At 24.8% G+C, this 121896-nt stretch overlaps 11 protein-coding genes across 13 annotated transcripts in view; 2 read left to right on the top strand and 9 right to left on the bottom strand.

Moving 5' to 3' along the window:
- Positions 1 to 502: 502 nt before the first annotated feature.
- Positions 503 to 3368, bottom strand: LOC127280534 (uncharacterized). Its single transcript, XM_051303581.1, has 7 exons — positions 3164 to 3368; positions 2959 to 3024; positions 2746 to 2847; positions 2575 to 2682; positions 2325 to 2483; positions 2066 to 2234; positions 503 to 1826 (listed from the first exon to the last, which is right to left on the bottom strand). Exons 1-7 carry the CDS (start codon positions 3227 to 3229, stop codon positions 1726 to 1728), a joined length of 771 nt encoding a protein of 256 aa, XP_051159538.1. The 5' UTR covers positions 3230 to 3368; the 3' UTR covers positions 503 to 1725.
- An 814-nt stretch (positions 3369 to 4182) lies between these two features.
- On the bottom strand, positions 4183 to 8716 carry LOC127280517 (nucleoporin SEH1-A). 3 transcript variants are annotated; one of them, XM_051303555.1, is made up of 6 exons: positions 8422 to 8716; positions 7142 to 7298; positions 6490 to 6751; positions 6102 to 6335; positions 5635 to 5931; positions 4183 to 4380 (listed from the first exon to the last, which is right to left on the bottom strand). In XM_051303555.1, exons 1-6 carry the CDS (start codon positions 8530 to 8532, stop codon positions 4203 to 4205), a joined length of 1239 nt encoding a protein of 412 aa, XP_051159512.1. In that variant the 5' UTR covers positions 8533 to 8716; the 3' UTR covers positions 4183 to 4202. The 3 variants fall into 3 exon arrangements, with proteins under 3 accessions (XP_051159512.1, XP_051159511.1, XP_051159513.1); XM_051303554.1 differs by having other exon boundaries at positions 4184 to 4386; XM_051303556.1 differs by lacking the exon at positions 4183 to 4380 and having other exon boundaries at positions 4969 to 5931.
- Positions 8717 to 8916: 200 nt separating this feature from the next.
- Positions 8917 to 16501, top strand: LOC127280493 (anillin-like). Its single transcript, XM_051303515.1, has 7 exons — positions 8917 to 8980; positions 9293 to 9403; positions 9574 to 9703; positions 10022 to 12084; positions 14282 to 15049; positions 15223 to 15590; positions 16151 to 16501. The coding sequence occupies exons 2-7, from the start codon at positions 9374 to 9376 to the stop codon at positions 16251 to 16253; spliced, it is 3462 nt and encodes a 1153-aa protein (XP_051159472.1). The 5' UTR covers positions 8917 to 8980; positions 9293 to 9373; the 3' UTR covers positions 16254 to 16501.
- Positions 16502 to 16504: 3 nt separating this feature from the next.
- Positions 16505 to 19667, bottom strand: LOC127280524 (testis-specific serine/threonine-protein kinase 1). Its single transcript, XM_051303569.1, has 7 exons — positions 19462 to 19667; positions 19211 to 19309; positions 18879 to 19096; positions 18280 to 18453; positions 17902 to 18152; positions 17169 to 17583; positions 16505 to 16939 (listed from the first exon to the last, which is right to left on the bottom strand). The coding sequence occupies exons 3-7, from the start codon at positions 18960 to 18962 to the stop codon at positions 16862 to 16864; spliced, it is 1002 nt and encodes a 333-aa protein (XP_051159526.1). The 5' UTR covers positions 18963 to 19096; positions 19211 to 19309; positions 19462 to 19667; the 3' UTR covers positions 16505 to 16861.
- A 466-nt stretch (positions 19668 to 20133) lies between these two features.
- LOC127280523 (zinc transporter 7-B) lies at positions 20134 to 24291 on the top strand. Its single transcript, XM_051303568.1, has 3 exons — positions 20134 to 20393; positions 20500 to 20651; positions 22930 to 24291. Exon 3 carries the CDS (start codon positions 22966 to 22968, stop codon positions 24034 to 24036), a length of 1071 nt encoding a protein of 356 aa, XP_051159525.1. The 5' UTR covers positions 20134 to 20393; positions 20500 to 20651; positions 22930 to 22965; the 3' UTR covers positions 24037 to 24291.
- A 3732-nt stretch (positions 24292 to 28023) lies between these two features.
- On the bottom strand, positions 28024 to 34616 carry LOC127280486 (uncharacterized). The gene is made up of 2 exons (XM_051303500.1): positions 34388 to 34616; positions 28024 to 32927 (listed from the first exon to the last, which is right to left on the bottom strand). Exon 2 carries the CDS (start codon positions 32915 to 32917, stop codon positions 28124 to 28126), a length of 4794 nt encoding a protein of 1597 aa, XP_051159457.1. The 5' UTR covers positions 32918 to 32927; positions 34388 to 34616; the 3' UTR covers positions 28024 to 28123.
- Positions 34617 to 35563: 947 nt separating this feature from the next.
- LOC127280488 (uncharacterized) lies at positions 35564 to 47045 on the bottom strand. The gene is made up of 2 exons (XM_051303503.1): positions 46512 to 47045; positions 35564 to 40060 (listed from the first exon to the last, which is right to left on the bottom strand). Exons 1-2 carry the CDS (start codon positions 46993 to 46995, stop codon positions 35889 to 35891), a joined length of 4656 nt encoding a protein of 1551 aa, XP_051159460.1. The 5' UTR covers positions 46996 to 47045; the 3' UTR covers positions 35564 to 35888.
- A 2091-nt stretch (positions 47046 to 49136) lies between these two features.
- On the bottom strand, positions 49137 to 56582 carry LOC127280487 (uncharacterized). The gene is made up of 2 exons (XM_051303502.1): positions 56555 to 56582; positions 49137 to 54246 (listed from the first exon to the last, which is right to left on the bottom strand). The coding sequence occupies exon 2, from the start codon at positions 54234 to 54236 to the stop codon at positions 49446 to 49448; it is 4791 nt and encodes a 1596-aa protein (XP_051159459.1). The 5' UTR covers positions 54237 to 54246; positions 56555 to 56582; the 3' UTR covers positions 49137 to 49445.
- Positions 56583 to 56713: 131 nt separating this feature from the next.
- On the bottom strand, positions 56714 to 63734 carry LOC127280485 (uncharacterized). The gene is made up of 2 exons (XM_051303499.1): positions 63641 to 63734; positions 56714 to 62338 (listed from the first exon to the last, which is right to left on the bottom strand). Exon 2 carries the CDS (start codon positions 62323 to 62325, stop codon positions 57280 to 57282), a length of 5046 nt encoding a protein of 1681 aa, XP_051159456.1. The 5' UTR covers positions 62326 to 62338; positions 63641 to 63734; the 3' UTR covers positions 56714 to 57279.
- Positions 63735 to 67519: 3785 nt separating this feature from the next.
- On the bottom strand, positions 67520 to 92367 carry LOC127280499 (neprilysin-1-like). Its single transcript, XM_051303523.1, has 17 exons — positions 92154 to 92367; positions 87302 to 87521; positions 85024 to 85131; positions 75079 to 75293; positions 72982 to 73077; positions 72596 to 72727; positions 72176 to 72274; positions 71458 to 71636; positions 70997 to 71183; positions 70100 to 70276; positions 69903 to 70003; positions 69745 to 69800; positions 69501 to 69665; positions 68954 to 69087; positions 68634 to 68792; positions 68428 to 68504; positions 67520 to 67796 (listed from the first exon to the last, which is right to left on the bottom strand). Exons 1-17 carry the CDS (start codon positions 92358 to 92360, stop codon positions 67697 to 67699), a joined length of 2412 nt encoding a protein of 803 aa, XP_051159480.1. The 5' UTR covers positions 92361 to 92367; the 3' UTR covers positions 67520 to 67696.
- A 10184-nt stretch (positions 92368 to 102551) lies between these two features.
- The window catches only part of LOC127280500 (neuroendocrine convertase 2), a 20608-nt gene continuing 1263 nt past the window's right edge, over positions 102552 to 121896 (bottom strand). Inside the window, exons 2-12 of the mRNA XM_051303524.1 lie at positions 112392 to 112496; positions 111725 to 111992; positions 109666 to 109703; positions 109348 to 109424; positions 106618 to 106882; positions 106076 to 106288; positions 105165 to 105265; positions 104816 to 105049; positions 104548 to 104712; positions 104292 to 104409; positions 102552 to 102749 (exon numbers count right to left, since the gene is read on the bottom strand). Coding sequence (XP_051159481.1) covers positions 102585 to 102749; positions 104292 to 104409; positions 104548 to 104712; positions 104816 to 105049; positions 105165 to 105265; positions 106076 to 106288; positions 106618 to 106882; positions 109348 to 109424; positions 109666 to 109703; positions 111725 to 111992; positions 112392 to 112496 — 1749 coding nt within the window. The 3' untranslated portion in view covers positions 102552 to 102584. The remainder of the gene's footprint in view (positions 102750 to 104291; positions 104410 to 104547; positions 104713 to 104815; positions 105050 to 105164; positions 105266 to 106075; positions 106289 to 106617; positions 106883 to 109347; positions 109425 to 109665; positions 109704 to 111724; positions 111993 to 112391; positions 112497 to 121896) is intronic.

Genomic DNA, 121896 nt, shown 5'->3' with positions numbered 1-121896 from the left:
ATTTAATATTTTTTTATAACTTTTTTTTTTGTTTTTTAAAATATTTTTCTCTATATAATTTGAAAACAAATATCAATTAAAAGAAATAGAAAAAAAAATGTTTTGAAAATAAAAATTTTTTGGCATGAAAAAAAATGAATTTAATATGAAAGTCACGATGTTGATGAATAATTATATTGTGAATCAATCATAATCATCGTGAAGTCAATTTGCATTGTTCTCGTGTACGAATTTAAAAAAAAAATTGATCTGTTTGAAAAACAATTTTTTAACAGAGCATACTAAATAAATAGAATTATTGGAATTTTTTTTTTCAAATACTCTTTACTTTTTCTAAAATGATTTTTTTTGTTCAATATAAATTTTTTTTATCTCACTGAATGAGAATTTCACGTTTTTAATTAATGAAAAAGAAATTAATTTATTATTTCAAATTAATTGCCTAATATTAAATAATAAATTAATTAATAAATATTATTAACTAAATAATTAATAATTTATTTCTTTGAAAAATGTAAAATTTTATTTTAACAATTAAATTTATACTTATATTTTAATAATTAAAATAATGTATAAATTTTTGAAAAAATTGAAAAAAAGAGTATTTAAAAAAAAAAATGAAAAATAATTTGATAAATGCAAGCTTAATTGTAAATAAAATATAAATAACATTGCACATCTAATGTAATAACATGTAATAAGACAGATCGCTATTTTCATGGGTACTATTTGCAATTCTCTTGGGAATAAATGTTGAATTAAATATGAAAATATATTTAAATGGCACACACACAACTATAATCATGTTTTTTCAAAATACATTTTTTAAATATATTCCCTGAAATTTTGATGAAAAATAAAATGAAACGCAATTTTATTTCCATTAAAGAAAATTGTAAAAAAAATTTCAAAAAATTTTCATCATTTTTTAAAGAATTTTTATCATCAGATAAAAAATGTTGTTACTACAGTAAAAAAAATACAAATTTTTTAATTAAGAAATTTATTAAATATTTAGTTATTTAATTTTTTTCAACATTTGTTTATTGATAAATATGTTACAACTTTTTTTTTTCTCTTTTGATAAAAGTTTTCGAAATTAATTACTCAGCGAATATAATGAAAATTAAAGTATGGAATAAATTGCTTCCATGAAGCACATATATAGAAATAATAAATTACGTTCGTTCCAGCTAATAAAGACACTTCCAAAAAAAAATAAATAAAAAATTTAATTAAAATCAATTAATTTTTTATAAATAAGAAATTTTTTCAAAACTTCTAAATAAAAAATTGTCTGTGAATGTCCCAAAAAAAAATAAGAAAAAAAAATGTAAATCATATTTTTAAGACCAAAAAAAAAGAAAAAAAACTTTTCTGTTAAAAAAATGTGAAATAAATATTGGAGTAAAATTTGTGTATTTAGTTTAGAGTGTTTGAAGTCAAACTTTCATGTACCCAGAATACAGAACTGTTTTTTTTTTTATATATTGTAAATATTCTGCAATAAATAATCGTTTTTATTCAAATGACAACTTTTATTTCCATGTCATTTTATTTTATTCATTATTATTTTAATATAAAATATTTTTAATAAATATATTTTTATTTTAATAATTTTAAAAATATATTTATTTAACTAAAAAATAAAATAAAAAAACAATATCTTCTTTTCAATATTTTTCTCGTGAAATTCTTTTTACATTGTCAACATGTCAAGGGATATTAAGGTGTTGACTTTTCTTTATTTTCCCTTTCTTTGGCTGACGTGGTTGCGGAAAATGAAAACGTTGGCATGAAGTTACAAGGAGTCGGCCAAACTCTGTCTACAAAAAGGAAATAAATTTTTTTTTTATATATATAGTATACAAAAATAGATATATAAAATAAGATTTCGTAAAAATTTTATTCCATAAAATTTCAGTAATTTTTTAGTTTAAAAAACTTCTTTTTAGAAATTTCGAAAATTATTTTTTAATTTAATTTACAAGAAAATTGAAAAATTATTTGAAAAATAAAAATTAGAGATTTCTTTATTTTAAAGTTTTCTCATAAATAATTTTACCTGAATGAAAATTAACGTAGGGAATTTCGACGACAATTTTTAAACGTACACGTAAATCATAAAAAACGGGACAATTTGAATTTAATAAATATTCCAAGATGGCAATTTCGGGAAGAAATTCGGGTACTTTTTCTTCGATATTATGCAAAATTTCAGGAATTGATTGGTCCTTAAATTTTTGGAAAAAAATTATATTAAAAAAAAAAATTAATAAATATAGAACCAGATTTATGATAATTTAAAATTTTTTTTTTTTTACAGATTTCAATTTAGTGTCCATTAAAAATTCACAAAGTTTATAAATTTTAATCATCATGTTTTCAACGTGTTTCTCAATTTCCGAAAGTTCAGTGTTCTCCAATTTTTCTAAAAGTATTGGAGGCCTCGTAATTATTGAATACCATTTTGTTAAATATGGCTAAAAATTAATTTCTTGAAAAATAAAAATTTTATTTATTTATTTTTTTTTTTTTGAAAAATATTTATAAAACTTTTAGTTATATATTTACTCGATAAACGTGATGCTGAACTGGTAAATGAAGAACTTTGCCTAATTTTATTTCCTCCGTGTCAAAAAATATTGCCTTTAAATGCCTGAAAATCATTTCCTCTGGAGCCTATTTGAAAAAATTAATTATTTTTAAAAAAAAATTATCGATCCTAAATTATAAAACACTTACTGTCACAAGATGGATAAAATATTTTTGATAAATTAGCATTAATCCAAAAATGGGAATATCGTTGAATTTCGAATTCAATTCGTCCATTATTTTCACAATTTGCTGTTTAATTGTAAATTATAATTATAACATAATTGTAAATTTCAAAAATTAAAAATTGTAAACATTTCTTTTTTTTTACATAAAATTTTTACACATTAAATAATAATTTGCCTTTTGAAAATTTTCCGCTGTATCATGATATTCGCCAAAATATATGAATCTTGTACAAAAAATAAGCTGAAAAAAAAAAATTTAATAAAAATGTTCAGTCAAAAAAAAAAATAAAATAAAATAATTATAGCTATTTTTTAAATTAATAATAAATAAAAATTAGATTGAAGGAGGATAATAGGAAAAGAAAAATTATTTTTCTTACCCGATCCGCTGCTCGTAAATTACGTTTCACAATATCAAAATAAGATTTTCTCAAAGGTTCATTCATTTTTATAATTACTTTTTGGTAATAATTTTTTTCGAATTCAAAAATTATCGCACAAAAAGATAATTAGGAAATTATTTTACCGATTAAATTATAAAAATTTATTTAACTTTTTTTGTTTTTCATTTTATAATAACCTAAATTAAATTCGTAAATTGACATTTCACAATTATTAATTTGGTGGGGGAAAAAAAATTAAACAAACAAAAATCGACAAGTAAAAAATAAAACGTTAAAATCAAATTCAATTTTTTACGTTTTTGTAGAGATTTTTTTTAAATTTTTATAAATCTTGAAAATAATAAAAATAAAATAATAATAAAATAAAAATTTTGTTGCAAAAAAAAAATTTTTATACTTTTTTCTTCTTAAACTACTGAAATACAAAATGCCAGATTTTTCTCTTTTTTTTTTTATTTTCATTATTTTATTAAATAAACTCAATTCTTAAAAATTAAGTCGAGTATTTTTTGGAGAAAATAATACTATTAGGAAAAATATTTTAAATGCATGTCTCACTAAATGTTACAACGAATTTTTTTTTGTTTTTTAAAAAAAAATAATTCAAACAATTTTCAATTTGATAAAATTATCATGACAAAAAGTCAACAATTCTTTGAACACAATGGAATAACTTATCAATATTCGAAATATGATAAGAGAAACGAAATACTTCAAAAAAAAAAGAATAAATAAATAAATTAAATAGTAACAAAAATTAAATTACAAAAAAAAGAAAATTTAATTTAAAAAAAGTAATTTAAAAATGAAAAGTAAATTAAACAAAAATAAAATTGAATTAAAAAGAAATGAGAGAAAATTATTTCGAATTAACAGAAAGAGAAAAATTTCAATTTTTTCAATTTATAAGAAAAATCGAAATGAGATCATTTTTTAAAAATAAAAAAGCAAAAAAAATAAAAATAAATAAAAATAAATAAATGAACAATATTTAATATTCGTGATATTTACAGAATTATTTCTTGGGTCTTGAATGATCTAAAATAGGAGGAGGTGGCGGAGTTGTTTCACTTGGATTTCCCATCCATACGGATTTACTGAATCGTCCTTTAATAACCGGAGTTTGCCATTTACTCGTCGTAGAAACGTTGATCGACGGTCTCTCTGCCGTGACAGTCGCGACACTCACACTTCTGAAACTAACAAATTGCCCTTCAAATTTACTCAAAACCCGGAAAAAAAAAATTTGAAAAAAGAATATTTTTTAAAACATTTAGTCTTCAAACTCTACAAAATATTTAAAAATTAAAGAAAAAAACTAAAATTCTGTGACAAAAGAAATTAAAAAATTAAATAAATTACATAAAATAAAATTTATTATTATTATTACTATTATTATTATTATTATTATTTTTATTAGTATATTTATTATTATTATTTTTATTATTATTAGTATATATTTATTATTATATATAAAATAATGATTTATTTACAATTTTTTTGTTTAATAATTAAATGAGATAAAAAATATAGAAAATAATATAAAAAAAAAAAATTCAAAGGGAGAAAAAATTAAATTTCGAAAATGAAATTTTACAAATTTTAACAAAAATTCTAATAATAATAAAATGTGCATTTTTAAGTAAAAGGAAAAAATTCTCAACAAATACAAACAAACAAAATATATATATATATATTATCAACAAAAAAAGTGAACTATAAAATAAAATAAAAAATAATAAAATCTCTCTTTTAAAAGGTGATGAAAAAAGAAATCCAACTTCTATACTAAATTTACAATTTATTCAAAAACAAAAAAAAAAGTACAATTATTCAATTCAAATACAATCGTCTAAACAAAAATCAAATTTAAAAAAAAAAAACGGAAACACATTTTTAATTAAATACAAAACGAAAATAAATCGAAATTACAAAAAAAAATTTTTTTTTTTTCACAAAAAAGAAATCGGAAATAAATAACTACAAAACAAAAGAAGAAGAAAATTTATCATTTGAAAACTAAAACCATATGAAACGCAAAAAAAAAGAAATTGGAAAAAAATACAGAACTACAGACAAAAATGAGACATAGAAAAAAAAAATGTCTCCCGAAAATTGTAGAAACAAAAAATGATCGCCGAGGATAGAATCGAAAATTCGGAAAATACAGAAACAATAACTAATTAAAATAAAAATAACCAAAAGTGCGAATGTACAAATTACTCAGAGTATTTAAAAAAAAAAAAAAGAATCTCCGCGACGAGAGTGAAGAAAACCATAATTTTTTGAGAAAAATGCTAATTTTTTGCGTTTAGAAGAAAAAAATAATTAAATACTCCGAGAAAAAATGGCAAAAAAATGAATTTTTCTTTTTTTCCCCCTTTTCTTTGCCATATCAGTGCCAGGGTACTTGATTTGGATGACTGATGGAACCCAATTTATAGTACCTTGTTGTTGAAAGTGGCGTTTGATTACCGCTTGTATTATGACTGGAATTTTGTGCATTAGCCGATGTTGGCGTCTCAGCGCTTTGTGCCGCTGAACCATCGCCTTTTAATACAGCCACACATTTCCAATTATTAATATAATTATCCTTCCATAGACGTACACAGCCATCGTCACCGGAACTCGCGAGTATTGTTCCCATTATATTCCAACATACACGCCAAACAGTACAATAATGATCGTCAAATTGTGCTGTCGTCGTTATTTCGAATCGTGACAATCCACTTTGCGCCGAGTCTCTGAATTCGAAAAACAAGAATTTAAAAAAGGAAACATTTACATTCTATTACAATTATTTATATGAAATATAATTGAAAAAAAAATATATTCTAATTTAATTTCAATGAAAATAAAATTACTAAATTTGTGGGGAGAAAAAAAAAATGGAAAATAGCAATGAAATACTAACGGCATTGGTTTTAAAGTAATGATCCGAACGTCCTTAGTGGCAATTGCAAGGGTATGAAAACTTCGACCTAAATTCGGTGCAAATGCAATATCATGAACAGGATCAACAATATTTGACAATGTCTCAGTTTTCGTCCATCGTCTTCCATTTTCCGAGTACTCGTAAATAAATACTTTTCCTCCACTCGATGTATTTGTATCATCGCTGCCAACTGCGATCATCGGTGGATGTAATCTAAAAAAAAAAAAAAAAATTAAACTTTTTTCCCCGATTAAAACAAAAAATTGTAACAATTAAATTTAATGCAATTTAAACAAATTTTTTCAAAAATAAAAATGAAATTGTAAAAATTTCCCCTTTTCGTTAAATTTAATAAATAAAATTCTACCTAGATAAAGAGGGATTCCATGAAATACAACTGCAGGGTAATTTACAGCTAATATCGTGTTGAAGTGTCCATTGACTTAAATTCATTACATCGGGCGCTTCATATATTCGAATAACACCATCGGCACTGCATGTTGCTAATAACAATCCCAATGTTTTTGGTGCAAATTTAACATCAGTTACAGATGTTCTAGAATCAACGAGATTTGTTCTTCTCACCCAATGACGCATTCCACGTTCACCTGGTCCCGAACCTTCGCCGACTGAGTCAAAAATAAAAAAATATGAAAAATCCCCTTTGGAATAAGAAAATTAATTAATTATCGGGAATAACGATAAATTCCTAATTAATTATTCTAATATATTAAATTTTATAGTTAAAAAAAAATTCTAATTTTTAAATTAAACTTCTGTTTTTAAAGTTGAAAATTTGGAAATTTTTATATTTACTTTCTAAATAATAATTAATATTAATTTTTTATTATATTTATTATAATATTAATTTATTTATAATATTAATATTTTCCATTTTGAATTTTTTTTAAACCTGTATAATAAAATAGAAAATAATTTTCTGTTGATGAAAATTAATTTCGAAAAAAAATTTCTGTTAATGAAAATTAATTACGAAAAAAAATTTATTTTTTTTATACCAATTTCTTCCCAAACAGCGGCGGTTCTATCGAAAGAACAAGTTGCAAGAACTTGACCAAATTCAGGATGTGCCCATGTTACTTTCCATACCGAACCACTGTGTGCCTTCCATGAAGCCGTTAAATGCCACATATCATGCTCATCCTCGTCCCAAACCTAAAAAATGTTAATAATAATATTTTTTCTAAAGCTAAAATTAAATTTTTCATCTTCTTCTTTGTTTGCAAAAATACATTAATTTTTTATTGTCTATTGATTAGAAAAATAAAAAAAAAATTTTTTTTAACTTTTTTTTTAAATAAATTGTTAAAACAAATAATTTAAATAAATAAATAAATAAAGATTCTGTATATTATTATTTCCGATATAGAAATAATAATAATAAGAGAAAAATGTATATTAAAATTATTCTATTTTCAATAAAAAAAAAAAAAAAGAATATTCTATTACTAAGAATTTTTTTTTTTCATTCAATGGCAAAATAAAAAAATAATAATTTTATTAAAATAAAAGTGTATTTAATAATGTAATAATTTTATTATTAAAATAAAATTGTATTCAATAATTTAATAAAAATAAAATTGTATTTAATAATTTAATTAAAATAAAAGTGTATTTATCGAAAAAGAAAATTATTTATAGAAAACAAAATTTTAATAAAAAAAAAAAAGAATATTCTATTACTAAGAATTTTTTTTTTCATTCAATGGCAAAATAAAAAAATAATTTATTAAAATAAAATTGTATTCAATAATTTAATTAAAATAAAATTGTATTTAATAATGTAATTAAAATAAAATTGTATTTAATAATTTAATTAAAATAAAAGTGTATTTACCGAAAAAGAAAATTATTTTATAGAAAACAAAATTATTTTAATAAAAAAGAAAAAAATTTCTGAATGAAAATTTTGTATAGAATGAAAACCCAATTTCAAAGAAAAATTTTACGAAAACCAAAATTTTAATATTTCTTTTCAATATTGCGAGTATATTCTTTTTTATTATTTTTCTGTCGTTTTTTTTACATAAATTTTGTAACTAGTTTTATTTTAAAATTTCGCAAAATATTAAAAATATCTATACGAGAATAGCAAAGACACTAACATAACCTCAAAATCAAAACAAATCATTATTTTCAAACTGGCAATAAACAAAAAAAAATCACAGCCTCAGATAGAAGAGTAATTTACTTTTTTTATCCAATAAATATCTTTTGAAAATTAAAAAAATATAGTAAATATAGTAAATATAGTAAAAAATAAGAAATCTTTTCGTACCTTGACAAATTGATCACTGGAACATGTTGCCATGCGTTGTCCATAAAAATCATAAGCAATATCGTGAATCAAATCTTTATGCTCAGCAGTTATGCTACGAGCTTCAAACATTTTTTCTTTACGTGGAAATTTAACTATTTATTATACAAAAACTAATAATATATATGTATGTATAATTCAAACGCGCAATGTTTGTTTTTGACACATCCGGTATAACGTTATTTTTTAGGTTAGAATAGAGTAAGCGCGCGCACCTGTTGTAACACGCAGGGTTGAAAAGCTAATCCACGAATTTTTCCACAAGCAATTGTGTAAAATATTTATAAATTACAGTTTTGCAAATTTTATTGAATATAAATTGAAATTATGAATATTTATTTTTATTAGGTTTAACAGTATTTATACAAAATTATAAAATAATTCAATTAAATCAGTTTTTCTGTTTTTTTTGAACGAGAATTGAATAGTTCCCAACTCTGATAATAAAAGTGTAACCAACTACTCAACCCTGTTGCATAAATAACCTTTGAAAAAAAACGCGATTTCCATGTGACACAAGGTATGTAAACAATTTGTTTTAATATTTTATAACAATTAATAAACAAAAATCTAGAAAAAAACAATAATTTATATTAAATTTTCTAATAATAAAACCATTTTACTTTCAACATTCTAAATAAATTTAAATAATTTTTAATTAAATTAAATACCAATTATAAAATTACAATTTTTATTTTTAAAATATATAAATCACGTATAATTATAATAATTACGTATATAATATAGTCAAATTTCTCTAGGAATTAAAATTTTTGCTTTGCCTACTTTGTTCTCAATTAATTTGTGTTTATGTTTATATTTATATATTCAGTATCGAAACAGTTTTTCCTTCGAATGGTTTGGAATTTTCGTTATTAAAATTAAGAAAAAGGAAAATTAAATTTTAAACTTCATGGACGAGGAACAAGAACAATTTACTCGTGTAAGTGAAAAAAAAAAAATTTTGTTTTTCTTTTTAAATAAAAGATTTTTTTTTTAATGATTTTTAAATTTATAATTAAAGAAAAATAAAATTAGGCAAAAAATAAAATAAATTGATAAAATCAAATCTCCTTCAACAAAAGGTCATTTATTTGTTTGTTTTTATTTTAGCGAATGCTACGTCGAGCAGGTTTAAAAAAAGGAAATAATGAAGAAGTATCTAATTTTAGTTCTTTGAGGAGAAAATTAAATATTTTACGAGCAATTGAAAATAATAATTCTCAAGATGAACAATCAATTGGTAAGATATTTTTTTTTTTTATATTTAAATTTAATTTTTATATATTTTTTTTGATTTTTAAATCGAAAATTATTTTTATTTTAATTTAATTATAACAAATTAATCTAATTTTATATTTCAAAACAATAATAATAATAATAATAAATTATTATTATAAACTTTTTTAAAATTAATTCATATATTTTATAAATTAACAATTTTTGGAATTTTTTTTTCGTTTTTTTAATTTTATTTATTTATTTTTTACTCTTTTAAAAACTAATATTTTTACAACAAAAAAAAAAAAGAGTAAATTTTTCGTATTTTTATCTCCAACAGATAACGAAGAAGTTGAGAAACGAAAATTTAAAATAACAAAAAAAGAAAGTAAAATTCGTTTAAAAAAAAATGCCAACAATATTATAAATAATGAAACAAGTAATAAAAAAAATAATTGTATTACATCAACATCATGGTCAAAAATACCAGCAAATTATTTTGAATCATTAAATTCATCAACAATAAATATCACTAATGATTCACCGAAAAATCTTACAATTGATGAATTTTTTCAAAAAAATCAATTTTCCGAATTAAAAAATGATGACAATATGGAGAAATCACAAAAATTTGAAAAAGAAAATTTATCACAATTATCCGATACAAGTAGTAAAAATAATTCAAAAATTTGTCAAAAAAATGATGATAATGAATCATCATCACATGTTGAATGGGAGGATACAGTGAAAAAATGTATTAATAATTATTTTGAAAGTATGAATAAAAAAGGAATAAAAAATTTAGATACACAAATTAATGATGATAATAATTTATCAAAAACAATATCATCATTAAATAGTAATAATATTCTATCGCCAAAAAGTAATTTTCTTCAAAAAATGATAACAACATCGAGTGAAGAATTTATATCAACAAAAAATTGTGTAATGAAACAAAATTTACCAATTTCACCAAAAGAAGATTTATCATTAAAATTTTTTTCACCACGTTCAGAATTTCTTTTTTCAAAATCAGAATTCACATCACCTGATGAATTTCTCTCACCAAAACAACAGGAGAATACGGAATATTTTTCAACACAAAATATTGATTTTTCCAAAAATGATATAAAAATTAATGATAAAAATAATTCGTCAATAATTGAAAGTCCAAAAGAAGAATCACAAAAATTAATGGAAAATTCAATTAATGATTTGTCACTTTCAACATTTGTTAAGGGTCTTGACAATGAAAATATTCAATATTTAGAAATTAAAAATAACAATTGGAATGATGCAATTGATTTTTTTGATAATAACAAATCACCGGAATTATTAAAAGTCACTTGTAAAATGATTGATGAAAATAATACAGATATTATTATTCCAAATGATGATATTAAAATTACAAAACTTCCGAACGCTGAATCAATATCAAAAAATCTCGAGAATTTAAATGATGAAACACAATCAATTGAAAATGAATCATTAGATTTATCATCAATCATTGACAATTTAGACGAGGAGATAAAAAATCTTGAAATTCAACCTGATGTTTTAAAAAAATCTCTCACACCAAAACAATTTTTTCAATTTCCAATTTCACCGAAATCATTGGTCACATCATCATCATCATTATTTTATACACCACGGAAATTATTCAATCAAAGTATTCAAGAATCCGAAGAAATTGAAAATAAATTAACAAAATCAATATCTCAAGAAACAAAAAACGAATCAATCAACAAAAATGAAGAATTAATTGAAAAAAATCAAGAATCAATTGAAAATAATATAGAGAAAGAAAATAAATTCAAAGAAGAAATAATTGAAACGCCAATAAATGAAATGGATAAAAAAAAATTTAAACAAAAATCAAAGAAAAACACAAAAACTGAAATTGAATCAACAAATTTTGTACGAAGAAATTCAAGTTTCTTTCGATTTAAAACACCAATGCCATGGAGAACAAAACCAAATTTAGAATCAACGAGAAAATCATCAAATTATGATTTAACGAAAAAAACAACAACAACAACCAATTCACCATCACATATTGAAAGTATAATATCATCAATAAATCCAAATTCACCGGCAACACCCGATGATAATGAAAAGAAAAGTCAACGAATTTCCGATTGTTCAATATCATTTGAGGTGGAGAAATTTTTAGAGGAAGCATTAGGCGAAGAATTATATTGTACATCAATGACATATGGTTTGGATAAGACAAATTCAAATTTAGATGCAACTGAATTATTGTCAGGCGATAGAACATCACTTAATAATAGTTTGCTTTTAAATTCATCGCGTAGTGAAAATAGACAACAACATTTTTCACGACATTCAACATTGAATCGAACAATCAGCGCTTATAGATCATTATCGAAACGTATTAAAAAGGTGAGTTTAAATTAAAAAATTTTTTTATTTTATTTTTTTATCAAATATTTAAAATTTTTTATCACATTTTTTTCTAGTAGAGAAATTTTTATCTAAGCAGAATTTTCTCAACAAAAAGATTATTAAAAAAAATTTTTTCATTTAACGGAATTGCCATACAATTAACGGAATTTTCATTTCAGGAGAATTTAGATTAATTTTCATTTTAATGAATTTTGATTAAATGGAATTAAATTTTTTTTAGTTTTTTTTTTATTTATGTAAATATTTTATTAATTTTTTTTAATTATTTTTCTTAATTTTTAATATTTTAATGAAATATTCAAAAATTTGCGCCAATATTCTAATTATTTTTCTTAATTTTTAATATTTTAATGAAATATTCAAAAATTCGCGCCAATATTAAAAAAAGAAAAAATTAACGACTGCAGCTCCATCTTCTTTGGTTCATATTAATGTGATTGAGTTTGCTCCTCTATGATTTATATAATTTTAGGCAATGACTATGGCCCTATTTGCCAATTTTGCATTTGCATTCATTTTTGTAAAACCTATTCACTTTAGGAGTGTAAATTTTTATACACAACACCTAAAATTGCAGTAATATTCACAACATTGTATCAATATTCTAATATTTTTAGGTTAGGTAACATTTTTAGTATTTGCTTCTGTAGAAAAAAAAACATATCAGGCTGTCCAGCGGTCAGGGAAATTTTTTAAAAATTTGCCAAAAATGAACATTTTTATGAATTTGAAAAAATTTTCGATGCAAAAAAAAGTTTATAATGCTAATAAATAAAATGTTTTTTTTATTATCATAAAAATACTTTAATATTTGATACTTTTCATTTTTTTAATATTAAAATATTTATTAAAGAAAAGTTGGAAAAAGGTTAGGAAAAAGTCAGGCAAACAATAATATTAATAAATAATTATTTTTTTTTATAAAAGTAAATAATTGGGGTTAAAATTGATATTAACTATAAGCTGAATTAAGGTTAGGGTGCCGCTATGACCGTTAAGCCAGGGCAGAGTTGCCTTTCCAATAACCCTACCTAAACACTACTGCGCTTGCGCTACGACAACTCTCTCATAGGTCGAAAAAAGCGCGCTTATATAAAACGCTTAATAATAAGAAAACTTTAATAAAGCAATATAAAAATATTTTCACCATTGAATTTATTTTCTTTTGTTAATTATATTGCTTCCTAATAAAAAAAATACTAATTTCCTTAATATATTTAAGTATATAATAATAATAATAATAATAATAATAATAATAATAATAATAATTTTATTATATTTATATCATTATTGTCATAAATTTTAAATAAAATATTTATAAACTATTATTATTATTATTATGAATATAATATTTAAAAATTAATTATTATATTATTTATTATTATTATCATTATTTTCAATAAATTTATACTTTTTTCCCAATTCAAATTTTTCTCATAAAAAAAGTACAACAAAATTTCGCTAAATTTTTCTAAAAATATATGTATATATCATAGATAATTAATTAATAATAATTTAATAATAATAATAACAAAAATAAATAATATATTACATAATTAATTAATAAATATTAAATTGATGATAATAATAATAGATTATACCTACATTTTATAAAAAAAATAACAACAATAATGATATAAATATAATAAAATTATTAATATAATAATAATAATTACTATTATTATTATTATTATTATTATTACATAATTAAGTAGAATTAAGTAAATTAATATTTTTTTATTATGAAGCTATATAATTAACTAACAAAATAAATTCAATAGTGAAAATATTGTTCTATTAACGTTTTCATATTATTAAGCATTTTATATAAGCGCGCTTTTTTCGACCTATAAGAGAGTTGTCGTAGCGCAAGCGCAGTAGCGTTTAGGTAGGGTCATTGGCAATTGCCAGGGCCGTAGTTTGAATTTTTCCCTAGGGTACTTTTCTACCAAAGTTTTACTATCTGGGGTTAAGGCAGTCTCACACCTTTTTGGCTGCCTGCCTACTGCCTGTAGGTTACCATGGCAACGCACGAGTGTGAGTGAGACAGAAAATTTGAATATTCAAATTTTTAAATTTTCTGTCGCACTCACTCTCATGCGTTGCCATGGTAACTTGCAGGCAGCCAAAAAGGTGTGAGAGTGCCTTTAAAATTAAGGCTCTAATTTTTCAGAAATTTCGTCCAAGTCTCAAAGAAACAATGAAACAAGTATGGAATCCAATTTTACCAATAAGCAATGAACTTAATGAAAAATTACAACCACTTATACAGGAAGTGAATATACAACAAACACGTATTTATCAAGCAAGTAAAGCACTTGACTATTGTCGATCAATGAAAATGTTTCAAGCGTCACCAGAACAAGTTGAATCAGATCGTCTTCTACTTATAGCGACACTTAAAAAACAAGCTCTCTTTCATGAAATAAAAGCCATTGCCTCGAGTACAAAAGTGGAAACATCATTTATTCAACAAGCCGAGATAGTTGTCGATAATTTTTCTCTAACATTAAAGGACATAATTTCAGAGAGAGAAAGAGAAAAAAATATTGTCGAATGGTTTGTCATTGTTGTTTCACAAGGTTTAACTGTATGGTCAACACAGGCGGTTACATGTCCCATTGATGAGCAAAATAAAAAAATTCCATTCACCGGCTCAATTAAAATTCCAAATTTAAATCCCGATTTTAAAATTCTTGTACGAGTTTTTAGTACTAAATTTCATATTTCAAATGCCGAAAAAATTCATGTAAAAAATTTAGATCGTGACACAACATGTCCATCGCCAACGAAATTATTAAAGAGATCAGAACGTTCAGTTTCAATGAGAAGTCATGAGATTAAATTCTCCGGTATTAGGGAAACTAGTTTTATTCTTCAGGGATATGTTGAGCTACAAGTTCATGATCTCTCTCTGTATCCACCGTGGCCATTATTATCTGTAAGTTGATACAATTTTTATCTTCAAATAGTTCAATTTTTTTCCTTATTTATCGATGGTTGGTAAAGTAAATTTCTACTTTACCGACTGTTGATACATTAGATCTCTTCCTTTTCAACAGTCGATAAGGTAGTTCTAATTTTTTTTTTTTTGGTGGCGTTTATATTTTGCAGATGCCAAGAAATTCTGTATTACATAATTCAATAGATTTAACCATAAAGAGTCACTTCGACGTGGGTGGTTATCATTCTGGTTTTTTAAATTATGGTGATGAAATGGGTGGCTATGCGGTTTGGAATCGTAGATGGTGTGTATTAGAAAAACATATGCTTATGTTTTGGAATTATCCACGTGAACAGGAAGTAAAACCACCACTATTGACAATTAATTTGATGGAATCATTAAACGATCATGTGACGACAATTAGCCGAACACTTTGTGCAAGGCCAAGAACATTTGTCATTGAGGTATCGCGACAAAGAACTAAAGATGACAGAAATAGTGGTGTCATGGAATTGCGTCCAAGCTGTACTATTATCAAGTAATTATATTTTTTTTGGCATGTTACATTTTTTAAGGCAATTATTAGTTTGAAATTTTAATTACCGACTGTTGGTAAAGTGATTTTCTTCTTTACCGACTGACGTCACAGTAGATTTCTACTTTTTCAGCAGTCGGTAAGGCAGATTTTTTTTGTTTTTATTGCTAAGACAAGAATTAGTCTACTTAAAGTATCGATAAAACAGTATTCTTACCGACTGTTGGTAAAGCGATTTTCTTCTTTACCGACTGCTGATTTAGTAGATTTCTACTTTTTCAGCAGTCGGTAAGGCAGATTTTTTCGATTGTTAAGAAAAAAATTATTCTACTTAAAATATCGATAAAACAGAATTCTTACCGACTGTTGGTAAAAAACAATTATCTTCTTTACCGACTGCTGTCACTGTAGATTTCTACCTTTTTAGCAGTCGGTAACTCAGATTTTCATTTTCTCGTTTCATAAGACAAGAATTTTATTTTAAGAAAATGTCACTAATATAGAATTTGTAAGTTTCAAATTAATCGAAAAAAAGAAAAAAAAATATTAATCTTTGTTTTCAGGCATCTTTTACAGTGCGATTCTCTTCATGATTTAATGGAATGGAAGACAAAATTGAATCATATACTTGCAGTTTTTCGCGAATGGAACGTTAAGGGACATTAAAGTCTGCTTTATTTAAGTAGAGATTATGAATATTTTAATTACTTTATTTATTTTTTATCATAAAAATAACAATTTTTTTTTAAAAAATAGTTCTTAATTTTTTTAAGAAGCAATTAATGATTATAAAGAAATATTTTTGAGAATATAGTAATAATTGACATTTGCTTGCCAAAATAGTGACACGATTGTGTGGTTTCATTTTTTTAATTTGATGTCAGATTCAAATAAAGTGCAAATTGAAGACAAAAGGATGAGTTTTTTTTTTATTTATTTGCAAAATTGTATTTGTATATAATTTTAGGAAATTTTTTAATCACTTTTGCTATAATGTTACTTTTTGTGTGGTTTTCTTCTTTACCGACGGTCGATATAGTAGAAATCTACTTTTTCAGCTGTCGGTAGAGTAGAACAATTTCTAGTATATATTTTTAAAAATCATATTTCTTAAAGAGAAATAAAAATGAAATACCATTATCAAAAAAGGTGTAAAGTTATAAAAAAAAATTTTTGTTACAGTAAATTACGATATAAAATTTCTTTTGTTCTTGTGAATTTTGTTTTTGAGAGTTATTTGAAGGAATTATTTTTTAATTTATTTTTCACGTCCATTATTTTTTCAATGATTTCCCAATTACACTACTTCTTTCGGATTCAATTTTAGAATCAGTTTCCGAATGATTTGGATTCTAGAAAGGAAAAAAAAAACTTTGTTTTAGAGATTTCTTTTATCAACAGTTAGCAGAGACTCGTACCAAAAAAAAAAATGTTTGGTAGAACAAACAATACAGATTGGTTTGAGTCTTGGCTAAAAAATGTCGGTAATGTAGAAAATCTACTTTATCAATGAATTTTAATGAATGAAAATGGAAAAATATGTAATTGTATATTTTTGCCATTCTTCTTTTTTTTTTATACTTGTGGTCGAATTGGAGGCGCCGAATGTACAAGTCTTCCAGCTATTAAATTACTTTTATCTTTTCTCACACGAACCCAATCGTGCGCCAATACACGATCCAATGTTAATCGAAGTGTAATATCGGGCTCAAGAATATGTCTAACGATACTTTTTGCCTGTGACGTAATTGCGTCACGTACACGTGAACGAAATATCCAATTTCTTGACATTTGATCCTTTAAAAGTTTTCGTAAATTTGAATCGTCAAATGGCATTGAGGCATTTAACATTATATAAAGTATTATGCCCAATGACCAAACGTCGGCCAATTTTGGATTGTATGGTGTACCGGATACAACTTCCGGCGCTGCGTACGCTGCTGATCCACAATAAGTTTGACTCAAAACACGACGTCCATCGTCATCAATGCAAAATCTAGAAGAAGAAAAAACAAGTGTTCTTACCGACTGTTGGTAAAACAATTTCCTTCTTTACCGACTGTTGGTAAATCAATTTCCTTCTTTACCGACTGTTGGTAAAAACAATTTCCTTCTTTACCGACTGTTGGCAAAACAATTTCCTTCTTTACCGACTGACGTCACAGTAGATTTCTACATTTTCAACAGTCGGTAAGGGAAATTTTTATTTTCTCGTTTGATAAAACAAGAATCGTGTTTTAGTTAATTTTAAAAAAATAATAATGGCAATAAATTCTGTATATATTATGCAAAAAAATAAAAAAATTATGAATACCTTGCAAATCCAAAATCAGCTAATTTCACATTAAATTTTCGTGATAGTAAAATATTTTCACATTTTAAATCTCGATGTGCAATATTTTTGCCATGAAGATAATGTAAACCGGAAGCCATTTGTCGAAACCATAATTTTGCTTGTTGCTCTGGTATTACCCCCTTTTTTTTAACAAAATCCAAAAGATCACCATTATCAGCGTAACGCATAAAAATAAAAACTCTTGGACCACGTTGCAAAATACTGTGTACCTATGTAAAAGAAAATATTTTTATTAATTTTTTTTTAATATTAAATTAATTGAATTATTTAATTACTAAATAAATTAATTAATTAATTTAATGTTAATTAAAATTAAATAATATTTTTAAAAAAAACCTGAATAATGTGAGGATTTTCAATTTTCGTTAAAATTTCAAGTTCGCGGGGAAAAAATTTATCTAAAAAATCCGGAGGCGCTTTATCCTTATCAAAAATTTTGCAAGCAAGTTTCATTTTCTTTGGATTAACGCCATCTGAGAATTCAGCCAAATGAACAGTGGCATATGAACCCTGTTAATCAATTAAATAATTTTTTTTTTAAATTTTATATTATCAATAATTATTTGAAAAATAATAATTTTTTTTTTTAAAAAAACGATAGTAAATAAATATTTACAAAAAATAGTTAAATAAATCGTAGAAAAAAATCATAGAAATAAATAAATAAATAAATTATATTATAATAAATATTTAGTAATAATTTTGTAAATTAATTTTATAATTCATTTATTTATTAATTTATATTTAAATCAAAATTTATTAATATATTAATTATTCTACTAATAATTAATATAATTTTTTTAATTTATTATTAATTATAATTTATAATAAATATTAAAAAATAAATAATAAATAAATAAAAAATATTAAACAATATATTTTTTTTTTATTAATCTTTTATATAAATATGAAAAAAAAATTTTTTTTTTCTCCACCTGTCCAATTTTTTTGCCAAGAAAATAGCCACGTTGCTCAAGAGCGTTTACTTCCGAGTTTCGAGGGCTTAAACGTGAGGCCATACCAAAATTTCAGCATTGGAAAATTATTGTCTCCTGATCAAAATTTTTATTTTCTGCATTTAATGTTAAAAAAATTTTCTTCTTTTTTTTTAACACGTTTCCAAATTTTCTCTCTTTTTACTTAAATTTAATTGCTATTAAAAAATTAATAACTTTTATTTTCTATTACAGTAAAAATAAATAAATAATAATAATAATAATAATAAGATAGAAAAATATATTTATTTTTAATAAAATTAAAATTTTACCACTTGTTTATGTAGAAAAATTTGTTCAAAAAAATCCATAAAAAATCACATAGTTTTCCATATGGAGGTGAAAAAAATTATTTAACGTTCCATTAAAATCTAAATTTATTATTTTTTTTTGGTTATTAATAAAAGTACGTTTCTTTAAAATAAATAAATTATTTATTAAAAAAAAAAAATTATTATAAAAAAGGGAGAAAACCTTTTTCATTTAAATTATAAATTTTTAAAGGTAAAAAAAAATTGAGTACCTTTTTAACCTGTTTTAATAGTCATTGAAGAAAAATAGTGATGAATAGCAATTTTTTTTCCTTTTTTTTTTTTATTATGCAAATTAACTGATCAGGAGAGTAAATGTTACAATATTCGTATTTTACAATTTGACATTATTAATAAACAGTCGTTAAAACACTAGAATTTTGGTTGTTTTAAATAGATATTTTTTTTTTTTTAGTACAAGACGGATGAGAAAAAAAAAAAGATAAGCTTGTCATTTAAAAACTGCCATTGTGTGTGAAAAAAAAAAGGAAAACAAATGAATTATTTTTTTTTTTCGATTTGAAGTAAGTTTCATTAATATAAAAAATATTTAAATAATTTTTATTGAAAATTAAATGAAATATTTTTTTTTATAAAGAAATTAGTATTTTTGAATTTTTAAATTTTCCCGCTGAAAATACTTGCTGTTGTGTAATGAGTGTTGCCTTCCTCTAGGCGTTCATTACAAATACTATTTTCCATGAAGAATTTTGTAAATTATTTTCTTAGTAAAAATTTTCTTTTAATAAATAAATTAATTAATAATTTAATTTAATAAAATTAAGTTTTTAATTATTATTGGAATTTATAATTTTTGAATTGCGCGGCTTTAATACATATTTTACATATAGTTACGAATAGTAATGGAATAAGTGTATAAGCGACCCAACCGTGTTGTGGACGTCATCAACATTGAAATCATTATATTTTGTAACAAATTTGTTAAAACAATGATTAGAATAATTTTTAAATATTTAAAAAGAATTTTGTAAGTGGTGGGAATTTTTTTTTTTTTTTTTTTTTTTGGGGTGAAATATGCAACAATTTTTAGTGGACAACACGTAAATAAGTTTGTGCATTTTTTGTATATATATATGTATAATTTTTGACAGGCGCGACAAGTGCAAGAATTTTCGATATAGAGGTTAGATAATTCAATATGCAACATAACCTTTGTATTTTATCGTGATTTTTTTTATTGTGTATATCTAAAATAACGAGACAAATAATCAAGGAAATTTTTTTTTCAGATTATAATTTTCCCTATACGAATTTTGCAATATCAATGAAATTCTTCAAAGTTATTTAAAAAAAAAAAGAGGTTAAGTCAATAATCAGCCGCTATCTTTATTGAATGACGTTAAAATTTTCCTGTGACGTTTACACATGTGCTTCCCATACGGTAAGTCAATTTTTTTAAAAATTAATTTTATTTTCTAATGGTGATATGTATAAAATATTTTCTTTAGTTTATTTTATTTATTTTTTTTTTTCCATAAATGCATTAATTAGAATTATATTTACGAAAATCTTGATTTTTTTGTTCTATTGTTTCTTTTTTTCGGGAAATTTTGATTTTTTATTTTAAATTTAAATAAATCTATGTCGAAAAAAAAATTATTTTATCAAAATTCTAGTTTTATATTATTATTTTAATTAGTTTTATATTTATTTATAAAAATACAACAGTAAAAATTCTGAGTTTTGACGAATACCAAAAATTTTACTAAACAAATTTATTTATTTTGTTTAGAATATAAAATGAGAGTATAATTTAAAAAATATTTTTTTTAAACAAAAAAAACTAAAAAGTAAAAAAAATTGATTCTTTTTAAAGTATTTTTGGTTTTTTAACTTCTGTTGAATTAATTTTTTAAAATAAAGGAATTTTCCATTTCTTTAATTGAATTATAGGATTTAATTTTTTTTTTACCTATTTTTAGTAATTTAATTTTTAATTAACAATTTATTATGAATTATTATAAATAATTAACAATTTTTATTTTATTGTTTCTTTTTGGTGATATTTTAAAAAATTATTATTAATTTTAATATTAATTTTTTATTATTAATAAAATAATGAAAAAAAATAAAAATAGAATCTAATTTTTTATATATTAATATTAATCTTTATTAATTAATTGTAAAAGAAGCTGTAATTTAAATAATATTCTTTTTTTTCAAATTCAAAAAAATAATAATTTTATTCACATTATTAATTCATTAAAAATAAAATATCAAAATAAAGTAATAATAAAATTTAATTAATGTATTAAATAAATATTTATTGAATTAATTATTTATTTATTTATTTTTAAACTGTTTTTTCTAAATTGAAATTCCTTTATTTTTATTGCTTGATTTAAAAAAGAAAAATCCTTAAGCATATATTAATTTTTATCTATTTTATATTATCTACATTTTTCTTAATTATTTTTCAATTTTTATCTTCGCTTATTCAAAACAATGTTAATGATCCTATTTTCTTCCGACTATTTCTTGTAAAATAATTTTACCAAAAATTCTCGTAAAAAAAAAAATAATTTTCTGCAACTTCTTCTTTTCTTATTAGAAATTTCGTAATTTTTCTTTAAAAAATTTTTTTCTAATTTTTCTTCGACATTGTATTTTCTTAAATTCTTTATTTTCTCTTAATTTAATTAAAAAAAAATTATTATGAAGACAGCAAGAAAAAACAGCATAATTTTTTTTTGTTAAATCTTTTTTATTGCAAAAAAAAAATTTCAAAAAGAGATTAATATTTTCAACATTGTATTTCCTTAAATTTTTTATTTTCTTATTCTAAAATTTACTACATTTACAAATTTTGAAAGATTTACAATTTTCAAAACAAAAAAAAAAAAATAAACCAAATTTTTCTTTGAATCAAAATTTATTGCCAAATAATAATTATTTTTTTCTTTTTTCTTAAAAATTATTTAAAAATCTAAATTTTATTCAATTTTTAAGCTTCTTTTTTTTCTCTTTAAAAGATTCTCAACAATTTTGATTTGATGTTTCTTTTAAGTAATTAAAATATTTAAAAAATTAAAAATTAAATTTGTTTATTAACTTTTAAAACGAAATTTTCAACTATTAATTCTATTCAGCGATTGTTTGTAAATAGAAAAATTGGATAAAAATTACAATTGTTCATCAACTTAAAAGAAAAAAAAAAAAAAAGTAAAGTAAAAGGTACAAAAAATAAAATATACAAAAAGTAAAATAATTAAAAAAAAAAAAAATGAAATAAAATATAATATATTTTTAATTTTATAATTTAAATCAAAATACAAAAAAAAAGTAAAATAATTATTATTTAATAGAAAATATTTGCTCAAAATGTATTTTGCAAATTGTACAATTTTTTCAAAAAATTTGTTAAAAAAAAATTATTTTATATTAATATTATAAACAATTATTAACAATTATTATTAATTATATTAAGGTACTTAATACTTAATTATTATTACAATTATTATTAACAATTATTATTATTATTATTATATATTATAAATTATAATAAATTATTATTATTATTATAAATTTTATTTTAAACGTTAAGAAACGAATAATTTTGAGAAATTATAAATAATTAATTAATTAATATTTAAAATTAATAATTCTTTTTTTTTTTGTTTACAAAATACAAATATTAAAAACTAAAAAAATGTTTACAGAAAATTTCCTGAAAAGTTGGACACAATTAAAATAAAATGCTTCCTCTACATCATCGTGACAATCCAAATATTTTAACAAGGATCAAAGAAAAAATACAAAGTTGGCTGCGTCTTGTTTTCTCTGATAAAAATACAAGAAATTTATTTTCATTTTTAATTATTAATTTTGCATTTGCATTTGTTGAATTATCATATGGATTTTGGAGTAATAGTTTAGGTTTAATATCCGATGGATTTCATATGTTATTTGATTGTGCGGGTTTAATAACTGGTCTTGTTGCATCGGTTATAACAAAAAAACGTGCCAATGAACGTTTTACATATGGCTATGTACGCGCTGAGGTAATAGCCGGTTTTATCAATGGTTTATCATTACTTGTTGTTGCAATGCACATTATGTCAGAGGCAATTGAACGCGCTATTGAACCACCGGAAATAAAACACGAGAGACTATTTATTATTTCAGTTGCTGGATTAATGGTGAATTTAATTGGAATTTTTGTCTTTCAACATGGAGGTGGACATCATGGTCACAGTCATGGAGGAGGAGGTGGTCACAACCACAGTCATTCGAATTACAATAATCATGATCATTCACATAATCATGTGGACGATCATCATCATAATCATAATCATTCGCATGATATGGAAACGCCACAAAATTCACAAATAATGAAAGGCGTCTTTTTACATATATTAGCTGATACACTTGGTTCAGTTGGTGTTATTATATCGACATTGTTGATACAATGGTTTGGTTGGTTGATTGCCGATACAATTTGTTCAATGTTTATTGCTGTGTTAATTGCATTTAGTGTTGTGCCGTTAATAAAAGAGACTGGCGTTATTTTAATGCAAAGACAACCAACGGGATTGGATAAAATATTACCACAATGTTATAATAAAGTGAAACAATTGTCGGGTGTTATTGGAGTTCAAGAGCCACATTTTTGGAGTTTAAGTTCAGAAATTTATGTTGGTTGCTTAAAATTAGAAGTTGATGCACGAACTGTTGAACCAAAATATGTACTTGCACATACGCAAATGATATTTCAAGCAGCTGGCGTACGACAATTGACTATTCAACTTGACTATGTTCCAGCATGATGCGGAAATAATAATAATAATAATAATAATAATAATGAATCATTATTATTAATGTACAATAAAAAGAACAGTATCGATGAGAGCTTCCATATTTTGTCTGTTTGCAAAGAATTTTGGGCGTGAAATTTTTGTGTTTAGATTTTTTTCCTTTTTTTTTTTTACAGATAAAAAAGGTCAATTTTATCTATTTTGTTTTCTTTTCTTTATTATAGAAATCAACTCAATCATTCCTTTTCATGATAAAACAAAAAGAAATTTACCAAAAAGTATAATGGATTTTACATATTTCATACGTAGCTCATTTTTTTTTACGATTAGTTAAAAATGTATACAGCTTTTCATTTTCGAAAAGTGAAATATTTTTTCTTTTTTTTTGTGTTTGCTTCACTGGAAAATAATCAATATATTTTTTATTTTTTTTTTTCTTGAGAATTTTCAACTATTTGAAAAACTAATGAAAATGAATTTTGAAAGAAAATTTCTATTACATTTAAAAAATTAATTGATTTCGAATTTTATTCTAAAAATATATTTGATTCTCATTGGAAGATTTTTTTTTTTTTTTTTCTAGTAAATGAAGTTCTTGAATGTATTTGAATGTTTTATATAAACGAAATTTTCAATTTGCAAAAATGAAATATTAAAATAAAGTCAAAAAAATAAAAAAGAAATGAGGAAATGCAAATGAAAAAAAAAATTTTTTTTTTGAAAAATTGAAAATTTCGTTTTATTATTGAACTATCAAGACTTTGAATTTTGTCAAATACTTAAAAGAAATATATAGTTTTAATATACTTTGAAGAAATTTATTAAAAAGAAAAACTGAAGAAGAAAAAAGAAATTAATTAATGATCTTTCAATTTTTAATAATTAATAAATTGTTGAAAGCAAGTTAATTTTTTCTTCTGCGATTGTGATTTTTTTTTTTTCATGAAATATATATATATACAGAAATGTGATTATTTAAATTTCTGTTTTTATCGTATTATTTTTAAAACTGCCATTAAGCAGTATAGAATTTTTTTTATTTATTATTAAGTCAATGTTTTAATAGTAATAATAATAAAATAATAATAAAAAAAGAAACAAATTTCGATTATTTTTAATTTATAAATTATATCTATAATTTTGAAATAAATGAAATTTAAATGATTCTAGTTTAAAAAAAAAAATGATATTTTAGTCTAAACATAATATGAATTAAATTAATTGAAAATTTCCCATCAAAATTATCAGAATTAACATTTTCTAGTCGATAGTATGTTTTTAATATAAATGTTTCTGTTTTTAACATTCGGCTATTGTGCAAAAAAAAAAGAGAATAGAATCACTAGAAATTTCCTTAATTGTTTTTTTTTTTTTTTTTATTAAACTAAATCTAATTAAATTTATGAATTAATAATTAATTAAATTTATAATTATTTACGTATAGTTAAATTTACCGTATCTAAATTAAAATAAAATTTACCAACTGAAGTATAGTAAATTTTACAAAATTTACCAATTCAAGTATATAGCAAAATTGATTAAATTTTACATATTTAATTAATAATATTAAATTCGTAAATAAAAATTTACGTTTTATTTATAAAATTTCTTTTTATATATATATTTGTAAAAATATAACATATTATTTGTGGGAAATAATTTATTTTCTCAATTAAAAAAAATAAATGTGCATGGCAAAACATAAAAATTTAAATTTTCTATCTATCGTTATTTAAATAAAAACGTTTTTTGCGTTAAAACCGTCCGTAAGTTGCATCAAAATAATGAATTTTTATTGTTTTTTTTTCTTTTATCTATTTATATATATAAAAAAAAAAGTAATAAACGTTAGAATTGAATACTTTTATATTTAAAATTAAAGTGTTTCTGCACGTTTTTGGAAACTTTAATAAAATTTTCAAAAACATTTTTTTTTTGATACAAACAGAATATTGCTTTTGTATAACTTTTTTTAAAACACACGGATTTCTAAGAATTTTTCTAAGAAATAATTTTTTTTTTTGTTGTAAACTATATTATCAATTACTATAATATATAAATAGTTATTAATGTAAGTGTAATAAAAACTATTGATATGTAAATAATGTTAATTTTTAAAATATACTGATTAAAATATAAATATATATATATATATATACACCCCATTTCTTATAAATCCTTTCTTCAAATTTTAAATCTCTTATTTCATTTTCTTAAAGGACATTTTTTTAATTTAATAAATATATTTTGAATCGACGGAGATAATTTATTTATTATTTTATAATTTTAATCAAATTATTATTATGAATTAATTATTGATAGGAACATTTTTTTTATTTATTTTAAACAAATAGAAAAAAATTCTTAATGCAGAAATAGTTATTAAAATAAAAAATATTTTTAATGTGCATTTCATATTTTTTTACATGTTTCAGAGATTATTTTTTTATTAGTATTATTTATTTGAATATTATATGCTATTAAGGGTAACATTAAAGTAATCAAAATATAATTTTTTCATAACGAATATAATATTTATTTATTTAGATGGATACATTATTGTTATTGCTTGTCGAAAAAAACATGTTACGTAAATCTTTTATTTTTTATTTTTTACATATAATAATCGTGAATATCTTTCGTTCATTCTGTCCACACCTGAAGTTAGTATTTGTTATAGGTCTTTTGTTTTTTTTAAATGTGTTGTTTGACATTATTTTATGTTGGTTAAAATTTTTCAATGTTTTGACATTGTCATTTGTGCGGTCGTATTTTAATTATTAAAAATTATAAAATTGTTAGAATCGTGCAAAAAAATTGTGAGGATTGTGAGAAAAATTGATTCGATTGCTGTTAGAGTAAGCTGCATAAGTTGATAATTTTATCAAATTTCAAAAATTTATTTAATTACATCACAATAATTTAATTAATTTTAAAAATAATAAAAAAAATTTTATATTATTTATTTATATTATATTTATTATTTATATTATATATTACAAATAAAATTTTTTTTTTTCACAAAATATTTACATAGTTATTTTTGTTATTATAATTAAAAAAATTTATATTATATATACATATAAATTTTTAATTTTGACTAAATATTAATTTTTTTTAATAATTTTTTTTTTTAAATATTAACTTAATATAAAATTTTTTTATATAATTTTTATTTAAAATAAAATTTAAATTATTATATTTTATATATATTTATATATGTTACATTAATTAATTAATTAGGAATATTGAATAATATATATTAAATATTAAATTTAAATAATTTATAAATTATTTATTTATTAATTTAAATTTATTAATAATAATTATTATTATTTATTATTATATAATAATAAAAAATAAAAAATTTCATTTAATAACAAATATTTTTATTATTTTTTGATTATAATTTTTTTTTGCAAAATATTTTTTTTTATTATAGACAATTGAAAATTTATATATTTCATATAATAGATTAATAATAATTATTATTATTTATTATTATATAATAAAAAATAAAAAATTTTATTTAATGATAAATATTTTGATGATAAGAAATTTTTACAAGACCTTTACCGATATATGTTATATTAAAAATTATCAATTTACATTTTAAATCGAAAATTTTCTTGAAGAATTTCTGAAAAATTATCGACAGATAATAAAAAAAAAATCAAGAAATATTTTTTTCTATTTGATAAAAATTAAGGAATTATTATTAACAATGTAATAATATTATAATAAATTAAAAATATTATTGATAATATTAATTTTAATTTCTTTATAATAAACAATGACATCCCTAATTTCGCGCGTTTAATTTTGCTAGTAAATGTATTAAGCGACCAAAAAAGTGAAGATCACTACAAAAATGATTAACCTTACAACTCAGTTTATGTACCATCGAATTAGTTAAATCGAAATTATCAGAGATGATAATTTTACAATCTAGATAAGAAGTAGATATTTTTTTCCACCACCAATACGTTGATTAATGTCATATATATATATATATATATATATATATATATATATATATATATATATGTGACACGCACACTGTATATATTATTTTAAAAACAAGAAATTTTACAGAAATCTAATTACCAAATTCCGAGTAAAACTTGGTATCTGTGGAATATAATTGCTCAAGATTCTTTGCGATATTAACCATTCTTTTTTCCGTTGAACTTCCACCATCCACCATTTTCATAATCACCACTTCCGTATCTCCAATTTTGTCAAGATATACTATATTCTCCAATATAAGATCAGACCTCGATGACATGATATAAAATGGATTTCCCTCGGAAATGACATTACCAATGTCAGCAAGACCGGCCGTATTTTTTAATCTAATATCCATTAACAACGGAATTTCTGATGAACTACGCTTCATATTTAGACAATTTGCTAATTCACTTTCACGATCTGGATACACTATCATATGCTCATTAAGTGTAATAGAATGTTTTTCCTCCATTTCTAAAAGGCGCGAAGCATAATCTTTATCAATCATTTCAGCACGATGGAACATTAAATTTACTCTATTTGTGTCACTTTGTCTAAGCGCAAGTCGATTAACTGCAGCATCCAGTCGTCTTTGTACACCAATATTTAATAAACTCTTTCTCTGCGTGTAGGAATACAAAATATAATAATCCTCAAATCGAAGATGTTGTCTAATATCTTTGATTTTATTATATTTAGAAAAAGCTTCATCTATATTTTGTAAATAAAAGAAACCATATATTTCTTTAATTCTTTTTTCTGCTTCTTTCACTGTAGAAATACTATCTAAATATCTTTTATGTAACACGTCCAAAATATAGGGATGAGCATTTATTTTCCAATCCTGATAAGAATGCGTAAATTTACCATTTATCATTTCATTAGCAAATTCATGATAACTTGGAACATCTAAACTTGGTTTTGTGCTTAAAATATACTCTTGAAGATTGTTTCTTACTGCCTTTAAGCTAGTTAAAGGATGATTCTTGGATAATAAAATGGCAACATTTTTAATCTCTTTCATTCTTGATAATTGTGCATTTTCTTCCAACTGATACAATTGTCTCAAATCCGAATCTAAACAATGATACCAAGAATTAAATGATATTTTCTTTTGCTCTAATTCAATATTTAAAATTTTGTTACTTTCATCATCAGAAATATCCTTTAATGTAAATAAAACATCGCTAAATGTTATGTAATCATTTTCAAAGTCTTTATGAAACTTAGTTAAGTCTACAAATCCATATGCAGAAGTAGTTGTTATGCTGTAACGTACTTCTGTTCCTGAAATTAATGATGGTTCTAAAATCATTGATTCTTTATTTGTCAAAATAGTAATGTCATTAAAGAAAAACTCTTTTGTTTTCAATTTATTTAACAAATTTGAAAGTTCATTGTCGCTAAGTTCTTGAGTGAAATAGAGTTTACGTGGTATTTTTAATGGAAATTTTTTATCTATTTGAAAACGAGCCAGATTATTTAAAGCATAACGTAAATTTAACATTTTACTTTCTTTTTCAATCATAACGCTTAAACGTTGGTATTTACATAATTTTAATAAATCTACATAATCTGTGTAAGTTGGGGTTTTTAACATCGCTTCGTAGAAGTTTGGATCAAGTAGAAATTCTTTTATTTTAAACCCGGAGTTAGGTAACAGTCTTTGTACTGGTAGATGTGCAGAGTTCTCTAAACCTTCGGATAATGTATTTACATTTTTTTTGTTTAAATTTGAATTTTTATGTTTATTTTGTTTTGACGTTCCGAGGATATCATCCAAATCCAATGTTTTTGGTTTTTTATGTTGATGTGTTGCAATACTTTCTATATTTCCTGAAATTGTATCTAATTTTCTTTTATCTGGATTTAGATATGGATTTTTTTTCACTTGTTCTAGTATTTCTTTCACATATGGCGAAGAATGAACGTAATTTTCTGATAATATTTCGACTTTTTCAATTTTTAAGTTTGGTTTAATTTGGAAAGTTTGTCTCGACGTTCCTGGGATACTATCCGCAAATTCTTGTAATCTTTGCAGTTGTGGTGTTGAATATTCGAAACTGTTTGGTATATCACCTGCTTTAATGATTGTGTTTGGTTTTTCATGTACAGAATGTATTGAAGTCTTAGGGATATTAATCAATGATTCTTCTGCTTTTTGTAGATGTTGATTAATATTTTCCATATCTTCCCGCATTATATTTGGATTTTTTCTCTTTTCATGAGAAAATTTTTTATGATGATATTGTTCAAAAATTTCTGGTACTTTTTGTAACTCTAAGTTTCCCTTCTGTGACTGAACATTGTGATTTATTTCTTCTAACAGATTGGATTCATCCGATAGTGGTTGAGATGCTTTTTGTAACACTAATTTTTCGTCGTATTCATTCGCAGGTTTTATTTTCCATTCTATTGTAATAGGATAGACTTGATAATCACGAGTTATTTTCATTTCCGGTCCACTAGCCACCATATCCGCTACCATATATTTAACTCGACGAAGAAGATCATTGTTATCCATTTTCATTTCGGGTCCAATTATACTGTTAATTTCTGGAACAAATTCTTTGTAAGAAATTTCACCGGATGATTTTACTGGAACAACTGGAACCTTATATGAAGCTCCTTGCACGGTTCTTAATTCGGCAATTGTGTCAATTGATCTTATGTACTCAGGTCCAAATAAACGTGAACTACCAGGATAATGGTATCTAACAATGTCATAATTATTTTTCTTCAATAAAACCTTTGGTACTAATCCCCTTATGTCAGTTAACAGATGTATATTTCGTTTCATGTTCATTAATAAGGTTTTCAGTGATAATATAAAATTTTTAGCTTGTGATATAGTTTTAAACATTAATTCAAAATTTTTAACCAGTTTTCCTAACATTTTAAAACTAAAGCGGCCCATTGAGTGAAGTAATTCAAATCCAGGATCTAGTGTTCGAAGGGAGGCTATTGTTAAACCTTTAAAGAATTCTTTAGTTAAAATTTGTTTTGCGATTGTAATAACAGAATCTTTTGCAATTGCCTTTAACGCTGCAGTTAATGACATTTTGGTCACAATTCCGGCTGACTTTGCAACAGCGTTTGTAATAAAAATATTCTTAATAATTGAACCTCCGACACCGTTGACTATCTTAAATGAATTTGATACAAAGAAACCTACAACTGGAAGAAAACTTAAAATATCCAGGCTACAACTTAACGTGGCTCCACTTATGTCACCTGCTATTGAACTTTCAATACAATTGTATAATGGGATAAAAATTTTCACGATATTTGAAATTTTTTCATCAAGAACTTCCTCATTATATACTTCTGTCATGTTTGTTATAAACGCCTTTGTCTTCATATTGGCAATTCTTTCAACAAAAAATTTATAATTTTCATTTTTATATTTATACGGTGACAGTTCAAAAAAATACTCTTTATCTGATTTGAGCAGTTTTAAATATTTAGGATCGATAATAGCGCTAAGAAATTCTTTTTCATTTCCATTTCTTGTAATTAATGTCAATTCATCTTTCACTTGTCTAATAGCGTAGTATTCTTTTTTTTTGTTTTCAATTATTGCAAATATTACATGTATGTCTTCGTTTATTTTTATGTCGATACCACACTCTGATTTGGTACAAGGCATGGGAAGTATTGGTTTTGCAGAATTCACTGTAACATTTGGATTCATTTTTTCTAATAAACCACCGTCGATTAAGACTTTCGAAATTAAATTTCTTATCATTTCTTTGTACAGTTTTTCTAGTTTTGGAAATTGCTTAAAAAATACATTATTTAAATCTGGAAAATGACTTGTTTTGCAATCCCGCTGGAGCATAGATTTTAGTGTCCAAAGGTACACGGTTTTATACAAGTACACATATCCTTCTATATAGACACGATACCATGACGAATCACCATGGACAGAAGGATAACAATAAAGAAGAAGTATTTCGCGGGCAATCATCGTCCGAGTTTTGGTATTATTGATTTGCCTTTCCAGTTTGTAAGGCAAACTATTCTCAATTTCTTTACTTACAATTTCATTCATTTTGATATCAATTTCGGTAAATAAAATTTTATAAGCTTCTCTCCAAAATTCATCATTTAAATTAATTTTATTTATTCCTTTGCCTTTAGAGGCATAAAAAAATAAAGCTGCAGTTGAGTAATACGATAATACAATTTTATAGGTTTCATTATCGATATGCTGCAAATCAAGTTCTCGCGAGATTAAAATATATTCCGAGAACGAAAGATTTGGTTCATCCAATGACGTGGACCTGAGGATATTTAAACCTACCATTGAATAAATGTATTTAACGTCCATTATGCTCATGTCTTCTTCGGGTTGGGGAAAAATTGACCAAATGTATTCGTCGAAAATTTTTTTAATTGTCAATTGAGGTAATGTTGATGTGTAATTTTTTTGCGAACAGTATTCCCAATTGAAGTGATGTTGCAAGAGATGATTATACACGGCTTTCTTAAAAATTGAGTAATTTAAATTATCTGAATTCTGAATCATTTCAGCCAAATACAAATTAATGTTGCTATAGTTGGGAAACAGTACGCCATTAATGATGTACTTAAATGTTTCGTTTACATATTTCATGTCAAGTTTTTCATCTTCTTCACCACCATAGAGATCAGTTCCTTTTAGTAATGCTCTTAGAATGTAACTTTTCAGGCGGGTTTCATTTTTCGATTTCGTTAGACGCTCAATTAAAGTGCGGACAACAATGTCAGATTGACTTTGCTGCTCAAATGTAATATAATTTTTATTATGAAAAAAAATACCCAGAAGATTAATGTAGTGACAAACGGAAAGAAATTGAAAGTTCTGTGACTGCTCAACAATGATTGTTGTGTTGTTCATTGTGTTGATCCTGAAACAAATTAACGTGTTAGGTAAATGTTATGTGGATTTGCTAATTTAAATTGTTTGTAAAATGTAATCTTTGATCCATGTAATTTTTTTTCGTTCCGAAAAATCTGTGTTTTGAATCAGTTTTTACTATTTTACATTCGCTTAGTAGCAAAAAGAACACATTTTGATCAAAATTGTTACTTTGTGAAACTTTGCATTAAAAAAATAATCATAAATAAATAATAATGTAATAATAATAATTTATAATTAAAGTTTTTTTATATCTGATTTATGGTTAGACATAAAATTAAATGCAATTTAATAAATTAATACTATACCCCAATTTAACTACAACAATTTTTTAAATCCTAAAAAAACTAACATTTTAAAAAGAATTTAATAAATGTTAAAAATTTTAAAGCAATAAAGAGGTACGTGTAAAAAATTTATTCCTTGAAATAAATTCGTTTGTCCAACAATAATAAAAAATTATCATTTAACAACTTTGAATATAAAAAAATTAATAAAGTTTAGTTTGTTAAACGGGACGCATGAAAAAGTTCTAAATCAAATTTTTTACAATTATTATTATTTGAAAGAATCTTATTCTGTAGAATATTAATTTGGCAGAATATTAAATTGTTTAAATATTAATTTTGCAGAATTTTCATTAAACCGATTATCAGTGTTGCAGAAATTTTATTTAGACCAAAATTAATTTGCCATAAATTAAATTTGATCAAATCTTAATTTAAGGGAAACATTGTCTTGTAGAATAGTAATTGAAAAGAATTTTAATTGTCCAGAAAGAATATTAATTTAATTTTTGGCAAATTAATTTTGTTCGAATTAAAATTTCTACCAACATTGAAAATCTGTTTAATACAAATTCTGCAAAAATAATAATTAAACATTTTAATATTCTACAAAAGTAATATTGCATAAAATAAGATTCTATCAAATGATAAATCTAAAAAATTTGTTTTACAACTTTTGCATTCGTCCCGTTTATCAAACTAAATTTTATTAATTTTTTTATACTCAGAGTTGTTGAATGATAATTTTTTATTATTGTTCGGCAAACTGATAATTTTTCAAGGATTCAACTTTTTACACGTGCCTCTTTATTGCTTTAAAATTTTTAACATTAAATTTTATTAAAAATATTATTTTTTTTTGGATTAAAAAATTTGTTATATAGTAATATGCATAGAATTTTTTCAAAATAACTACTTATACTTTTACAAAAATTTTAAGCCTAATCCGATCGGGGGCAAACTTGGTAATAAGAGTATCAAATTTTTATTTTCAAGCTATTTTGAAGCATATAACTTGGTGAGCGAATTTACCTGCAATAAGCGAAATAACCCCGTCTTACGAGAATAATAACAGGATATAATAATATATATAATAATGATAATAATTTTATAATTATGATATCCTGGATTTCAATGATAAAAATAATGAATATTATCTTACCTAATGTGATCTCAATAATATTGAAACCCCAATATCACCAACACTTGTAGAAAACAAAAGTCAAAATATATTTTCGAATAGTGTAGACTATTACAAATTATATTGTAAAAGAATTTTCAAAAAAAATTTCAAATTAAAATAGTTATTAACAATTGAAATTTTTTGTACAATACTTTTTAAACATTCGTAGTCTCTAGAGGTTATATCAGAAATGAATGACAATACCTATATTTTACCTACAAATATGTCGAATTTTAAGTATCATAGATTAAGAAAAAAATAAATTTTTATGAGAAAAGCTATATTATCTATTATTACTTTTTTTATAACTACACGGAAAAATAAATTACACGGTGCAACAAAATTTTTATTTCCGGGACCGCATAGACGAATTCGTTATCAGAATTATTAAAACACCTAAGGTTTTGGAAAACACCTTAAAAATTGAAAAAATGCCGTTTTTAGAGTACTTTTTTATATTAATATTCTATTATAATCTTCTTTCTGGAAAATTAAAATTCTTTTAAATTACTATTCTTCAAAATTAATATTTTACAAACACAGTGTTTCTCACAAATTAAAATTTGATCAAATTTAATTTCTGTCAAATTAATTTTCATCTAAATAAAATTTCTGTAACATTAATAATCAGTTTAATGAAAATTCTGCAAAATTAATATTTAAACAATTTAATATTCTAAAAAAGTAATATTCTACAGAATAAGATTCTATTAAATGATAATAATTCTAAAAAATTTGTTTTAAAACTTTTTCATGCCTTCCCGTTTATCAAACTAAATTTTATTAATTTTTTTATATTCACAGTTGTTGAATGATAATTTTTTATTATTGTTTGACAAACTGATATTTTTTCAGGGATTCAATTTTTTGCACGAACCTTTTTATTGCTTTAAAATTTGAAATTTTTTTTTTTAAATGTTAGTTTTTTTCATTACCATTAAGGAACGAATGATTTGAGAAAGTGTGACGAGAATTGATTAATTATTGTATATTTAAAATTAATTACACTTCACATTTAATCTTTTTTTTCAAAAGAAAAAATTAAGAACAAAAATGTTTACAGAAAATTTTCTATAAAGCGGTACACAATTGAAATAAGATTCTTCCATATGTATATTCGACGTATAGAAGGGTAACATTAAAGTAATCAAAATATAATTTTTTCATAACGAATGTAATATTTATTTATTTGGATACATTATTGTTATTGCTTATCGAAAAAAATGTATTACGTAAATCTTTTATAAATGTATTAAGGGACCAAAAAAGTGAAGATCACTATAAAAATGATTAACCTCACAACTCAGTTTATGTACCATCGAATTAGTTAAATTGAAATCATCAGAGATGATAATTTTACATACTAGATAAGAAGTAGATATTTTTTCCCAACACCAATACGTTGATTAATGTCATATATATATATGTGACATGCACGTACTGTATCTATTATTTTAAAAACAAGGAATTTTACAGAAATCTAATTACCAAATTCCGAGTAAAACTTGGTATCTGTGGAATATAATTGCTCAAGATTCTTTGCGATATTAACCATTCTTTTTTCCGTTGAACTTCCACCATCCACCATTTTCATAATCAACACTTCCGTATCTCCAATTTTGTCAAGATATACTATATTCTCCAATATAAGATCAGACCTCGATGACATGACATAAAATGGATTTCCCTCGGAAATAACATTACCAATGTCAGCAAGACCGGCCGTATTTTTTAATCTAATATCCATTAATAACGGAATTTCTGATGAACTACGCTTCATATTTAGACAATTTGCTAATTCACTTTCACGATCTGGATACACTATCATATGCTCATTAAGTGTAATAAATTTTTTTTTCTTGAAATTTAAAAGACGCGAAGCATAATCTTTACTAATCATTTCAGCACGATGAAACATTAAATCTACTCTATTTGTGTCACTTTGTCTAAGTGCAAGTCGATTAATTGCAGCATCCATTCGTCTTTGTCCACTAATATTTAATAAACTCTTTCTCTGCGTGTAGGAATACAAAATATAATAATCCTCAAATCGAAGATGTTGTCTAATATCTTTGATTTTATTATATTTAGAAAAAGCTTCATCTATATTTTGTAAATAAAAGAAACCATATATTTCTTTAATTCTTTTTTCTGCTTCTTTCACTGTAGAAATACTATCTAAATATCTTTTATGTAACACGTCCAAAATATAGGGATGAGCATTTATTTTCCATTCCTGATAAGAATGCGTAAATTTACCATTTATCATTTCATTAGCAAATTCATGATAACTTGGAACATCTAAACTTGGTTTTGTGCTTAAAATATACTCTTGAAGATTGTTTCTTACTGCCTTTAAGCTAGTTAAAGGATGATTGTTAGATAATAAAATGGCAACATTTTTAATCTCTTTCATTCTTGATAATTGTGCATTTTCTTCCAACTGATACAATTGTCTCAAATCCGAATCTAAACAACGATACCAAGAATTAAATGATATTTTCTTTTGCTCTAATTCAATATTTAAAATTTTGTTACTTTCATCATCAGAAATATCCTTTAATGTAAATAAAACATCGCTAAATGTTATGTAATCATTTTCAAAGTCTTTATGAAACTTAGTTAAGTCTACAAATCCATATGCAGAAGTAGTTGTTATGCTGTAACGTACTTCTGTTCCTGAAATTAATGATGGTTCTAAAATCATTGATTCTTTATTTGTCAAAATAGTAATGTCATTAAAGAAAAAGTCTTTTGTTTTCAATTTATTTAACAAATTTGAAAGTTCATTGTCGCTAAGTTCTTGAGTGAAATAGAGTTTACGTGGTATTTTTAATGGAAATCTTTTATCTATTTGAAAACGAGCCAGATTATTTAAAGCATAACGTAAATTTAACATTTTACTTTCTTTTTTCATCATAACGCTTAAACGTTGGTATTTCCATAATTTTAATACATCTACATAATCTGTGTAAGTTGGGGTTTTTAACATCGCTTCGTAGAAGTTTGGATTAAGTTGAAATTCATTTATTTTAAACCCGGAGTTAGGTAACAGTCTTTGTACTGGTAGATGTGCAGAGTTCTCTAGACCTTCGGATAATGTATTTACATTTTTTTTGTTTAAATTTGAATTTTTATGTACATTTTGTTTTGACGTTCCGGGGATATCATCCAAATCCAATGTTTTTGGTTTGTTATGTTGATGTGTTGCAATACTTTCTATATTTCCTGAAATTGTATCTAATTTTATTTTATCTGGATTTAGATATTGATTTTTTTTCACTTGTTCTAGTATTTCTTTCACATATGGCGAAGAATGAACATAATTTTCTGATAATGTTTCGACTTTTTCAATATTTATGTTTGGGTTAATTTGGAAATTTTGTCTCGACGTTCCTGGGATACTATTCGCAAATTCTTGTAATCTTTGCAGTTGTGGTGTTGAATATTCGAAACTATTTGATATATCACCTGCTTTAATGATTGTGTTTGGTTTTTCATGTACAGATTGTATTGAAGTCTTAGGGATATTAATCAATGATTCTTCTGCTTTTTGTAGATGTTGATTAATATTTTCCATATCTTCCCGCATTATATTTGGATTTTTTCTCTTTTCATGAGAAAATTTTTTATGATGATATTGTTCAAAAATTTCTGGTACTTTTTGTAACTCTAAGTTTCCCTTCTGTGACTGAACATTGTGATTTATTTCTTCTAACAGATTGGATTCATCCGAAAGTGGTTGAGATGCTTTTTGTAACACTAATTTTCCGTCGTATTCATTCGCAGGTTTTATTTTCCATTCTATTGTAATAGGATAGACTTGATAATCACGAGTTATTTTCATTTCTGGTCCATTAGCAACCATATCCGCTACCATATATTTAACTCGACGAAGAAGATCATTGTTATCCATTTTCATTTCGGGTCCAATTATACTGTTCATTTCTGGAACGAATTCTTTGTAAGAAATTTCACCGGATGATTTTACTGGAACAACTGGAACCTTATATGAAGCTCCTTGCACGGTTCTTAATTCGGCAATTGTGTCAATTGATCTTATGTACTCAGGTCCAAATAAACGTGAACTACCAGGATAATGGTATCTAACAATGTCATAATTATTTTTCTTCAATAAAACCTTTGGTACTAATCCCCTTATGTCAGTTAACAGATGTATATTTCGTTTCATGTTCATTAATAAGGTTTTCAGTGATAATATAAAATTTTTAGCTTGTGATATAGTTTTAAACATTAATTCAAAATTTTTAACCAGTTTTCCTAACATTTTAAAACTAAAGCGGCCCATTGAGTGAAGTAATTCAAATCCAGGATCTAGTGTTCGAAGGGAGGCTATTGTTAAACCTTTAAAGAATTCTTTAGTTAAAATTTGTTTTGCGATTGTTATAACAGAATCTTTTGCAATTGTCTTTAACGCTGTAGTTAATGACATTTTGGTCACAATTTCGGATGTCTTTGCAACAGCGTTTGCAATAAAAACATTCTTAATAATTGCACTTTCGACACTGTTGACTACCTTAAATGAAGATGAGGCCCAAAAACCTACAACTGGAATAAAACTTAAAATATCCAGGCTACAACTTATCGTGGCTCCAATTTTGTCACCTGCTATTGAACTTTCAATACAATTGTATAATGGGATAAAACTTTTCACGACATTTAAAATTTTTTCCCCAAGAGTTTTCTCTTTATATACTTCTATCATGTTTGTTATAAACGCCTTTGTCTTCATATCGGCAATTCTTTCAACAAAAAATGTATAATTTTCATTCGGATATTTATACGTTGAGTATCGATATAAGTTCATTTTATATGATTTGGCATTATCAGTAACAATGGAACGAATAAATTTTGTTAGATTTCCATTGACATTAACTAATGTCAATTCTCCATTCATCTGCCTAATAGCGTAAAATTCTTTTACTCTTTTATGAGCTATTGCAAATAGTGTATATATGTTCTCGTTTAGTTTTACTATTTCAGCTGGGCACATATCACATTCACGGTATTCTACTTTTGCGGAAAATATAAATTCATTTAAATTAATTTTTTTAAATAATTCACTATCTATTAAGACTTTCGTAATTGCATTTCTTTCAATTTGTTTGTACAGTTTCACTATTTTTGGAAATTGCTTAAGAAATACATTATCTAAATCTGGAAAATGACTTGTAAAGCAACTCTGCTGGAGTACTAATTTTAGTGTCCAAAGGTACACGGTTTTATACAAGTACACAAATTTTTCAATATTGTCACCCAAATTAAAACAATAAAGACTAAGTATTTCTCGGGCAATCATCGTCCGAGTTTTGGTATTATTGATTTGCCTTTCCAGTTTGTAAGGCAAACTATTCTCAATTTCTTTACTTACAATTTCATTCATTTTGATATCAATTTCGGTAAATAAAATTTTATAAGCTTCTCTCCAAAATTCATCATTTAAATTAATTTTATTTATTCCTTTGCCTTTAGAGGCATAAAAAAATAAAGCTGCAGTTGAGAAATACGGTAATACAATTTTATAGGTTTCATTATCGATATGCTGCAAATCAAGTTGTCGCGTGATTAAAATATATTCCGAGAACGAAAGATTTGGTTCATCCGATGACGTGGACCTGAGGATATTTAAACCTACCATTGAATAAATGTATTTAACGTCCATTATGCTCATGTCTTCTTCGGGTTGGGGAAAAATTGACCAAATGTAATCGTCGAAAATTTTTTTAATTATCAATTGAGGTAGTGTTGATGTGTAATTTTTTTGCGAACAGTATTCCCAATTGAAGTGATGTTGCAAGAGATGATTATACACGGTTTTCTTAAAAATTGAGTAATTTAAATTATCTGAATTCTGAATCATTTCAGCCAAATACAAATTAATGTTGCTATAGTTGGGAAACAGTACGCCATTAATGATGTACTTAAATGTTTCGTTTACATATTTCATGTCAAGTTTTTCATGTTTTTCACCACCATAGAGATCAGTTTCTTTTAGTAATTCTCTTAGAATGTAACTTTTCATGCGGGTTTCATTTTTCGATTTCGTTAGATACTCAATTAAAGTGTTGACAACAATGTCAGATTGACTTTGCTGCTCAAATGTAATATAATTTTTATTATGAAAAAAAATACCCAGAAGATTAATGTAGTGACAAACGGAAAGAAATTGAAAGTTCTGTGACTGCTCAACAATGATTGTTGTGTTGTTCATTGTGTTGATCCTGAAACAAATTAACGTGTTAGGTTTTATTATTATTTTTTTTAAAGAAGATCATGTTTCCTTGAGAATTTGAAGCCAAATTTCAGATAATTCGGAATAATTCATATAATTCAAGTTAATTCAAGATAATTCATAGGAATTCGCAATACTTTAAATTAATTAAAGGTAACTTATGATAATTCACAATACTTAAGGTAATTCATGTAATTCAGAATTGAGCTGAAGAACGTAACGTTAATTGTTTAACGGTTACAAAAACCAATTTATTAAAGTTTGTTCAAATTTTAATCATTACCAATCGAAAGAGCATAAAAAAATGTGTCAGAATCCATGAGTTTTATTCCAAATTTGATGTCGGAAAGATATGAAAAATCAAAATTAATTTAACCTTTCTCAAATGTTAAAGATTGCGTTATCGGGTGCTTATTAAATTTTGATTTTTCATATCTTTCCGACATCAAATTTGGAATAAAACTCATGGATTTTGACACATTTTTTTATGCTCTTTCGATTGGTAATGATTAAAATTTGAACAAACTTTAATAATAATTTGGTTTTTGTAACCGTTAAACAATTAACGTTACGTTCTTCAGCTCAATTAATTCAGATTCATTCAACTTAAGTGTACACTTTAATTCACAAGTTATTTCCCCATCGGTGTAAAAAAAGGTTTTTTTTAATGCACTCTAAACAATATTTACCTCTGGGTTGTATTTTGTCCACTCTTTAAACTAATAAAATTTAAGTTGTAAATGAGACTTATATATTGAATATCCACAAGGTTATCCAAATAATATAGATAAAAAAAAATACACGTGGAACACCTGTTAGTCTATTTTTATTTAAAGAATTTTTGTGCAACCCTGTGGAAAAAATTCAAACTTGTATATTTTTTTCTATAGAAAATACATTGCGCCAAGAATATATGCCTCTTTTATTTAAAACTTGTTAAGGTTATTGAACAATACTTTCTTTACATAAATGATTGTAAACATTTCCCTAGAAAAAAAAATTACAGTGAAACCCACTTATATCGGACCCGCAATATTCGTATTCCAGCTTAAATCGGATTTTTTTTCTGTCCCTTGAAATCCGATATACGTGGATTTCACTGTATCTAACAATCGTAATTATCTTATTTATGCTTAAATCTAAAAATAAATATAACTTAATAAATTTATACTAAACCCTAATTTTACTATAACAATTTTTTTTAACCAATTTTATTTTTAAAAAAATTTAATAAATATTAGAAATTTTTAGATATAAAAAAACTTTATTTATAAATTAATATATATTATTATTACATTTTTATTTGTTTATAATTATTTTTTTAAATGCATAATTGAACAGAAGTAACAATTTTAAACAAAATTATTTTAAAAAAACAAGAAATTTTAATAAAATCTAATTACCAAATTCCGAGTAAAACTTGGTTTTTGTTGAAAATAATTCCTCAAGATTCTTTGCGATATTAACCATTCTTTTTTCCATTGAACTTCCATTATCCTCCATTTTCATAATCACCACTTTCTGATCATCAATTGTGTCAATATATACTTTATTCTCCAATATAAATTCAGATCTCGATGTAATAACATAAAATAGATGAGTTTCATCGGAAATAACACTAGTAACGTCAGCAAAACCAACTGCATTTTTTAATCTAATATCCATTATTAACGGCATTTCATGTGAGGTACGCGCCATCTTCAGACAATTATCTAATTCCATATTACGATCTGGATACAACATCATATTCTCTTCAAATGTAATAAATTTTTTCCTCTCGAGTGATAAAAGATGCAAAGCATAATCTTCACTAATCATTTCAGCACGATGAAACATTAAATCAACTCTATTTGTATCACTTTGTCTAAGCGCAAGTCGATTAATAGCAGCATCCATTCGTCTTAGTCCATCAATATTTAATAAACTCTTTCTCTGCGTATAGGAATATAAAATATAATAATCCTCAAATCGAAGATGCTGCCTAATATCTTTGATTTTATTATATTTAGAAAAAGCTTCACGTATATCTTGAAAATAAGTTAAACCATATATCATCTCAATTCTTTTTATTGCTTGACTTTCTGTAAAAATATTATCTAAATGACTTTTAAGTAACACATCTTGAATATAAGGATGTGCAGCTATTTTCCAATCTTGATAATAATGATTAAGTTGATTATTTAATATATCATTGGCAAATTCATCATAACTTGGAACATTTAAACTTGGTTTTGTGCTTAAAATATATTCTTCAAGCAATTTTCTTGCAGATTTTAAAGTAGTTAAAGGACGATTATTGGATAAGAAACTGGCGGCATTTTCAATGTCTTTCATTCTTGATAATTGTAAATTTTCTTCTACCTCTAACAATTCTTTAAAATCCTTCTCTACAGATTGATACCAATGACTAAATGACATTTTTTTTGCTCTAATTCAATATTTAAAATTTTATTACTTGCAGTAAAAGAAGTATCCTTTACTGTAAATATTACGTCTCCAAATGTTATATAATCATTTTTAAAGTTTTCATGAAAATGAGTTAAGTCTACAAATCCATATGGAGAATTAATTATTAAGGTGTATCGTATTTCTATTTCTGAATCTAATAATTGTGATAGCAGCTTTGATTCTTTATTTTTTAAAATAGTAATGTCATTGAAGAAAAAATCTTTACTTTTTAAATTACTTAATAAATTCAAATTTTCTAGTCCATTTATTGTTTGAGAGTAATAGAGTTTATGTGGTATTCTTAACGGAAATCTTCCATTCAATTGAAGATGAGCCAAAGTATTTACAGCATAACGTAAATTATGTATTTCATTTTTTTTTGTCATCATAACATTTAAACCTTGGTATTTCCATGATTTTAATAAATCTACATATTCTGTGTAGGTTGAGGTTTTTAACATCGTTTTATAATTGTTTGGATTAATTTGAAACTGTTTTATTAAAGTCCCGGAATTAGCCAACATTTTTTCTACTTGTAGATATGCAAAGTTTTCTAAGCCTTTGGATTGTCTTTCATGTTGATGTGGTGCAATATTTTCAATATCTTCTAATATTGTATCTGATTTTTTTTTGTTTAAATTTATAATTTTTTTTTTATTTAATATTTCTAATACTTTTTTCACATATAGTGAAGAATGATCGTAATCATCTGCTATTTTTTCGACTTTTTGTATATCTATTTTTGGTTTAATTTGTACATTTTGTCTCGATGTTTCGGGGATATTAAATAAATCTTGTGTTTCTTGTTGATGTGATGCAATACTTTCTATATCTTCTAATATTGTATCTAACTTTTTTCGATTTAAATTTATATTTTTTTCTTCATTCAATATTCTTGTACTTTTTTCATATATGGTGAAGAATTTTCGTAACCCTCTGCTATTATTTCGACATTTCCATTATTTACATTTGGTGTAATTTTTAAAGTTTGTCTCGACGTTCCTGGTATACTATCGACAAATTCTTGCAATCTTTGCAAATGTGGTGTTGAGTATTCAAAACTATTTAATATATCGCCTTTTTCAATGACTGTGTATGGTTTTTCATGTACAATTTGTATTGAATTCTTAGGAATATTAATCAATCATTCTTCTGCTTTTTGTTGATGTGATAAAATATTTTCTATATCTTCCATTTTATCTACTTTTTTTCTATCACGAACACCAAATTTTTTATGTTGATACTGTTCAGAAATTGATGATACTTCTTCTATCTCTAATTTTCCATTCTTTGACTGAATATTATGATCTATTTGTCTTAGTACATTGGATGAATCTGTAAGTGGATGAGATACTTTTGTTATCTCTAATTTTCCGTTGTTTGACTGAATATTATAATCTATTTTTCTTAATACATTGGATGAATCTGAAAGTGGATGAGGATGAAGATTAATAAATTGTGGAGAATTATTTTCCACTGTTCTCAGTTGTTGATTTAAATCTACGGGCAAGTTTTCCCTCGGTGGTGTAAATCTAAACTCCATTCTATTATGATAGACATAATAATTACGAGTTATTTTCATATCTCGTCCATTAGCCACCATATCCGCTACCATAAATTTAACTCGACGAAGAAGATCATTGTTATCCATTTTTATGTTGGGTCCAATTATATCACCAGTTTCTGGAATATATTGTTTATAAGAAATTTCATTTGGTGATTTTACTGGAACAACTGGAACCTTATATGAAGCTCCTTGTATGGTTCTTAATTCGGCAATTTTTCCAAATGATTTTATGCACTCAGGTCCAAATAAATGTGAACCACTGGGATAAAAGTATCTAACAATTTCATAATTATTTTGCTTGACTAAAACCTTTGGTACTAATCCCATTTGATCGGTTAATAAATGCATATTTCGTTGCATATTCTTTAATAATAATTCCATTGATATTAAAATATTTTTAGCTATTGATATAGTTTTAAAACTTAATTTAAGATTTTCAAATAATTTTCCCAACATTTTAAAACTAATACGACCCATTGAGTAAAGTAATTCAAATCCAGGATCAAGTGTTCGAAGGGAGGCTATTGCTAAATCTTTAAAGAATTTTTTAGCTAGAATTTGTCCTGCAATTGTTTTAACAGAATCTGTTGCAATATTTCTTAACGCTGTTGTTAATGACATTTTGGTGACAATTCCGGATGTCTTTGCAAGAGCATTTATAATGAAATAATTCTTATCAATTGATGTTACAAAACTGTTGACTAATCTACTTGAATATGATGAAACAAAACCTGCAATTGGAATAAAACTAAAAATATCCATGGTACAACTAAAAGTGGCTCCAGCTTTGTCACCAGCTTTTGCACTCTCAATACAATTGTATAATGGAATTAAACTTCTTATGACATTTAAAATTTTTTCCCCAACAGTTACCTCCCTATAACGAGCTTTTAGCATTGTTATAAACTCCTTTGTCTTCTTATTGGCAATTCTTTCAACAAAAAATTTATAATTTTCATATTTACGTTTATACATTATGGAAAGTGATGAAGTTTCCATTTTTAAATGTGTATTATTAGAAATGGCTCTAACAAATTCTTTTTCCATTCCATTGCTTGTAATTAATGTCAATTCATCATTCATCTGTCTAATAGCGTAATATTCTATTTTTTCGTTTTCAATTATTGCAAATATTACATATATGTCCTGGTTTATTTCTCGCTCCACAGGTGGACACATGTTACAACCTATGGGAAATATACTTGGTAGTTTTGAAGATCTCACTATAACATTTGGATTTATTTTTTCTAATAATCCACCGTCGGTTAAGACTTTTGTTATTGCATTTCTTTCAATTTCTTTGTACATTTTCTCTATTTTTTGAAATCGCTTATCATATACTTCACCTAAATCTGGTAAAAAACTTGTATCACACTGATAAAGGTTGAATATAAGTTTTGTTATCCAAAGGTACAGTGTTTTATAATAGGACACAAATTTGTCAGGTACGTCTTTCTCTTTACCATTAAAACAATAAAGACTAAGTATTTCTCGGGCAATCATCGTTCGAGTTTTGGTATTATTGATTTCCCTTTCCAGTTTGTAAGGCAAACTATTCTCAATTTCTTTACTTACAATTTCATTTATTTTGATATCAATTTCGGTAAATAAAATTTTATAAGCTTCTCTCCAAAATTCATCATTTAAATTTATTTTATTTATTCCTTTGCTTTTAGAGGCATAAAAAAATAAAGCTGCAGTTGAGAAATACGGTAATACAATTTTATAGGTTTCATTATCGATATGCTGCAAATCAAGTTGTCGCGTGATTAAAATATATTCCGAGAACGAAAGATTTGGTTCATCCAATGACGTGGACCTGAGAATATTTAAACCTACCATTGAATAAATGTATTTAACGTCCATTATGCTCATGTCTTCTTCGGGTTGGGGAAAAATTGACCAAATGTAGTCGTCGAAAATTTTTTTAATTGTCAATTGAGGTAGTGTTGATGTGTAATTTTTTTGCGAACAGTACTCCCAATTGAAGTGATGTTGCAAGAGATGATTATACACGGTTTTCTTAAAAATTGAATAATTTAAATTATCTGAATTCTGAATCATTTCAGCCAAATACAAATTAATGTTGCTATAGTTGGGAAACAGTACGCCATTAATGATGTACTTAAATGTTTCGTTTACATATTTCATGTCAAGTTTTTCATGTTTTTCACCACCATAGAGATCAGTTTCTTTTGGTAATTCTCTTAGAATGTAACTTTTCATGCGGGTTTCATTTTTCGATTTCGTTAGACGCTCAATTAAAGTGTTGACAACAATGTCAGATTGACTTTGCTGCTCAAATGTAATTAAACGCATGAAAAAGTTCTAAATCAAATTTTTTACAATTATTATTATTTGAAAGAATCTTATTCTGTAGAATATTAATTTGGCAGAATATTAAATTGTTTAAATATTAATTTTGCAGAATTTTCATTAAACCGATTATCAGTGTTGCAGAAATTTTATTTAGACCAAAATTAATTTGCCATAAATTAAATTTGATCAAATCTTAATTTAAGGGAAACATTGTCTTGTAGAATAGTAATTGAAAAGAATTTTAATTTTCCAGAAAGAATATTAATTTAATTTTTGGCAAATTAATTTTGTTCGAATTAAAATTTCTACCAACATTGAAAATCTGTTTAATACAAATTCTGCAAAAATAATAATTAAACATTTTAATATTCTACAAAAGTAATATTGCATAAAATAAGATTCTATCAAATGATAAATCTAAAAAATTTGTTTTACAACTTTTGCATTCGTCCCGTTTATTATACTAAATTTTATTAATTTTTTTATACTCAGAGTTGTTGAATGATAATTTTTTATTATTGTTCGGCAAAGTGATAATTTTTCAAGGATTCAACTTTTTACACGTGCCTCTTTATTGCTTTAAAATTTTTAACATTAAATTTTATTAAAAATATTATTTTTTTTTGGATTAAAAAATTTGTTATATAGTAATATGCATAGAATTTTTTCAAAATAACTACTTATACTTTTACAAAAATTTTAAGCCTAATCCGATCGGGGGCAAACTTGGTAATAAGAGTATCAAATTTTTATTTTCAAGCTATTTTGAAGCATATAACTTGGTGAGCGAATTTACCTGCAATAAGCGAAATAACCCCGTCTTACGAGAATAATAACAGGATATAATAATATATATAATAATGATAATAATTTTATAATTATGATATCCTGGATTTCAATGATAAAAATAATGAATATTATCTTACCTAATGTGATCTCAATAATATTGAAACCCCAATATCACCAACACTTGTAGAAAACAAAAGTCAAAATATATTTTCGAATAGTGTAGACTGTTACAAATTATATCGTAAAAGAATTTTCAAAAAAATTTCAAATTAAAATAGTTATTAACAATTGAAATTTTTTGTACAATACTTTTTAAACATTCGTAGTCTCTAGAGGTTATATCAGAAATGAATGACAATACCTATATTTTACCTACAAATATGTCGAATTTTAAGTATCATAGATTAAGAAAAAAATAAATTTTTATGAGAAAAGCTATATAATCTATTATTACTTTTTTTATAACTACACGGAAAGATAAATTACACGGTGCAACAAAATTTTTATTTCCGGGACCGCATAGACGAATTCGTTATCAGAATTATTAAAACACCTAAGGTTTTGGAAAACACCTTAAAAATTGAAAAAATGCCGTTTTTAGAGTACTTTTTTATATTAATATTCTATTATAATCTTCTTTCTGGAAAATTAAAATTCTTTTAAATTACTATTCTTCAAAATTAATATTTTACAAACACAGTGTTTCTCACAAATTAAAATTTGATCAAATTTAATTTCTGTCAAATTAATTTTCATCTAAATAAAATTTCTGTAACATTAATAATCAGTTTAATGAAAATTCTGCAAAATTAATATTTAAACAATTTAATATTCTAAAAAAGTAATATTCTACAGAATAAGATTCTATTAAATGATAATAATTCTAAAAAATTTGTTTTAAAACTTTTTCATGCCTTCCCGTTTATCAAACTAAATTTTATTAATTTTTTTATATTCACAGTTGTTGAATGATAATTTTTTATTATTGTTTGACAAACTGATATTTTTTCAGGGATTCAATTTTTTGCACGAACCTTTTTAATGCTTTAAAATTTGAAATTTTTTTTTTAAATGTTAGTTTTTTTCATTACCCTTAAGAAACGAATGATTTGAGAAAGTGTGACGAGGATTGATTAATTATTGTATATTTAAAATTAATTACTCTTCACATTTCATCTTTTTTTTCAAAAGAAAAAATTAAGAACAAAAATGTTTACAGAAAATTTTCTGAAAAGCGGTACACAATTGAAATAAGATTCTTCCATATGTATATTCGACGTATAGAAGGTTAACATTAAAGTAATCAAAATATAATTTTTTTCATAATGAATATAATATTTATTTATTTAGATGGATACATTATTGTTATTGCTTGTCGAAAAAAACATATATTACGTAAATCTTTTATAAATGTATTAAGCGACCAAAAAAGTGAAGATCACTATAAAAATGATTAACCTTACAACTCAGTTTATGTACCATCGAATTAGTTAAATTGAAATCATCAGAGATGATAATTTTACAATCTAGATAAGAAGTAGATATTTTTTCCCAACACCAATACGTTGATTAATGTCCTATATATATATATATATATATATATATATATGTGACACGCACACTGTATATATTATTTTAAAAACAAGAAATTTTACAGAAATCTAATTACCAAATTCCGAGTAAAACTTGGTATCTGTGGAATATAATTGCTCAAGATTCTTTGCGATATTAACCATTCTTTTTTCCGTTGAACTTCCACCATCCACCATTTTCATAATCATCACTTCCGTATCTCCAATTTTGTCAAGATATACTATATTCTCCAATATAATATCAGACCTCGATGAAATGACATAAAATGGATTTCCCTCGGAAATAACACTAGTAACGTCAGCAAGACCGGCCGTATTTTTTAATCTAATATCCATTAACAACGGAATTTCTGATGAACTACGCTTCATACTCAGACAATTTGCTAATTGACTTTCACGATCTGGAAACACTATCATATGCTTATTAAGTCTAATAGAATGTTTTTCCTCCATTTCTAAAAGGCGCGAAGCATAATCTTTATCAATCATTTCAGCACGATGAAACATTAAATTTACTCTATTTGTGTCACTTTGTCTAAGCGCAAGTCGATTAACTGCAGCATCCAGTCGTCTTTGTACACCAATATTTAATAAACTCCCTCTCTGCGTGTAGGAATACAAAATATAATAATCCTCAAATCGAAGATGTTGTCTAATATCTTTGATTTTATTATATTTAGAAAAAGCTTCATCTATATTTTGTAAATAAGTGAAACCATATATTTCTTTAATTCTTTTTTCTGCTTCTTTCACTGTAGAAATACTATCTAAATATCTTTTATGTAACACGTCCAAAATATGGGGATGAGCATTTATTTTCCAATCCTGATAAGAATGCGTAAATTTACCATTTATCATTTCATTAGCAAATTCATGATAACTTGGAACATCTAAACTTGGTTTTGTGCTTAAAATATACTCTTGAAGATTGTTTCTTACTGCCTTTAAGCTAGTTAAAGGATTATTCTTGAATAATAAAATGGCAACATTATTAATCTCTTTCATTCTTGATAATTGTGCATTTTCTTCCAACTGATACAATTGTCTCAAATCCAAATCTAAACAATGATACCAAGAATTAAATGATATTTTCTTTTGCTCTAATTCAATATTTAAAATTTTGTTACTTTCACTATCAGAAATATCCTTAAATGTAAATAAAACATCGCTAAATGTTATGTAATCATTTTCAAAGTCTTTATGAAACTTAGTTAAGTCTACAAATCCATATGCCGAAGTAGTTGTTATGCTGTAACGTACTTCTGTTCCTGAAATTACTGATGGTTCGAAAATCATTGATTCTTTATTTGTCAAAATAGTAATGTCATTAAAGAAAAATTCTTTTGTTTTCAATTTATTTAACAAATTTGAAAGTTCATTGTCGCTAAGTTCTTGAGTGAAATAGAGTTTACGTGGTATTTTTAATGGAAATCTTTTATCTATTTGAAAACGAGCCAGATTATTTAAAGCATAACGTAAATTTAACATTTTACTTTCTTTTTTCATCATAACGCTTAAACGTTGGTATTTACATAATTTTAATAAATCTACATAATCTGTGTAAGTTGGGGTTTTTAACATCGCTTCGTAGAAGTTTGGATCAAGTAGAAATTCTTTTATTTTAAACCCGGAGTTAGGTAACAGTCTTTGTACTGGTAGATGTGCAGAGTTCTCTAAACCTTCGGATAATGTATTTACATTTTTTTTGTTTAAATTTGAATTTTGATGTACATTTTGTTTTGACGTTCCGGGGATATCATCCAAATCCAATGTTTTTGGTTTTTTATGTTGATGTGTTGCAATACTTTCTATATTTCCTGAAATTGTATCTAATTTTCTTTTATCTGGATTTAGATATGGATTTTTTTTCACTTGTTCTAGTATTTCTTTCACATATGGCGAAGAATGAACGTAATTTTCTGATAATATTTCGACTTTTTCAATATTTAAGTTTGGTTTAATTTGGAAAGTTTGTCTCGACGTTCCTGGGATACTATCCGCAAATTCTTGTAATCTTTGCAGTTGTGGTGTTGAATATTCGAAACTGTTTGATATATCACCTGCTTTAATGATTGTGTTTGGTTTTTCATGTACAGAATGTATTGAAGTCTTAGGGATATTAATCAATGATTCTTCTGCTTTTTGTAGATGTTGATTAATATTTTCCATATCTTCCCGCATTATATTTGGATTTTTTCTCTTTTCATGAGAAAATTTTTTATGATGATATTGTTCAAAAATTTCTGGTACTTTTTGTACCTCTAAGTTTCCCTTCTGTGACTGAACATTGTGATTTATTTCTTCTAACAGATTGGATTCATCCGATAGTGGTTGAGATGCTTTTTGTAACACTAATTTTTCGTCGTATTCATTCGCAGGTTTTATTTTCCATTCTATTGTAATAGGATAGACTTGATAATCACGAGTTATTTTCATTTCCGGTCCATTAGCCACCATATCCGCTACCATATATTTAACTCGACGAAGAAGATCATTGTTATCCATTTTCATTTCGGGTCCAATTATACTGTTAATTTCTGGAACAAATTCTTTGTAAGAAATTTCACCGGATGATTTTACTGGAACAACTGGAACCTTATATGAAGCTCCTTGCACGGTTCTTAATTCGGCAATTGTGTCAATTGATCTTATGTACTCAGGTCCAAATAAACGTGAACCACCAGGATAATGGTATCTAACAATGTCATAATTATTTTTCTTCAATAAAACCTTTGGTACTAATCCCCTTATGTCAGTTAACAGATGTATACTTCGTTGCATGTTCATTAATAAGGTTTTTAGTGATAATATAAAATTTTTAGCTTGTGATATAGTTTTAAAAACTAATTCAAAATTTTTAACCAGTTTTCCTAACATTTTAAAACTAAAGCGGCCCATTGAGTGAAGTAATTCAAATCCAGGATCTAGTGTTCGAAGGGAGGCTATTGTTAAACCTTTAAAGAATTCTTTAGTTAAAATTTGTTTTGCGATTGTAATAACAGAATCTTTTGCAATTGCCTTTAACGCTGCACTTAATGACATTTTGGTCACAATTCCGGCTGTCTTTGCAACAGCGTTTGTCATAAAAATATTCTTAATAATTGAACCTCCGACACCGTTGACTATCTTAAATGAATTTGATACAAAGAAACCTATAACTGGAAGAAAACTTAAAATATCCAGGCTACAACTTAACGTGGCTCCACTTATGTCACCTGCTATTGAACTTTCAATACAATTGTATAATGGGATAAAAATTTTCACGATATTTGAAATTTTTTCATCAAGAACTTCCTCATTATATACTTCTGTCATGTTTGTTATAAACGCCTTTGTCTTCATATTGGCAATTCTTTCAACAAAAAATTTATAATTTTCATTTTTATATTTATACGGTGACAGTTCAAAAAAATACTCTTTATCTGATTTGAGCAGTTTTAAATATTTAGGATCGATAATAGCGCTAAGAAATTCTTTTTCATTTCCATTTCTTGTAATTAATGTCAATTCATCTTTCACTTGTCTAATAGCGTAGTATTCTTTTTTTTTGTTTTCAATTATTGCAAATATTACATGTATGTCTTCGTTTATTTTCATGTCGATACTACAAGGAGTGTAACATTTTGTGTGAAGTATTGGTTTTACAGAATTCACTGTAACATTTGGATTCATTTTTTCTAATAAACCACCGTCGATTAAGACTTTCGAAATTGAATTTCTTATCATTTCTTTGTACAGTTTTTCTAGTTTTGGAAATTGCTTAAGAAATACATTTTTTAAATCTGGAAAATGACTTGTTTTGCATCTCTGCTGGAGAAAAGTTTTTAGTAGAAAAAGGTACGTGCTTTTATACAAGTACACATATCCTTCTATATAGGCACGATACAATGACGAATCACCATGGACAGAAGGATAACAATAAAGAAGAAGTATTTCGCGGGCAATCATCGTCCGAGTTTTGGTATTATTGATTTGCCTTTCCAGTTTGTAAGGCAAACTATTCTCAATTTCTTTACTTACAATTTCATTCATTTTGATATCAATTTCGGTAAATAAAATTTTATAAGCTTCTCTCCAAAATTCATCATTTAAATTAATTTTATTTATTCCTTTGCCTTTAGAGGCATAAAAAAATAAAGCTGCAGTTGAGTAATACGATAATACAATTTTATAGGTTTCATTATCGATATGCTGCAAATCAAGTTCTCGCGAGATTAAAATATATTCCGAGAACGAAAGATTTGGTTCATCCGATGACGTGGACCTGAGAATATTTAAACCTACCATTGAATAAATGTATTTAACGTCCATTATGCTCATGTCTTCTTCGGGTTGGGGAAAAATTGACCAAATGTAGTCGTCGAAAATTTTTTTAATTGTCAATTGAGGTAGTGTTGATGTGTAATTTTTTTGCGAACAGTACTCCCAATTGAAGTGATGTTGCAAGAGATGATTATACACGGTTTTCTTAAAAATTGAATAATTTAAATTATCTGAATTCTGAATCATTTCAGCCAAATACAAATTAATGTTGCTATAGTTGGGAAATAGTACCCCATTAATGATGTACTTAAATGTTTCGTTTACATATTTCATGTCAAGCATTTCATGTTTTTCACCACCATAGAGATCAGTTTCTTTTAGTAATTCTCTTAGAATGTAACTTTTCATGCGGGTTTCATTTTTCGATTTCGTTAGACGCTCAATTAAAGTGTTGACAACAATGTCAGGTTGACTTTGCTGCTCAAATGTAATATAATTTTTATTATGAAAAATAATACCAAGAAGATTAATGTAGTGACAAACGGAAAGAAATTGAAAGTTCTGTGACTGCTCAACAATGATTGTTGTGTTGTTCATTGTGTTGATCCTGAAACAAATTAACGTGTTAGGTTTTATTATTATTTTTTTTAAAGAAGATCATGTTTCCTTGAGGATTTGAAGCCAAATTTCAGATAATTCGGAATAATTCATATAATTCAAGTTAATTCAAGATAATTCATAGGAATTCGCAATAATACAAATTAATTAAAGGTGAGGCATTTCATATGAGAAGACGGGATCATGTCTCGGATTTTTCTCAAAATTCGGTAAATTGTAGTGATAGTGGTGCTAAATAAGTGTACAAATTTTGAATTTGAAATTTTTAATATTTTTCGAGATATTTACAATAACAAATTTGATCAATATTTTTTTGCTTTACTTATAACTTTTTTCCTATTAAAAATAGAGAAAAATGTTGTAAATGTTTTTTATGCGGAAGATCTTAAACTTTTAGAAAAAAATTATTTAAAAAAAAAAAAATATTAATTTTTAAACAATTTGTTTATAATTTTTAACCATGTTCTCCCTCATTTAGAAACGCGAAAAAAATCATGAATATTGTTTAAGTCATAATAAATCGATGGTTAAATTTTTGAGATGGCATTATTTTTTGTTTTCGAGATATTAATTAATTAACTAACAAAAGTTAATAAAAAATGAAATATTTTACGAACAAATAAAATTAGAGTAATTTTAAATACACCATTAGAATGTTTATCAAAATCCGCATCAAACGAGCCCTATATGAACTATTTTGGATAAACGGGTGTTAAATTAATAATTAATAATAAAAATTATTTAAATAATTAATACACGGAAAAAAATTTTCTGTAGAATTTACAGAAACTCCTGCGCCATCTACTGATGTTTCTCCAAATAGAGAAATATGTTGAATCATTGGCATTAAAATCTGTTAATTCTACAAGTTTGAGCTACAGTTCTTAAAAACTGTTGAGTGACCAAATTATGTATACTATATGCGGGGATAATATATATTTGGTAGAGTATTTCTTATAGGTTATATTCTCCTCCGAATACATTAAATTCGCGGAACATTATTGTATAAATTAGTATAACTTCTATGTAAATAAATTCATCCTTCAATAATTTTTTAACAAAAAAAATGAGGAGCAAGTTTTCAAAACTTATGATAAATCCACTTTTTCTTATGTCGAGAAATTGAAACAAACGACTTTTCTCACTTAATCACTACAGTTAATTTTAAAATAAAAAATTTGTAATAATTTATTTCTATAATAATGTTTATATACTTAAGACGTTTCCTTTTTAATTAAACTTTCTTGCCGACACTATGATAATAATAAAAACACTAAATTCGCCTTAACCTCTCGCACTCAATCGTACTCAGCCTTAGTTGAATCACTGCATTGTTTTCGCGCATGCGTTAAATCCTTGCAGAAAATATCTGTAGAATTAACAGATTTAGGAACATGTAAAATCTCTAAATCGACGTTAAAGAATTACCAGAAAATTTTTTTCCGTGTAACATTTGAAGAAATGAAGATAAACCATCAATTCTTTTTTTATTTGGAAGATCATCTAATTCTGTATTAAATAAAATGTAAATAACATTTTTAACAAATCTAAATTATTAACAGATGATTATTGAAAATTGAGGTTTCAGCACCCTACGACACAAGTTGGAGGGGGCTGCCTACCTACTCGGCATGGTATTTTTCAATCTTTTTCTAAATAACATTTTATAATTAATTTTTGATTCTTGGTAATACTTAATATTTTTTTTTTGACACAGAATTAGATGGTCTTCCAAATAAAAAAAGAATTGACGGTTTATCTTCATTTCCTTAAATGTTATTAATTATTTAAATAATTTTTATTATTAATTATTAATTTAACACCCGTTTATCCAAAATAGTTCATTTAGGGCTCGTTGGATGCGGATTTTGATAAGCATTCTAATGGTGTTTTTCAAATTACTCTAATTTTATTTGTTCGTAAAATATTTCATTTTTTATTAACTTTTGTTAGTTAATTAATTAATATCTCGAAAACAAAAAATAATGACATCTCAAAAATTTAACCATCGATTTATTATGAATTAAACAATATTCATGATTTTTTTCGCGTTTCTAAATGAGTGAAAACATGGTTAAAAGTTATAAACAAATTTTATTTTTTAAACAAATTGTTTAAAAATTAATATTTTTTTAAAAAAATAATTTTTTTCTAAAAGTTTAAGATCTTCCGCGTAAAAAACATTTACAACATTTTTCTCTATTTTTAATAGGAAAAAAGTTATAAGTAAAGCAAAAAAATATTTCCCCATCGGTGTAAAAAAAGGTTTTTTTTAATACACTCTAAACAATATTTACCTCTTGGTTGTATTTTGTCCACTTTTTAAACTAATAAAATTTATGTTGCAAATGAGACTTATATATAGAATATCCACAAGGTTATTCAAATAATATAGATAAAAAAAATACACGTGGAACACCTGTTAGTCTATTTTTATTTAAAGAATTTTTGTACAACCCTGTGGAAAAAAATTCAAACTAGTATATTTTTTTCTATAGAAAATACACTGCGCCAAGAATATATGCCTCTGTTATTTGAAACTTATGTTAAGGTTATTGAACAATACTTTCTTTACATAAATGATTTTAAACATTTCCCTAGAAAAAAAAATTACAGTGAAAACCCACGTATAACGGACGCGCAATATTCGCATTCCAGCTTACATCGGATTTTTTTCGGTCCCTTGAAATCCGATATACGTGGGTTTCACTGTATCTAACAATCGTAATTATCTTATTTATACTTAAATCTAAAAATCAATATAAAATTTAATAAATTTATACTAAACCCTAATTTTACTATAACAATTTTTTTTAACCAAAAAAAAACAATTTTATTTAAAAAAAAATTTAATAAATATTAGAAATTTTTAGATATAAAAAAACTTTATTTATAAATTAATAGGTATATATTATTATTACATTTTTATTTGTTTATAATTATTTTTTTAATGCATAATTGAACAGAAGTAACAATTTTAAACAAAATTATTTAAAAAAAAAACAAGAAATTTTACTAAAATCTAATTACCAAATTCCGAGTAAAACTTGGTTTTTGTTGAAAATAATTCCTCAAGATTCTTTGCGATATTAACCATTCTTTTTTCCATTGAACTTCCATTATCCTCCATTTTCATAATCACCACTTTCTGACCATTAATTGTGTCAATATATACTTTATTCTCCAATATAAATTCAGACCTCGATGTAATAACATAAAATGGATGAGTTTCATCGGAAATAACACTAGTAACATCAGCAAAACCAGCTGCATTTTTTAATCTAATATCCATTATTAACGGTATTTCATGTGAGGTACGCGCCATCTTTAGACAATTATCTAATTCCATTTTACGATCTGGATACAACATTATATTCTCTTCAAATGTAATAAATTTTTTCCTCTCGAGTGATAAAAGATGCAAAGCATAATCTTCACTAATCATTTCAGCACGATGAAACATTAAATCAACTCTATTTGTGTCACTTTGTCTAAGCGCAAGTCGATTAATAGCAGCATCCATTCGTCTTTGTCCATCAATATTTAATAAACTCTTTCTCTGCGTGTAGGAATATAAAATATAATAATCCTCAAATCGAAGATGCTGTCTAATATCTTTGATTTTATTATATTTAGAAAAAGCTTCACATATATCTTGAAAATAAGTTAAACCATATATCATCTCAATTCTTTTTATTGCTTCACTTTCTGTAAAAATATTATCTAAATGACTTTTAAGTAACACATCTTGAATATAAGGATGTGCAGGTATTTTCCAATCTTGATAATAATGATGAAGTTGATTATTTAATATATCATTGGCAAATTCATCATAACTTGGAACATTTAAACTTGGTTTTGTGCTTAAAATATATTCTTCAAGCAATTTTCTTGCAGATTTTAAAGTAGTTAAAGGACGATTATTGGATAAGAAACTGGCGGCATTTTCAATGTCTTTCATTCTTGATAATTGTAAATTTTCTTCTACCTCTAACAATTCTTTAAAATCCTTCTCTACAGATTGATACCAATGACTAAATGACATTTTTTTTTGCTCTAATTCAATATTTAAAATTTTATTACTTGCAGTAAAAGAAGTATCCTTTACTGTAAATATTACGTCTCCAAATGTTATATAATCATTTTTAAAGTTTTCATGAAAATGAGTTAAGTCTACAAATCCATATGGAGAATTAATTATTAAGGTGTATCGTATTTCTATTTCTGAATCTAATAATTGTGATAGCAGCTTTGATTCTTTATTTTTTAAAATAGTAATGTCATTGAAGAAAAAATCTTTACTTTTTAAATTACTTAATAAATTCAAATTTTCTAGTCCACTTATTGTTTGAGAGTAATAGAGTTTATGTGGTATTCTTAACGGAAATCTTCCATTCAATTGAAGATGAGCCAAAGTATTTACAGCATAACGTAAATTATGTATTTCATTTTTTTTTGTCATCATAACATTTAAACCTTGGTATTTCCATAATTTTAATACATCTACATAATCTGTGTAAGTTGGGGTTTTTAACATCGCTTCGTAAAAGTTTGGATTAATTTGAAACTGTTTTATTAAAGTCCCGGAATTAGCCAACATTTTTTCTACTTGTAGATATGCAAAGTTTTCTAAGCCTTTGGATAATGAATCTTGTCTTTCATGTTGATGTGGTGCAATATTTTCAATATCTTCTAATATTGTATCTGATTTTTTTTTGTTTAAATTTATAATTTTTTTTTTATTTAATATTTCTAATACTTTTTTCACATATAGTGAAGAATGATCGTAATCATCTGCTATTTTTTCGACTTTTTGTATATCTATTTTTGGTTTAATTTGTACATTTTGTCTCGATGTTTCGGGGATATTAAATAAATCTTGTGTTTCTTGTTGATGTGATGCAATACTTTCTATATCTTCTAATATTGTATCTAACTTTTTTCGATTTAAATTTATATTTTTTTCTTCATTCAATATTTCTTGTACTTTTTTCATATATGGTGAAGAATTTTCGTAACCCTCTGCTATTATTTCGACATTTCCATTATTTACATTTGGTGTAATTTTTAAAGTTTGTCTCGACGTTCCTGGTATACTATCGACAAATTCTTGCAATCTTTGCAAATGTGGTGTTGAGTATTCAAAACTATTTAATATATCGCCTTTTTCAATGACTGTGTATGGTTTTTCATGTACAATTTGTATTGAATTCTTAGGAATATTAATCAATGATTCTTCTGCTTTTTGTTGATGTGATAAAATATTTTCTATATCTTCCATTTTATCTACTTTTTTTCTATCACGAACACCAAATTTTTTATGTTGATACTGTTCAGAAATTGATGATACTTCTTCTATCTCTAATTTTCCATTCTTTGACTGAATATTATGATCTATTTGTCTTAGTACATTGGATGAATCTGTAAGTGGATGAGATACTTTTGTTATCTCTAATTTTCCGTTGTTTGACTGAATATTATAATCTATTTTTCTTAATACATTGGATGAATCTGAAAGTGGATGAGGATGAAGATTAATAAATTGTGGAGAATTATTTTCCACTGTTCTCAGTTGTTGATTTAAATCTACGGGCAAGTTTTCCCTCGGTGGTGTAAATCTAAACTCCATTCTATTATGATAGACATAATAATTACGAGTTATTTTCATATCTCGTCCATTAGCCACCATATCCGCTACCATAAATTTAACTCGACGAAGAAGATCATTGTTATCCATTTTTATGTTGGGTCCAATTATATCACCAGTTTCTGGAATATATTGTTTATAAGAAATTTCATTTGGTGATTTTACTGGAACAACTGGAACCTTATATGAAGCTCCTTGTATGGTTCTTAATTCGGCAATTTTTCCAAATGATTTTATGCACTCAGGTCCAAATAAATGTGAACCACTGGGATAAAAGTATCTAACAATTTCATAATTATTTTGCTTGACTAAAACCTTTGGTACTAATCCCATTTGATCGGTTAATAAATGCATATTTCGTTGCATATTCTTTAATAATAATTCCATTGATATTAAAATATTTTTAGCTATTGATATAGTTTTAAAACTTAATTTAAGATTTTCAAATAATTTTCCCAACATTTTAAAACTAATACGACCCATTGAGTAAAGTAATTCAAATCCAGGATCAAGTGTTCGAAGGGAGGCTATTGCTAAATCTTTAAAGAATTTTTTAGCTAGAATTTGTCCTGCAATTGTTTTAACAGAATCTGTTGCAATATTTCTTAACGCTGTTGTTAATGACATTTTGGTGACAATTCCGGATGTCTTTGCAAGAGCATTTATAATGAAATAATTCTTATTAATTGATGTTACAAAACTGTTGACTAATCTACTTGAATATGATACAGCAAAACCTGCAATTGAAATAAAACTAAAAATATCCATGGTACAACTAAAAGTGGCTCCAGCTTTGTCACCAGCTTTTGCACTCTCAATACAATTGTATAATGGAATTAAACTTTTTATGAAATTTAAAATTTTTTCCCCAACAGTTACCTCCCTATAATGAGCTTTTAGCATTGTTATAAATGCCTTTGTCTTCTTATTGGCAATTCTTTCAACAAAAAATTGATAATTTTCATTTTGATGTTTATACATTGTGGAAAGTGATGAAGTTTCCATTTTTAAATGTGTAGTATTAGAAATGGCTCTAACAAATTCTTTTTCATTTCCATTGCTTGTAATTAATGTCAATTCATCTTTTATCTGTCTAATAGCGTAATATTCTATTTTTTCGTTTTCAATTATTGCAAATATTACATATATGTCTTGGTTTATTTCTCGCTCCACAGGTGAACACGTGTTACAACCAATGGGAAATGTACTTGGTAGTTTTGCAGATCTCACTATAACATTTGGATTTATTTTTTCTAATAATCCACCGTCGGTTAAGACTTTTGTAATTGCATTTCTTTCAATTTCTTTGTACATTTTCTCTATTTTTTGAAATCGCTTATCATATACTTCATCTAAATCTGGTAAAAAACTTGTATCACACTGATAAAGGTTGAATATAAGTTTTGTTATCCAAAGGTACAGTGTTTTATAATAGGACACAAATTTGTCAGGTACGTCTTTCTCTTTACCATTAAAACAATAAAGACTAAGTATTTCTCGGGCAATCATCGTTCGAGTTTTGGTATTATTGATTTCCCTTTCCAGTTTGTAAGGCAAACTATTCTCAATTTCTTTACTTACAATTTCATTTATTTTGATATCAATTTCGGTAAATAAAATTTTATAAGCTTCTCTCCAAAATTCATCATTTAAATTTATTTTATTTATTCCTTTGCTTTTAGAGGCATAAAAAAATAAAGCTGCAGTTGAGAAATACGGTAATACAATTTTATAGGTTTCATTATCGATATGCTGCAAATCAAGTTGTCGCGTGATTAAAATATATTCCGAGAACGAAAGATTTGGTTCATCCGATGACGTGGACCTGAGGATATTTAAACCTACCATTGAATAAATGTATTTAACGTCCATTATGCTCATGTCTTCTTCGGGTTGGGGAAAAATTGACCAAATGTAGTCGTCGAAAATTTTTTTAATTGTCAATTGAGGTAGTGTTGATGTGTAATTTTTTTGCGAACAATATTCCCAATTGAAGTGATGTTGCAAGAGATGATTATACACGGTTTTCTTAAAAATTGAATAATTTAAATTATCTGAATTCTGAATCATTTCAGCCAAATACAAATTAATGTTGCTATAGTTGGGAAACAGTACGCCATTAATGAAGTACTTAAATGTTTCGTTTACATATTTCATGTCAAGTTTTTCATCTTCTTCACCACCATAGAGATCAGTTCCTTTTAGTAATGCTCTTAGAATGTAACTTTTCAGGCGGGTTTCATTTTTCGATTTCGTTAGATGCTTAATTAAAGTGTTGACAACAATGTCAGATTGACTTTGCTGCTCAAATGTAATATAATTTTTATTATGAAAAATAATACCAAGAAGATTAATGTAGTGACAAACGGAAAGAAATTGAAAGTTCTGTGACTGCTCAACAATGATTGTTGCGTTGTTCATTGTTGTGTTGATACTGAAACAAATTAGGTTTAATAATTATTTTTTAAATATTAGAAATTTAATTTAAAATAATTTTTTCTAATATATATGAGAAAAATATGCTATTGAATCAATAGCATTTTTTGCCAAAGGTATAAAAATTATTGGTACAAAAGCATATGCTATAAAATTTTAGAAAATACTAGCGATGTATTCCTCGCTCGCTAACGCTTGCTCGGTTACATAATTTGCAACAATATTTAAAAGAATTTTTAATTTTTTGGCACAATTACAATATGACAGATGATTGTAGTCAATGTAAAAGCAATAATTGTGCTATGTGATACAGAATGCAGGTGTCCATATATGTTTTGAGAATAATTTCAATTCTATATGAAAAAAAAAACAGAAAAGCAGATAATAGATTTGTTGTGCCGTATAATCCTTATTTGCTATTACTTATAGAGGCATATGGCAAAGTATTTTGATTTATTTGAAAATAAGTGAAAATAGATTTTCCAAGGACGGTGTCGAGGTCACGGGGTCGGTGTCGTTTTTGGAAATTTGTTAACTTAATAGATGTTTCGTTTTAAAATAAGAAATGTTAAAATTATTAAATTAAAAAACAATTGATTTCAATGACACTTAAAATTAGGCACAATATTATAGGTTCCTAACTAAAAATTTAAAAAACAACAATAAATAATTAAAAAAAAACCATAAAAAATTGAAAAAAATTGTTTATATGTAACTTTTTAAAAATAGAGTAATTTTAAAGGTATATATCCAAAAATTCGTAAAAAAAATTGCATAAAATTGCAAAATAACCCTTTATTTGGGATGAAAATGCAAAATAACCCTTTTTTGGGTTAAAATTAAAAAAAAAAGTTACAAAAAAAAGTATGTAAGATTTTCTAAAAGCATATGGCAAAGTATTTTGATTTATTTGAAAATAAGTGAAAATAGATTTTCCAAGGACGGATCGATGTCGTTTTTGGAAATTTGTTAACTTAATATAATACTCTCTAAATCTGAATTAGTAAAAATGTTTACTAATTTGAATTAGTGACTCACATTTTACTAATTCAGAAGCAAAAAGTGAGTCACTAATTCAAATTAGTAAACATTTTTACTAATTCAGATTTAGAGAGTAGAAGATTTTATAGATTCTATAGGATATGCTTTTGAATCAATAATTTTTATTTGTTAGAAATGCTATTGATTCAATAGCATATTTTTCTCATTGTATGAATTTTTATTATTACAGATTTTCACGAATTTATATTTATGTGTCATGTCAATAAATGATATGAATGTAAAAAACTTTTTTTAATACCTTAATTATTAATTGCCACTGAATTGTATTCGGTCTATTCTTCAAACTAATAAAATTTAAGGTTCTAGGAAATTTATATTTAATATATACTTATTAATATTGACTTATATATATATATATTTAAAATCCCCAAGGTTACTCAAATATTATAGATAAAAAAAATTGCGTGTTACACTGCTGAACAAAGTAAAAAGAGACATATAAGCAACGCTTTTTTTTTTTTTACTTTTGACGGCATTACACGTGCAATACCCATTAGTCTATTATTTTTATTAAAATATTTTTTGTGCAACCGTGTGGAAAAAAATACATGTATTTTTTTTCAATAGGAAATACACTGTGCCAAAAAAAATTTATATTCATAATTAAATTTATTATTTAAATTTTAAATAATAATAAAAATAATAATAATAATAATAATAATAATAATAATAATAATTTTACATTGAGCAATTGAAGAGTTGAAAAGCAATTGGCCCTTCAATTTATAACTGTTTAAAATTCAAAATGTATATAAAATTTTAAGAAAAAAATTTGTTTGTAGAAATACAATTATTAACATATATATATATATATATACACACACTTGAATTAATATTAATAAACGATTAAATTTATAACTTATCTGTAAATTTCAGTAATATTTACATTGTTATAATTACAAGAATTGTTGATTTTGTATTTAATAAGTTTCACAAATTATTTTTTGGAATTAATAATTTATAATAATTATTTATAATAATTTAATAATTTAATAATTTAATAATTTAATAATTAATTAATAATTTTGGAATATTTATTGGAAATTAAAAAATATCAAAAAAATTGAAAATTAAGTAGAATTTTATAGAAATTCATAAAATAAATATTTCTTTTTTAAAACAATTTGTGATATTTTAAATGATTTTTTAATTTTTTTTTTTTTATAAATTATATTTATTTGCAAGAAGAGTTTTTAACAATGTACATGTAATAGATTTATTGACAACATTGAAATAAAGTGTATTTTTATAATTTCAATTAAGCTGAATTTGTTGCCGCGTTTTGCAGAAGAATTTATATTTTTTAACAGAGTAATGTTTTTTTTTTTTTTTTTTTTCATTTAACGAAATATTTTTAAATATACATATATGAAACGTATAAATAATATTAGCAATAAGAAAATGTCAGTTAACAAAATTTATTATTAATACTCAATCGATTATATTTTGACATTAATAATAATGATAATAACAATAACAATAATAATAAAAATAATAATAATAATAATTATATAATTTTGAAAAAAATGGCAATATCATTGAGTCGATAATTTTTCGTTGTTTTAATATACACTTATCATAATGAATTCTTCTTCCTGTTAATTTATATATTATTAATAAAACCGACTATTTTATTTTTTTTCATTTTTTATTTCCCGTATCATTGAATCGTCACATTTTATCATTAATAATATCACAGTTTGTCTCTCGTTTGCCGGTGGAACGTGATTTTTGAAAGTTACACATTATTTTGTTTTTTTTACCAAAAAAAAAAAAAAAATTTTTTAAATTTTTTTCTTGTCATAATAAAATATTTTTTGTTAACATAATTTATAATCTATTGAGGTTGTAATTTTCTTTTTTTTTTTTTTTACATAATTTTTTCTTCCTATATTAAAATATAAAATAAATATAGTATATAATAAAATTTAGTAAGTCAAAACGAAAAACAACATCTTTTCATTTGAAAATAAAATTAATAATAAAAATGTTTATAATAATAATAATAATGATAGTAGTTATAATTTCGATGAATCTTAAATATATATTGTCTTGATGAAGCTGATTTTTGAAATATATATTTTAGAAATAAAAAAAAAAATTTGAATTTTTTTTTATTCCTTAAAAAAAATATTACAAACGTCAGCTTCATTATTGTCTGATGAAATCCTTTGCATATACAGTAATTTAATATATGCGATAAATTACTATACATGTTTGTGAAATTATTTTGTTAATTATAAAGAGTTAAAATACGAAGTATTATTATTATTTTTTTTTTTTTTGAATTGACAAAGTGTAATATTGTATTGACAAAGTATTTGAATGGAAATTTTTTTTTTATTTTTATTTTTTGGTTTTTTAATTAAGGCAATGCATTATAATATTGTTTGAATTATTGCATATGCAAAATCAGTTCATGTAATATATATTTAATTGACTCCAAGAAGTTGTTTTTGAATAGTGCGTTAATTATAATATTTATATATATATACATATATATATATATTTTTTAAATATATTTATATGCAATAAAAAGCAGTATATTTCAACGAAGAAAGGCATTGTATCCTAAATTTTTTTTTTAGCATTATTGGACGTCTATTTACACAATTTATAAGCTTTTTTTTTTATTATATGCAAGACTAAATGTTACAATTTTTTTTTTATTTTTTGGTTTTGCTCTTCACTCTGTGGATTGTGAAATTTTTTACTTGTTTTTTATTGCATTTTTTATTGCGAAAAAAAAGGAATTTACACGGGAAAGTAGTTGATAATTTTTTTTTTTTTTTACTATTATCAATAAATTTTTTTGTTAACTCTTTCCTGTGTACTTTCTTTTTTTTTTGTTTATAAAGTATATAGGACGTGTGATTTTGAATTATGTAAGAAATATTGATCTGTACATAGTCGTAAAAATTCGCTTGGTGTTTTTTTTTTTTTTTTTTTTTTTTTTTTTTTTTTTTTTTTTAATTTTTTTATTATGATCTCTATATAAAGTCTAGAGAAAAATGTTTTCTTTGAAATAAATCTAAATAGAATATTTTTTTTTTTAGTGATCTTAAAAGCAGCTAATAATTGTAGTTTTTTTTACTGCTAGTTCAAAAATATTTATATATTTTTTTTTTTCAAATAGTGAATGTCAATTTATCGGCCAACCTATAAATATATACGTGATTTACAACACATTACTATTATTCTTTGTTTTTGTTTTTTTTTTTTTTTTATTTTTTAGTTTCTTCTACTATTAACTATATATAATTAATAACAAGGTAATTAGAATTTTTTTTTTGTCTAAGGCTCTGTGTAAATAATTTATAATACTAGATAATATTCTCTTTGCCTCTTATTTTTAATGTAATTATTGTATTGTTTTTTTTATTCGGCTTGATAATTTTCTATAATTATGATTTTTATTTTTTTTTCTTCTAAAGTTCTAGTATTTAAATATTCGTTTAATTTTATTGTATAGCTTTCAAACGATTCACATTTTTGTTCAATAATAATTTTACGTGAGCCCTTTTTTTTTGAGGTAAATATTCCTGGTCGATCGGTGTTTTTTTTTTACATTCTTGACGATATTTATTTGTTCCTTTTAAAATCAGAATGTTGTCCTCGTTTTTTTTCTGTAACATTTTATATTTTTGTTATTTTAATTTTTTTAAACTTCGCGCCTTGTAAAACGATCGATATTTCGATTTATAATTCGATATATTCGAGATAATATTTCGATACATCGAAAATAAAACGATATATTCGAGATAATATTTTGATATATCGAAAACAATTCGATATATTCGAGACAATATTTCGATATATCGAAAACAATTCGATACATTCGATATATTCGAGACAATATTTCGATATATCGAAAACAATTCGATTTATTCGAGATAATATTTCGAAATATCGAGAATAATTTGATATAATATTTCGATACATCGAAAATAAATCGATATATTCGAAATAATATTTCGATATATTGAAAATAATTCGATATATTGAAAATAATTCGATATATTGAAAATAATTCGATATATCAATTAATAAAATTTTTTTTTGTATAATATTTTAATCAATTTTTCTTTTTTAATTTTTCTCTGCGAAAAATAGTTACCAGTTCATTTTTCTTGCACTAAATCCATTAATTCGTCGATTGATGAAACGATGTTCGGTCATTTGAATTTGTGTTCTAAATTCAGAGAATATATATATAAGCAGTGATAAAAACCTGCTGATAACAAAAAATATTCACATCACGTTGGAAAAAAAATTTCCCCAATTTTTCTCTGTGTCACCAGGTCGAGCATTTCTTTGGTGGATTCATTTTGGCACCAACAGGACAACGAAATGCTTCAGTAAATGCAAATGAATTCATCATAATGCCATTCACTCTGAAAAATTATATATAAAACAAAAAACTTTTTTTGTAAATTTAATTTACAGAAATTGAATTCAAAAAAAAAATTGTAAAATTAAAAAAAAATTGTTTTTTATAATATACAGTGAAACCCACGTATATCGGATTTCAAGAAAAAAAAATCCAATGTAAGAGGGAATGCGAATTATGCTGGTCCAATATACGTGGGATACGTTGTATTAAATTAAGTTTTAATCCTCAAAATAGCAGTTTTTTTTACCAAGTAATAAAAGAAACTCTATCTTATAATTGTATCAATATTAAAAGAAATAAATATTTTTCTTTATAATACACGTTTACAAAATCGAATTTCATTTGCGAGTGCTTCGTGATCATTAGGGTAAAAATTATTGAAAAATGCAAATATAAAAAATTACCGACATAGAAATCTGCATTATCGACTGATGGTAAAACTGTTTTACCATCAGTCGGTAAGGTAGATTTCTATGTCGGTAATTTTTTTTATATTTTCATTTCCCTGTTTTACCATCAGTCGGTAATGTAGATTTCTATGTCGGTAATTTTTTATATAAATATTTATTTATTTTATTAATAATAAAAAATTAAATTAAAAAGATAAAAAAAAATTGGGAAATTAGTTTTACCTCTCTGGTTGAGGTGTGTGATAATCAAGTTCGACAGAGAGAATGTAGGCCTCGGCAGTCATGTTAGAACAGTAGGTCTGAAATTTTTTTTTATTTTTATTATATAACATGAAAACTTAATTTTTTTTTAAATTACAAATAATAAAATAAATAAAAAAAAATTGAAATGATTTAAATATTTGCAAAAAGTTGAGGGAAAAACTAACTTGAGCGGCACTTATAAAGAAAAGTTGATTGGGACGAAGGGCCTCCAATCCTGGTAAACTTCGATCTTTTCCATTTGTTAAAGTATGCCAAGTTTGATAAGAAATTTGTAACGCCCCAACGTCGGCAACATTTTCATTTCTCGTCACATTCCAATCAAACTGAAAAATAAATGTTTAATGAAAAAAGAAAAAAAAATTGTCGCAATATTTAAAATTAAAATTATTTGCGCTTGGTTTAAATGTTTAATTTTTTTTTTTTTTTTAAGAGAATTTAAATTTAAAATTTTTCAAGTTTAAATTTTAAATTTCAAAAGCATTACCTGAACATCAACACTGTTTCCATAAAACTTGACCTTTCGCCAAAAGCTCCTTGCGTATAAATTTGCGACACACTCAATTCTCGCCTCTAGTCTTCTCCATGACTCGGGGGTTATCCAAATCCATCTTTCATTACCTGAAAGATAATAATTTAAAAGTCACTATTTTTTTACAAAAAGAAAAAAAATGTTTCTTTCGAAATCTAATAATAAATTTCAAACTAAGAAGAAAAAAAACATTTAAAAATGTGAATTTTTTAAATATAGAAAAAAAATTACTGTTTTTTGGAGCGTTTTTAATTTCTAGGTTAAGAACGCTGCGCGCGCAACAAGTAAAGAGGGAGGGGGCAGTGATGTTCATTGGAGATCACGCTCCCCCACTTAGGAGCGCGCAGTGTTTCTCATTTTCAGCTCCGACGGATTTCAATGATTTTTGAAAACTCCGCTAGTATGATTTTAATAAAATGATAACAAAATAGCCATATGTAAAAATAAAAAAAAGAGGCATAAATATACAAAATATAATTATAAAAAAAAAAATTTTGATTACCAAATGTAATATCCAAATCAGGATCCAATGGCAAACGTCTATGATGAAGATCAAAAGCATGAAGAATTTCATGGGCAATTACTGAACCTAGAGTTGCATATGAGGCAAATGCTGGGCCACCTTCCCATGACCAAGAATAAGCAGCCATCATTGGTAAAGGAATCACTAAATTAAAAAATAATTTTTTTAAGTAATTTTTTTCAATTTTATTTTTAAATATTTAAAAAAAAACAATTTTTCTTACCAATTGAATTAGTCCACGATTCGTAATAGGCATTAACAGAATACTGATGTTGCCAACTAGAAATATACAAAAAAAAATTTAATTATTAAAATAACCGTTTAAATAAATAAAAAAAAATATTGAAAATTAAAAAAAAAACTGATTTTATAAAAATTTACTTTTGAGTTGCATTTTTAGTGGACCATTGACTATCCAATGTGCGAATTTGCTTGAATCTTCGTAAGAGGGTTGCAAAAAAATCATCCGGATCAATCACAACCTGATAACAGAAAAAAAAAAATTTTTTTCAAAATTGAATTTTAAATAAATATTTTTTTTTAGATAAATTTAATTAATATAAAGTGGAAATATTTACCTCTGACATTTTTCTAGCCAATAAAGTATCATTAAAAAAACCGGACCATACGTGGAATTTTCCTCGTAAGGTACGTAACTTGAGCAAAGCTTGTGTCCTTGTGTCGTCATCCAACCAGGACATGACTAACATTCGTGTAGCTAAAGTCTCCTTTAATCTTTCAAATAATGCTGTCACCTTAAAATTTTTTTTTTTTTAATTAATTAATGAGTAATAATAATTCTAATAATGATAGTAATAGTAATAATAATAATAATAATAATAATAAAAAGTCTGAACTAGCATCGTTTGAAGTTTGTTGTCCATTGTAGACTGAGTAGAAAGTCCTGCGCGCGTCGCTTGTCAGTGGTGGGGGTAACCAATAGGAATGCTTTCCCCTACCACTGACAAACGACGCGCGCAGGACTTTCAACTCAGTCTACAATGGACAACAAACTTCAAACGACGCTAGTTCGGACGTTCTTTAATTAATATTTTTTATTTCATTCGTTTTTTATTGAATTGTAATGTATTATTTAATAATTATTATAATTATTGTAATAGCAATAATAGTAATAGTAAAAAATAATAATAAATAAAAATAATAATAAAATAGTAATTTTTTATTTATTTTCTCTAAAAAATAATAAATATATTAATAAATACGATTTTTTAAAAAAATAAATTGAAATAAATCAATCTAATAAATTAGTAAATTACAATTTTATTAAATAAAATAATAAAAATGTTAATTTTAAATAAATAAATTTTAAGGTGAAAAATATTTTTAAATTAATTATTACTGAAAATTATTTTTGTATATATATATTTATATTGTTTTTATTGAAATGTAATAAATTATTGTCAGTTTTCCCAACTGGATGTATGTTTTTTTTTTTGGTGGTGGAAATTGCTCACCCTATTAGCTAGTGTTTCTAAAAATTGAGGTTTGTACTGTTGCACATAAAGTGCTCCCACAGCTTCACTGAAAACGTTTTTTGTCAAATGGTAGCAAGAAGTGTTCCAGTTTTCACTCGCAGTTACATTTACTATATCGTAAAGAGTATCACTCGAATAAAGTAGTAATAAGCCATTGTGAATAACCCTGAAAATGACATTTAAATTATTTTTTTTCTTTTTATTAAAAAAAAAAAAATTCAATTTTTTATTTACGTAAATATAATTAATTTTTTTATTATTAAATAAAAATTTTAATATTAAGAAAATTTAATTAAAAATATATTTTTATAAAAAATATTTGTAAAAAATTTTCTAAAGGTTGAAAAAAAAGTAGAATAATAAATTTTCTTGGAAATATAAAAAAAAATAGAAAGATGTGTATAATTTTCTTTGTTCAATTGATTTTTTTTTTATCTTACCGTTTAGGAAACTTATTTAGTAATTTTCCCAAGCTTCGAAAATAACGAGGCGCCGTCACGTAGACATAATAAAGACTTTCATTTTCGCTTCCAGTCTCATAATCGGCACGATTTCGAATATTTTGATCGGCAGTGGAATTATTAACCATGGTATCATTTAATAAAATTCCCCATCTTATCTAACAAAAGATTAATTTTTTTTTAATTTTTCATTGATTTTGACAAAATTTTTTTTTTAAATAGAATTCGAATTAGCGCCGTTGTACTGTTATCCTTTCTCTTATGCGTAAGTTAGAGAGTAAGGCTGCGCACGCCGCATGAAAGAAGTGGGAGAACACGCCATCCCCACTCCTCGCTCGCTTCTGGTTGGGGGAAGAGCGCTATCCCCACTCCTTCAATGAAGCCCGCACAAATTATTGCTGATAAAAATGCATTACTCTCACTTCAGCTGTTTCTTTTTAATTTTTTTAAATTTTCTTTTACTTTTCTAAATTTTTTTGTATTTTCTTTTTTATTTTTTAAATTTTTTAATATTTTTTAAATTTTTTTTTAGATTTTTAAAAATTTTTAATTATTCTTTTAATTTTTAAAATTTTATTTATCTATTATTTTAAATAATGTTTTAAAATTTTAGATAAATCAATGAAACCGCCTCTATTTCGACCTCTACTTTTAATAACATTTTCTTTAACACTACATTAAAAATAAATATTCGTACATAATCAAAGCTCTCCTGAAGAAACGATAAATTGTAGCGCACATAAATCCTATGATCAATATCCATCCAATTGTACAAATCCTTGTGCCTGGGATAGATCTAATAAAAAAAAATTTTATTATTTCGCATTATAATAATAAATTGACAATTTTTTTAAAAGAAAAAATTTTTAAATTGTCCCACGAATAAAAAGGAAGAATAGAAGAAATATAATATTCATTAAAAAAAAAATATTAAAAAAGGAATTAAATTTAAAAAGAAAAGTAAACTAGCGCTGCGCATGTTCATTGACACTATCCCCACTCCTTACAAGTTGCGCGCGCAACGTTTTTTAATATTGGCGGCAATTTAAAATATAGCAGCGCTAGTTTAAAAAAAAAGTTTAAAATTAAATTAATAAAATTTTTTTTTATTAATTACCTTGTGCAGAGCTAAGCAAAATTGTATTAATTGATCTGCCTCTAATGATCGCGCTTGAGGATCCATATCGATTGGTATCAGCCTTTCTACTATTTTCTGAATTTTACGTATTCTAGCTTCTTCTTTCCTGTTCTAAATGAATAGAAAAATAATTTTTTTTCTCCGTTAATAAAATAAAATTAAAAAAAAAAAATTTGCTTGCGCTTTTGTAAACAATATTAAATAATCAAATTCTTAAAAAAATAAAGTTATAAATATATAAAAAAAAATTCTTTTAATTCAAATGTAAAATAAAATTTTTATTTTTGATTTAAATTATACCTATATATATTTATTTAAATAAAAAAATTTTATTAAAATTTATTATTTAAAAAAATATTATTCACCTTAATAATTGTATAGGCTCTACTTTCTGCTGAAGTAGATCTTTTGCTACGATTTTCGACAAAATTGAATCCCTTCAATTGTCTCGATACGCTGTCCTACAAAATACTAAGATTAAATACAAATAAAATCAATTAAAAATATAGGGGAGAATTTTTTTTCAATAAATTTTTTGAAAAATTGTGCTTAACGATATTTTTTTTACACATTTCTTTCTTTTTTTCCCTAATGAATAAAAAATAATATTTTCTTAGTAAATAAAAAAAAATGTATTTGAATATTTCAAAAATGATTAAAAACTTTTTTTTAGTAAATTTTATCTGATATTTTTTTTCCGTAAATTGAAAATTTCAACCATCAGTATTTTATAACGAATTTTAAATTAATCTTTTATTCGTTACACGAATGACATTCAATTTCAACGAAATGTGTGTTCTCTTTTGTATCGAGCGGCAAAAGCAAATAAAAAAAATTATTGCTTGTTACACGGAAGCAATATGAATTGTAGGACAAAAGATTACAACATTTGTTGTTTTTTTCATCATCATCATTATTTTTTTTATTACTTTTATAATTTTTATTCCCTTTAAGAATTATGAAAAAAAAATTAATTAAATCATGTTTTAAAAAATTAAATTTTTACACAATAATTTTTTTCAACAAAATTTAATTTAAAAAAATTTATAAAAAAAAAAAAATTATTTAAAGATAATTAAAAGAAATATCAACAGATTTTGTAAAAAGCGATAAGAGTAAAAGGAAGTGAAAGAAATTGAATAATAGATATATATATATATATATAAAGGGATGGGGGAGAGAAGAATAGGGAGAAGAGTCTATTTGCAAGAAATGAAACATGTCTGACATCTCGAGACAGTCTGGAGCCAAGAATGAGAAAAGTCGCGCGCGGGAATTGGAAGGATTTTGGTAGCCCTGGACTTGTTGGCGTCTCGCCAAAACATGCAAACTGTAGAGATATCAAATGGACCAACACATGGTGGATCTTTATAATTTTCCGGCAGCCCTTGGAATCTCTTTCTCTCTTTTCAACCTTGGTCTGATTTTTCAATCTAAGAGATATACTTTAAATTCCTTTGATTTTACATTCATTCATTAATTATTATTTGTCACTAAAAAGCTTTCTTAATTATTCATAATAAAAAATTAAGAAAACTAGAAGCTTTTCAATGACAAATAATAATAAAAATTAAAAATTTAGGCTCGTTTTACAATTACAGATTAGAATATATCTCGTCACTGCATCGGTTGTGGTGCAGAGATTAGTTGGTATTATTTCCAAAAGTTACTATATATAGGGACATTTATAAAATTTTGACATAAGTCATAATTCTCGTCAACTACCGCACCATGTTCTAGTGATTATTGTACGTAAGGTAAACTATTAAATATTTCATTAATTAAATTTAAGAAAAAATAAAAGTTATTGATCAGTAATTAAAGTTAATAATTAATTTTTTCCAGATAATCCTGACATGGTGGATTTCAATTTTGAAAGGATATAAAAAAAGTTATAGCAGTGAAGAAAAAAAGGTTTGTTTTATATTAATGATGAATAACAATGAGCTTAACTGCTTAATAATAATCTAAATTCGGCTACTACTTTTCTAGTAACAAAACAAATTACTATTTGGTCGTGATTTTTTGTATTGTAAAGTTAACCTCAAAAAAAATTGAGTTGTCCACTTTTATTCATTATAAAAACATTAAGTTTTCAAAAGAATAATCTCAAATCTAATTTTTCTTAAATCAAAAGATATCAAAATTTTTGGAACTTCATATAAATGAAATTAAATTCTCTTTATGAAAGTTTTACTATATTTATGTTAAAATTTATTCATGATATTACGTTAAGCCAAATTCTCTCATTACATTGGGAAATGACGATTACTTTCAGAATTCCAAATTTATCTGAAATGTTGGGTTTAGGAAAATGTTTTGATAATGAAGACCTTATTTAATTAAGAAAATTAGAAGCTTTTTAGTGACAAATAATAATAAAAATTAAATTTTAAATTTTGACTTAAAATAAAAAAAAAATTTGTAAATTTTCTTTTTTTTTAACAGTGAATTTCACTCACCAGATTTCGTTGAAAAAATGAATTAATCTGATATTCAATGGGCAAATCCAAAAAAACGGCAAATTTCGTTGAATCTTGAAGGTCCGTGTCAATGTAGAAATCAAAAAGAGGAGCTCCATTCATTTTCAAAAGTGCTGCAACTAAAGGAGTTATATCTCCTGGAGCTGAACTACTCGGTGACAAATAGCCTCCTAACTTATTTAGTAATCGATAGACTGCAAGAAAGAAGAGAAAAAAACACTCGTTACACAGTTGGTTTACTTTTCTAAGTAAATAAAAAAAATGTAACCTGGTGAATAAAAAGAAAAAGGAACACACAAAAATTCTATTTTTGTAGCTAATGCATTTTCCACATTTATAGTTTACTAAAAATAATTTTCAATTTTTAAAAAATTTTTTTGTCAATTTTTTTCTTTTTTGAAGCTGTGAAGACTGAAGTTATAATTTAGAACTTAAATACCATCGCCTCTATCTGAATATAATGATCAGCCTCATTATATGTCATTACACGACAAAATAATAGGGTAGGTGCGGGCTGATCTCCTTTTTAGATGGGAAAAGTGGGTAGTTATCGGCGACCTTTCTTTCTGGTATACACATATATATAAATAGCGAAAAGTTTTCCGCAATTAACCTTGTCCTTGACATCATTCCATTCAAAGACCAATGATACACTTTCTTATAGTTTTTGGCGAACACTAAAAATTATGACTCTTCTTTAAAAGTATTTATAACTAAAGCGCGCATAACATTAAATAAATATACATAAAACAAGTATTAAACGGAAATATATATATTGTAAGTAAAATAGAGAGCTTCATTTTCAAGAAGAAAATACAAGTAGTGATATATCAATTTTGTAAGGGAATCTATTTTTCCATTTTTAAATTTCTTTCCGTCTTTTGATGATGCAAAGGATTTCTGATTAAGATTTTTTATTAATTAATCCAAATCGCGGTTTTCAAATATGACTTTTCAAAACACCAACTATCATAATTCCCAACGTTTTGGTGACATTAGGAGTTAAAGCCTTCTTACTGGTAGTCGTCTCCGATTTTAATCAGTAAGTCTCCGATTGCTGTAGGTTTTGTTCTTACAACTATAGATTTAGTTCTTTTGTCCAATTTATACCCAAAACTTTGTCATGAGATTTTGATTACAATCCCTTTCTGTGTGGACCTACTCCAGGTACTAAAGTCCGCTTCTTCTTGGTCGGTTACTATAACTTCGGTTGTACCTTAGGATTAACAGGTTTTTGGCCTTGTTTGGGATTCATCTCCAATTTTAATCAGGAAGTCTCCGTTTGTTGTATTTTTCTCTAGTGAAACTAAATCGCAACACTAAATTAATTTTAATGCATTCTAATTTCTCCAGGCTGTCCGCCTCTTCTTGGTCGGTGACTACAACTACGAGCTTCATCCCTAGACGTTGTGTCTTAGAATTAACCAGGTTTTTGGCCTTGTTGGGAGTCTCAATTTTAATCAGGAAGTCTCCGTTTCTTCCTTTTTCTTTAGTGAGACTAAATCGCAACACAAAACTAATTCTAATGCTTCCTATTTTTTTTTCAGCCTTTCCGCTTCTTCTTGGTCGGTGACTACAACTGCGAGCTTCATCCCTAGACGGTTTCGCCTTAGGATTAACACATTTTTGGCTTGTCCCAAAGTTCCACCAGCAACTGTAGGACTTCTTTTTCTTCCTGGGTAAAGTAATCCGAGTTGGGAATTTCAAATGTTAGTTTTCGATCCACCGACTATTTTAACAAACCCTAGAACTCTTTTGGTGACCTCAGAAATGAAAGCTTCCTCTTTGGGAGTCGTCTCCAATTTTAATCAAGAAGTCTCCGTTTATTGCAACTCTCTCGCCTACATCTCTAATGAGACTGACGCCTGGATTGAATTCTCTGTGGAATTTAATCAGCATGTCCACTTACGACTTCCATTACAATCCCTTTCGGTGTTGCCATACCCCTGGCAGTGATGATGACTATTACTCCTCTTCTGATTAGGCAAGACATAAAACCAATTTTAAGGCTTCCTAATCTTTACAGTCTTTTCTTGGTTGGTGACTACAACTGCAAGCTTCATTCCTCGTCGGTTGGGTCCTAGGATTATCAGTTTTCTAGCTTTTCGACATGTTTTTCCAGCGTTTAATGGAGTTCTTCTTCTTCCTGGATTAATAATTTTAAAAGTGAAAACCTTGTTGAAACCTACGATCTTAATCAGGACGACTTCTTTTTTAGCTGGTCTTGCTCCTTCGAGTCTTGTGTTTCTAATGTCTGGACTTAACTCATCATGAAGTTCGCCGAGAACTTTGGCAACTCTGATCACTATCGTTGATCCTCACCTTCTTCTTCATTCCAAAACTCTACAGCTTCTGTACTCTTTGTTAAATATCATCCATTAAATCTTCAGTAAATCGATTAATATCTAATTAACAAATACTAAAATTAAAAATACTTTTTCATTAAATTTCTGATGCGGTTTTTAACGATCCATTAACAACTACATTATCAAATGGTAGTTACATTAAAAAATAAAAAGCTTTAAAAAAACTATATCTTAAATACTCAGTCCTTAAATCAAATGGTGTTTATCCGCAATGTGGATCAGATTACAAAGTTTTATGTCGTCGTTTTCATTTTTCTTCCACTCTCTCTTTCTTTTTTGCTGAAAGAAAAAAATCTTTATTGCTACTTTAATTTTTAAAAATTTTTATCGTCACCATTTTTTTTATGAATCACAATATTGTTGTATTACAAATTCCATTTAGAAGTATCTAGGCTAAGCTTTTACCTTGAACATTTTTATTATAATCTTACGATCTCTTGATTATATTTTTATTAGAAGTTTATATTTTTTATTTCAAATTTTATGTTCGTCGTTATATATTCTTTTACATTTCTTGATGACTGCAGAATCGTGTGTCAATAAAAATAAAAAATTTTCCTCAACTTCTCACATTAAAAAAAATTTGTTTGGTTTAATTTATCAGTTACTTAACTGTTATTAAATAAATATTTACTTATCAGATATATTTATTTGTTTCGTTTAATTTATCAGTTACTTAACTGTTATTAAATAAATATTTACTTATCAGATATATTTATTTGTTAGTAGTTAACAGATTGTTAATCTAAATAATTTTTTTCTCAGTGGTCCAGATTGTGAATTCCACAATAAATATTTCCTTTGAGTTTGTGATGATCGTATTATAAAAGCATTAATCAAAAAAGGCTATTCGATATAATTTATGCCGAACAAACATAAAAGCAATTTCTAATGAATTTGCCCTTGACACGGAATACATTTTGAATTGAAATTGGAGTTGAAATCGAAATTCGATAAGCGTACATGGAGCTATGCCCATTTAACAATAAACTAGCATATGTAAGTGAACCAGATCGTGTAAAGAATGCAGCAATATTTTGAGTATGATACTGATACTAATAATAATCTATCAATAAAAAGAAAAATGCATATTAAAAAGATAAAAACTACTTCGCAGTTATTTCAGAATTTAAAAAAAAAACGATATAGTTTGATATCGTGTACGACCTCAATACCAATAATATTCCACTTTACTCTCATCATTTCTCATCTTTTTTTTCAACGAGGAAATGAGAAAATCCGAATATCAATATAGAAATGCAAATCGAAGTGAGTGTACTCTCATTGGAGCGATAAACTCGTCGTGGGATATATGTATTTTTAGCATGGGGATCGATAATTTTGTCGTCCTTGATATTCCTAGATAATTTGTAAGAAACACTATCTCACGCGACTCGATGAACCCAAGTTTGTGTGTTGGAAAAAAGTTTCAATTAAAGAGAAAAAAAAGAAATGTTTTTCTTTAATGCACGCGAAAGAAAAATTCTTCGTTGATCATTTTTTTTGTATAATATTTTGAGAACTTTAATTCCAGTTATATTTAGAATTCTATTCTTCAAATTTCAAACCAAGGAAAAAAACAATAATTTTCAGCTTTGCTTTAAAAACAGAAACATGTGCCAAAATTTTTTTCCTATCCTCAAAAATTATGATCAACGATACATTAAAAAACGCGAGAACATGAGATATGTGACAAATCATTTTTTTGCATTCATAATCATTGACCTAGACAAGAATTGTACAAATTGTATTTAATTTGAATTTTAAATTTGTAATCAGCAAATCGAAAAAACAGTTAAAAATTACAGATTATAAAAATCTAGAAAGGATTTTGAAGAATTTACTAAAATCGGTAATAACCGTTTTTGGTAATTTTTAGGACCCAAAAGACTTTAAAAAAAAACTCTAAAGACTGAACATTGAAAGTGGGTGAAAATTCTTTGGAAGTTTGCTCAATCCTCTTAAAATTCGGAAAGAATTTAAGAAACTGATTGACTTGTAAATAAAAATTTTGATTGAAATAAAAACTTACATATCAAAGCTAATTCAACATCAGTCGAAAACTTTCGTCAGAGTGGTTAAAGAAGCCGTTGTATATAGAGTTAGAAGAGGCACGATAGTTATAGCGGTTGGGAACTCGGATAGATTCTTTTGAGATTAAAATTTAACAAAAGCTTTTGCAGAAGATCTTCTTAAAACTTATCAAAATCAGGATTAAAATTGTGTGATAAACTTCTAAAGATGGTTTTTAGTTCCACAAATGTCATCAGTACAAAATAAGATCAAAATTTCAAATTTCCACCTCAAATGCAGAATGCGTGAATCAAATAAGGAATCATAGATTCATATCTTTTGGTCACTGTATACAACATTTTGTTGTAGGAGCAAACATTTTCTTGACCCAGAATGTATTATCAGTAACACTAAACTTTTAAAGAAGGATAAGTTTCCTAATAGATTGACAATTTTCCAACTGATAAAAATATAGTAGAGATATCCAAAATGGGTTACAATTTAGGCTCGTTTTACAATTACAGATTAGAATATCTCGTCACTGAATCGGTTGTGGTGCAGAGATTAGTTGGTATTATTTCCTAAAGTTACTATATATAGGGACATTTATAGAATTCTGACATAAGTTGGCAACACTATGTTCACTTTGTCATAATTCTCGTCAACTACCGCACCCTGTTCTAGCCACTATTGTACACAAGGTAAACTATTAAATATTTCAGTAATTAAATTTAAAAAAAATAAAAGTTATTGATTAGTAATTAAAGTTAATAATTAATTTTTTCCAGATAATCCTGACATGGTGGATTTCAATTTTGAAAGGAGATAAAAAAAAGTTATCGCAGTGAAGAAAAAAAAGGTTTGTTTTATATTAATGATGAATAATAATGAGCTTAACTGCTTAATAATAATCTAAATTCGGCTACTACTTTTCTAGTAACAAAACAAATAACTATTTGGTCGTGATTTTGTGTATTGTAAAGTTAACCTCAAAAAAAATTTGAGTTGTCCACTTTTATTTATTATAAAAACATTAATTTTTAAAAAGAATAATCTCAAATCTAATTTTTCTTAAGTCAAAAGATATCAAAATTTTTGGTACTTCAAATAAATGAAATTAAATTCTTTTTATGAAAGTTTTACTATATTTATGTTAAAATTTATTCATGATATTACGTTAAACCAAATTCTCTCATTACATTCGAAAATGACGATTACTTTCAGAATTCTAAATTTATCTAAAATGTTGGGTTTAGGAAAATGTTTTGATAATGAAGACCTTGTTTAATTCTGTAATTATATATCAGTTTTGGTATAAAAAAAAATTATTTTATTAAAATAATCGGTTACTTGACTATTATGAAATAAATATTTATTTGTAAATAAATATTTGTAAATAATATTTATTTGTATCAAATAATTAATAATTTAAGATCGATATTTGTTTCAAATACAGAAATTATTGTTTCAAATACAGTTTATTTAATTCAAATAAAATTTATTTGGTTCAAGTAAATATTTATTTGATAATAGTTAAATAACCGATTATTTGAGTCAAATAAATTTTTTTTTTCAATGAAATTATATTAATCAATAATTTAGAAAATATTCAAAATAAAAGAAACTGAAAAATTTACTTTTGTTAAAATTACTATTTCATTTATTCTTTTTTTTATCATAAAAATAGATTTTAAAAAAATATTTACACAAATTCAAACCAAATTTAAAAAAAAAATTCTATTATCTTTAATACGGAATTTTGCACATACGAAAAGGTTATTTATGCTGTTAAATAGTTAATTTGCATATCATTCGATTATATCGTGTTTATGTTCAAACATCTGGATCAATTATGGCATTCAACAGAGAAGCGTTTACGCAAGCGAAAACTGGGTATAATATAAAGTGTAAATACATATATAAAGGTGTATAATATATATATAAAATGTACATACAATATATTGTATATTCATATGTATGTTTTGTGAAAACAAATGATATACAGAACTGATTATCACAAAGGGAGTATGTAGCATATTTCTAAAACACGAAATCCCTCAATGTCGTTTTATAATCAAAATACTGTAATTTTCAATGTATCGCTTAATAATAATTTTTTTTTTCTCTCTTTCTTATTTTAACTCAAATCTGAAAGGGCGAAAAAACTTTGTATGTGTATTATATATGCAAGCTTATAAGAAGTAGGTCAGATTAAAAATCAGTTCACGCAATTCACGTAGACGATGAAAGATTTCCATAAATCATATTTTTCCCTTAACCGCATGGGATTAGTGCAACTAAAAAAAGAAAAAAAACAAGAGATTGAAAACTTCAAGCACTCGCAACCTTGCTTTTGACAAATTATATTATTTTAATATATACATAAAAATCTACTGAATGACTTTAATTATTAGGTTAAAAAATTTTCTCTACACGTCATGGTCGCATTAAATCTTTTAACTTAATTAATGGTTATTATTAATATTATTATTATTATTATCATTATTATCAGAATTATTAGGGTTTATATATAAATGTTCATGTTATGTTGAGAATTTTTCTTTAAATTTTTAAATGTATTATTATTATTATTATATAATTATTGTTGTTATTTTTGTTATTACTACCACAAAAAATGTTTTAAATTATCTTTCTTTAATTTTTTTCTGCGAAAAATATGATTTACTTTTTTGATTACTTGCAATTTTTATATGACATTAATTATTTTAGTCCTTTTTCTTTAGCACCTGTTGGTTGCGATAAAAATTCTTTAGAAAACAATGCCATTTCACTTAATTTAAATCACATTTTCGGTCCAATTAATAATTATACTCATTTTTATATATTATTTTATATTTAAAAAATAAAAATTCCGAATTCTATGCGAGAAAATAGAAGTTTTTTTTAAAGATAAATAAACGCCGCTTTTTTTATTGTAAGGAACAAATTATTAAAATTCGAAAATTATAAAAAAAATGATTTAAAAAAAATTGTTAATTAATTTGTAAAATATTCGTTAATGAAACTTTACAAAAAATTAAAATTGATTACAGGCCAAAAAAATTCTATTTCTGTAAATCAATTTTAACAAAAGTTGACCAAAAGGAGTTTTTTTTGCCCTATTTTAACAATTTCAAAATGCTAGTTAAACTGAAAAAAAATTGTTTGAAAAAAATTCATCTTCATTTAAAATTTAAACAAAATTTTTTTTGAAGAATAATTTTTGTATTATTTTTCAAAAATTTTAATTTGTATAAATGTATAGTATATATATATATATATATATATATATATATATATATATATATATATATCAATCATGTGAAATAACTTTTTCCCTTTGACATTTTTTCGATTAATAGTGAATAGAGAGAATGTTATATAGAAAGTACGAAAATTTTTTAAAATAATATTTTTTCAAATTCTATTTACATAGATTTACAATTTATCTCAAGTCAAATAACTTTTCTCAGTGACATTTTTTTTTTTTTTATTAAAAGTCAATAAAGAATTTTTTTGAAAAATTTACTAAAAAAATAGAAGAAGCTTCGTAAAATCTTATTTACACACAAAGTGTACTATTTTTAGCAAAAAATAAATTGTCCCATTTTTTTAGAAAAATTTTTTTTTGTTTTAAAATTTACTGCTTCTCCAAAAAAAAAATTTCAACATATTTTCCAGTTAGTATGATTTGAAAAAAGTATTTTTTTTTATTTTTTAACCGAGAGGAATTTTATTCAACTCCGTTTTACATTACTAAAATGAAGTTATTTGTTAATTGGATACTTCACTAATTGCACCATTGCAATATTGAATATGAAGCTTAATGTGGGGAGTTTTGTTATTATATATGAGAGCTTTTGTGGTGTATATATGTATATATTATTATTATTGGAATAAAGCTTCATAATTGGTTCATTATTATTAAAACTTTGGGTTATAATCTGAAATTGTGTCTGTGTGTATGTGTGTGAGTGCATTTTGGCAAAAATAGATTCAGGATAATTATTCTCGGAGGAGTAGTTGCCCGTTTTATTAAATCGATGTCACATACGGACATTGAATCGATCCATATACCACCCCCCCCCCCGTCCCATCCTCGCTTCCGTTTTCTCACTGTGCCGGAAACCAAGCCAATCTCGGTCACCGTCGCGCCGCTGACACGATAAATCATTCTCGACCTGATGTCACTTTGTATAAAAGTTTATGGTCTTGTGTGTGTGTGTATGTATACATATATATGTATATTCAAAAAAAGAAGAAAAAAATACGATAAAAAATAAAGATAGTTTCCATTTTTTATCACAAGCTGGATTCTTTTCTAAACAAATAATAATAAAAAAAAAATTCCCTTGGCAATGAAACATGTTTCTCTCGATACAGGATATTTTCTATTCTTTTAATTTCCTGATTTTACTTATATTTAGAGAAAAAATATTAATATTTTGATGTCAAAATTTTCGTATGGAATTTTTTTAAAATACAATTTCGTTTTTTATATAGGGACATTTATCAAATTCTTTCATAAGTTGGCAACACTGTGTTCACTTTTTCATAATTCTCGTCAACTACCGCACCCTGTTCTAGTGACTATTGTACGCAAGGTAAAATAAAAAGGAGATAAACTGTGTTATCGCTGTGAAGAAAAAAAAAGGTTTGTTTTATATTAATGATGAATAACAATGAACTTAACTGCTTAATAATAATCTAAATTCGGCTACTACCTTTGTATAGTAACAAAATAAATTACTATTTGGTCGTGATTTTGTGTATTGTAAAGTTAACCTCAAAAAAAGTTTGAGTTGTCCATTTTTTTTCATTAAGTTGTGCTATAAATAATTTTTTTTCATTTTAGTGATTTTTCGAAGATGACATTGACTAAATTTTTAATCTAAATTTATAATTTTTTCAATAATTTGAATTTTGAAAAAATCGGGACTTTTTTCAAAATTCCTCGTTTAATTTTTAAACTATCGTGATAGAGTTATATAGTACTAAAAAACAAATCAATTTAACTATTTGCGAACATTTTTCTATCAAATATTACCGTGTTATTGACGTTTCAAAAATAAAAAAAAAAAATTTTAAAAACACATCTTTTTCACTAATTTAAATTTGAAAGTTTAATATTAAACTTTTGAGATATATATTCTAACCAAGTTCTAGACGTCTTAAAACCACATCTGTTGACTTGTTTGCGAACATTTTATGACACAAAATATAATAAACTTTTTGAAAAACTTTTTTCAAAATTTTTCGATTTAAAAAAAACTTTGTATAACTTTTGTAAATTTGTAACTCACATAAAAAAAATTACCTTTTGACCTTTCAAAAATCAAAAAAAATTTGAAAATCATAATTTTTTGAATATTTTTAGTTTTTAAATAAAATTTTTTTCTTTTTTTTAAAAAAATTTCAATTGTTTTTTCTAGAATATTTAAACATATTTGTATAATGGAAAAAAGTTTTTTTTTTTAATTTCCCCGAAGCTAAAGAAAAAGTACTTATGCAAAGACAAATATAAAGTAAATGATATTTAACTTACCGGGAGTAAAGTTTACAGGCTTTTCCCCAAATTCGAGACAAGTTTTATAGAAACGACCCACTTTTGTAAAAACCCCAGTCATTTTACCAGATTTATTTGTCAGCATATCTGAAATATAAATTTATTAAAAAAAAATTATTAATTCGTACAATAAAATTTTTCATTAATTTTCTATTTTATTTTAAATAAATTACACAGTTAGTTTATTATTTTTTTTAATATAATTTTTACTAGAGTAATTAAAAAACGTCGAATTTGTAATCACTATTGTAATAAAGAAAAAATTATTTAAATTATTAATTAAATTTTTTTTTTAATTAGTTATTCGTGACTTTAAATATATAATTTCTAAATTATAATTTAATCACAGTATTATGTACTTTAGAGAGAGAGAGAAAAAAAGGAAATATGTAGGGAAAAAAATTGTATTTTAATTTTTAACATAATTCTTAAAATTTCTCAGGTGCATAAAATTTCAAGCACGTTATTAATTTAGCGAATTCTCTTGATGCCTGAAATGACATTATATACGTTGGGAATTTCAAAAATTCACAACAGATTTATCTTATGTTCTTTTACAAAAAAAAATTTCATATAGTAGAGTGGAATTTTTCTTTTTTTTTTAACATTACATTGCAGATAAAAAAAAAGTTAAACAACACTCGAGTATAATCAATTTTAAAGAATAATAATTTGAAAAAATATAAAAAAATAAAAAATTATTAATTGGGAAATTGAAATTATTATATTATTTTATATTAACAATTATTTTTTGTCCGTAATATTTAAAGAAACGAATTAATTTAAATTTTCTCTCTCTCTCTCTCCTTAGTTTTAACATCTTTTCCTTGAAAGTTTTTTAATTAAAAAAGTTACTTTCAACGGTGAATGGAATATAAAAAAAATTTTTTTTTTTTTTTTTTTTTTAATTTTTGATGGTTGGAAGGGGGTTGGGTTGAATTTTTCAAAAATCTATAATGAACAGTCATCGTCATAATAATTTTCGTCGTATGAGTGAGAGAGAAAAAGAGTTGGGTTTAAGACGAACTTGACCTATTCGAAAGCTTTAACAGATTAATCAACTTGGTTTGGAGAAAACGTATATGTAACCCGTTTTTTTCTTACGTAAATTCCGACTTCTGTATAGGGCTTCTTTACCGTTTGCCAAGTTAAATTAAGCAAAAAAAAATAAATAAATGAAAAAAACATAATTTTTTTTAATAGTCTAAAAAGCGAGAAATATGTGTATGCAATGATAAATTTACTGATGTAAAAATATTTCTCATCTAAATTTGAAAAATATATTTTTTTTTTACTTTTTTTAAACAAATTTTTGAATAAAAGGAAACACAATTTTTATTCAAAAATATTTATATTAAATAATAATAATAATAATAATATTAATAATAATAAATAAAAGTAATAAAAATAAAAATATTTAATTCAATAATGTTCTTACAAATGTGAGGAATTTTTTTAAAATAAAAATTACGCATTAAAACTGTAAAAAATCGGGTTTTTTGAATTTTTGAATTTTCAAACGCTAATAACATTGTTACATTTAATCGTAAACTATTCTCAAAAAGGCCAATTGATACAATTTTAATATACTCAGAATTCTGAGAAGATAAATAAAAAAATTTTTTTATAAAAATATACCACTTAAAATGAAAAAAATCCGGTTTTTTTTAATTTTTTTGAATTTTCAAACGCTAATAACTTTGTAATATTTAATTGTAAAAAAATTTCAAATAGGTTAATTGATGTGTTTTTAATACACCCAGAACTCTGTCAAGATAAATTAAAAATTTTTTTAAAAAATGTACCACTTAAAATGGAAAAAATCCGGTTTTTGGAGTTTTTTAAAATTTTGAAACGCTAATAACTTTGTTATATTTAATCATAATAGATTTTAAAAAATGCCAATAAAAGCATTTTTAACATACCTAGAACTTTGTCTAAATTGAAAATTTAAGAAAAAATTTCGAAATCTATAAAAACCGGGTTTTTTGATTTTTGAAACGCCAATAACTTTGTTATTTACAATCAAAAAAAAAATTTCAAATATATCAATCGATGCTTTTTTTGAGAGTCTGAAAGACCACGTATTTACATTTTGTCTAACTCAAAAATAATTTTTTAATTTTTAAAGAAAAAAAAATTTTTTGAATCAAAAATTTTTTTAAAAATTTTTATAGGTTTAGTTCTATATATAGTAATAATTTTGTGAATAATTAAATGGAAAAATAATGTAATTGAAAAATAATGGAATATTTACGTTCGAGTTGCTGATCAACTTGAGCTTGTAATGTGTTGAAATTTGAAGTTGGCTGATAAGGCTGTCGATCGCGATATCCGCCACAAGCAAATTGATAAAAATCCTTACAAGGATCCACGCCTCTTTTCATGGATGACATAATTTTGAGAGATGCTTCGTAACATGCCTTTGTCTCGCAGACTCCCTCAGGACCGTCTCTTTCTCTGATGCATGCATCGTCCTAAAACAAAAACCAAAAAAAAAAAATTAAAATTAAAAAAAATTGCAAAACTATTTTTCAAACAATCTACTGATCTTGGTGAATTTTTTTTTTTATTTTTTTTTTCTAATAAAGTAATAATAATATTTTTTAAATATTTTTAAAAATATTTTTTATCAATAATATTTTTTAAATACTTTTTAAAAAATATTTTTTATTTATAGTTTTTAAAAATAATTTTTTAAAAGGTTTTTTGATATTTTTTTTTTTTTAGTTATTAAGTCCAGTATATTTTATAAATATATAAATAAATAGAATTAAAATTTTAAAATTCTATTAAAAAAAAAATTGTATTTCTCTAAAAAAAAACAATTCTCAAATTTAAAATATTTACACGAAAGTTTATTATTTCAATCTCACTTTACGAACTTTCGCTAAATCTTGGAAGAGTTAAATACAATTAACAGAGTTTTTGGGTGAAAGTGTTGAAATTATCGAGAATCTGTCTTTATAATTTATGGTTGATAGTATACATTTTGAAATGTTCTAAAATTGTTTCAAGATTAGTTTTTAGAAAAAAATTTTTAATAAATTTAAAAAAAAAATTAATAAATTAATTAAAAAATAATAAATTTTTTTAAAAAAAAAAACAAAATTAAAAAAATAATAAATTTTTAAAAAACTAATAAAATTTTTTAAAACATAGGTAACAAAAAAAACTAATAATTTTTTTTTTTAAATTAAAATTTTTTTTAAACTAAAAAATTTTTTAAAAAATAATTAAATGTAATAATAAATTACTAAAAAATAATAAATTTATAAAAATAATTAAATGTAATTATAAATTATTAAAAAATAATAAATTTATAAAAATAATAATAAATTAAAAAAGAATAGCAAAATTTTTTTTAAAAAAAAGTACAATAGAAATTGATGATTTCCTTTCAAAAAAAAATTTTATATGATTGAAATTATTCACTGAAGTGAATAAAGAAATCTAATTTTAATTTTATTTCATTTAAAACCCTCCTTTTTTTGCACAATCTGTATATATATATATATACACCAATATAGTTGAAGAGAGAAACGTTTCCGACAAATTACGCGAACGTGCTACAAAAGCGACAATTTTCTGGTCATTTCACTCGAAATCTAAAATGATTATTTTCACGTACACTTTGCGCGGTGTAGTGAAATAAAAAAGAAAAAAAAACAAAACAAAATCACAACCGAAAGAATTCAAGAACAAATTCAATTCACAATTTTAGAGAAAAGTTATAAAATTTAATTATAATTAATTTAAAATTATTTTGATACAAAAAATAATAATTTTTTATAAATAAAATGATATTTATTTTGTATGAAATTTAAATTAAAGTTTTGTTTAAATTAATTAATATTAAAAAAATAATAATAATAATAATAATTAAGAACAAATAAATTTTTATTTAAAAAAATAAATTGGAAACATATTTAAATAATAATTAATTTATAATAATAATTAAATTTTGTAGTAACATAATTAATTAATAATACTTTAATTAATAATATAATTACCATCATTTTTTTATGATAAAAATTTTAACTAATTTTTTTAATTAAAAAAATTTTTTTCTGTAAAATTTAATGGGGATTTTCTAGGGTATTTTTGATGACAGAAATTAAGAGCAATTAAAAGTTATTTTTTTATAATTATATTATTTAATATTTATTATTTTTTATTTATTATTTATTATTATTTTTTTTATGTTTTCACACGAAATATCGAAGTAGAAAAATCGCGTTTTTTTTTGTATCACATTCCCGACGACTATTTGTACAGTAATTTCACACGACGTGATCAAAATTTTTTATCATTTACACACAAATTAATGGTTTGAATTTTTTTTTTCTATTTTTTTTTTTTTTTTTTTTTTTTTTGTCAAGAAATTGGAATAAAGGTCAGGTTGAAGGATTAAGCCTTGACCCAAGGTAAGGTTGACATTAGCCTCGAAACCTTACCTTGTGATATGGCTTCTGTAACGTTTTGCACGTGCATTGCCACAACAGATACTTTACAATTATTCACGCAATTTTAGACAAGATTTAAAAAAAAAATAATAATAATAATAATTTCCAACAATTACGATTTTTATTTTCTGTTCTCGATAAAATATTTTTTTCTACCAAACGAAAAAATTTTATTTTAAAAAAATTTGTACCAAAAAAAAACAGCATTTGCATAAAAGTAAAAACTATATTTAAAGAACTTTAAAAAGAAAATTTTTTAGCAAAATTTTTTTTGAAATATATATCTATATTTATATAGAACTGTGAAATGACTGTCGATTTTAAAAGGGCTTGAAAAATTATCCGCATTTGGCAGGTATTGCGATCAGATAATATAAAAGTGGCTTTATATATAAATCGGATAATAAAAAACTGGTAGCAAGCCAATAAACTTTGTGTCAATAGTACATTTACTGCGACTTTAAAATGACGCAACGTCATAGGATACACATACAGACAGGGCAAAAAAAAAGCCTTAGCCAATTTTGTCGAATTTTTCTTTTTCAGCAAATCTTTTGCCAAAAACTTGAGACGTTTATCTATCTCTAAAAAAAAATAAGAGGACTATTAAGAAAAGAGGGTAAAAAAATAAATTTCATACATTTTTGCTCTCTTATTGCCTACCGGAAAAAAACAGTATTTCAATAAATCATTGGCAAAATTCAATAGAAACGTGCGCTAATGCAGAGGAAGGAATTTTTTTTTAGGTTATGTATTTTTAGAATTTTGTTATTATACACGTTTATTTGATTATAAATTTTGTTTGTACTACTTTTTTTAAATTTTTTTACGATTTAGTTTTCTAAAAACTAATTTTTTTTCATCAATTTTTCTTTTTTTGATGCGAAAAGAAACAGTAATCTACAATTTCGATTATCGATAATGTAGAAATCTACATAATTTTATTTTGTTTTTCTATAATCCAATAATAAGTTAAGGAATTTAGTGTAATTAAATATTTAAATTGTATAATAATTTTTGAAAGTATAATGTGTTGAAAAAGGGGCAAATAAGATATTTGTCGGTAAAACAGAAATTTATTAAAAAATTTTTATGGTTAATTCCAAAAGTAATAGTGGAGGCATTTAATATTGATACTAAGTAGTAAAAAGACAGGAAAATTTGAACTAATTCATCGATATTTTCTAATATTAAACGACTATTATTCGGTTTGTCGGTAAGGTAGAAATCTATTTTAATTTTTTCGTCAAAATCCAACAAGTAAAAGCGGAGGCATTTAACAAAGGTATTAAATAACCGACTGAAAAATAGTTTCGAGCTTATTTACCGATATTTACTTTTATCAAACGACTATTATTCTACTTGTCGGTAAGGTAGAAATGTATTTTAATTTTTTTTTGTCAAATGTAAAAAGTAATAGCGGAGGCATTTAACTAAGGCATCAAATAGCTGAATGAAAAATAGTTTTAGATTATTTACCGATATTTACTGACATCAAACTATTATTATTCTACTTGTCGGTAAAGTAGAAATCAATCTTGATTTTTTTTAGTAAAAATCAATAATAATAGCGGAGGAATTTAATATTGATACTAAGTAGTAGAAAGACAAAAAAATTTTAAATTAATAACCAATAGTTACTGTATCAAACAACTATTATATGTTTGTCGGTAAGTTAGAAATCTATCTCAATTTTTTTTGTCAAATCCAAAAAGTAAAAGCGGAGGCATTTAACAAAGGTATTAAATAACCGACTGAAAAATAGTTTGAGCTTATTTAACGATATTTACTTTTATCAAACGACTATTATTCTACTTGTCGGTAAGGTAGAAATCTATTTTAATTTTTCTTTTGTCAAATGTAAGAAGTAATAGCGGAGGCATTTAACTAAGGCATCAAATAGCTGAATGAAAAATAGTTTTAGATTATTTACCGATATTTACTGACATCAAACTATTATTATTCTACTTGTCGGTAAGGTAGAAATCAATCTTGATTTTTTTTTGTAAAAACCATTAATAATAGCGGAGGAATTTAGTTTTGACACTAAGTAGTAGATAGACAAAAAAATTTTAAATTACCAATAGTTACTATATCAAACAACTATTATATGCTTGTCGGTAAGTTAGAAATCTATGTCAATTTTTTTTGTCAAATCCAAAAAGGAATAGCGGTGGCATTTAACTAAGGCATCAAATAGCAGAATGAAAAATAATTTGAGCCTATTTACCGATATTTACTGACATCAAACTATTATTATTCTACTTGTTGGTAAGGTAGAAATCAATCTTGATTTTTTTTTTTTTGAAAAAATCAATAATAATAGCGGAGGAATTTACTTTTGATACTAAGTAGTAGAAAGACAAAAAATTTTTTAATTAATTACCATTAGTTACTGTATTAAATAACTATAATATGCTTGTCGGTAAGGTAGAAATCTACCTTAATTTTTTTTTGTTAAATCAAAAAATAATAGTCAAGGCATGCAGTTTAGACATTATGTAGCAGAATGACAACAAACATTTTCAAAATATCCCTCACAATTTAGGAGAAAAAAAGCGAAAAACTTATCAAAGTGAAGAATTATCATGTCAAAATCAACTATATTGAAGAAAATAAATTTTTTTTTCTAAATTAACTTACGAGTAGACCACATTCGAGCGTCTGATCGCCTTCCGGTAATGTGGTGATGAGAAAAAGTACGGGACTCGTAACCAAGAGGCTGGTGACAAGAAGCATGGCGAAAGTAAGTAGGGCCTTGTGTACGGCTTTACTTTGTCGTAGCCAGAGACATGGCATACAACAGACCCATGCTCCTGATTGTTCATTCCTCTCGACATTATTGAGCATTGGCTCGTCGGGAGGTGCCGCGACATCATCACCACCTGACACGGAATTTGTCGTTGAATTTGCATTTTGATCACGTGGCCCCGATGACGTTGACTGTTGTGGTTGTTGTTGTTGTTGCTGTTGTTGTGCAGTAGCAGCATTTGGGGCTTGGGTGCCGGCCCCTGATGTTGATCCACTGCCCGGAGCACACAGAGTGCGTGGACTTAGTGGCAATCGGACAGTTCTGTCGCCACGTGAGCGGACCCCACCACCACGGGCCCGACGCCCACCGCCGTAACCCTGGTTCAATGTACACAGAGCCACATTTGCCGGGTGACCCCGAAATTTCGGCCTCAATCACGACAGCCTTTTTCACCTTAGTCTTGTTCACAAAATGCGTGCCGTCCAGCTTTAATCGACTACGCTCAGCTTTTGCAAAAATTTCCCTCACCATTGAATTTTTTTGACTCGATTTTGAACATTTCTTTTTTTTTTGTTGTTGTTGTTGTTTCCTGTCTCTTTTCTCTCTTTGGCTTTTTTGCTGAAAAAGAAAAAAAAATTCTCATTAGTGTGCGTGTTATTTACAAATTTTGAAAAACTAACATTGGATTCGTTATCAGCGATCCCAAATAACCAGTTTCAGGCGAATTTGATAAATTTTTTTTTTAAAATTCCGCGATATTAGACCCACCATTTTGAATTTTGAAAAACTAAGATCAGATTCGTAATCAGCGACCCCAAAAACCCCCGAGTAGTGATTTTCATAAGCTTAGATCAATTTTTTAAATTGTCGGTAATGTAGGAATCTAACTGAAATTTTTATATCTAAATTTAAAAATAATAGTGGTGGCATCTCATTTAGTTCTTAAGTAATAGAAGGACATAAAAATCTTGATTAAACTATAGTTAAATTAACAGTTAAACTATTTTATAAATTACCAGTGGAATAGGTGCAAATAAACTGATTGAAATATTTTAAATTATCTATACTGAAACAATTTATATTGTTAACCTACAAAAGTGACGGTACAAACTTTTATTTATAAAACACTTATTTTTTATATCTGTGATACATAAGAATGTACCTTTACAGTAAACTGATTTACCGACAGTGAACAAATCTACTATAGTCGGTAATGTAGAAATTTATTTTGAAAAAAATTTCTATTCTTTTTGGAAAGTAATATATTGGAGGTTTTTTTTCGTAAGAATTAGTTTTTAAAATCAATTTTTACTTCTTGTCGGTAATGAAGAAATCTATTTTTTTATAGTCAAATCTGAAAGTATTAGTGAAGGTACGTAGTTTAGACATTTGGTAATAAAATCGAAAAACTGTTTTAGTCATTTACTGATATTTCTTAACAAGAAATAAATTTTATTCTTCTTGTCGGTAATGCAGAAATCTGTATTAAATTTTTTTTTACCTAAATCCAAATGTAATACTAGAGGCATGTAGTTTAAATAATAGAATACCAAACATTTATAAGTAATTTACTGATATTTACTAACGAAAAAAAACCAAATGTCGGTAAAGCAGAAATCTGTTTAAAAATTTTTTTTTCACCTAAATTCAAATTTACTAGTAGAGGCACTTAATTTATACATTAAGTATGAGAATAAATAGAAATTTTTTTTTAAAAATTTCATTCACTGATAAGAATAAAGTGGAAAAAATTTTCATTACCCATTTAGAATAAATTCTATTTTTACTTTCTATCGTAACTAGAAAATAGGAGACGTACATGTATGTACATTTTCAACAGACCACTCAATTGTTTTATTTATTGATTTATATAAATTTCAGAAAGAGAGACAAAGAAGAAAATATTTTTAAAATACTTAGCTACTCTCCGCGTACAACGAAATATCCGATTTTCAAGAGATCAGTGGAATTTCATTTCTTTCGATATATTTTTAAGTCAATTGAATAAACTCAGGGTCGTCACACACATATATATACACACACACAAATACATTGTATTAGTAACTGGAAAAAGGTTTTTCCAAAGAGAGAAAAAGAGAGAATCTCTTTCTCCTTTTTCTCGTAAAACCTAGGAAATAAATAGAAATTTTTGAAGAAGCTCTCTTTCTCTTTCAAAGCCTTGAGATTCCTTTATCTTTAACATTTTGTGAGAACGTGTCCTATACCCCTGAATTCTAAATTACTGTACTATTGTGAAAGAATTGAAAATTGATTTATTTGTGTTCCTTTTCTCGTGATACATAATATAGTATTTTTTATGTTTATTTTGTTTTCTCAATTTTTTTTTTTACCAATACACACGTGTTTGTGTCATATTACCCCGCAATGTGACATTTTACCCCGTTTCTGTGACAAATTACCCCATCAACAATTTTTTTTTGCCTCTATAACCTTTCGAAGTAAATTTTCGTAACAAATTACAAAGTAACAAATTACCCCACTTTGGTAACATTTTACCCCGTTTTTGGTAACATTACCCCAACGCATTAAAGTAACAACAAATTTTCATTGTTTAACCTTTCAGAAGTTAAATTTCGTTTGTATCAAATTACTCCCACATTGGTAACCTTTTTACCCCGTTTTTTTGTGTGTCATATTACCCCGTACTCAAATAATATTTTTTTTCTCTTATATTGTTTTTTATAAAACAATTTTTTTTTAAAATAGAAAAAAATTCAAAAAAATATTATGTATTGGATATATTTTTACTATTTTCGTTACCAGAAATAAATCTTTTCAGTTTGTTTGAAAAAAAGATTGCCAAGTTCCATTAAGTGTACTACACGAGGTTTTGAATTTTTTAAAAGTTGCCCTGGAAATGTGAACTTTTCAAATTTAATTTTAACGTTCTTGTAAACTCTTATCGAGTTGCATTTGTTTCTATAAATTTTAAATCAAAAAAAAAAAAAGATAAAAAAATTGCCTATGGAAAAATTAAGTTTAAATTTTTTTTTGAAATTTTTATTTTATTTTTTCTGTAGTTTTTTTTTTTATTTTTAAAAATAAAGGTTTTGTATTTTTTTAATATTTATTATTTTTTTTTAGTTTCTTTATTTTTTTTTATTTTAACATTTTAAAATATTTATTTTTGTTTATTAAGTTAAAAATTTGTTTTGAATTTTTTTTTTTTTTGCAATAATTATCAAAATGGATTTTCTTTTTTTTACAACGGAACGAAAATCATCGAGAAATAAACACCACTGAACTATTTCCGGAATATCTGAATCGATTTCTCTATAACAGTTTCCTAGTTAAGGACAACTTATAGTTACAAAACCTTATCCGACTTTTTCGACCAAGCAATATAAATTTTTCGCCAATGCTAAACATATGAAAAATTAATGGACAATATATTCGTTCCCTTTTTTTTTTTTTTAGTTTTTTTCAATATAATTTTTTTTTATAACATATTTTAAAAAATTTTAAATTTTTTATCAAGTATCTTAAAATTTTAGATTCGCTTAATGAGCCTGCGGTAAGGTCCATTCGATACATTTGGAAAGAATTCGACAATATTTATTGAGAAAAAAATTAATTTCATTTACCTGTTTTTTTTTTTGTTTTTTAAACAATATAATCCGTTCTAAAAGTTGCACACATAAGAGAGGATAAAAATTGTTTTATGAAAAAATTTTTACCAATTTTTTTTATCAATATTATTTTTTGTATAAGTGGAAAAATTTATTGAAAATAAATGAAATTTTTTTTTTTTATACAGATTTCAATAATTTTGTTTTAGGCAAATAAAAATGACTAAAAAAATTTTGATTATTTCTCTTAAAAACTGTTTTTATTTATTTATTTTTTTTTTGAAAAAAATAATTAAACGGAAGTGTATTTTAAAAACAAAACCGGAAATCGAGATGCAACGTGTTTGTTACACGGCTCACACGCGGACTGGCAACTTAAACACTGAATCGCCTTTCCTTTACCTCCCCCTACCCCATCATCAACTTGAAACAGGGTCGAAGTTTGATCCTTCAGAACCCTTAGTTTTAGCAAACAGAAAAAACGGATCATTTCTTTTTTTGGAAATTCAAATTTAAAATAAAAATTTATTTACAAAAAATATTTTTCTAAATTTTACAAAAAAATGTTAAAATTATGATAAAATATGTGAAAAAAAATTGTTCCAAACTCGTTTGATACTTGTTTGAACATGTTTTGAAGTCAATAAAAAAATGTTCTAAAATTTTACAAAACAATGTTGCATTTTTATGATGGGATTATTAAAAATTTTCCCAAACTGGTTTGATGGTAGTTTGAAACTAGTTTGATACTAGTTTGGAACAAGGTTCAAACAAGTTTGATACAAGTTTGAAACTAGTTTGATATTAGTTTGGAACTAGCTTGATACTAGTTTGGAACTAGTTCGATACTAGTTTGAAACTAGTTCGATACTAGTTTGAAACTAGTTCGAATAATTTCAAACAAGTTTGGAACTAGTTTGGAACTAGTTCGAATAATTTCAAACAAGTTTGGAACTAGTTCGGAACTAGTTCGATACAAGTTTGGAACTAGTTCGATACAAGTTTGGAACTAGTTCGATACAAGTTTGGAACTAGTTCGATACAAGTTTGGAACTAGTTCGATACTAGTTTGGAACTAGTTCGAATAATTTCAAACAAGTTTGGAACTAGTTTGGATCTAGTTCGAATAATTTCAAACAAGTTTGGAACTAGTTCGATACAAGTTTGGAACTAGTTCGGAACTAGTTCGAATAATTTCAAACAAGTTTGGAACTAGTTTGATACAAGTTTAAAACTAATTCGATACTAGTTTGGAATTAGTTCGTATAGTTTCATACAAGTTTGGAACTAGTTCAACACTAGTTTGGAACTAGTTTCAAACTTGTACCAAACTGAAAAAGTTACTTTTAAATTTAAGGAATTTTTTTTCATAAAAATGGTTATATGGTAAAAAAAATAAAAATGAAAAATCTTCTAAATGCACAAATGCTATTTTTATTTTAAACGATGTGTACTTTTTCGCTTGTGCATTTTCTCTTTTTTTTCTACATTATAAAGTATGACAAACAAGTTGCAAAAAGGACAAAGACAATATTAATGTTCAAGTCAGTAAACTCAAAGTAAAAAAAAAAAGAAAAAAAGTATTTTTAGACTTAATGATGTGTATTTTTCGTAGTGTCGACACTTTAGTTTTATGAAAAGCAAGACTCGTTTGGAACCATAATGCGCATGAGAACAATCGAGCGTGTAACGTTTTTCTCTGAATATACGTATGCGTGTATGTTTGTGTGTGTATATGTGTAAAACTTGTAAACCTCTTTGTTGTACATATTAAAGCTTCATGATACGATAAGCGCTTTTAAATTGTCCAGGGGTGTCTAAAAAATTCTTTAAAAAAAATAATTTATTCTAATTTTATTCTATTAAATTAGAAATTATTAAAAATTAATTTATATTACCCAAAAATATTTTTAAATTAAAAAAAAAACAGTGGAATTTCAAAATCTAATTTCAAATCATTCCATAGTAGTTGAAAATGGTTTAAAAATAAGTTCAAACATTTTTTTTCAACAATTTAAAGTTATTTAATTGTTTGAACTAGTTTAAAATTGTTTAAACAGTTTAAATTAAGTTTGGAACTGTTTAAAACTAGTTTGAAATTGTTTTTATAGGTTTTAAATAATTTAAAACAATTGAAAACCACTTTGTAACTGTTCGTACAAGTTCAAAATGGTTCTGAACAAGTTTGAAATTGTTTCGTACTAGTTTGAAGTAGTTTGAAAAAGTTCAAACCAGTTCATAATCAGTTTCAAAATGTTCTTACTAATTTAAAATTGTTCAAAACCGTCAAAAAACCAGTAGGAAACTGTTCGTATAAGTTTAAAATTGTTCAAAACCAGTTTGAAATTGTTCGTACTAGTTTGCAGTAGTTTGAAACAGTTCTACATTAGTTTGAAATTGTTCGTACTAGTTTAAAACAGTTAGAAACAGTTCCAAATCAGTTTGAAATTGTACGTACTAGTTTAAAATTATTCCTACTAGTTTGAAGTAGTTTGAAGTAGTTTAAAACAATTCGAACCAGTTCATAATCAGTAACAAAATGTTTTTACTAATTTAAAATTATTTAAAACCGTCGAAAACCAGTATAAAACTGTTTGTACAAGTTTAAAATGGTTCGAAACTGATCAATCTAAGTTTGAATTTGTTTGTACAATTTTAAAATTATTCGAAACAGTTTAAAACCACTTTGAAATTATCCGTACAAGTTTAAATTGTTTAAAACTGTTGAAAACCAGTATAAAACTGTTCAAACAAGTTTAAAATTTTTCAAAACAAGTTTGATATTGACCGTACTAGTTTAAAATTGTTTGTACTAGTTTGAAGTAGTTTGAAATAATTCTAAACTAGTTTGAAATAATTCTAAACTAGTTTGAAAATGACCGTACTAGTTTAAATCAGTTCGAAACAGTATAAAACCAGTTTAAATTTGTCCGTATTAGTTTAAAATTGTTCGTACTAGTTTTAAGTAGTTTAAAAGAGTTCGAAACAGTTCTAAATTAATTTTAAATTGACCGTACTAGTTTAAAATTGTTTGAACTAGTTTGAAGTAGTTTGAAACAGTTCTAAACCAGTTTTAAATTGACCGTACTAGTTTAAAATTGTTTGAACTAGTTTTAAACCAGTTTGAAATTGTCCGTACCAGTTTAAAATTGTTCGTGCTATTTTGAAGTAGTTTGAAACATTTAGAAATAGTTCTAAACCATTTTGAAATTGTCCGTACTAGTTTAAAATTGTTCGTACTAGTTGGAAGTAGTTTAAAACAGTTCGAAACAGTTATAAATCAGTTTGAAATTAAAATTTTAAATCAAAAATTTAAAGAACGAAAGAATATTTAAAAAAAAACAGAAAAAGGTTCAGGAAATTTATGAAAGACAATGGAGGCCAAAAAATAAAGACTTTATTCACCCACGTACATTGTACAGAATAAAGTTTGATCAAAATCCATCTTCAATCATATCACGAATATGTATTAATTCGAGTTTTTTCACATTTATAATTGTTTTACATGTATTTTTCTTTTCATAATTTTTTTTGTTTGTTTTTTTTCAATTACTACTCGTTCTAGGATAATATCTACATCGTGGATTTTTTCAGTTATCTCTCTTCATATATGTATTTTTTTATATTTTTTTTTTTTTACTTTTCTTATATACTCGTAAGCGCAGTTATGAAAATCCCGTTCAAAAAAAAGGTAAAAATTATTATAAACACATTATTTACAATACAGTATTATTATGAAACGTAGACAAAATTTTTGTTTTTTAAAATGCAAAATGATATGTGAGTAATGGAGGTAATTTTTTTTCAAAAATATTATAAAAAAATATTATTAAAAAATAGAATCAAGAGATAAAAATAAAAAAATGTTCTTTTTGGATAAGAATCGAAAAAATGAAATAAATTTCAAAAGAAATAAAATAATAACATGAAATGTTGAAAATAAAAATATTCTAAAATAAAAAAAACGGGAAAATCTATTCACATTCGACGGGCATAACATTAGATTCATCATAAAATAGATTTACGCAAAAATAATGTGCATTGAAAAAATTGTAAGTCACGAATTTTTTCGTTTTATTATATTTAATGTGTATAGAATAATTTAATGTAAATATTTATCGAACAATTTTACAAAATTTTAAATTAATTAGAATTTTTATTAATAAATTAATAAAAAAAAATAAAAATCAAATTAACAAAATTGAAGGTAAAATAAAAAAGGAGAAAAATAAAAAAAAAAAATTTTTTTTTGTAAATTATTAAACTCATAATTTTTTCAATGCAGACAATAAAAATCTTTATTCATAGAGAAAAAAAATAATATAATTAAGTAACAAATGTTAAATATATATGAAAATACAACTTGATTTAGTTTTTTTCATTTTTTTTTTCATTCATTTAAATATTAATAAATTATCTATTGATAAAGATAACAAAAATCTCGACAATGTGTCATACAACGTCACTTACTCTCTTTTGCATTTTCTTATGACTTAAAAATTGTACAGGACGTGCGTATTTTAATCACGTCACATTTTTTTTTTATTATATTTATAATATATATATATATATATGATGTTAAAATTATATATGCTCGTGTGTCACAAAATGACAAAAAAATCGTTATCATTTTTTTAAAAATCTTTTTCTCTTTTTTTTTGTTATTCTTTTTCTGGTTTAAATCTGAATTCGACAATTTTCTTTTTTTTATTTGTAGCACAGCTACAAAAAAAAATTACAAGAAACTGATCCATATTTTTTTTTTTTTGAGGAAAGACTGTGATAAAAAATGGACAGATCCCGCGTTCCACTTTTCAATCTCATCTTTCCCCCTTTCATTAAATCCTTTTAATTACTTATAATTTTATAAAGATTAAAATATGCATTGTAATTTTCTTTTTTGGTTATTACGAAGACAATTATATAATCATAATAATTAAATGTTTCTTTTGTTTTTTTGTTTTTTTTTTGTCATAAATAGAGTAAGTAAGAATTACAAAGTTATTCGTATATATTAGCTTTTACCACAATTACCACAGTAACAGTATAATTATATTTGACCTCTAATACTGATTTTCGAGAAGTGTAAATAATTTTTAATTTAAAAAAAAATTTTTTTTTTGAGAAAATTAAAATTTTTTATTCGATTTCAAAATTCTTTTTTTGCTTTTGTTAAATTCTGTAAGTTTTAGAAAAAAAAATAAAGAAATTACTCAATTTTTTTATTTTATTGAAATAAATCAGTTTTATAATTTTTTTTTATTATACAAATTTTATTTATTTGTATTTTTTTAAAATAATATTAATTTTAATGTGGAAATAAAAAAAAAAAAATTTTTTGAGAATTTTCTTTAAAATCAAAATCAGTTAATATTTTTAAAGATTATTCACACGTCTACTGATATTTTCATTGCATTCGAGATTTTACACTCTTATATAATAGATTTTAGAAAATAAAAATCACCAAAAAATTTTTCAATATTTTCTATTTTGGATAAAAATACATGGATTTTTGTTTTCTTCAAATTTTCCAGGCGATTTTTAACAAGAGTGCAAAAACTCGAATAAAAAAATATGACTTATTGCTTGTTTTTTACAATTTTTTTTTTTTGTAATTTATGTCAGCCGAGTAAATGTGGGAAATTTTTCATTATTCTTAATTTACAAGCAAAATATGGTCCAAAAAATTTTTTTTCTATCTTTGCCGACATTAATACAACATAGTAAAAACAAAACAATAGAAAAAAATATTAATTCTACAAAAAAAAAATTTAATTAAAACAAATTACAAAACAAAACTTTTTATCGAAAATTTTTTTTTAATTATAAAAGACATTTGAATTTATTTTTTTTTTTTTGAAAAATTTAACAAAGAGAAACAATTGAAATAAAACTTATAAAAAAACATTAACAAATAATTAACAATTAATAAAATATATCACAAAAAAAATTTTTTTTAAAAAAAAGTTTTGTCAACTTCAAAAAAAAATTGTTCAACAAAATTATATAATTTTTATAATTCAACATAGTATTAAAGTTCTAATAACAAATCATGAACAAGTAAATATAAAATATATCAATAAAAAATATAATAAAAAATATACATAATAAAACATATATTAAAAAATATATTTAAAAATATATATTGAAAATTATATTAAAAAATATATTTAGAAAATAAAAAAAATGTATTCAAAAAATATAGTTTATAACAAAATTATAAAATATAAAAAAATGTAATATATCAAAAAATATAATATAAAAAATACCTCCTGTAAAAAATGTTACTTACCAAAAAAAAATATGTATAAATATTATTAAAAAAAACCACTTTGTAATTTATAAACGAATAAAAAAAAACTCATCATTATAAATTACAATCCATTAAAAAAAAAAAATTAAAAACCAATTTTTCTGCAGTCAAATTTCATTTTTTGTGAATTTTTCATTTTCCATCATTTTCCAAATTTTGCGAATGATTTATGAATTCTTAATATAGCGATAAAGATCAATGATATAATATAGGAATTCTACTATATACGTCAAATATTTAGTATCAATGTAGTAGCAATCAATCAATGTTATATAGTCAAGATTATTTCACTTGTAAAAAATATAAAAAATTTCTTGAAAAAATGAAAATTTTTAAAGTGACTGCCGGGACTACAGAAAAATTATTTTTTTTTTTTTGAAAAATCGTTTCTGTTTTTTTTTTATGTGTCAGAGGAGACATTAATCTTCATTCAATCGTTCTTCATGGGCTTTTTTCACTATTGCTAATTTTGAGTGAGGATCAGCCGCTGCCAATCCAGTGTATGGTGGATCTCTTGTTCCGTGCAACATAAGGGTCCATTCTTTAAACCAACCTTCCTGAACTGTAGGTGAATCAAATCTTACCTGGAAAAAATTTTTACAAAATAAAAAAAATTAATTTCAACTTTTGACATGTTTTCATAGCAATACTAATAAATTTTTAAACGAAAGTCCTCCATATTGAATAAATTATTAAAAATTTTAAAAAACTGATGCCATATTTGTAATTAGCGACCCCAAAAACCCCCGAGTAACAAGTTTCAATTAAATTTAAAAATTAAAAAAAATTTTTTAGTCGCCATTTTGGGTCCGCCATTTTGAATTTTGAAAAACTGATGTCAAATTCTTAATTAGCGACCCCAAAAACCCCCGGGTAACAAGTTTAAATCAAATTTAAAAATTGAAAAATTTTTTTAGTCGCCATATTGGGTCCGCCATTTTGAATTTTGAAAAACTGATGTCAAATTCTTAATTAGCGACCCCAAAAACCCCCGGGTAACAAGTTTAAATCAAATTTAAAAATTAAAAAATTTTTTTAGTCGCCATATTGGGTCCGCCATTTTGAATTTTGAAAAACTAATGCCAAATTCGTAATCAGCGACCCCAAAAACCCCCGAGTAACAAGTTTCAATTAAATTTAAAAATTAAAAAAAATTTTTTAGTCGCCATATTGGGTTCGCCATTTTGAATTTTGAAAAACTAAGGTCAGATTCGTAATCAGCGAACCTAAAAATCCCCGAGTAACAAGTTTAAATCAAATTTAAAAATTAAAAAATTTTTAAGTCGCCATATTGAGTCCGCCATTTTGAATTTTGAAAAACTAATGCCAAATTCGTAATCAGCGACCCCAAAAACCCCCGAGTAACAAGTTTCAATTAAATTTAAAAATTAAAAAAAATTTTTTAGTCGCCATATTGGGTCCGCCATTTTGAATTTTGAAAAACTAAGGTCAGATTTGTAATCAGCGGACCTAAAAATCCCCGAGTAACAAGTTTAAATCAAATTTAAAAATTAAAAAATTTTTCCGTTGCCATATTGGGTCCGCCATTTTCAATTTTGAAAACCCCCAAAACCCCCCAGTAACAAGTTTCTATCAAATTTAAAAATTAAAAATATTTTTTAGTCGCCATATTGGTTCCGCCATTTTGAATTTTCAAAAACTAAGGTCAGATTCGTAATCAGCGACCCCGGAAACCTCCGAGTATTAATTTTTATAAGCTTAGATCAATTTTTTTAAATGTCGGTAATGTAGGAATCTATCTTAATTTATTAAACTAAATCAAAAACTAATGGTGGAGGCATTTCATTTAGACCTTACGCAATAGAACGATATAAAAATTGAATTTATTTATTATAGTTTCTGAGATTAACAGTGGAATAAGTGCAATAAACCCAAAAAAACCTAAAATAAGAAGTATTAACCGAATATTGTCAAGTTTTATATTTTTTTTTCGGTCGCCATAATTTTGAAAAACACCCCTAAATCGTAATTAACGACTCAAAAAAACTTTCTAGTCATCATTTTTATATTATTTTACATTCACGTTTAATCAAAATTATATTCTGTTGCAGAAAAATCTGTTTAATGAATTAAAAAAATAATTTTATACTTTTTTTATTTCATACCTCGAGCAACCATTTCCCTTGAGGATATTCTCCCCAGGTGTGAGTTGTCATAAATGGCCACTTTGTAAATCCATCCCTGTGATCATCATCGTTTACTCTCCTGCTCAAAATCATGGATCTGAAACAATTTTTTAATATTCAAAATTTAAAAATTCAATTAGTATCATAATTTTACAAATGTTTGTTAAATTTGACGGAAAAAAATTAAATTAAACATTAATTATGTAAAATAATTAATTTTTTTTCTCATAATAACCTTGTGCCCATTGGAGAAGTCAAAAATAATTCCACATCACCACGACGACTGGCATTTACAGAAATAACTGCTTGTACATGTTCTAAATAATTAACGGCAAAATCTGTGCCCGCACAAGCGTCCGTTTTTATATTCAAATAAATCGAGCCTTCACTTGGAATTTCCCTTAAAGAAGGAAATTAAAAATTTAATTTCAATTTCTCTTTAAAATTTTTTTTTTATTTTTGGTAGTTGGTAAATATAGAGAATAATTTTTTTCTAAACTTACATGGGAGTTGCAACGACACCAGCCTCACAATGATATCTTGGCGGAACTGTTTTCCATTTTTTTGCCAAAGCCACCATGGCACCTGCGTCTAAAACACCATAACCAAAAAGATGATTAAATTCCAGTCCAACGCCATTCATTGTCCAATCGAATCTTCCCTTGGCATCGAATAGAGAATTCCTTTTTGATGTTAATACTGTCAAGTGTTGAATATCCCTCCATGTCAATTGTGGACTATTGAAATAAAAAAAAATTAATAATTTACAAAATTTTTTTTTGCTTGATATTAAAAATTTGCTTTAAGTAATAATTTTTTTAAGTTTGATAAAAAAATAATAAAAAAACTCACTTGGCTTCAAGGGCAAGAGCAAAAACACCTGCAGCTTCCGGAGCTGCTGCAGATGTTCCACTGTGTGTTGTAGTACATTTACCATAAAGATCAGTTGTCGCCTAGAAAAAAAAATTATTTATTGAAATAAATAGAAAAAAAGCAAAAAAATTATTTATCGAAATACATAGGAAAAACAAAAAGATAAAATTGTTTATCGAAATATATATATATATATAAAATAAGAAAGAAAAAATTATTTATTGAAATACATAAAAAAAAAACAAAAAGAAAAAAAATTATTTATTAAAGTACATAAAAAAAATATTTATTAAAATATCTTGAAAAAAAATGTTTATATGAATACATAGAAAAACAAAAAAGAAATAAAAAAATTAGAAAGAAAAAATTAAAAAACAGAAGTTGTAAATAACGGCGCCTTTAGACAAAAGTGGCGCCTCAAGCTAATATAAAAAAGCGTCCTTTAAAAATTCTTAGACACAATAATTTCTTTTACATTAAAATAAATTTTCCAAACACTTTTATAGAAATACTTTTGTCACTTATAGATGTGACTGCATTCAGCGTCAGATACTGACTGACGCTTCGCTTATCATTGTCCGTCTATTTATACGTCTAGACGTCAAGAGAGCTCGAGCCAATCGCAGCGCGCTCCCCCACTCCTTTCATGTTCAGGAGCGGCATTGATCAAAACAGTACCCCGGTCAAATAAAAAATATTTTTTCCTTATTAAATTATTAATTATTATTAATAATTTAATATATGAAAACATTTAAAATTTTCTTTCACTTATTGTGGCGCTTGCTCTAGATCAGTCAATGGTAATAAAATAAAAATAAAATAAAAAACCTAAAGGAAAAAAATAATAAAAACAAAGAAAAAATTTATTAGAATTTATAAATTATATTTACCACTCCAGTATTGGGATCTTTAGCTCCATTACTAAAAGTTGAGGCCAATGTACTTGAACAGCTTTCATCATAATGGGCATTTTGACCATCGTTGATTGCACTATTTATGCTAATGGTCCACATGCTGGCAGCGTAACCATCACAATTACAGTCATCTTCCTCGCCACCATCTCCAGAAGCCCACACATAAATATTTCCCAAACCATTTCTCCCCTAGAAATATGAAGAGAAAAAATAAATGTTTCTATTCATTACACTCTCAAAGACCCCCCTCTCGTGTTTCTCGCAATTTTCTTCCGTCACATTTGTCGCATCGTTAATAAAATCACGATTGACAAATTATGCGGAAAATAGTAATATTTATTTTTCATTTTACGTTGGAAAAATAAATTTAATTTTTTATAACCATTCTATTAATTTTTTAATTTTTTTTTTTTAATTGTTTTAAATTGAATTTATTTTATTTAAATAAAAATATAATGTTACAAAATAAAATAATTGTACATTATTAAAAATTAATAAATAAAAAAAATAATGTTTACCTCGTTTACACCGCGCACAATTGCTCTCATTGTTGCATTTCTTGGCCCATCAACTGTTTTTCCATCGTCAGTTGGACCCCATGATGCACTATAAATATCAATTAAATTTGGCTCATGTCCCATGCTATTAGCTTCAATTAAATCAGTCATATATGGCTGATCCAACATTCTGATGCCAGCGATTTTTGAATCATATGCCACGCCAACACCACAAACTCCATTATCCCTTGCGGCTGCCACTTCACCCGCGCATCTTGTTCCGTGACTGTAAATTTCATTTTAATAATTATATATTCATTAATTCAATGTTAATTAATATTTAATGAAAATCTCCTGGCTCAGTAAAGTGGAATTTCTAACGTTTTAATTACAAAAATATCATTTTTTTTTGTTTAAATCAAAAATATCATTTTATTTTTGTAGAAATATATTTTTTTCGAAAAAAAATTTCTTTTTTTATTTTTACTCTTTGGGGAATTAGACAAAAAAGATTTTTCTTTCTATTATTTAACCATTTGGTATAAAAATATACAAAAAATTTACTTTGTAGGATTAAAAGATGACATTTTATTTCCTAGTGCTAAAAGTAGAATTTTTCTCTCTAGAACTAAAAAGAATTGTTTTGCTCCCTAGGAATAAAATGAAAATCGAATTATTCTGGGCCTTAGAACAAAAAAGGATCATTTTACTTTCTGGGGTTGAAAAAAGCCATTTTACTTCCTAGGGCTGAAAATGACAATTTTACTTCCTGGGGCGAAAAGAAACTACTTTACTCCCTAGTGCGGGAAAAAACCATTTTCTTTCTAGGGTATAAAATAATCATTTTCCTCTTTTAGAAAAAAAAATCCTTTCCAGCTCTAGGGCTAGAAAAATCACTTTTTATCCCTTGGCAAAAATAAATATTGTTAAACAAATAATAAACAAAATAGTTTTTAAAAAAAATTAGAATATTAAAACAAATTATTTAGAAATATAAATTTATTTGATTAACAATTTTACATAAACAATTAAAAGTGAATTTTCTAAAATGTTAATAAAAATTTTATTTTTTATCTATATCTTTCAATATTCTCCAATTATTGATGAGAAAACAAGGTTTGATTATTGGAATGATTTAAACTCGTTGTCGGAAGACAGAAAATTTCCCTCGAGAAATGCTCTATAAACACGAATAAACTGAAAAAGTAAATACAAATAGAAAAATGTGAAATAAGAAAAGTAATTGTATTTATTGTGCTCCTTAGGAAGATGAAGAGACTTTTTTTTCTTTAGGAACACGAGAATATCACGATTTTTTTTAACAAGACAAAAAATTTTGATTTTCTTGTTATTTATGTTTAAAAAATAAAATTAAAAATATTTATTATTATTATTCATTTTATTAATTTTATTTAAATAAATTTTTTTTACTCGGGTTGAAAAAGATTACTTTACTCCCTAGGACGTTAAACAGTCATTTTTCTCATAAGGGTTACTTCACTCCCTAGAAACGTAAACAGTCATTTTTCTCACTAGGGTTAAAAAGAATTACTTTACTCCCTAGGACGTTAACCATTTATTTTTCTCACTAGGGTTAAACAGAATTACTTTACTCCCTAGGACCTTAACCATTTATTTTTCTCACTAGGGTTAAAAAGGATTACTTTACTCCCTAAGGATTAAAAGGATCGTTTTATTCCCTACAAATCTTAAAGAATAATAACGATAATAATAATAATAATAATAATAATAATAATAATAATAATAGAAAAATATATTTTAAATAATTATAAAATTACTTTATTTTAAATAAATTATACTATTACATAAATTTAAACTTTATGAAAAAGAAAAAAAAATTCACAGTTCAATACAAATGAAAATTTCATTTAAATTCCTCAGGAACTTGAAACGTGAAATTAAATGAAATTTCTCATTTGAATTGAAAAAAAAAAATTCTGTTTGAAGGAGATTGTATTTTTTGTCATGAGAGCAAAAAAAAAAAATGTGTCCTTTGATGCTGTTATAAGAAAAAGAGAATATGCAATAGTACACTCTCTTGGTATTAGCTAACAAAAATATTAAAAAAAGAAGAAGAAGATCCCATCAAATTTTATTTCTATTTATTTTTCTCATATTGTTTTTTTGGGGGAGTGAAATAAATTCCCCTTTTTCTCATTTTCGAAGACGCAATATCTGTATGTGCACTTTATATGTATATATATACAGACATAAAATAACGTGGCATGGCAAAGGAAACGAGAATCTCCCCTCAGCAATTTCCACGCGGTAATAAGCGTTAATGACTTTCTTGAATAATTTCAACTTTGACGACTACACTTAATAAAGTCGTATTAAAAATTAATAATAACCCTTTTATCGTCTTTGGATAAACATTTTTGGTTATTTGTCTGTGTGACGAAAAAAATATTATTTATTGCCTAATATATAAAACTTTTTTTTTACTTTTTTTTATTATTTTTTTTATTTCTTTTTTTATTTAATAAAATATACGAGCTGAGGTCCCTTTTTATAATTTTTATTTTATATCTAAAAAAGTTAAAATTAGAAAAAAAAATTTTCATATTTTTTATTTACTTTTTTTTTTTAAAGTACTGCTATTTGACCTTTTATTAGTAAATTTTCCTTTTAGAATTTTTTTTTTTTCAATCGATACTGAATTCATTTGTTTGTTAAGAAGAAAAATATATTTAAAAAAAAAATTAATATTTAATGATCAATTAACTTTACCTGTTGAACCAATCATCCGTGTACCTTGGATAAGGATAAGGGTCATTACTACTGAAGTCATAGGAAGCCGGTGCATTCTGCAAAAAATAAATGTCAATTTTTTTTCTATTTTAATTTAATTTTATAAATTTCTAAAATTATTCACTCTTAAAAGAAATGAAAAAAAAAATTATATTAATAAAAAATAAAAATTTTTAAATCAATATTTCTATAAATTTTAATGATAAGTTTTTAAGTTTCATATAATAAATTTAAATAAATATTAAATTATTTATTGTATTTGATTTTATATTTTTAATTCTATGTAAAAATACTTACATAATTAAATTTTAAATCAGGATGCATATAATCAACACCTGTTTAAAAAAAAGATATAATTAAAAACAATTTATTATTTAAAATAGATACATACATATATTTTTTTCTATATATACAGAATATTTATTTATACAAAATAACTTGATAATAAAAATAAATTGATTTTGATCAGGAATAAGTTAGCAGTACTGATAAGACATTAAATCAGTTTATTACTTCCCATAAAATTTATTATCTAATAAAAACTTCGATGTCATCATAATATTATTTATTTTTCTTATTTTTATTATCATTTTATGAATTATATTTATTTTAGTATTAAAAAAAAACGAATACCCCATCTTCTTTACGAAACAAAATTTTTTATACATTCTTTTTTTATTTATTTAAATTTTACACGGGTTTGCAAAATTATACCTTTTATAAAGATAAAAAAAAATAATAAAAAAAAAATATTATTAGGTTCAAGTAAAGATTTATTTGCTAATAGTTAAGTAATCAATTATTTGCAACAAATACATTATTTTTTTTAATTTTATTATTACTATTTATTTAATTATCTATAATTTAAAAAATAAATAAAAATTGTTTTACGTAATAGAAACATAAAAAATATATAAAAATATTTGTATATAAAAAAAAAAAATTTACAGTAATGTGCAATATTACTTTTTTAATTTGAAATAAAAAAATTGGATTTATAATTAATTTAATATCCAATAATTTTTTATTGTAATTGTTAATAAAAAATTGAAATTTATATTTAACATTTTACAATAAAATATTTATGGACTAGCACACTATAATATGACATTTTGTATGTAAGGTTCTATCATGAAACAATTCAGAATGGAGAACCAGAGACAATCGTGTTAAATGTAATCCTCTTAAAATCCAGTGAAATGAAGATATTGATTAAATCTGATCCGAGTGCATGTTTATGCATATAAAGAGATAGAACACTTTAAAATTTAGTGATACAATTTTTTTTTATTATTTTTTTAAAAATAATTTTTGGTAATTTTTCATTTTTTTGTATTAAAAAAAAATTTAGTGAACGACAGAAAGAAAAAAACAAAAAATTAATCAATTTATAATGTTCTAAATTTAATTTTTTAATTTATAAATCAAATTTTATTAATTTATTGTATTTTTATTTATTTTTAATTTTTTTTTTACTTTAGTAAAATATAATAAATTTCTTTTTTAAAAAAGAAAAAAATATATTTCTGTTGAATTTTTGTAGTATATTTTTATATTGGAGCCACTTTTGTGAATCGTTTTCCAATAATGAAGTTGAGAAACACTGCACGCGCGCTGAAGTGGGGGAAACAGGGCCGGCTCTATGAGGGAACAATTATCTTAGGCGCCGAATTTTCCAAAATTAAATAGAGATTAAGTAAAAATAATTTAATTTCACATAAAAAAAATTTATTTATTTTTTTTTTATTTATACTTTTTATAGAATACTTCAGAATAATTATAAATATATTAATACATTAATCCAATGCAATTTTAATAAATAAATGTTAAAATGTAAAAAAGAAATTTTATAATTATATGAGATAGAGTTTTTAAAATTTCAAACTATCTATTATCAGTGACTATTGTTAACTCAATATTTAATCCATAGGAAAAAAAATATAAAAATATATAAAATATATATATAAATATAAAAATATATATATAAAAATAAAAAAATATTTTAAAAAATAAAATATATAAAAAAATATATATAAAAATATAAAAAAAAAACAAAAAAAAATATTTCGAGAATCAAAAAAGGGCCCCATTTCGTATAGAGCCGGCCCTGCTGGAGGAACGCGACTACCAATCACAGAACACTCAAGGAGTGGGGGCTGCGCGTAAACTGATGCGCACAATAGTTCTCAACTTCGACGCATCTAAAAAATGTACAACTATAAAATTCAATTTCTTTGAAAATTAGAAATTTTTATAGTTTTTTTTTTTTTTAATTTTCTATGCAAAGTAAACTCAAAAAATGTTAGCATCAAAAAAAAAATTGTTTTTTCTTTTTTATATAATTTTTCTCGCTTACCATCGTCCATAATAGCAGTCGTAACATTTTTTCCCGTCACACCTTGCGCCCACGCAGATTCAACATTTAAGTCAAGTTTTGGTTTCCCGCCATTTTGTCCCGTATTTTTCAAGTACCATTGATATTGAAAATATGGATCCGTTGGATCTCGACTTGCGGGATTTGAAGGATCTCTTAATGGATACAATGGTACTAATTTATCAACACTGAATGGTTTATAGCCACGTTTTACTCTTTTGAATCCCTGTTGTTGAATAGCTGTGTGAATCTATCCGAAAAAAAATCGGATAAAAATTAATAAAAATTAAAAAAAAAATTTGTTTTAATTAAAAAAGGGAAAAAATATTAACTTGTTTCGAAATTATATATTTTTTCTTTTTTTGAAATTCAAAGAAGATATTTTTAAAAAATAATTTCTGTAATAATACTGAATATTGAGAAAAGAAATTTAAAAAAAAAAATTTTATGCGATGAAGCTATCTATTGTATTAATTAAAAGAAAAAAAAATCGGAAAAAAGATTTATCCCGTGGGAAATGAAATTGTAGAGAACTTTTGAAAAAAACAATGGAAACGGAGTTTATAAAAAAGTGTCATTAAAATGTTAATGCAAAAAATTGAAATAAAAAGAAAAGAATATGAAAGTAAAAATAAAAATATTTTCTTACCAAAGGATCCACTTTTAACTTTCTCATATGTGGGACGGACCTTTTGCTTCTAGCGTGTGGTAGGGCCCTATGAACGAAATGATATTCCGTTTGGCTCCCCAAAAGCTAAAACAGTTAAAAAAAATATTCAGATTTTCTTTTTTAAAATAACCAAAAAAAAATAGCAAGCTTATCTTTTATAATAAAAATCATTTTTTGAAAAAACCTTAAAAATTTTGTATTCTGGAGTTAAAAAAAGGATCGTTTTAATTGCCTAGTACGAAAACAGTAATTTTATTCACTAGGGCAAAAACAGTTATTTTACTCCCTAGTAAGAAAACAGCTATTTTAATTCCTAGTACGAAAACCGCTACTTTGCATCCTAGTATGACAACAGTCATTTTACTCCCTAGTATTAAAAAAGCTATTTTTCTCCCTAGTATGAAAACAGCTACTTTGCACCCTAGTACGAAAAAAGTTGTTATACTCACTAAGGCGAAAACAGTTATTTTACTCCCTAGTACGAAAACAGATATTTTGCACCCTAGTACGAAAACAGTAATTTTACTCACTAGGGCGAAAAATGTAATTTTACCTACTAATTCTGAAGTAAGTAATTTTTACTCTCTAGTGCTGAATATAGTTAATTTTTATCTCTCGAGTAGAAAATTACAATCAACTATTTATAAGTAAAAAAAAGAAAACAATTATAATAATGATAGTAATAATAGTAATAGTAATAATAGTAGTACTAATAATAATTATAATTATTAATATAAAGAAATAATATAACAGAAATAATTAAAATTAATTAAAATAAAAAATAAACGAAGGGAATAATGTATTTCTAATCACATTTTCCACGGAAATTGCCAATTACTACCTACATTCAAAAAAGTTATCGACACATAAAAATACAATTATCTTCTATATGAAATTTTTCCTGAAAAAAAATACTAATTATTATTTTACTTAATTATAGAGAGTCGTATATATATATATGTATATATATAAAAGTTTTCTACCCAAACAAAAATTGATAATTACACTTTTCGTTCATGAGACATCACATAATTGGTTAAAAACTTTTCCGTTAAAAAAAAAGAATAATTATATATAGTGTGAAAAGTTTCCATGAAAAAGTTTTTACCTACTAATTTAGTGAAAAGTGGTAATTTAAAAAAAAAATGAAGATGCAAGGAAGCGAGAAAAAAGAAAAGAAAGAAAAAAAAATAAAAAAAGAAAGAAAGGAAAAAAAGGAAATAAAAAGAATGAAAGAAAGAGATTTGTTTTTAAAAAGGATGCCTTGTAAAATAATATATATTATAAAAAAAATGATGATGTAGGAACAGGTGAATACATATTAAAAATTATCAGAGCATGGGTAGTTCTCGGTATCGACTTTTTATTTACTTCTCTTTAAAATTATGTTCCATACATATAGTGGCGTGTATACACGCGCAAGCGGGGTATAAAAGCTTTCAAAGAATATTATTCATATACAAGGCACGTAATTCGTCGTGGGCAAGAAAAAAAAAGTAAAAGAAGTTCAAAAAAAAAAAAAAAAAAATGGGGAGAGGAAAAAATAAGACACGCTTATGTAAGGTCACGAGAAGCGTTTTTCTTTATCACCTGTCTTTAGAATTTAAAAAAGGGACAAGTCAATAGAAGAAAATTTATGTAGAAATAGTATCCATTTTATAAAAATAAAAAAGAAAAGAAAGAGATGTTATTCCACACTTAGAAATGCAAAACTTGTTATCTCTCGATGCAATACTTTGCCAATTTCATTGGTAATTTATTTTTTATTTTACACAATATATATACCATGAAAACTCGTCTCTTGTGAGACAAACATACATAAATTCAATTCTCATATAAAAAGCATTATTCTTGTCTTATGTGTTGTATATAAAAAAAATATAATAATCCAGAGACTCTTGTATAAGGATAATAAATTTTTTTTTATTTCACAAAATATAGATATACATTTTTCTCTTCTTTTTTTACAATGTCTCTTATTTCCTTTCATTAAATTTCTTGTTAGTAATATTAATTTATTATCACGTATTATTTTTTTAAAATATAATAATAAAAAAGTCTATTTTGCTCTCTAGGGTCGAAAATAGTTCATTTTACTGCCTTGGATTAAAAAAGAGACTAATAATAAAAATTTCCTTTTTTTTTATTTCAATTTAAAAAATTATTTTAATTTCTATTTTCATTTTTAGGTATTTATTATTAATTAATAATTAATAATATTAAAATATTAATTAATAGTATTAATATATATTAATTATAAAAATATTTATATATCAAAATATATTTAAAAAATTGTGGACAATTTCAGATTAGTGTTGGTATAATTAAATTACCTAAAGTTACTATATAGGGATATTTACAGAATTCTGAAATAGGTTGGCAGTACTATGTGTTTACTTCCAGAAAGAAGGTAAAATAATCCTGACATGATACATTTCAATTTTGCAAGGAGATAAATTAAGTTATCGCAGTGAAGAAAGAAAAAAAAGGTTTGTTTTATATTAATGATGAATAACAATGAGCTTAATTGCTTAATAATAATCTAGATTCGGCTAATTCGGTAATTACTATTTGGTCGTAATTTGGTGTATTGTAAAGTTAACCTCAAAAAAAAGTTTGTAGTTGCTGTCCACTTTTATTTATTAAAATAATAAGTTTAGTTTGTTTTCATTAAAAACCATACGTATCTTTCAAATCAAAACAATTTTTAAGAATTAAACGACGTGATAAACACCACTGGAAAGTAAATAATTATTATTCGAAAATTAATAGCAATATTTTTATACTTTTTCTCTTCTATACATAAATATCTATTATAAAAACGTTCATTTTAAAAGAATAACCTCAAATATTAAAAAATAATCACTTTCTATTAAATTACTAAGGTTAAAAAAAGATTGTTTTACTCCCTAGGGTTAACTGTATAATAATTTTCACTTATTTTATAAATAGATAAAAAGAAAAATACCAACTCATTTGTATTTCAATAAAAAAAAAAAAAATGAATAAATTCTTAAATATTCTTTAAAAATGTGACTGGAATAAGAAATATTCTCCGCACCCTAAAATCACGGATAATTTATTGTATTATAAAGGGAAAAAAAAGGAAAATTGTTCAGCAAGACACAGTATGGGGTTGATACCATTTTTCAAACGTAAATATTTAATTAAACGAAAATAAATTTCAATAAATATAAATTAAAAGTAAATAAATTCATTCTATAATTTTATTTTCGATTATTTAAATAGATTTTATTTCATTAACAGTGGAAAAATCTATTCTTAATTTATATCAACATTTATTGGCTCTTCTTAAGAAATAAGTCTGTAATTTATTTCTTAAATAAAATAAATATTTTTAAATTGAGAATAAAATTTCCAATAATTTCATTTATTTTGCAACAAGGAACAATTTAGAACGAAATTTATTTTTTGCATTTAACATTTTAAAAACACATTGGTGCTAAAAAAAGACGAAAAAAAACTTGTATATGCATTTCTAATTCATCGCATAGTGAGAGAAATCACATTATATTATACTACATATACATACGGTATAAATTCTTTTGAATATTGCGTGATTCTCGTTGATATATGCACTTTACAATAATGAATATATAAATAAAAAACTCAAACAAAAGTAATATATATATGTGTAGAAAAAAAATATATTCAAGTACATGGAAATGTAAATATAGAAATAAGGAAATGAAGGAAAATTGGTTTAGCAATAAAATACATATAATATGTGTTTTACATTTTCCCCTTGAAAAAAGCCACTTTAAAAACGATTTTTATAACTGTTTATGGCTTTACGATTGACACACACATATATACCGGAAGATGCTCTATTTTCCGTAAGTAAAACTATAAAATCTTCGAATACCCTTTTTAACTGTGACATTTATGTTGTTAAATGTTCTAAAAGCCGTAAACATGTATTTTCAGTATAAAAAAAAGAAAAAAAAATAGTTTCAATACACACTTTATTTTTATTGTTACTAATTATTATTAACACAATATATTTTTTACAATAAAAAAAGAATTTACAATTTACAAAACTAAATAATTTTTTTATAATAATTATTTATAATTATTATTAATAATTATTATTATAAAATAATAACAATATGACCAAAAATAATAATAATAATAATTATAATAGTAATAGATAATAAATTATTTACATAAAATTGAAAATTCCCATAAAATTTTTAAGTATAAAAATAAATTTAACAGTAAATTTTTTTTTAATAATTCAATATCTCAAGTACGTTTATGCATAAAAAAAATATTCAATTTTTTTTTATTTTTGCACTTTACCCATTAAAAATTATAGTTTATAGAAATACGATTAAATTTTCTTGAACCGTAAACAAAAAAAAATATATATATATATTTAGATGCGTGTGACTTTCAATAAATTATGTGATCTCAACCCCTATTTATTTTTTCTTTTTCGTGCGTCATACACCTTTAGTCTCGTTTCTTATAATAATATTATTCATGAATTGAGGTAAAAATATGTTCAACTTTTTTTTTCTTCTTTTTTTAAAAAATTTTATAAAAGTTTAAGAAGAGAAAAATCATATTCATTTAAAATTAATTGACCTAGATTTTTTTCTCTATTATTTATATTAAATTTATAATCGCATACATTTTATCTGAACAGCTGTTAAGTGTACTCGCGTTATATATATATATATATATATATATATATATATATATTAATGAGATATTAATTTAATATTAATTTAAATTATAACTAATTTAATTGAAAATTAAATAAATTCATTAATTAAGAGAAATTGGAGTGCATATAAACGTTTATACGATCAACAATAATGAAAATAATATTTTTTCACTCAAAAAATATAATTAATTTTTTTAAGAATTTTTTTTTTAATTACAAGTATTTTTTTAATGAAAAAATTTTAAAAAAATTTATAAACTTCACTGTCGGGATTTTTATATTATAAAAATTGAGATTTAAATAAATGAAAAAAATAAGAATATATAAATATTACATTTGTATCTGCATCTATAGCAGGGATATTGATTTTTAGTACCTATATATGTATATAAAGTTTATGTAGCAAATATTCCATATGGAATCTCGATTTGAATATTATAATTGGTTATGTAACGATTGGAATACATTATTTGGATACATTAATATATTATTATATTATACAGTTTGTATATCAGTGTTTAATTATCTATTTTGTGTGGGTTAAAGTGTGTGGGATGTATTTTTGTCCCATATTTACTGAAATTTTTCCAAGTACGTAAAAATATTTATCTAAATGCATTTTCATTATATATATATATATATTTTTAGGAAATTTTTAAAGAAATTATTATCGAAACAAAAGTCAAAAGAAATTAAATTTTTTTTTTCATTATATCAATTTTTCTATCCCTCTGTCTCATTCCCAATTAACCTCCCATTAAACAAAATCAATAATCTTTGATACATTATAATTAGCACTAATAATTAGCTAATTAAGAGAAATTTAATTTCACAAATTCTTAATATTAAAATTAGAATGTTATAAATAAGGTAATAATATTAAATATCGATCACAGAAGGGTAAAAGAAAAAAGAAAAAAATAATAAACTACTTACAAAAAAAAAGATAGACCAGCAGAGTTGAAACAAAACACTGTGCTGCGCGGAAAACGAATTATAACTGAAATTAAATTATAGGGACAAACGAAACATAAGTATCAGTTTAGGGTCTCAGGTATAAAACCATTGGACCGCAATAGAAGGAAATTGGAGAAAGGCAAACCCCCTTTCTCTCTATAGTAAAGGAAAAAGTTAGGAATTTAGTAACAAATTGTTATAATTGTGATTTTACAATCCGGTTTCCTGAAGGATAAAAAATATGTCCAGGAAAAAGAAACTGATAAAGAAGTTAAGGGAGGAAACACCTTCAGACTCCAGAAGAGAGGAAAATTAAAGAAACGGAATTACGAAAACCATCTGGAATTAAGCAGAAGACGAGAGGACCGAATACGGTGATCAGAATCGCAGACGGAATGACGTGTCAACGTTCTGAGCAAATTTTGCAGTGAATTAAATCCAGAAGTCAGCTACAGAAGACCAGAAGGCAAGCCAGAAGGTGCAATACCTACTAAAATGGAAGATTAAAACCTTAGACGACTTCCAATAGTTCTAATCAAAGGAGATTCTCATCCTTAAAGTCATCAAAGAGGTCGGAAGCATCGTTTTGGTGGATTTGGATCCCCTATTTAATGCTTCTGGATTCGAAGACTTGAATCCGTAATTTGGATTGCCTTACCCAGAAAGAGGAAGAAGATCTGGAGAAAATTTTCCAAAAAGCCGAAACCCAACAATCGGGGAATGAAACTCGCAATTGTAGTCACTGACCAAGAAGACCTGGACAGACTGAAAAAATTGAAACTCAATTGGCTTTATCTCTAGGCCGTCCAGGTAGTCATCATTTGGTGACATCAGTTGGAATATGACGAAAGCGATTGTAATTTGCATGCCAACGTGCTTAGTAAATTCCGCAGACAATACAAACAAAAACCATTCAGTGGTATACCTGCCAGAGAAACCGCCTTAAATTCGGAGACGAATACCAATAAGTTTTGATCGATTTGGATTACTCTACCAAGAAGGAAATGCAGAAAGTGCTGGAAGAACCTTCCAGAAGACAGGAAGCTCATAATCCCAAGATGCAAGCGACGAGGGATGAAGCTCGCAGTTGTAGTCACCGAACAAGAAGAGGCAGTAGACATTCTGGAGAAATTAAGAGGCATTAAAATTTGTTTGTTGATCTGAAACTGTAAGAAAAAGATCTAGAACAATTGGAGATTTTCTGATTAAAATTGGAGACTTTTTGAACGTCTCCGACGAATCGGAGACTTCTGGATTGAAATTGAAGACGACTTCTAATACGAAGACTTTCAGTTTTTTTAAAACGGAGGAAAAGATCTAAACCTACAGTCGGTGAATTTTTTCGGAAAGAAGAAGTCTAGCAAGGGCTGAAGGAAGAAGAAGTTTTCTTAAACCCAAAAACAATCGGAGACTTCTGGATTAAAATTACAGACTCTTAATACGATTATCAGTTCTGCAAAACAGTAGAAAACCATCGTAAAATTCCACGACTAAGATTGCCTTACCCAGGAAAAAGAAGTCCATATAAAGCTGCAGGAAGTTCTTGAGACCCACAATAATCGGAGACTTTTGGATTAAAATTGGAGACGACTCCTAAGACGACTACTGATTCTCCAAAACGGTCGAAACTATCCATTCCCATTCCATTGAGTTGTCTTATCCAGGAAGAATTCCGGATAGAGCTGAAAGAAGTTCTTGAGACCCACAACAATCGGAGACTTGTGGATTAAAATCGGAGACGACTCCTAATACAAAGACTTTCAGTTCTCCAAAAGACCAAAACGGTTGAAATCATCAAAAAATTTCCACGACTTGGATTGCCTTACCCAGAAAGAAGAATTCCAGCAATATTAAATATTAGAATCGCATCTTGGTAAACCTATTAGTTAGCAGAACTGTTCTATAGACGATTTTTTAAAAATCCTTAACAAACAGCATCAAATTGAAATCATTACAAATGGATATAATTAAATAAAGAGAATACAGACAAGTTTTTAATATCGAAGAGTTCTGTATTAAAAAAAAATATATTAAAATAAAAACTAACAGTACGAATAAATGGTGCTATCTTCTTCTCTTTGAAAATTTATTACCCAACATAATCATCTTTTCGACATTGCGTGCTACTATAGAAATAATGTATTCAACAAGTTTTTTTTTGCACCTCTTTTATGTACTGTCCTTATAAACTTCATTTCCTCATTCAAGGACAATGTCAACATCCCTTGTCGTTCATTTTTATGGATTCTTATAGTTACATTACTAATTACCGTTTGTATAAACTAGAATTCAGTATACCAGGTAATCTATCCAATTGTTTCGGACTTATTTAATTAATAGTATGGATTCAAACAAATAATGGTAATAATAATAATAATAATAACAAAAAAAATAATAATAATACCCATTTAGAAGTGTAGTTTTTAGCTGTTAGGTTTAAATCTGTAAGGTCCAAAATTTTTTTGAATTGTTAGCAACAATTTTTTTTTTTCTATTAACTAATAATTAGAATCTATTATTACAGTTTTTTTTTCATTAAAATACTAATCGAAAATTTATTATTGATGTTTTTTCATTGTTTTCCAATATCCTAAAATCCTATCTATTAAAATCGAAAACTTATTTTCTGCAATGACGTCAATTCCTCATTATTACTATATATCCTTCCTTATCCTTAAGAACATAAGGTACACTAATTGAACTTTTTACATAATATATATTTACCAGCAAAAATATTCGAGGGGGAAAAAAATATTTGAAAAAGAACTAAAAAAAATAAGAATCAAAAAAATAAAAAATATCCTTTACTTTTTTTGAGAAATTTTATTGAAATAGACTAGAAATTCAGGACTAATAAAACTAATACTACTAATAATAAAAATAATAAAAATAATAAAAATAATAATAATTTCTATAACCCCCAAAAAAACGGTCGAAATATGTTCAAAAAGAAAAATCTCACGCTCTCTTTAAAATGACATTCATGCAAAAACGTAGATATATCTGACTAGTATAGTCTAGATGAAGACAAAACAAAAACACGCCATTGATCAAGTACCGAAGAATAATTACCACCATTAATAATAACGGGGGAAAAAAAAAGAAAAATGAAATACGACCCGGCCATTGTCATCCCGACGTCATTGACCTTCGACCTATCGGATGAATTCTTTTTTCTGAAAAAAAACTAAATAAAATATTTATCGTTATCATATAAATGCAAAATTAAATTTTCATTCAATTTCTGTTAGGCCAAAAAAGACAAGTGATAATTTTCTATTAAAAAAAGGGAACAACCAAAAATTTTTTTTTTTTTTTTTGAAGAAAAATGACAACTGATAACTTTCCGTCATTTATAGTAATTTTTATTTTAATATATAAAAATAAGTGATAACTTTGAACAAGAAAAAAAGAACTGATAACTTACCGGAACTTATTATTTATTTATTTCTTTATTATTATTATTATTATTATTATTATTATTATTACTATTTTATAATAATTCATAAAGACATGTGATAACTTTGGACAGAAAAAGATAACTGATAACTCGCCCGAAATTGTTGTAATTTTTATTATAATTCAAAAAAGACAATTGATAACTTTGGACAGAAAATACAACTGATAACTTGCCGGTAATAAAAAAGAAACTGATAACTTTCTGGTACTAATAGTAACTTTCATAATAATTTATAAAAACAAGTGATAACTTTGAACAAAAGAAAAAAATTGATAATTTTCCGGCACTTATTATTATCTATTTATTATTATTACTATTTTTATTATTATTATTATTATTATTATTATTATTCCTAAAAACAACTGATAACTTTC

This window comes from Leptopilina boulardi, unplaced genomic scaffold (genome assembly GCF_019393585.1).
Source record: "Leptopilina boulardi isolate dan_hultmark-lab unplaced genomic scaffold, ZJU_Lbou_2.1 LbouV2_248, whole genome shotgun sequence".
NCBI classification, from domain to species: Eukaryota; Metazoa; Arthropoda; class Insecta; order Hymenoptera; family Figitidae; genus Leptopilina; species Leptopilina boulardi.
The sequence above is the reverse complement of the archived record's forward strand: the minus strand, read 5'-3'. Positions and strand labels throughout refer to the sequence as shown.

Bases quoted from the DNA above. Each gene is read 5' to 3' on its own strand.
- LOC127280534 (XM_051303581.1), bottom strand. From the start codon at position 3,229: ATGAATGAACCTTTGAGAAAATCTTATTTTGATATTGTGAAACGTAAT. The intron at 2,484-2,574 runs GTAAATATATAA...ATTAATTTTTAG, and splicing joins TTCAGCATCACGTTTATCGA to CCATATTTAACAAAATGGTA. The intron at 2,235-2,324 runs GTAAAAAAAAAA...CAAAAATTTAAG, and splicing joins TGGACACTAAATTGAAATCT to GACCAATCAATTCCTGAAAT.
- LOC127280517 (XM_051303554.1), bottom strand. From the start codon at position 8,532: ATGTTTGAAGCTCGTAGCATAACTGCTGAGCATAAAGATTTGATTCAC. The intron at 7,299-8,421 runs GTACGAAAAGAT...AACATTTTTTAG, and splicing joins CCAGTGATCAATTTGTCAAG to GTTTGGGACGAGGATGAGCA. The intron at 4,387-5,634 runs GTACTATAAATT...GCAATTTGTTAG, and splicing joins ACGCCACTTTCAACAACAAG to TTTCAGAAGTGTGAGTGTCG.
- LOC127280493 (XM_051303515.1), top strand. From the start codon at position 9,374: ATGGACGAGGAACAAGAACAATTTACTCGT. The intron at 9,404-9,573 runs GTAAGTGAAAAA...TTTTTATTTTAG, and splicing joins AACAAGAACAATTTACTCGT to CGAATGCTACGTCGAGCAGG. The intron at 9,704-10,021 runs GTAAGATATTTT...TATCTCCAACAG, and splicing joins TCAAGATGAACAATCAATTG to ATAACGAAGAAGTTGAGAAA.
- LOC127280524 (XM_051303569.1), bottom strand. From the start codon at position 18,962: ATGGCCTCACGTTTAAGCCCTCGAAACTCGGAAGTAAACGCTCTTGAG. The intron at 18,454-18,878 runs GTGGAGAAAAAA...ATTGATTAACAG, and splicing joins TTGGCAAAAAAATTGGACAG to GGTTCATATGCCACTGTTCA. The intron at 16,940-17,168 runs GTATAAAAAAAA...TTTCCTTTCTAG, and splicing joins CGCCTCCAATTCGACCACAA to AATCCAAATCATTCGGAAAC.
- LOC127280523 (XM_051303568.1), top strand. From the start codon at position 22,966: ATGCTTCCTCTACATCATCGTGACAATCCAAATATTTTAACAAGGATC.
- LOC127280486 (XM_051303500.1), bottom strand. From the start codon at position 32,917: ATGAACAACACAACAATCATTGTTGAGCAGTCACAGAACTTTCAATTT.
- LOC127280488 (XM_051303503.1), bottom strand. From the start codon at position 46,995: ATGCGTTTAATTACATTTGAGCAGCAAAGTCAATCTGACATTGTTGTC. The intron at 40,061-46,511 runs GTTTAAATATTC...ATTCAATGGTAG, and splicing joins ATACATTTATTCAATGGTAG to GTTTAAATATCCTCAGGTCC.
- LOC127280487 (XM_051303502.1), bottom strand. From the start codon at position 54,236: ATGAACAACACAACAATCATTGTTGAGCAGTCACAGAACTTTCAATTT.
- LOC127280485 (XM_051303499.1), bottom strand. From the start codon at position 62,325: ATGAACAACGCAACAATCATTGTTGAGCAGTCACAGAACTTTCAATTT.
- LOC127280499 (XM_051303523.1), bottom strand. From the start codon at position 92,360: ATGCTCAATAATGTCGAGAGGAATGAACAATCAGGAGCATGGGTCTGT. The intron at 75,294-85,023 runs GTAAGTTAAATA...TCTTTCTTGCAG, and splicing joins GCCTGTAAACTTTACTCCCG to TCTATCGATTACTAAATAAG. The intron at 72,275-72,595 runs GTAATTAATAAA...TTTTTTTATTAG, and splicing joins TTTGCTTAGCTCTGCACAAG to ATCTATCCCAGGCACAAGGA.